The 119,302-nt window shown below is 35.4% G+C and overlaps 1 protein-coding gene and 1 long non-coding RNA gene across 4 annotated transcripts; one reads left to right on the top strand and one right to left on the bottom strand.

Annotated features, from left to right (window-relative positions):
* Positions 1–17,556: 17,556 nt before the first annotated feature.
* LOC113228338 lies at positions 17,557–72,771 on the bottom strand. Of its 3 annotated transcripts, XR_003310299.1 has the most exons (4): positions 72,572–72,771; positions 57,450–57,524; positions 56,700–56,789; positions 17,557–17,847 (listed from the first exon to the last, which is right to left on the bottom strand). It is a non-coding gene; the product is annotated as an uncharacterized LOC113228338 (long non-coding RNA). The 3 variants fall into 3 exon arrangements; XR_003310298.1 differs by lacking the exon at positions 56,700–56,789 and having other exon boundaries at positions 17,557–17,856; XR_003310300.1 differs by lacking the exon at positions 56,700–56,789.
* A 15,220-nt stretch (positions 72,772–87,991) lies between these two features.
* Positions 87,992–103,945, top strand: LOC113228031 (serine/threonine-protein kinase 40-like). Its single transcript, XM_026461173.1, has 7 exons — positions 87,992–88,651; positions 93,589–93,822; positions 94,688–94,820; positions 97,404–97,584; positions 100,389–100,482; positions 100,980–101,183; positions 102,815–103,945. The coding sequence occupies exons 1-7, from the start codon at positions 88,169–88,171 to the stop codon at positions 103,457–103,459; spliced, it is 1,974 nt and encodes a 657-aa protein (XP_026316958.1). The 5' UTR covers positions 87,992–88,168; the 3' UTR covers positions 103,460–103,945.
* Positions 103,946–119,302: the final 15,357 nt, after the last annotated feature.

Genomic DNA, 119,302 nt, shown 5'->3' with positions numbered 1-119,302 from the left:
CACACTAAAGTTAGCAGACGAAGACGCCGTCCGGCCATCCGACTCCGACGCGGTGAACGTCAAACAATCCACAACTTCCCTGTTTCAACATCGACCCATTACAACATTTGATTCAAGTTTCTTCTTTACACTAGAAAAACGCGGCTTCGTTTGTTCAATTATTACTTATTGCTCTCTAATTTGTTAAACCATGGCTCTCACTACCTGTTTAGCGTCTCATAAATAGCTTTACGCGAAAACTGTTCAATATCAATATGAAATGCATTTTTGTAGACATAGTGACTTCCGATGTGATTTCTTGACATTTTGTGTTTGCTGCACTCAATAACAGTTGCGCAACTTACAAGATTCTAGTTTTGTCTGACACTAATTTATTTATATATATTAATACAAAAATAAAAAACTAATTTTCCTTCTCACTTATGTGTAACATTCATTTATTGCTTGCTGAAATTTCGTAATAATTCAATCGTGCATCTGTGTATTTTAAAATACATTATATAGATGCTCGTATTGAATGAAAGTGTGGATTATGAAAAATTTACATACGGTTTTCCTGAAATTAATGAAACGAGGGTAGGTAGTTTGTAACCAATCACTTGCAGGCAGAGCATTTCGCCGCCAAGTAACTACCGTTGTTTCGTAAACATAAATTCTGGTATGAAAAGCAAGTTTATTTATATTGCATCTCGGAAGTCGGCCTCTTCACTCGGAAATACGTTTACAAATCTGAAAACGCCCTTTCGTCTCTAGTTGGTTTGCTTTCACAGAAATGGCTGTTTACTTCTGGCTTCCTGCGTCTTAAAGATATCGCCCGCTAACTCGCTTACGTGGAGCAGTTAAATTTAAACATTTTTAATTTACGTGCAGATCTAATTAAATTGTAAAAGAACAGTACACATCTTCACAATTGCAAATAATGAGTAATTAGGTAGTCGCTTTTTTGCTGGGCCTAATGTCATAAATTATTCGACGTTTGTTCCGCACACCGCAATTGTATGCATTTTAACGGCCATTAAAAGCGTCTATCTAGCTAAAATAATTAAAAGCATTGCGAAAGAAAAGCTATGTTCAGTTACGAAACTATTGTATTTATGACCGTCTGTAAATGCACTAGGTTTCTACGTTTTAGCAGCGTGCGAAAATCATAAGGAAGGGGATTTTAATAGAGGTGCTAAATGCAGGGAACAAGTAGCCTAGTCAATAGCAAGTGGCGGTGACCACATTTTGTGTAGTGGTAGTGTTACGTCTATGCGCCTCGTATATTTCCCACGCAAATGGTAGGGCGACGATATCGCAACGCGTGCGCATGATCCATAATCACGAGAGTTAAGGGCCATGCGGCAGCTACATACTGTCCCAAAGTGTTCAAAAAAGCAAATAATACTTTGTAATTGAACTACGTCCCAATGTCACCACTGCATGTGTTGCTGCTGTTTCTATACTTGTATAATGGACCAAAAGCTGCTAATCTTTCTATAAATTTATATAACGTTATTGATGTTACCCTTCGTACCCTGCATATTCTACATTTTGGCGTCGATTCATGACAGTGTCTTTTTATTGATCTATTATCGTTTTGGTATTGCGAGTCTTATATATATGTACATTATCGCAACTTGTTATGTGAACTCCGTAAAAACATTTTATATGATCTTTTTCACTCATGCTTAGCGTACGACCCACATTCGTGCATTCCGCTACAGCTGTTCGAAGTTCGTGCCTACTGATGAAATTTTGTCTATAAATTGTTCATGAGTTAGTTACAAAGGTCCATAATTCTATTTCATAACAAAAGAACATACACCACAATTGAATGCTGATAAGTAATAACATGTCAACCAATATAACTATAGTTTTGCGAAAATAACACAAATATTTTTTCATTGTTTTTTGATAGTTTGTTCTAAAATTTACTTATAAAATGAAAACTTTTGCTGCTGTCACCTTAGGAATTATGAATTGTTGTGATTTATTACTATAATTCCCCAAGAACAATAACAATCATAACAAGCACGACAGCAAAAGTTTTCATTTTACAAGTAAATTTTAGTACCGTCAAAAACAACGTAATAAATATTAAGTGACATTTTCGCAAAACTATGGTCAAGTTGGTTGATATGTTATTGCTTATCAGCGTCAAATTTCATTACTTAATATCAAGTATTCACATTTTCTAACAAAACTCCATTGTGCACGCCAATGGACACAAGTGATGCTTTTAACATTTCAATCTGCACTAAAAGGACTTTTGAAACGACAAGCAAGAATTAGCATTCCGCCAAGATCCGTCGAGATTTCCGGCAACACTTGCAATTTGAGGCTAACCACCTGTGAACTCGTGTTCTTTGATTCACAACTGCATAAGTGAACACGCTACCCTAAGGCTCCATAAGAAGTAGAATAGATTATTAATCATCGCAAGTCAAATATTTTGTAAACTGACGACTTTGAACAAAACCTATTCATGCCCCATGTCCTTTATAGAACTTTACGATGGGATCAATGGTTAGGAAAAGTATTTTAATAAATACTTTATTATTATTGAAGTCGTTGATTTGTGAACAATCTAATTAAAGAAAAAAGGTGGCTTTGAAATTTAACGATAATAGGTTCGTGTGTATACATTTTAATTCTTGTGTGGCAAGTGTCCATTACACAAGCCATTAATGGTAGAGTTACGCATTCACCTGCCGTCACGTTGTCAGGCTTGTCATCGTACATCTCACAAACGTATTATCCATTAAGGAGAAACTTTTTCTCGCTATTTTTTCCAGATAAGTTATGTGTACATAATGTATAGTAGGTATCGCCATTTGTAAACTGCTACGAAATTAGCTTTTAAACGAAATGTCAAATCATCACTAAGCAGCAATTTACGCTGTTGTGATAGACATCCATGTGCATTTTCTACGTTGAAGACGTCTAGAAATTTTAAAGTGAAACTTGAACTCGAGACCGAGACAAGTATTATTGTTATGCATTGAATTCCCAGTACTAAAGTATGAAATCGTAATAATAATCGAAATACTCCCAGAATGAAATCGGAAAGACTTGATACGATAGAGGTGGCAATGGCAGCGCCACTCCAGCAAACTGACAACTTGCTTAACGTCTCGTCCCCATGACAATGCTGTACCTCCCGACAGACGAGCAACAGCGACGTCTTGACAGGAGTAGGTACCATTTTTACGTACAAGAGAAACAATGGCGATGTTTGAATAGGACTCTCTCTGATTCAATCAATAATGTCCGACTGCTATGTATTCTTTGTAATGTTCACTTTACGACGCCGCAGCGGCGAGAACTTGACACATGATGAGGCCCTTTATAAATTTTTAATTACTTATATACAGATAGAAATGATTAAATGCAAAACAATTATTGCTAAAATTTATATTGACTTTTCATAAAATCGTAAAGAAGCTGAATTTGTACTTACAATATTTTAAAGAAAATGTTAGTAATACCTAAAAACACGCTGCTTAACTTATTACAACAGTTTTTAGAAAACTTTTTTCTATATAGTACTCAGTAGGGTTAGCCAGAAAGCTGCGGTTGTATTCTGATAGACTTGCATTTCAAAATACTATCACCCTTGCAAAGAAAGGAGAACTATTAGATTTAATATTTCTATTTATTACATTTAATATTTCTATGTAAAATTTTGCGTTCGAACATAGACTGTCCAGAACTGCTCGCCAAATTTAACTTCAAAATTCTCTCAAGATACCTGCAAGACTGTTCTGGACTTTAATTCCAGTGTCACAAGGATTTGTAGGATACTAGACTATAATAATCATAATCAGCACAGTCAGGTTAGCGTCATATTTTGGCAGTCGTTACACAAATTTCCTAATGGTATTATTATCTTAAACCTGAATTTATTTTTACTAAATATTGTTTTTCCTATTTAGTGTGGGACTATTCATGACCATTGCTCACTTGTTTTTAGTGTTTGTTTGTATTACTTTTACCGATACTTCTTTAAAATTAAGTTACTGTTTTTAAGTTCAATTTTATGTACCTATGTTTACGTTGTTTTCCAAGCTATATTCACTCATAATTAGTTGCGCAATTAGATAAGATCTTCAGCACATTTAATTTATCGTCGTCTTAGAGTACATACATCGTATGTGATTTCTATGTAATTTTTCAGGACGAATATAAAAATGTGGTGTAAAATGTAGTAAACGCAATAATGTTTGTAGTTAGCAATTTAATGAGTTAAATTATACCTCTTTCAGATACCATATTACTTTAATAATGTATTTGAACTATTTGAGTCATGTTTTTCTTCAACAAAAATCAGTAAAAACGAACTATGTGAGAACGCGTATGCGAGGTTTTCACTCTAAGGCAAAACGTTATAGTACCTATGTGACAATGTAATAACTGTAAGTGAATGAATGAACTAAAAAAATACTTTTTACAAAACATTAGAACATATTCAAGTTTTTGTTGTACAGCTAACAGCACATCAAGCTACACACTTTTGTTCGAATGTCGCCTCCAGATCAACAGAATAAGATTTGTCAAAGTTCAGCTTGATATGCTACCGTCCGTATCATGTGACACATTCTAGACCTGTATTTGGTAGTAAGTTGTTCGGTTACGCCTCCCGCATGCTGTTATTTATAAAAATAATTTTGGTGGTGGGGACTTACTTTTGCTACTCCACAGAGTTATTACCGTTTAGAGCGATCAATTTTTTTTTTTACTAAAGTAACATCTGATAAATTATTAAAAGTCATGGAATATAAGTCGTTATTTATGTTGTTAGTATTGTCTATATATATATTGTGTATAGTATTGTGTAGAAAAAAATGTCAAATACCCTATATATCTATGTATTTATCAATATTTAAAAAAATGTCATTCGGGAATTTATGAAGAAAAAAGGTTCCCTTTACACGATAATTTTGGAGATAAAGAAAAATGAAAATAATTTACAGATAAATTAATTATATACCATTCATCCATCACACATCCAGGCGCAGGCCCAAGTAACTATTGTCTAACAAATCGACCAATCAACAGTTTCGTGTAGGGTAAGTAGGTGCACTAGAAAAAAAAATTCGATAACATTCTAGAATAGTGATCTATCACAAAAGCACCGAATTCATCAGGAAGATATATGAAATAAATTGACACGCGTCTGCTACGCAAAGTCGACGAATCCTAATGATGTTAAATGATTGTTTTAACAAATGAAAAGCCCGGTGTCGGTTCACAATAAAATTTCAATTTTTCTGAATCAAACTCGGTAACAAGTGAAAAAAAAAACTATTTTAGATTGGACCTATTCTTGAAAACCAGAATATTATTGTATCAACAAAAAACTTTGTGACTGAGAGCCGAGAGAGGTGTTTTTTGAGGTAAAGTTTTTTATTGTCAATCCTAACTTTGTCGTTGCAACAAAATTTCCATATCGATGAGAATACTAAACCAGCTGTCAGATTGGTCATGTTAGCCAATTCCACATAATTCCACTATATGTGTATGATACAACTTCACCTCATAGGTACAATCAAAATTTGGTGAGAGTACAGGAAATCAACAAAAAAGGATCAATGTGATTTAGTAGATTTTTATGGCTTCACAAAAAAGATATGCATGATCAAACTTTGTCGTGTTTGGAAATTTGTTCTTTGTTGAATTCCAAAAAACATAATTATGACAATATATAAATTCTACGACCTCGATGGCGCAACGGTTTGCATTGTGACCTCTGAATAAGAAAGTTCTGGGTTCGATTCCCGGTAGGATCAATTTGAGAAGTTAACTTTTCTAAATTGGTTCCGGTTTGCGTGTTCTGGGTGTGAATTCGGTTGCTCTGGTATTAAGATTGCTGTGGTTATACAGCGTGTTATTATTACTACATACACACATGACAACTAACTTAGTATTATCTCAAAAAAAGAAATATGTATATATAAGTCCCGTGTGCCTGTAATCTCACCAGCATCCTTACCTTTCAAAACCGGAACGCAAAGCTGATAATAATACTGCATGGCGGCAGAAATAGGTAAGGTGGCAGTATTTCCCTGGGCGAACTCTTTCTCTAGGAGCTCTACTGCTAAATGTATATGATTTCATTTCAACGTGACAGCATGCCCTGTCACATTGAAATTAAAACATATAATACGAATGACATATCGACATATAACGCAATTTTTGAGATAAAATATAATGCAATTTTTGAGATAACAACTAACATGGGTTTATTTGTTGTAAAACGATTTCATCGATTAATCCGTGACAGATTTATGTAACCGAATTCAAACAGATACAAATTGTTCGATTACAGTCCGGACAATATCAAAGTGTGACGGCGTGAAAGGTAGTTATAACTACGATCACAATTAAGACGAAGACAATCTTCACTTTTACAGTTAACGCTCACTATAGTAATTTAATGCCTTTTCATGGCTCAAATTAATGTTATGTTGTCATAAAAAAATAACTATTGTTGTTGATTAAGAAAAGTTATTGCAAAAGTTTACTATTATTCAAGCACATCAGTGAATGTTCAGAAACGTCAAAACAGTCCCTCAAATATTTTTGAAATTATGTTTATATACAGTCAAGGCGGTATTTTAAATTTTACGCTCTTCACGTCGTACCGCCGGGAATTTGAAACAATTTTATTTTGATTTTATGTCATAAATTCTTTCATAACAACATAACGAACAATAGTATTTTCACGATGCCGATATTGCCCGTACATTTCACTACAATCGAAAGTTCATATTCAATTCGCTCTCTAGTGAAATTTTCATCTTTGCAAAATTGCCATTTCCCGGCAGCACTCGCCGCCGCCGACCAACCGCGAAACCGCAGCGTCGCAAGCGATTGTCAGATAGATGTTAAAAACTGAGTGGTAATGACCTAACTATACTGTTGCGGTCACCATAAATATCTTTATGTTATTGTCTCCGATTTATTATTGTTATCAAATAACGCTTATAAACTGAAAGTTACTTTATATGTAGTAACTATATGGTCATTACCACTGTAGTGTAGTCGAAGTCATTGGAAGAGCGGTCTTTCAGTCACACATTTTTAGTAGCAGTAGAGCTCCTTGTGAAAGAGTGTAGGCAGTACTGCCACCTTATCTATTTCTGCCGCCAAGCAGTAATGTCAGCATTACTGTGTTGCGGTTTTGAAGGGTAAGAGTGCCGGTGAAATTAGAGGCACATGGGACTTGTCAACTTATGCCTCAGGGTGACTGGCGCAGTGGCAGTGCCCCTCAGATCTTTGCGATTTAAAGCTCTGAGGACACTGCAATTGTTATGGACATGCGTGTAGCTTACTATTATATATATATTAGGCGCACGACTTGTTCGTCCCGTCACTTGATATTATACTTTCAAAAATGTACTAGAGTTAATAGCCAAAACTAGTCATCTTTTGCGTTGCAGTAACACAGTCGTTCATTAACAGATCATGATCAAGTTAAATTACTGCTATTATCATGCGATTGGCAATTATTTATCATTAAGATATCCTCCGCATTACTGAGGCTCATTCTCAGTAATTCTCGCAAATAATCTAAGAAATCCTAGCAAATCAGATGCGATTAGCTCACAAAAAAATGTCAAACCAAAATTACAGGTTAAGAACGAAACCTCCACTTAAACCGTCATTACAGCTTAGTGCGTAGATAGATATCTGTATATAACAGTACCTAACAGGCACAGTATCTTAGGTCGGTACCGCATTTGATCACTTACGTAGTTGAAAAGTATAACCAGTAATTTCAGCACGTTCATTAATCCTTTTTCTTCGTATAAATTTCAAGCAAATCATCTTTTTTCGTCCTGTACATATGAAGCAAAAATTCTAAAATTGTTTGGATATACATAGAAATTTTAGACCTCGTACCGAACAAAGCACCGACCTCTAATACTCTGGAATTGCTAGTTCGATTGCAGAAATTCCTTAATATAAATACACGATGTGAATTATGACGTGATAAATAAAAATAGAAAACGTGATAAATAAAATTATGATCTTACGAAGTAAACGTCTGTAAAATAATGAAAGTAACAAAAGCCGTAAATAGTAGACGATTATTATCTCGGCAATTACAAGGGCGTATCGCGTAAAGAGGCGCGCGCACATTCCACTCGCACGGTTTTCTTTGGAACAGATAATTACGCCGAAGCCCTAAAATTACAGGATTATTAGCTTATTCAACTTAGGTTGCATCAATTAAATTATTATTACTAATGATATGTTTAAAAATAAAAATAACAAAATGAAAATGTATTTCTATGAACATTACGTATGTCACTTATCAGAGTCGCTGTAATTGGGATGTCATATACAGATATTCAACATAAAAAGTTAGGTTTTTGTTCTGCATTTTGATTTTACCGAAAAGTTAATATAATTTTGTAATTATGTCCCTAACTAATAAGTAAATTATACGTATAAACACAATGTTATTAATCTATAATCTTCAGTGCACTTAACCACAAATACAGTCTTTCGAATTCCTTTCTAAAGTGCTTTCTTAAGTTAATTAATGCTGTTAGTCGATTCCTAGTCTCACTCGCCTACTACGCTCCATCACATCAGCATCTAAAACCACAGCTGGACGGGAGAGTTCGCCATATCCCGTATAGAAGGTTTGGCAATCACAACAAAACTCCAATGTAGTAATACCCAACACGCATTGCTTCTACACGTTTCTTAAAATTACTTGCTTTCTACGACACCTTTGGGGCGTTAAGAACATTCGTATACGAGAACGAAACAGCAATGGCTGGCACATTACATAATTATCATTAGCTATTACGGAGAAACTCCAACTGCTACCTGAACTTTTAAATTGCAAATCAATATACGAGTACATGAGGCAAACATAGCAAATAACATTTGCCCAAGAAACTGTTGTGGGTTAGGCACTTACGGATAATATTTAGCAGCTACAAAAGCAACTAATAATTAATAAATTCATATAACTAACTTTTTATCACCGTGAAATATCACCTGTCACAATCAACGTGAATATGGTTACTCATACATATGGCGGCAATTTGTTAGCGATTTGTACTTACATTGTAAATTAGGATGCACCTCACTTGTGTGATAATCAAATAAACATTGATAATTATATAGAAAAATTATTTTAAAATATATTACTCTCATTTAATATAATTTTCTAAACTAAAAATACATTTACTATAACTTAATTTCACATAATTATCATTATTATGAATACAAAGATCGAAAACAGAAAAATTTCATCGACCCGGTAGGACTTGAACCACGTCCTTGCTGCACTGTAGCATTGGTCTAACCATCCGAGACACGGATCTTTGCATAATCATAACAAAACTAGTGGAGTTATTTCAAAAAATCTCAATAAATTCATATAATTCTCGTTTGATAATAATATTCACATTTAATGAGAACATTTTACATAAAGTTCTTTTTATATAACAATTTTATATATTGTCATTTCAGATAATTTTACGAGGTATTTACCTTTACCTGTAATGTGCACATTATCTCCTTTAATAGGACAGGTTAGGTTTGTAAATGAAAAAAGCTGTACAACACGAGCAAGCGAACGAACGTGCCGCAGCAGCGGCCGGCGTATGCCAGAGCCGAATTTATTTGCGTTTCCGAGTAGGTTTTAGGTCAAATTTATTTCAGTTTAATAATATATTTAGCTATACTAAGCCGACCCCACCAAGCGTAGTATAAGGACAGGAAGAAGAAGAATATATTTTATATGAGGTTTATAACTTATAATTGTTAATTTTTTAGAATACTGACGGGACGAACAAGTCGTGTGCGTGGTGGTAAGCAACCCGCCTGTCCATAACAGTTGCAGTACCACTGTCAGCTTTAAACCACAAAGATCTGAGGGGCACTGCCAATGCGCCCGACACCCTGAGACATTTAAGTTGATAAGTCACATGTGCCTGTAATTTCACCTGCATCCTTACCCTTCGACACTGGAACGCAGTAATTAAGTTAATGTTAATGATTGTTATCAAAAACGAAATTATAGAATGTAAATTTATATTAAACCGTTAAATACCGTTATACTAAGTGAATTGTTATATGAAAAAAAAACTATATTAAATGAACGTTAGGTTAAAATATTTATTAATATACATTACATAACCTGTAAATTAATGTACGCGTGGGTAATAACTACTTATTACCCATAAAATCCTACGATTTTCTCATTAAAAGTATGTACTATGGTATTTACGTGTCTAGACTTAGCACTATCGGTAGAAAATACTTCCCTTCCTATAACAGTTTTCTTTGAAATACTTCATTCTGGTACTATAACTAGGTATCATTTTGGTTTTCATCACCAGTGGATTATATATTGAACTTTGAAACGAAAATTTCCTTCGTTAGTGACTGAGCGTAATGAATTCCCCATGAGTTGATGATATTTTGTTGAACACACCTGCCAGCCCACCAAAGCTTTGCATGGTGCGTTTTGCGTAACAATCAAAACATAACTCATAATCGTAACTCAGTTGGGAACGGTTGTAGTGTACTATGCAATTATTATCTAAGCTTCGCATTGTGTTAGCCAAATCCGAATCGAAGGCTTATTTTATGTTAATACTTGGTTGTGCAACAAAGTATGCGCCAACCTGGAAGCTGTGTACTTTCCAGATTTGAATTGTAAAGTTAGCTTAAAATCATCTTTGAGGGTATCAATTTCAAGATTACTGTGCTATTTTAAAGAAGACTGGGATGCCTATAGATTTCACGTTTGAAATAGTTAAGTAGCCTTTGTATTTTTCGTTTAAAGATTTAAGATCATATCGGGGGTAATTTTAGCTCATCAAGTTTAGTCACAATTTAGAATCTATTAGTTCTTGCAAGTCTGAAATTATTCTCACAGGAAAATCGAGATGTGAACGGAAACAATTTGTCGTACGGTACTTCTCGGCGTGTTGGGTAGGAGCGAACACGGCAACTGTCGTCGGCCTAAATACGAAGAAAGGAACATTAATAAACGGCGGCGATACAAATTAGCACCAATAATCAAACCTAACAAGGGGCCGCAATCAGTACGAACACCCGCCACTTTCAGTGCACATTTCACCTTACCACATTTTGTACCTCAATTGACGGTAAAACTGAGTCTTTGCTTTTAATATGGTATAGTGTGATTTCGAAAAGTTTGCGAAACTTTTAAGAGGTGATTTTACCCAATATCAAGCTTACTAAAAATTCCTAAACATCACGTAAAGACGAGTGAAATCCCCCCTTAAAAACTATCGTGCATTTTTCTCCTGTAATGGGAACTGTGCTATAAATCCTCAAGGTACACATTAGCTCGTAGTTTATAAAGTAGGCTCAATGCGATTTAGGTACAACATCTTGGTCTTCAACTTCATTCTTCACAATACCAATTCCTTCAAAGATAAAGACAATTTTGTTCTCTATTTCTTTCAAAATGATCTACTAATGCGAGGCCGGATACTAACTACTAAGTGGCGAAACTGCAAACTTGTGCTACTTACTTGTAGAGCTTGCATATAGAGATTATTAGAATACTGTGAGGGATATGCGAACCACTGACAACGTAAATAGTTGATATACATGAGAAACAAATAATAAACTACACGGAATTGCGTTTTTGATGCGTTATAGTAAATTTTAAATTATCTTTCGAGAAATTATCAATTCTGTACAAGACGGACGCGTAAATTCAACGTTTTACAATAGATTGACAAATGTCTTTATTATACAAATATATAATTCGTTTCAATTCTTTTGTATGCTGCTCCAAAAAAGTTACATTAGAACATACAATAAGAATAATGGAAATTAGAAAAATCAGAACACAAAATGGAATAAAACTTATTCTTATTATCATTGAAATTAGATTCGTATTGTTTTGATATTCTTTCTCATTGGGCAAAAGCCTTCTCATTGGCAGATTACCAAGAACAATAATTGATAAAAAAAAAACTTAAAGACTTTTACAATAATTAAGTTACAGAAACAACAAGAATTTTTCAGATTCATTTCGTATACGCTCCGATGAGAAAAACTACGTTTCATTTATGCACAGTTAATGTCAAACACATTACACCTTTAACTTTCGTTGCAATCAACTGGCACGCGATTACAATCTTTTTTTGCGGTTAATAAACAAAATGATAAGAAGCGAGAAGCGACAGTCACTGTATAAGCGGGCTGACAGGCTGTAATTTGGCAAAGTTACCATTGCATCTGCTTCACTGAATTGTTCTACGTTCATGCCATCCATACATTGATTTTCCTGTGTACATGGAATTGGTTTTATATCCTGCTGATAATATTTATAGCAGATGAATTATGAGCTGGAGCGTACAAGATAACAGCAGCTTAGAGATAGTGCTCACAACGAATGGTTAGAATACACGCGACTTACGCCTACCCGAAATCTCTGGTACAAGTAGGCATTGCATGATAAGAACAAACTTTATAGAACAAATATACACTATTGAAAACTACTTTATCCTCAAAAAAATTATGAGTACTACAAGAACAAAAACAATCTACGTCATCATCTATGCAAGGAAACTTAGGCAGTTCGTCCCCGTCAACTCGGCGACAAGCAAATTCAATTCAAATGTGTTTTCAAAGCGTCGCGGTGTGACTCGACATTTATGCAGCGCTCATTAGCCGATGAAAGTAAAGCAAAATCTTGCCAACGTGCACGTACTAAAGCATAACACCGCAACTTTTTAACTTGATCCTCTGTTCTGTCTGCTTTCCATTAGAAACCGATTTATATAAAGAAGAAAATGTTGCAACGCAAAAGCTCTAACTAAAATAGTGAAGGTGTAGTAAATTTTTAAGCTTGGAGACGAAAAGGTGAACAGGTTTTCGTAACTAAAGCCACTTTAGCTCATTTGCTTGTGACGTAAAAATATGAACGAAAAAACAAGGATATATCGTATACGTGCTAACCAACATCTCTCTTCATATTATAGTCTATGTTGCCTTCCTTGCCATACCATAAACAACGCATTTACGTTTTGATAACTTAGATAGGGAATGAAACTATGTTTACGGATTTAAATCATTTCCTATGTGTAAGAATCGCGAAAACCTAAGACCGCAATAACTTTCGACATATTAAAGTCGTTTTTTTTTAAATACGCATATTACGTTGACTTTGCTTAACAATAAAACTGAGACTAAATAAGATATAAAAAAAACCGCTAAGAGGTGGTTGTAGATCTCGTTTTGCTGATTCCAGGTATGTTACACTTAATAACTCAATTTCGCTAAAAATGTCGATTTTTTTGTACAATAAGGCAAAATCAAAATACTTTGATTTAAACTTTCCCGATTTTCTCACATTATTTGATTTTTAATTCGGGACTTAATCACGTATAAAATATATTTTAATTACCTCGACGTTTGTCGAAGGGAAACGTCTCTTTCTTCGAATTCTTATACGCGATTAAGTCCCGAATCAAAAATCTAAATAAAAAACAAAATAGTTTTACAAATTCGTCACATTTAATGTCTAGAATGAAATGCTACTAGTAGCGCAAATAGAAATTAAAACTGGACAATCGTCAAACAGACTAAAAAAGTACATAACAACGCCATTCGGCAATTATCACTCGAGTATTTACAGTCTATTTAACTCAGTCGGAGCCGAAAAGAAAGTTACATGCTGCGTTAAACAGGAAAATTCGCCCAAATTACAGTTTAGTGCCGTTTTAGTCTGATTGCACGGATTCATCAGAAGCCGCATTGGGGACGCAGCCATGACACTGCTACTGTCCAATGACAATGACGGCGATATGCTCGGGAAAAGTGAAATCTGACAGTGTACAGTGTGTACAATCGATTGTAGTGCCTTTTTACATAGTGAAATAATTACCATCTTGTAATTAATCAAAATTAAGAAGCTGATAAATTATTTTAATATTTATTTTTGTACCATTGATCTGAATACTGAAAATTAAGCTTATAAACTGTACGAGGCAGTGGGTAGAGAAATAACCTAAAAGACATTTTAAGACATACAGCGATTTTTCAATACGTAGGAAATAATCATGAGGAAATGTGAGACCTTTAAAATCAATATCCAAAACCATAACACGGCCACAATATCACTATTTCGCAAATCCCTATAGTAGGTCCTTCAATACTGCATCAATATTAGTCGAATGGTGTTCCGGAGCTAACGGTTCGTGAAATGCCCCGAAATGACAGTTAATGACAAACGGCCAGATTAAAAAGTAATGACGAAATTGGCGGTCGTCATTGCAAATGACTGTGGACGTGCTCTATTGTGTTGAATTTTAACACTAACCAGGTATCACGTTTTATTAAAAAAATGCTTTTCATAAACGGTATAATAATGAGACGGTGCGGCGACCCACTTCGCGGCAAAATTGTAGCCACTTTCAAATGTTATGTGTACTGTACGATATATTTTATTTAAACAACGTTTAAGCGATATTGCTGTTATCTTTATTAATAACCTTTTGATATTGCTTTAAGAACATTTGATTCATAAGTTTAATTATTTATTGCCTAACAGTTCGCAGAAATGTATAAGGCTTCTCGAAAACTTATTCACTACAATCTCACCGTTTCGGTGGGTGACAAAGATTTGGTTGTAGTCGTATACAATGGAAACTAACACGAATAAAGTAACTTAGTACCTAAATATACGTAATGTCACGTTTAAGAACAGTGACAGCGGTATTAATCGAAATCAGTTCAAGAAACAATTTATTCTTCAATCTTTTCACAATATTTCTAAAATATACGTAGCAGATAAAAGCTTACGTTTAAAAAAATACCTAAAAACGAATTTTTGTTCAAAATTCTTGCATAATTATCAAATACAAAAAAAAAAAAAACAAATGGAGAAATCTTGTAAACAAAAAAGTAAAGCAAATTAGAATTTGCAAAATGAAACAAAGGTCCAACAGTGCGGTAGCGACAGCGGTGCAAACGCAGCTTTCACTGCTCCTCCATTAATCAATTCGCGTTAATCTAAACGAGAATAAAGCTTTAATTGACCCCTCTGCTATTTCATACTTTATTATTCTCAATACTATATTTGTAGTTGATTAATCTTACAAACAATCATATACATTATAATAATTTAATAGTCTATTGATATATAGTCGCCAAAAAAGAATTTCATCTCACGATATCTAATTGATTGATCACAATATTTAATTGAATTAGCCTACAAATCCTAACGAATAAGGATTAAATAACTTTTTATTTAATGATTCATATGGTGGCCCTAAATAATATTATCATCATCATCACCATCAGCTTACACGCATCCACTGCCAGACATAAGCCTCTCCCTGAGCACGCCAGCTATCCTGCTCCTGCGCCGCCTGCATCCTACCGCAAAATAATTTTAAAATTATTTTTGGAAATTGCCCCTTATATCATCAACAATAATTCTGAAGATTATGAACTAACAGTTTGTACCGCGTAACTCGTGACTGAGTGATCTTTTCGCTTTAAAATACTTTTAAGTGTACCTCTCGATAAATAGTAGGTAAGCAAGTGAAACCGATAATAGTTTTACACTTGTGGCGAATGACTTATTACGCATTAATTGCCCGTAACATGGCTATCGATCGCTGATTAATGTGCGTGCACAGCCTAAAGGCACTTATTCTGGATAACGCGCATATAAATTTTAATATTTTGGAATTTCTCTTCCATTACGGATATAATAGCCTCCACAAAGCACTAGAATAGGATCGTAAGAAGCATTATAAAATAGCAATAAAAGCTTCTGTTGAAGATTAAAGCTTTACTTAAAGCTTCCTTGTATGAATTTCTCATGCTTTATGAGAAAAACTTAAGAAACTTGTCACATTGGACCTGTGTCTAAAAAGGTAGAAGTTTACATTTTGAATTGATATTCAATTATTTTTATGTGAAATTACTTCACTAGTTTGTTGTAATTATTATTAAAGGTAAAAGTTACTAATAGATTCAAAAATAGATTTAAGAAATTGTGGAAAGTAAAAAGAGCAAGTATGGCATCATCTCCAACGGTCTGGTCAATATTATCAAAATTGTTTGTAGGGCCGAAGGAAATGGAGGATCTATGATGTTTGGAGGAAATGGAGGATGCTTACAAACATAGTCTGATCAAAGGTTTACTTTGCAGCCTCGCAACATACCACTAATGGCAGCCCAGAGCCGCACAGTATTAGCTGCGACAGTTGCAGTGCGACACATTATAAATATTATGTGAACTCATGTCGACCACACGTTCAACATTTCTGGAACACAAGTCTACAATCTCTCTATTTCTGACGATCGAAATGTTTTGATTTTCATTTCTAGTTGAAATACAATCTTAATTTGCCCGAAGTAATCTTGACAATCAAATTAATGAATCAGAATAGCAGTTATAACGGCGATGTCCTATGATGGATGTTCGCGCTGGGCCGGCAAATGAATGCAGATACATTTTCGCGAACGCTGAACGTGCAGAGTGTTAATGAGATTCTAACACGAACACTCAATTTGCGGAAGCGCTTCAGTTAATAACATAATTTATAGTAATTAATGAAGCCTTTACCCAGATATCTAACTCTAGTTCGTAATTAAGTTCAAGATATCCCATTGAAATATGTTTTGATTTGCTATGGTCGAATTCAAGATATAATTTGTTGAACATTTTGTTAATATGACAAGAAACTTAGTGTACAAGAAGTAATCGCAGAGTTTCTCTCAGCAAATCTATTAATATAAGAAACTTATTGGCTGCTATAATTGTTCACGATCAAGTAATAACTGCGGAGCGGCACTCGCGCGTATTTCGAGAAGCAATTTATATAATTTTCTATTCGTTCGATCTACAATAAGATACCATTCAAAGTGAACGTCTACGTGGAAGTCCGGCTAATGCCTATGCATTACTTTTTTTACGATCTCCGACAAAGGAAAAAATGGCCTCCCCGAATTGCTGGCATAACTAGTTACGCAATGAGCTCTTTCGTTTGTGCTGCGGGTGCGCCAGTACGCCGCCTCAGACGGCACCATGCGAACTCCGAAATGTCGACACAATCCAATGTTATCTGATTGATATACAATATAAATAATACATGTCCATGTTGCACTGCGGATGTATTCTCACGATATGTCGCATCCTGCAATCAGGTTAAAATAGGAACTGAATAGGCATACCATCTACATACAAAATTAATTTTATTCCAACAGGATAATCATCAGCATTGAAAATGTATTAAAGAATGCAAGTACTATTAAGATAATTCCCAAAAAAATGTTGGAAGATTAAGTGATAACTCCAGACAATGTTTATTCTTATATATCTTAGTGTTTTGCTCTAACGCCCTAAAAAGTACAATGATAACTAATTTTACCATGTCCGATATGTGCGACAACATGAATTTATTCAGTTAAAAAATAACATACAGTTTCCATTAATTAATATATATAACTTTTCTTGTTAACTAGTTATATTGTTTAAGGTTCAGTGAAAACAACAAATAAACTTTATTACATTATTTATTTAACATCAATATGTTTTACTATCATGATATTTATACTTTTTTTATGAAAATACTCCACTGGTTTGTTAATATTATTGATACCTACATTATATTGAGTTCTCAATAAAAGATCTGCAACAAGCACACAGTTTGCTGACTCGGTCTGTATTTCAGTTGGTAAACGCGGTGGCAGAGTGGCAATTGACCCTGGTTCGAGTCCAGTCAGATGGAAGGAATTTTTCTTTGTGTCGTCATTCAAGCATTCCTAAGGCTGCCAACAGATAGCCAGCACGTATGCAGTTAAATGCGTGACATTATCGATGTAACGTTTTTGTGTCTGAAACAACTTAATCTTTAGTAGTAACGGCAAAAGGTAACGATAACTTAAGGGTTTAATCAACTTAATGGTTAAACAATAACACGATTCGTGAAACTTTTCTCCACGAATCTCCTATCAATAGAATAATTCTTAAATATTTTCTATTTTTGTAATGGCACCTTCGTTTACATTTTTGATCGCAAATTCCTTACAGAGTTTGTAATTAAAATTGAGCATTTCGATAGTGATTTATTTCCTTAATAATAAGTCAGGGTTTGGAATTACAATAATGTCCTAAATATAGTGATAAGTTACACATTTCATCAACAACGTGGAGTTTAGTGTCGGTTATGACTGCATGCAGTTCTACATATTGATTTCACATACATTTCGTCTTAGCACCCTAATACATGCTAATACTATAGTATAGTTAAATCGCATATTAATAGGCAATTTATCTGTAATTTTTAAATATTTAATGTCGTAAATGTAAAAAAAGCATTTTGAAACATAAACCAAAAGTAGACCTTATAAAAACTAAGTCAAGTGTTGTTGATACTAGGGCTACTTAACGTCATGACCCGGACACAGACGGAAAGTGTGCGCACTTACGCTGGCTTTTACGTCGGAATAATAAAAATTTCGTAAGAAAATTAATTTGAATAAATTGACATTATCAATATTCTTCTTCTGATTTCTGTTATTAATTAGCAAATTACTAACATTCACAGACTATGCTTACTACTGCCAGGTGTTTACATTTATTGCAAGTTCATTTTGGATTCTGAATTTTGACGCTAATGATGATGTCGTTAAGAGACAACATTATTTATAAGTCATTTAAATTAATCAAATAGTTTCGTTCAAAGTTAGAGGTTCTTTAAATGATGCTCTTAGTGCGTAGTGGAGTGCACGAAAGGAGCCTCCCCGCACGACGTACCATGCCTTTCCTGTACATCTCATCTGGCGCAATCTGGGTAACAATCGGCGAGTATCGCTGATTGGCAAATCCTTACAACATGAAGGCAAGCATTGTATTGTATACCATCGACACGGTAGGTAGAAGAAAAAAAGTGTGTAAGCATTGCTATAATAACGTATTATAATAAAGTATTTAAATGTATTTACAACAAACTTATTGCCAAAGTAATAACAAAGAAGACTGCAATAGCGCAAACAAAATGCACTACAATTGGCAAATCCTTTCAACACGATGGCATGCATTGCATTGTATGACATCGACACGATAAACAGAAGAAGAAAAGTGTGTGAGCATTGCAGTAATAACGTAAGTATTAAATGTATTTACAACATAAACTTATTGCCAAAGTTATTACTTACGAAGAAGACTGCAATAGTGCAAACAAAATTCAAACTGCAGTATTTTTGATATTTTGAAATTATTTATATTATAGTACACGTTTTTGCTTTCACAATACTTAATTTCGAGTTTGTATTATTTAATGAAAAATTGCTGGTCATCTTTTAACTGTCTCCGTGGTCAAACGGTTACCATGGTCGATAGCCACGCAGAGGTCCCGGGTACAATTCCCGGGCCGGGAGATATATTTGTACGACAGACGGTTTATATTTATTTCTCTCGTGAGTTTGGGTGTTCTATGTGTATGTACATGACACGTGCGACACGGGTAGCTCTAGTACTATGAGTGTATGCGTTATGATTATTAGTATGTTTAAAAAAACACATAGAACCCGCCATTTGCAAAATCCGTAATTATTGTGTTGTGAAGCGATATTTATCATCACCAACCCATTTATACATCTCACTACTGGGCATGGATCTCCTCTCAGACGAGGTTTTAGGCCATAGTCCGCCACGCTGGCCCAAGGCGGGTCAGGTCATCCTTCTTCGACGTGCAGGTTTCATAACGATGTTTTCCTTCACCGAAAAGCTCCGCATATAAATTTCGAGAAACTTGGAGATACGAGTACGGATTCGAACCCACGGCCATTGCTTGGGAGGCGGTAGGTTAAATCATTACGCTACCACGGCTTTATTTATTTATATAAGAAATAAATTATCCTTGTATTAATTTCCTTGCAAACGTCGTGAAAAACATTGTATGTAGTATAAGGCGGTAACATATTACAAACCTCGAATCATTAAACTCTAATACCTCATTAGTCATTGCTTATTTACCGCCTTTGATATACAATTTACTATTGTGAACAATGTTATTCATACGTACATTAGCGCAGGTCAGTTTCTATTGCTCTTATCAACAATATACGCTTGTCATCTCTTCGCCGCCCGTCGGACTTGCCCTTTTTGTTATTACCACTGATGTAACACGTAATAGAAAACGTGCTATTATGAGTCTTCTACCACACAATGAAATCTTTCAATAGCGGCGAAGTAATTCGGAACTACCATTATCTTACACGGGGTTTGAAAAGTCGAAACCTCTTAATAATTGAACCATTAGACGTCTTCCGGTAGTCAGCATTAATTTTCATCAGATATCCTTATTTTTTATTATACATCGACTGTTTATTTCACAAATGATACTAGGTTTCCGATAAATATTATTTATTTTCTTATTTAAAAAAGCCGTGCTAACCTAATGATTTGATTTGTACGAATAAGTCTTAAGTATAGGGTTTTTCAACAAGAACTCTGTTTTGTAAATCAAAATATAAAAATAAATTTAGAAGACAATGATTCAAATTTTTATTGTATTAAAAAAAGTAAGGTTTGGCAATTATTAATGAAAAATGATATCTGACAAATGTTCACCACGACCACAAATATCAATTCTTTCATCAAAGTTTTTAATCACTTTTTCACAAAATGGCGGGTCTATTTCCTTAATCACTTCACGAATTTGGAGTTTTCAGGCTGCAATCAATTCAAATCAATTGTCATACGGAGCCAACTCCGTATGACAGTTTATGTAAGGTTCTTTGTTATGTTACCTCTTGTTTTGAAAATCGTTATAGTTTCTCATAAAAAACGCACTCGTAACAAAGTGATGCTATCAGTCACAAGTGCAACTGTCCCCGACAGAAAACAGCACCTAGACGTGGGAATGGCGCCCATTTCTCATGTAGTAATACATGATGCAATGCGATGACGTTGCATTCGTCCATCAATGGTTCTGTATCGTCAGAGTAGACTCTGTCTTTAACATAACCCCATAAAAAATAATCCAGCGATGTTTAATCACATGATCGAGCTGGCCACTTAACGGCTGAATTCCTTGAAATTATGCGATCGGTAAATTTGGTTTGCAATAAATTCATTGTTTAGGTGGCTGTGTGACTTGTGCCAATGGCGTTGGGCTGTTTTTTTCCGAAAATTCGGCTGGAAATGTAACCACATTTCCGGTCAATGGTTTACGCTGTCGAGAGATGTTAACAACTCAATTTTGGCCTATTGTCGATGATATGGATATCACTAACATGTGGTTTCAACAAGACGGTGCTACAAGTCACACAGCCACCGAAACAATGAATTTAATTCAAACCAAATTTACGGATCGCATAATTTCACGAAATTCAGCCGTTAAGTGGCCAGTTCGATCATGTGATTTAACACCGCTGGATTATTTTTTATAGGATTATGTTAAAGACAAAGTCTATACCGAGCCAATCGAACCGATGGCAGCCTTAAAGCTCAAAATTCATGAAGTGATTAACGAAATAGACTCACCATTTTGTCAAAAACTGATTAAAAACTTTGATGAAAGAATCGATATCTGTAACTGTGATCGTGGTGGACATTTATCAGATATCATTTTTCATTCGTAATTGCCAAACCTTACTTTTTTAATACAATAAAAATTTGAATCATTGTCATCTAAATATATTGTTTAATTTTGATTTACAAAACAAAGTTCTTGTTGAAAAATCTTTTAGAATAGGGTACTTCTCGAATAAAGTATTTTCAGAATGAGGCCTACCACCATCACTTTTACGACTATAGGTCATTGTGCAAATAGGTCCTATGTCAACTAATCCTACCTACTGCCTTTCAAGCAGAGGCTATGGGTTCGAATTCGTGAGTTTTTTGGAATTTATGTGCGAAATTTTATTTGAAATTTACTAAGAGCTTTTGCGTGAAGGAAAGCCTCGTGATGAAACCTAAATGTTGAAGAAGGTTCACAACCTTCGGAAAACGTGTGACGTCCCCAACCCGCATTGGTGGCGGACTATGGCCTCAAACCTCGCCTGAGAGGAAACCCGTGCCCAGCTGAGGAACGTATAAATGTGTTGATGATTATTATGATTATAATTAATTAACGTACGTAGGAATGTAAAGTTTTGATTGTTGTTAAGATAGTGGCTAAATGTGTACATATAAACAGGTGCGTTTAGGCACCTTAAAAGCGTTTGCGCCGGTTTGTATACGTTCTGATACCAAGACCTATACAAATCTACAAAGAAAACTCAGACCCACTTCGGATGTCGCTTATGTGCTAAGTCCGATTCGTATCCCAGAAAACGCGTATACACCTACGTATACACGCTTGTACACCTAGAGCTAACAAGACATTTCGGATTCGGAATTGATATGAATCAGACGTAGTGCGCAAATGCTCTAACACAGCGTTTCCCATTTGGTGGGTCACGACCCAGTACCCCGTCATCAAAATAAAATACCGGGTCGCAACATTCCCACCTTATTGAAATGGAATCAGACCTCAGGATAAAACTTTCGGCATTTTCCGCGAACTTGACTTCTAAATAGGCGATACCGAAATAATATTAGCAAAACATTTTTACTAACAATAAATGTGTATTATTTTACTTAAAGCTTGGGTTTAGAAGTATTGAGTGGGTCACGAAGAAACAGTATGAAAATTACCGGGCCATGGCAGTACAATGTTTGGGAAACACTGCTCTAACAGCTTACTTATAGGCATACAATCCATAGATACTCTATGATCGTATCGCCTTGCTTTCTCCATTAGAAAGATTTTTTTTTATAAAGCTTTTACACTACACTTTGGACTAAGTAACTAAATTCAGAATTCCGCATGCCGCAACCTATGTAACTGATTGAACGATGAATTACGTATAACATTTTTCGTTACATAATATTGTAATATCGGCTAACTTTGAGCGGACATGATTGAAATGCAAATTCGAGCCAGTGTGATGTTTAAGCAGCACTGATTTAAAATATTGCTGCAATGAGAATCAATTTTGATTTTTACTGACATAATAGTTCAATAGGAAGCCATAATATATTTTATAACTACTAGACTGTTGTTTTAAGGTTGGTGTTCTGTAAAATGTCTTCAAGTCGTGTTATCGAGCACTGCAGCTACCTCCAGTTTATTTTTACCTCACCCAACAACAACAATTAAAGATACCAATCCTTCTTATATATCTATATATATTGGTTAAGTTACATTTTCAGCCGAATAACTCATAGTGATCGTTTTGTAAATCAGAAATTGAAGTTGTGACTAGAAGCAACTTTTAAATGGTTTTTCTAAGGTATGGCAAAGTGTGTCATTCTTGCGCTTCTTGTGTTCACAATATACAAGAGCGTTTGATAAACGCGTTCGACTTTAAGGTTAAATGAAATCCTTTTTTATGTATAGTTTTAACGGCTTAGGCATAATTCCATACAGCCTGCACACAATTTTCTATTCTTCATCTTGGTTTTACTTTTTAGTTACGTTTCATTTTTTATATGACATTAAAAGAGGAAATGATGTAACTGTAAATAACTTCATAACTTTTTTCGTTTTCTATTAGAGGTGGATGGAGGCGGGGAATGTCTTCCTCTTCATAGACCTTCATGAGGCCATCTATAGAACTCCTTACTAAGCAACTGAAGTTAATTTTTAAAAACTGGCGCGCAAATAAAAAAGAAATAAAAAAATTACGTGAGATCGAGGTTTTTTTAAGATAGAGAAAACGGAATCTCTAGCATATCGTATCTCATTTGTAATCAGAACATCGGATTTTTGTACCGATTTGTATCAAATGAGGAAGTGATAGCTGAAACAGAGGCTTCAAGTTCGACAAAAAAAATGTTTCATTATGTTGAAGAATTTGGAATATCGCTAGTCAAGGGAGATTACGTAGAAAAATAAACTGTAAATACTATTTCAATTGTGAAAATCAAATAGATAAATAAATGAAATAATTAACAATTAGAAAAGCACCGGTTACTCTTATTTAAACGAACCGAGAGCTTTTCTATTACAACTCGATATTAATATTTTATGTTCTCTATAAAACCGCACCGATTGCTTTAAAAATTAAAGTCAACCATTATTAATGTAGTTTTCTAAAACCATTAGGCGAGTAGTGGAGTAGATTTATATCTAAATGTATTAAGTGAAACCATACCTCCAGAGTACCTGCGTTTAGCCAATCATATTCGAGATCTCGATTCTAGGTGATCCTTCTTAATGCATGAGTGCGCTTATATACTATGCCCTGTAGTACCTAATATAAATCAATATCATTGCTTACGTAACATACTATAGATCGAATGTTTTTTCCAAATGGGGGATTTTGGTTTAATCACCACGTTTAACAAAGAGAGTTAAGAAATTACCCGTAGACAAAAATCTGCATACGTTTATGCATAGCACCCTTCAAGGAATTGTAATTAAAAAGCCACTAACGTCTCTCTCGTCTCGAAATTTTTTACAAATATACGATAAGATTTTGTGACAATAAAAACAAATCTTATTACAGCATAAACACACTACATACGTACTGCTTGACTTATCAAGAATTATGAACGTATTAAATATGGTCCTTCCAATGGTCTCGTACTAAATGCTGCTAAATTTATTTTAATATTGTTCTCTGGTAGATCAATCCCGAGACCAACGTGCTTAGACAGTCCAATGCCCATAACTAACCACAGTAAGTCTTAGGATTCATTCTGGATGAAAATTTAACGTGGAAGCGTCATATAAATTCTATACGTGGTAGACTAAGTAGTGCGATTTATGCACAAAATAATCTCAGTACAGATTACTAAAAAAACCGACCTCAAAAGTATGTGGAATTACATATAATTACCAAGTTTTATTGAAATCGGTTACCGGAAAGTGCGCAAACCCGGATTCATCCCCTAGTTCGCCACTATACGGGACTTGACACAGGAGATTATAAAAATCGGCTCTCACTACTCAAAGTATATTGAGAGAGAAAAACGCCTAACGAATTAAAGAATAGCAAAACCAACCATTAAAATAATTGCTCGTTATACAAAAATTTAGGCGCTATTTATAAAAATGAATCTTCATGCGTGAACAGCCACCCAGAGGTGGATGATTTTCTTCAAAATGAAATAGAACCACTATGGAGGTACCATCTTTCCAACAAAAAAAGAATCATGAAAATCGGTTCACAAATACCGGAGTTATCGCGTAACATACATGCAAAAAACATACAGTCGAATTGAGAACCTCCTCCTTTTTTAAAGTCGGTTAAAAATTAAAACCTGTCGTTACAGATTCCAATGACAAACATATTTCGCAAATTTCCACTCCATAATGTCGTATGGTACCATTCTATGTGGTGACTCCACTGATTCTGACTGAAACATTTGATCATCGACTGAAAGACTTTTTGTTGGATAATGCGCATTATTCCACTGAAGAATATAGGGACATGATGCTGTGATAGACAATATGTTGTAATTTATTAGATTATTAGGTATAAATATTATTTTATAATATATTTGCTCGTAAAGTGGGTGAAATCACACCAATTTCAATATCGTAATGTATTTCAGTACGCACTTACGCGTTTTACATTACAAATATACAATATATAAATATATAACCCACAAGTGCGTTATTGTAATGTAAAACGCACGAGTTTTTTTAAATAAAGTAACATGCACGGTTTTTTAAGATGGTCCGTCTAAAAATGAACGATACTTTTTTAAATCTTTGCAGAGTTTTTATGTTAGAAAAGTGGTCAATATTTTATGAATAAAATTAACTTTGGGAGATAAAATATAGTAAATAAACATTTACAGTCAATTCGGGTAACTTTGAACATTTTTTGCGTTTTTCTAATAATTTCAAATTTAATTATGTTTCTTAACAATTACTTTATCAACTAATGAATAGTGTCCTATTAAGCCCTTTTTTCTTCTTATAGAAGGAATTTAGTCATTATTTAACAAAACTGTTCTAGATTTGCTCCAAAACTCACATTCAAAGTTGCCTTGAATTTTGGGTAACTTTGAATAAGATTAGCCTTCGATATGGAAACCGTATATTTTCTAGATATTTTACAGTTTGTGTAAGATTATACGACATATTCATATTTTTTAGATGTGAATCTCTCCAAATATTCCTGACAGTGCGTTCAAAAACGACATTTGACTTGGTATTGCCATTATAAAACGAGACGAACTAATTTAGTTGAAATGAAAAACTTGTTTTTTTTTTTTAGATTTTTTAATTAATGCGAATAAAAATGAAAATTTTCTGTTTAATAATAAATTCTACGCTTATTTAGCTATCAAACGAGATCAAAATGAATCACCTATAACAATTATTTTAGGCAAAGTAAATACATAACAAAAATCTATTCACCCCACTCCTTGAATAGAATGTCGTCATCAATATAAATACGGCCGCCTTTTCTAGATAGCTGTTGCTCTTTTATAATATTCACAATATCGGCTTTATTAACTTGACATGTCTCAACGTTAGAGGGCCAAGACCCACCTCCTAAAAAGCATTTTTGGAGCACTGAGACAGTAATTTCCAAAGGAGTAACTTTCAGAACTCTCCCTGGAAACAGACTACCCTCTTCTCTAAAAACACAGTCAAACACATTCAAAGTTACCCAAATTTCTCTGTTTGGTAACGTCGTCAAAATCTAATTCGTTTTACGCGTAAATACAAAACCAAATTAAATTATTGTTTAAAAAAGCGATATATAAACCTCTACTTAAGACTACAGATTTATATATTTAATTCCGATTCTAAAACTGAGCAACAAATTACACCAAACTACTTTCGCCAAGAAAATACCGCGAAAGTTTAAAAAAATACAATTTAACATTACTTTTGTCTTTCATAACTTTAGTTTAACAATTTTGTTCCGATTTACACAGTTTCAATACTAAAAATAAAAGATCGCCATACATAAAACAAATTTTTAAATCTTTTACGCAACTACGTTCAAAGTTACACCACGATTCAAAGTTACCCGAATTGACTGTAATTCTTTCATTTAATTAATTTTGACAATAAATTACAACCATTTATCTGTAACAAAAACACAAAAATATTAATTTACTTTATTAGTAATACTGGCTATTTTTATACCTTTGCCTAAAAAAAAACGTTGATGCATGGCTAATTTGTGGACAAGTAAAAATTATTTCGCGCGCTTTTTCTTTTCGCTGTATTGTTTTTATTTGAAAATGTCGTCAAGTAGTGATGAATTTATTAATTTGACACCGCCACAAGTCTTAAACTCAGCGAAAAAGGCTACTCTAAGCCTCTTAGCTGAAAAATCGACCGATAGATACTTACAAGCGTATCAAAATTTCATCATATGGAAAACAAGCAAAGATGCAAATTCATTTTCAGAAAATGTGTTTTTATCCTATTTCATGGAACTTTCTCAAAAATATAAGTCAAGCTCATTGTGGTGCTACTATTCAATGCTAAAAAGCACTATGAAAACAAACCATGGTATTGATATCAAGTCATACTCCAACTTGATAGCATTTCTAAAAAGACGCTCAGATTCAGATGGCCATGTAAGTAAAACGTCGAAAGTATTTTCGGCTGACAATATCAAGAAGTTGCTAAAAGAAGCTCCGGATTGGCGATATTTGGCATCAAAGATCAGTTGAAACTAAATTATTGTTATTAATTTCTTTCACTTTCGTATTTCTTTACAATATAGGTGTTTATACGTTCTTTTTATCTCTTTCCGGTTGTATTAATATTCGGTATAAATGGTGCATGTAGACGTCAAGAGTTGGCAAACATAACAACTAATGATGTCGAGAACCATGGGCGGGTTCTTCTTGTCCAGGTCAAAAACACAAAAAATAAAATTCCAAGGTCGTTCACAATACAGGGGCCTTTTTACGACGTAGTGAAGAAATACGAAGCGCTTCGTTCAACAAAAGCTAATTCCAACAGATTTTTTCAAAATTACCAAAATGGAAAATGCACTAACCAACCCATTGGCATTAATAAATTGGGAGCAATGCCGAAAGAAATTGCCACTTTCTTAAATTTGCCTCAAGCACATGAATACACAGGGCACAGTTTCAGAAGGTCCTCGGCTACATTGCTCGCCGATTCAGGTGCGGACTTATTGACACTAAAACGCCACGGAGGATGGCGCTCAAGCAATGTAGCCGAAGGATACATAAAAGACTCGATAAGAAATACAGAAGAAATTAGCTCTCACATTACAAGGAACATAAATTTGGAGTCAAGTGTTGACTTTCAACCATCTACGAGCACACACGCGTACATTCCACCATCGTTGCCGCAGCCGCAACCGCCTCCGCCGCCGTCACCGACTGCAGAACTCCTTGGTCTCGTTTCTCCTACTTTCACTCAAGAAAGTGAGAGAGAGACTGGGGAGATTGTAACTAATAATAAAAACTTGACAACATTAAAAATGTCAACTGGCAACGTAACAATCACTTTTAAAAATTGTTCAAATTTCTATAACCTCTTTAACAAAAAGCTTGCTTTAAAGTCAGAGTCTTATTTATTTCCTCGCAAATATGTTATAAAACCTCGTATGACATATGTGCGCTTTGAAAATTACCACACTTATATCATAATGTACTATTACAGAAATGAACAAATTTCAATAAACTTAACGCATACAATCATTATATTGACATAATTATTATTATATCATTTAAATGTGTTCCTAGATTATTCACATAACTACATTAACTATGTTAAAATTACGTAGTACAAAACTTGTACTGGATATTTGTAATTTTTTGAAATGTAACATTTATTACTATTTGTAACGATTCTTGTAATACTATATATTGTATATAATAATGTAAAGTTTACAAGATAATAAATAAATCTATAGCTAAATATAGCCTGCAATTTATAGAAATTGTATGAGCAAAATAATAACATTGTTTTCGTATTTAACGTATCTGTAAGCCTTATGGTTTGGTATGTTGTAACTATATACTAAATCTATGGTTGTAACAAGCTGGTGTTCGCAACTCGATGTCTATGCGCCTATTTTGCCTGTGGATTGTTGTGTGAGTGTTGGTAAGCCTTATTACCTACTTATTCCGCTGGCTCAGTGAGCCGAAGTGGTTCTTGGCCTTCGACATGAGTTGGCGTCAGGGCGCCCTGTCTTGTGCGATCTCCTCTCAGTTATCTGCGTGCAGGGCGGGAGACCTTCCTGCATTTCGTCTTTCGTCGGTAATTGGGCCGACCAACCGGTTGTCGACCACTAGTATGTCTCATGTAGGCTCTTTTCACCGCCCAATGAGCTGGCATCCTTTCGAGATGTCTGAGCCAACGGAGTCCAGCCTTATTAAATAAATAAATAAATAATATATGTTTATATTTAACTCTAAAAAGCGTTTGTCGCCATCAAACGAGGAACATATGAGGATATTCCAAAAATTCACACAAAGCGTTTCGCTTCCAAATTTATATGGCAAACGGCTATGGAGTGGAATTCCCTTCCTGCAGAGTTGTTCCCTTAACGTTATAACATAAACTTTTCAAGGCAAGAGTGAACAGGCATTATTCAGGTGAGCATGATCCATCGTCGACTTCATCGTCACTTTCCATCAGGTGAGATGGAAGTTGCACTTATTTTTTTAATAAAAAAAAACATATTTACAAAGGTTCTAAGCTGTAGACCATCTTCCGTGAAAGGTTTTCTCTAGCTCTGTCTATCATTGGTATTCTATGGAATACCTTCATTAATTTCTCTTACAGTACCTCAAGTCGCAGAGAACTATGTTGGTTACAGTTGTTGGTGAAACTTGGCGTATTTTTCTCAAGCGTAATGCGGTCAGAGAAACACTAGTCTCGTCATATTTAACGAACATATCTCTCGACGCGTAACGACCATTCCAGTGATAATTTATAATTTATAATGAATTATGACAATAATACTAAACTGAAAATACTATTCATATTGTCGTTTTTGTTTATTTAGGTGGTATAATTATTATAGTACATATTATTTACTCACCACTTGACAAAGAAAAAAAATGTAAGGACTTCCATCTCAAATCGGAGAACCATAAAATTTTCAACGAGTAGTCTAACTACTAGGATAGTGGCGGGCCAAAGATTATTCGTCAACTATAGAAATTATTCCGTTAAAAATAGCTCTGCTCCGAAAAGAAGACTTTCCAAAAATACTAACTTTTGGTTTTTCGCATGTGAATTCTCTCAATAGAATTACGAAAACTGAGCTCCTAATCATTGGCAGTTTACATTAATCAGTTCGGAATTGGATGACCTGACTTTACGATGGTAGTATCTATAGTATGTATTATTCTAATTCCTCTTTACGGTAGATTCGTAGCCTTGCTTACAAACGCAAGAGTAAAAAGTTACGTTTATGGGATTCGGATGTGAGAAAGGAAATCAGTGCATTCTAATAATGCAGCGCGAGAGCAATTTCCAAGCTTCCCGTAGTTAATGTTGTGATATGAGGCCGCAACTAGCGCTTACATCCTTTTGGAGTTTATTTTTAAATTACACTTTTTCTTTGATAAGCATTTTATCTGCTTGCGGAACAATACACGCTGACTTGGCTAAAATAAATTATTTCATTAAACGACAATTAGTTTCAGAAATGAAATTATTTCTTCGGATCTAAAACGCGTATATTAGTTTTCTCAAACAAACTAACGTTTCGAGCCCTTTACAGGGCCCATCAGGACTGAATGTCAGCCGCAGTGTGCGTCTTCCAGAAAAAGTGGAAAGAGATGGAAGAGAGTAATCGCATGCCTAAACCCGAAAAACCAAATCAGAGCCTTCCAGCTAACGTTGAACATCATGGTCAAACTTTGTGAGCGCATTCTCTACGCCCGCCCCAACTTAGGTTCGAAATTTTCATCAGGGAGGAGCTAAAGAGCCCGTGTGCGAGGGTGGTCACTTCTAATTTAAGTGGTCGACCGTTAGAATTCCTGTGTTCTATGTCGTGTATGTACACTTGTAATGATGAAAGAAAGTAAAAAAAAAAGGATCACAAGCCTTGAAACATGTGTGACTTCCAGCGTGAAAACGTGGCGGACTGAGGCTTAAGCCATCTCTTTAGAGGAGCCTCGTACCCAGCATTTAATATTTTGGATTGACGATGACTCGTTCAGGAGAAGCACTGCATAGTGGAACATGTTATTTAATAACTTCAACTTCGCTTCAACTGCAAACCACATCGCAACACACATTTTATACGAATTTGCATGTTTTTTAGTCTCAATATCATAGCACGTTGGAATTGATGAAAACTTTTTTCCTTCATAATTAACAATTTATTATTATGTACAAGATACAAGGGGCAAATCCTAGTAGAAATATGGTCCCTGAGACGCTATACCCAAAATATCGGAAGCGTGAAATTGAAATCACAGACACATGGGACTTGTCAACTTATGTCTCAGGGTGACGGAGGCAATAGCTGTGTCCCTCAAATCTCTGCGATTTAAAGCTCAGAGTGGCACTGCAACTGCCATGGACATGCGTGCCGCTTACCACCAGGCGCACAACTTGTTCATCCCGATACTTTGTATTATAAAAAAAAGTTGCTTCTTTTATATAGCTGTGCTTATATGTTGTACAAGACACCTGCCAGCATTTAATTACATCCTCCCCTCCCTTTTTAAAATATCATTCTATACAAAAAAGGGCCACTGAGAGGTATTAGCATACCGCAAGATGCGGCTGGCGCTCAACTGGCAGAAAAGAACATGGTGGCTTAATGTGCTTAAGTTTTTGCCGTAGGGACCCTAATATATATAACAAGTTCTAATAAAACTAGCGTTCAAGAGGAAACGTATTTACCACCTTAAACTTCACAGAATTCTTCGATTTTGATTTAGTGCACCATAAACGCCAGTTATGTAGGTACGTTCCGTTTTTATTTATCAATAATAATTCGTACAAGAGAAATTACAACATGAAAGTCATGAACTTAGCAATCTACAATATCAATAATATATTGAAAATCTTTATTATTATTCTTTACTATTTAGTAGTTGGGATTTCGTTATTTTTTAATTATTTTCTTTTATTTCGTTATTGGTTGTCCTTTTCCGTATGATACAGTTGTTAACAGTAATGTTGACGAGTCAATGTCTTTTCTACGGTTACGAGTAAAAATTTACTTGTAAGATACTATTATAGCATGATGGCGTCGATTTATGTATATGTCATGTATCCTACGATGTCACTCCGAGGGTTCATCCCATCATATCATCATCATGAAGCATTCAAACTGTATTGCCATTTATATTACTCTAAAAATCATTTTAGTAGTTGGGCAAAAAATAACAATAATCAATAATTCAACCACTATTGCTTTTAACCTCTGAACCTGATTGATTGAATAGATAGGGACATTTCATTAAATACCAAATTGAATTTATTTGCGTAACTCGTTGACATGACACCCAAAGGTAAATCGCAGACGACCAAACAACTGACGTATATTAAGAATTTGCTTTGTACAATTTACAATCTAAAATAAAGTACAGATAATTAAACAATATAATAAACATATTTTATGCAAATGCCGACCGACAAGGCAGACGTCCTGACTGAACTTATTATAGAGATGACTTTAGCAAACGATTATTGGATCAATAAAAAAATTAAATGTACGATAGATAGACCTTATCGCAACTGTGTAATGGGAGCGTGTGAGCCTTTCTACTGTCGACAATGCGAGTGCGGTCGACCACATGTCTGTCAAGATTCTACTAGCGAAAACGAACTCCAAGATAAATTAACTAAGTATATACAGCAGACCACAGTATAAGTTATATAAACTGTAACTTGTTCGACAGCAAATTTGATTACTATGTAAAAGTTTTAAGGTATCATTTTCATCAAACAATTGAACAAATAGAATATTTTACCATGTGGCCCATTGTACGCGATTTCAAGTATTATATAATACAAGATAAGAATTTATACAGGTAGAACGGTAAGCCTACCTATCACCACTCGCTATGAAACAATGCATTAATCATTAATTTAAAACATGCAAATAAAACAACTATATATATTGTATTACATAATAAGGGGCGGTTGAAACATTGTCGTGTTCCGACGACGTTTTAAAAGGGTAAAAAACTATGCAATTAAAGGAGAGGAGAATTACAGAGGTAACAACACGTTTATATATATGAAAGTGTTGAGAGTGTTGAGTAGTAAAGTAAGATGAGTGATATAGTGTGTAGATGACGATAAAAGAAGAAGGAGCCACAGAGTTGGGGGCCTAAGGACAGAGGTTCTGAAGGCATCGAGGTTGTTGGCGAGACAACGGTTGTAGTGAAAGCAGTAGGTGTAGCACCAAGTTGTACTCGGAGGTGAAGTTCTACGCAATTTTGAACGTCGTCTTCAGTTGCTTTTGTGGCACGTTACACTATGTAAGTTCGGAGGTAAGTTCAGGTATAGGGCTCCGAAATGGTGGACGTATATTTAGATGAGTTAAAGACCAGATATCTCCAAGGTCGGCACTGGAATGCTAAACAATTGGCAGCGTGAGAATGACCATCGAAACTAGAACTTTTGAAATGAGGAGTCAAAAATGTGATTGGACAGGAGCGAAAACGTTCATTCTGCCAAGAATGTCAGAAGTATCATATCAAAACAGTCGCTTCTAGGATAGTCTATGGAAGATTAGATTATTAACTGACAATTCGCTCTGGACCTTTTGGAGGGAAAAGTGTCGTTTTTATTTTGACTTTCAATTATTTTGTGAAATCTAGTTTAAAGTGGAATAGGATAGTGCTATTGTGCCTTAATCGAAGATTAAAACGCGAAATTATACGAATCTCGAACTAAAATACCCGTATCGGTCCGTTTTAAGGAATCCCGAGTCAATCCAAGCACGCCGCCTCAAATTGCCTATTCTCTTTGTGGCGGCCATATTTACAGAGACATAATTAAACTTCATGTTTAGGCTGATGGCTTTGCCAAAGCCTTAATAAATAAAAAAAAAAATTATTAACTGACATCAAGAAAATTCAAAACATTAAAAAATCTAATGTTTTAAGTGATATTATGAAATAATGAGGAATTATTACAGTGAATAGCAAAGTTTAGAGACACTCTCAGTGCGATAGTATGTGCAGAGGTCTGAAAATCAAATATGAAAACTGAGAAAAATGGCTTAGCATTTTAGGTATTAATACTAAAGTAATTTTTTGTTTGTAATTCTTTCAGGAATCAGGAAACGTAATGGCTTTTTAGGAACGTGAAGTGAGAGAGACGAAGACGATAAGGGGTCCGTGGTTTCACATACCTACAACTTGTTACTACCATAACAGCCATTTCAAATGTCAATCGTTTAGATTTTTTGGAATTTTTTGTTTTATTTCACTGACACATGAAATAATTATTATTATCAAATGATTCGTATATTATTCAAGCATTGACAAAGTATTTTTACAATTTCATAGGTAGTTTTGAACTTCTTGTAATTCTGTGCTGTTCTAGTTGAGTAAAAGCCATGGCACTCGGTAATCACACCTCGCTAACATTCGAAATGTTTTTTAATCGCATTCTCGGCAACAAGGGCCCGCTTTCGAAAGGCTCTGCGCGGGCGCAAGTTGCAGGCGTGAAACGCGACACAATGCGCGTTCGTGAGCGGCGAGCACGCGGGACGTCCAAATGTTTATGCGATTAGATAATATCGATTGTGCTCGATTGTCCGCGATAGATTGATTTTAATCGTTATTGGTACGGTAATTATTGGGGTCAAACAAAACCGCTGCCGTTAATAAAGTTATTTTGGAAAGGCGGAAGAGATTGCATAGATTGAAATACTGGCTTTTATAGAAATTATATTCGAATTTAGCTGGTTGTTCAATATAAAATGCAACAACTTAAATGCAAATATCACGATTACCTAAGTTAGTCGAGGATAGCTGAACAAATATTGTGACACGTAGTAAAGCAGTCGCGAAGCCTGCGAGCCGGTTGACATTAACTAGCAGCCCTTTCCACCGACTCCTGTACAACGTAGATCTCTTGCGAAAACACCATACGTCTTGCTATCTACTATAACCTGATACACACAAACCGATCTGACTGCGGATTTAACAACTGATAATTGTATAAAAAAATCGAGTATTAAATCTAAAATGATAACTAATGTCTGTCGCCAAAACTAGCATATTCATCATTTTAAACACTATGAAATCTTGATAATGATTGGTTGTAGTTTCTAATTTAAAATAACAAATTCTGCACTGTTTACATAATTTGGATGCTGATAAGCAATAAAGTGTCAATCACCATGAACATAGTTTTGCGAAAACGGCATTTAAAGATTATTTTCGTTGTTTTTGATAGTTCATTCTAAAATTTGCCTAAGAAATGAAAACTTTTGCTGATGTGCTTGTCGTTGTTGGGAAATTATAGTAATAAATCACAACAATTCATAAGATGACAACAGCAAAAGTTTTCATTTTTCAAGTAAATTTTAGAACAAACTATCAAAAACAACGAAATAACCTTTAGGTGCCGTTTTCGCAAAGCTATGATCATGTTGGTTGACACATTATTGCTTATCAGCATCCATTTAAACTTTACCTTGTTGGCATATCGTTGAAAGTTCAATACCTATTATTTCAAGTTACGACGTTTTGATTTTATATTGAATTTTCAATCAATGTGCTGCCAACTAGCAGTCAATAGCTGAAAGACGACGCATTCGAGATGTTTAATTTCGTTCTTCAAAAAAGAAGCGACCATATTGCAGCTGTATAAGGTTTACTTCCGTTTTTTCTAACAAAAAAATGTTACGACAAATAGGAAATTGAAAATTATTAATATCAAATAAAATAAGACTAACGATGACATGAAACACCACTATAGATAATATTACAAGTGCGAATATCATTTTAGCACTCCAAAGTAGTATGTACTGTTGGCACACGTATCTCACAAACTAAGCCGTAAACTGTATTTATTGTTCTGTGTATTGAATACTATTCAGTTCCCATTGCAAATCAGAATGGTAAGGTTATGTGTAGCGCAGCGCAGGCGCACTATCTGCTGTAATGGCGACCATCACCGTCGCTCACGCGGCGGCGCGAGCTTCAACCACGATTCCGCGCCGCGTGCCGCCCATAAAAAACCTTTGTTACCGATAAAGTTCTCATTGCACCGTCACTTATCGTTATCTACCACTGGTCACTGACATTTTACTACACGTCATTCTTCATTCCATTTTCGAGCTTAATACTGCAACTACAATACATCGATGGCTTTCTAAAATAGTGGCCTATCTCAAAAATATTCATCAGAATGATTGTTTAAAAAAACTGAGTCGTACTGGGCGCAATGCCGATGCATCGTGTACCGGTCCAAGTTGTCACGTGATTATTTTAATCGGTAGAAATTTCGGTGTTTTATGCACAATAAAATGTATCGTGATCTGAATAGAACTGTATAACAAGTAAAAAAAAATATTTTGGTTTAAGCCACTGTTCCTGAAAAACAGCCATATGTACATTCGAAAGCCAAGACAGGTAACTTAAGTAATTTATTTCTCACCTACTAAAAGCATGGACTATTACCCGGGGACAAACTTAAATAATATCTGCTAATAAATGCAGATAATAAATATTTTTGAAGACGGTTCTTTCAGAAGAAAGTCGCGGTGGCACCGGTTTGCGAGCGCGCGGTAGGTAACGGCATTAAAAGTAAGGATTACAGCCAAACGCTTTAGATATAATGGCCTTAGATCAGATAAGCCGATTCGCTTCGCTATCGTAACGACCGCAATTAGTAAATATTTTTATAGGAAAGTGCATCGTGCTAAAGAATGAAATGGCCCAGAAGACAATGATTTATTAAACTTTTAATGTCGATACGTCATCTTGCCAACTCTAGATCAGTAACGATAACAGCGTTATAAAGTAATGGCATTGTAATTTTATGTTTTAAGTCTGCGGGCATTTTTTTGAGCGTCACATCAAAGTCGAAACTCTTATCGAGATTTGTATCTGTTAAAGAACGTTACGTTGATTTATGTTACTGTCACATTTCGTGCAAATATTTAAGAGCGCAGTAAATGTGTAGTATTTTTCAGAGTTTTCTCGCAAACCCTCGTATAGAGCAATAAAGTAACGGATCCACGCGACGCTCACAGTTATGCCATCGCAATGTCATTGTGGTCCATCAATCATAGATTCAGTTACTCTGGTGCACTTGTGCCAAAGAGCACTACTCCATTACTGTAAGAAAAGCGATTACTACAAGAAATTTTCAACAGCGGTAAAGCCATACTTATCCCACTAAGTTGGCTTTACATATCTATACTTCGTTTTGTTAGAATTAGTTACAACGTAAACAAAGAAGCAGTTATCATAAATCTTTTTCTTCAGACAACCATTACAATAAGGGACAACATCGACACAATTGACGGCAAATGATATGATATTATGTTATTAAAAATTGCCGTATCATGTTCGTAGCCTCTGTATATTTAAGTTTTTTATAGTATAAGTTTTTAAACTAGATCGATTAAGTATATAAACATAGAAAGATTTCATTTAATCTTTTGTGAATATTGCGAGTAAAAGAAATGTAATAATTACATAATGCATTTTTTTAAGTTATGCTTACATAATGATGGCACGGAATGGCGCCTGATAAAAAAATCTAAAATTTACTTCTGCGTATTGCTAAAAAAACTAATTATAGGTCGTTCCTAAAACGTATCACCAAAAAACTTCATATAAAATACAAATAAAAAATCGGTAAAAATAACCAATATAGATGGTGGTTACTCGTATACAAACGAAGAATAAAAAAGTTTTTTTTGGAAAGAAGTGCCAAACTGAAATGAACCACAAATCAGTCTTTATTACCAATCCCCGCTGAGCGCATATGATGTGAACACGTACTTATAGAAAATGGATTTCTCAATCGTCCAGCCCGGTGATTGCCATTTTCGCCTAACTGTAATCTAACCGTTCGCCGAGCGAACACTGACCATTCATATTAAGAGCTTTTCCTTGCAAATTGTTTAGAAATGAGTAAAGTTGCTATTATGCAAGGCTTTTCGTTCTATAATTGACTATTAGAAAACCTGACCTCACTTGCTATCGTTGTAAATCAGTGAGATTACAGAGCGCTCTGTTAAAGAACCGATAACTTAATGATGAAATATTATTCACTTTTAATTAATTAGTCAGAGAAATAAATTGTCGCACACAAATTACTGAAATACAGGTTGAGCTGGCTTACAAGAGTATTGATGGGGCAACTTCGCTAAGTTCTCTACTGCGTTTTCTTGAACTACAAAAAACAGGTTTAATTAGTCTAAAGTTATCTGACAAACCTAGTCTAGCTAAGCATCGCAGCGTTCTATAATAACCATAGGGTCCTATAACTGAGATTCCAACGTGGTGCCATTATTCGGAAATTGGTAAGTAATGTAGACTGTGTAAATCCGTGCTTTCAATGCGGAAGGTATTTGCAATTTTTTTAAATGAAAGAGTAATTTTATTTACTAGCAACGTCGACAAAATTTCATCCAACCATTGCGATGCCGCCAAAAAATAACTAGTTTAGTTGAAGATGGTATTAAATGTAGATACTCCAATTTCGATGCCTGTCGCTTTAATTATAATAAACTTTTGTTGTGGCTATTTTTGCACTTCCCCTAGGTGGGTCGGTTGCTGGAAGCGAAGCATGTTAAACGACATTAATATCTGCAGCCGTGAATCTTGCAAGTGAGTTCCGCCTCGTAGATGGGATGTTACACGATAGATGTTACCAATCAACATTTGAATCATTTCACCGCTATAATTACTTGGTGAAATCGTGCTTTTAGTACGCGTCATATAAGCACAATGAAAAAATTTATGCACTTCTGAGATCGGATAAACGCTATTAATTAAATAAACCCCAGATTATGAAGTCCATATGTACTTCAGACATAGTTTCAAGAGTTGCAATAGTTAAAAAGGCTTTTAATAATAAAGCAACACCTAATGAAAGCAAAAAAATCAAAAAGGGCACGAAGTGACTGACAAAGTTGTACATTTGGAGTATTGCACTATAAGGCACAGACATGAACAATGACATGAGAGAGTCAGAGAGCGATTGGAAGTATTTAAGATATGGTGCTAGAGAAGAATTGAGGGAATTAGTTAAACCGAAAGAGAAACCAATGAGTAGTTAAGAATATTACAAGAAAAGAGAAGCTTATCAAAACAGAACCGAAGGGGAAAGATGTTTAGACGTCATAGAAGGAAATATTAAAAGAAAGAAAAACAGAAGACGACCAAGACAAAGTTATTTAGATCAAATAATGGAAATAGTTAATGTCGTATATTATGAGGAAATCAAAGTTAGGGCGCTGAACCAAGACTTGGCGATTACTCCACCGACAATATTCTTAAATAAAAAGAAGGAAATAAACCGCAAGGTTGGATACGTCGCGATCAAACTAAATAAAATAGTGTGCAAAGAACAATCAATAAACATTATAAACTCATTATTAAACTATCACCACAAACATTAACAGTCAAAACAAAAAGAATATATTTAACGGTTTAGCCACGAACATCGATAATGTCACTGGAAGTGTCAAAGTGCAATGGAGGCACTAACCGCGACGATTAATCAAACGGCAGCAGACATTATCTATAAAAATCACGACACTCAACTTAATTCACCACGCTTGCCAGAGCGCATGCGCCGGATAGCAATAAAAGCTTTCTATACGATCATCGAGAATCAAATGTGGGAAAAGGGCCCAGATTGCCGATGTGCTCCTGTACAAGGCGTACTCTTATCTTGTAGTTGATACATAGCTATTAACGCGAAAATAAAATATCTGTAAAATAACGTTGGCCTACCAAAATTTACAAGCGCATGTAACATTGAATAGACATTATTTAGGTGTGCATCGTCGACATCATCGTCACTTTCCATCAGGTAAGATGGTAATCAAATGCACACTTTTTTTATTACAAATCTATTAGCAGAAATATTTTACCCCTAAACTCGGATGACAAGAAAGTTTTTACATAATTATGACACTAAGCTAATCTGATTCGTATTGCCCCGGGCAGCCGTTAATAACTTTACGGTTGCATCAGAAGCGCGCGCGAGCGCATCCGAAGCGCGCTCGTAAAGTTACGAAACGAGACTTACACAGAAATAAACCCGAACGGCAACAAAGGGCCACGGTTAAAATAGGCCGATGTGCTTCCTAGTGTATCCGAAGGCACGATGACGCCTTAAAATTAAACACAGAACACAAGAAGATTTGCGTCAGTCCCATGAGCCGCAGACGCAGCTTCCGCGATCGTCTTTGTGACTTTCGCAATCAACGCTATATTTACTGCTGTTTCATGGTTCAGCCAGTCTCACTTCACCGAACTATTAAAAGTCCTAACTATCATGTACAAACATATAATAGTCCGTTAAATAAGTATTTGAAACAAAGCAGATAGACGATACTCACCCAATACGTAGATACACGCAATGAAATTATATTATGGTACTTACCTGAAAACAAACAATAATATACTAATAAATTTATGATTGTAACGCACGATCCTGATAGTGCTAAATACGATGTCTATTAATCAGGATTGCGTGTAACGAGATGGCACACTTGACCGAGTTTTATTTTTAAAAATTCGATCGTATACCCATTGAGGTGCATCCGGGTGCGATTCATCTTCTACGGCGTTTGATTATAAAAATATTTCTAAACCAATCGAGAGAGAGAATCTAGCGAAATGCTAATTTAATCAGAATTATTCATGCATCCGACCACCGCCAAGTGAGATTGTTTAGTTTGTTTAATCATGAATAGTGTGGTCATGAAAATGTATAAAGCACTTGTAACTTGATTAGACTTATGATTAGTATTTCGCGGCACCGTTTATTAAAAATAAATACACTTTATAAAATATTGTTGCGGAAAAGAGAAAGAGGAAATAACAACCAACATCCAAGTTACAACTAAGAACTTTTACTGTGTAAAGTAGGTATGTAGTGGAGTACATAGCAGAGAGAGTGGGAACTGCGCCGACCCTATAAATCAATGGAGGTTCGTTATGCATTAGCCGGCGGTCATCCCCGTCCGCGAGGCTTAAAGATGTTTCGTAGATTATATTATGATTTGTAGCCGGTAGCCGGTTCGGGCTTTAAATATGTACGTGTGGTGTTTCTGCAATAATAAACTTGAAATAGTTCATAGCTCTTCATTCCTCTCACTAAAACAAAAATACAATACAACTAAATGGATAAAAAATCGAGAGAAGTTTTATTTATTTTGATTATAGATCCATGACGACCGCCGTGGTCGAGTGGCTTGCACACCGGATTCCGTGATGTCGCCATCTTTGCGGTCCCGGATTTGATTCCCGGCCGGGTCAAGGTAGAAAAGTTTTCTATATTGCCTCGGGTCTGGTATCTGTGGTACCGTCGTTGTTTCCGATTTCCATAACACATGTGCTCTACTTTGGAATCAAAGCACCGTATGTGATGTTGTCTATTTGCAATAAGTAAACCTTTTCATTATCATCTCTATATCAGTACTAAATATAATCACTCATTTACCTCACTGTTTAAAACCTATATCCTCTTAGACGAAGGATTCAAAGACTGGTTCCAGTGACTTCTAATTTCTTCGAAGCGTTAGTTTAAAACCTATATCCTCTTAAACAAAGGATTCAGAGATGGATTCCGGTGAATTCTAATTTCTTCGAAGCGTTGTGTGTATTTTTTTGTCCCGTTAAGCGCTGACAAAGTCGCTAATTAATCATAAGACTAAATACAATTCAATTGTTCTTAAAGCAAGAATTATTACTGTCTTTATTAGGCAATGGACAATGAGGGTTGAGAGTGCAGGAGACGCGAGGTCGCCAACCTGATTACACCCGAGCATTGTTCCGTGAATGCGCGCGCGCACGGAAGCCGCAGCCTGACTAGGTTTAACAGCCACACGGCTCAGTTACACTTAAATTGATTCACATAACCGACATAAATACTACGCAATGCAATGGTTATCGCATTACAAAATTCGTGAAAGCGGACACTATTCTATAACGGAGTCTTTTACTAACAGCTGTTTATTTACTTGTAATTAATTTACACCGTCATAAAATTGAAAATTACTATCGTGTCATTTCATACAGTCCATCAGATTGAAATTGCCTTTGTTTCACGCGATTTTCAATTAATAAAAATCTTATCTTTATTGTTTAATTAAAAAAAAAAATATAATATCAAGTGATGGCACGAAAAAGTCGTGCACCGTATGGTACGCTACACGCCTGTCCATAACAGTTGAAGTGCCACTCAGAGCTTTAAATCACAAAGTCCTGAGGGGCACTGCCACTGCGCCCGTCACACCGTGAGACGTAAATTGACAAATCCCATGTGCCTTTAATTTCACCAGCATCTTTACCCTTCACAACCGGAACACAATAATGCTGACATTACTGCTTGGTGGCAAACAAAAATCGGCAAGGTGGCAGGACTTCCCTGGACGAACTCTTTCACAAGGAGCTCTACTGCTTTTAAAGTTTTAATGAGTGTTAGGGTTAATGATTGTATTAAAAAATGAATTTTATATTAGACGTTCGTTATACTAAGTGGTGAATTGTAAGACGAAAAAAAAGTATATTAAATGAACGTTGGGTTAAAAATATTAATATAGTGCATTACATACCCTGTCAATATAAAGGTTTTTATGATAAAGTTTAAATTTATTTAACAAGATATTAATTTGCAATATATGAATCAAACATATTTACAATAATAGCATACCATATTTAAAATATTTAAGATCTTGAAAAATTACACCATTGTAGACAAACGTAAATCATTATTGTAAAAAAGCGTTATTTTATACTCACTACGTATTACTTCGTTAGATTTCATGAAGAACATTACACTAGGTACTGATAAACAACTTTGATCATGAAGACTACAAGACTAGCGACCCATTATCAATAGTTACAACTCTGCCCTCCTTATCATAACTAACGTATTTGCATTTCGGTAACTTTCGAGTAACTTCCCATCTGATTCTCTACAACTGATCCACTGGTAAATTTAAATACGAACTGAACCACTCTATATTTTGCAACCTGCAACGGATCCCCTTCATTGTATTTGTAAGGTCAAGAGAAAAGGAACTTTCAAAATCAAATATTCATTTATTGAGCAATTGTGATCAAATATAATATAATTATAATTATTACAATCAATTTTTTTCTGAGAGGACATTTACTGAATTTTTTGTTGATGGCCATTATGCAACACATGTTATTTTTTGCTTAAATTGTATATTGGTATTTTTTAAGAAAATAAGAAAGGGTTAAAGATCTTGACCGTCAAAGTATAGTTAATATTTATTATAATTATTAATACAATTAATAATATAAAATAAACTAGTGAAGTCATTTCACAAAAAAAATTGAATATCAAGTCGGTGAAATAGTCTGACATTCAATAAAAATTTAATTATAGTTAATGTTGTTAATTTCTAATAAACTAAATAAAATACAATACAACCCTCAAACATTTTCTTGTTGACTGTACCACAGTACCTACCAAAAATAAGTTTGTAAGCACCGGGTATCAAGAGGGAATAAAATATTCATATTTATTCTTGATCTCCTGCATAGGGGATCAGATGGTAATAACTCTTTCGAGATATTGGTCCCAAAAGTTTTTTTTACTAATAAAAATGTCAATTACACTGATTTTGCTTAATGCTTATGATGTAAAAAACGATTAGATGTGGTTGTAAACCTCATTTCGCTGATCCCAGGTATGTTAATAACGAAATTTCGCTAAAACTGACGATTACGTTAGTCATGACAAAGAGGGCAGAAATGCACTGCTCTGGTTCTACCCAAATCACTTAATTGTTCTTATTCAGACTTTAACGATTCTTAATCAACATTTATTATTCTGTTTATTTTATAACATAATATGTCAGTAATAATTAATATCCTATTATGTTAGTGTTTCTTTCCTAATTCACGTTATTATTTATATGGTTAGCAAATCTACGTTTTTGTATAGGTATCAATAATTTGTTTTGTAGTGATGATGATGGTCTGAATAGTTGTAATTTTTTAAACTATGTGTCCGGAAAGGTGTGTAGCCTGAGTGACATGTTCGTTTAAAATTAGAATAAGATATTTTTCTATTACTTACCTAAGTTTATTAAAAAAAAAGAATTATGTTCTAAATCAAATAAATAAATAATCAATATTATTTCTTTATTTTATCGTTCGTGTATCTATAGGTCCAAACCGTTACTTGTGTATCATACAAGGTGATTTAAGGATTAATAATAAGGAATTAATCAGAAAAGCAGCTTGTGCAATAGCATACCGTAATGAAAAGATTATACTGTGCTCTGTATATCATAACATATCATAAGAATCAGAATAAAACGAACCGAAATGCAAACAAATTTTCAAAAACATTGACGACAAACTCAACTCACTTCTAATTGTCTATTCACTAGAATTCTCAACGCTAATAAGCGAAAGTATGTAGATTGTCTCACATAATGGTATGTAGACGATCCTTTAACTACTTGACTTGTAGCATAATGTAGACAAAGCTTTTATGTAGCTACTTCGGGACCCGGCGACGGAGTAATTCATTCCAGCTATTATACGCATGTCGCAAATTGAATTAACCGGTGAATGATAGGTCAAATGACAATCTCTTTAACTATGAAGTATTGAAAAAGGTACTTTTCTAAGAAATATGACATTGTAAGGAGTCAAGAAGTGCGCGTTTTGAGCAGCGTTCATTACGGTTCAAGTGTGAATATTAACTTGTATTACGCATTACCCGCGCCTCTTTTTCTGCATAAAGCTGCAATGTTTGGTTAATTTTTATTCAGAAGCAAGAAAATACTACGTGTTATTTGATAAACGCAAAAGCAATTCATTTCTTTGAAGGTCAGGGGCTTAATGTGTTCAAAATACAGTATCTATGTGTTTGATATCTTTGGCAGTAACTCCATAAATCATGCGGCACAACGAATGCCTATCCTTATTTCAACAACAATCGTTTTAGTTACCAGTAGCCTAAGTATCGTTGTATCTAGTTGCCATGCGTCTTATTCTCATTGCAGACTTCCTGATAACCAGCAATAAGCAGTAACTCATCGTCTCTGTGCTCTGATAATATGACGATTTATTATTTAATCTCCTTCTATCTATTTTAGATTAATACCTCATTTTATTGTCCACTGTTCTCAAAATCATGTTTTGTGAATTATTACTTACTCCACAATGTCAGCGGATTGAACGATTTCTTGAAATTGAAATATATTTTTGTACTAACATTTTCTATAGTGGTACTTACAAATTTAAGTAAGTTCAATGTATACAAACTATGTTGTAATGTTTGTTTAAAAAATCTAAATAAGTTGGGTAGATGTTGTACTCTCTTCTTAACAGAAATGCGAAATAGGTAGATAGTACTACTAATCTTTTTGTCCTTACAAATTCCGATTCTGGCTGGCTTTATTTTTCTGAATCATCCCTGAATCTTATTTTATAATATACTAATTCATTATTGCCCCAACTATGTAATTGTGACAAATGGCTTTCAAAATTTTGAGTTCGAACACCCAATCGTGATTTCGTAGAAGACGATTTACCTACGATAAAATACACACTTGTACGTACCTTATTATGTTAACAATATGATAATCGTAAAATAGAAAGTTCTAGTTATATAGGAATCATCTACTTACTAAAAGGTTTACGGCCCACATTTATGCGTAGTCCAACCATTCATTTTATTGCATAGTAAAATTATACACAATACTGCGAATGGATGTGAATGATGAAATTAATACTTTCACAATAAATTATTTTATCAAGACATGGCACGTCCCGTACAGGTTGACTAGGTATTATATGATTTATCCTAACTGTGTAGGTGTAAGGAATTACACATGTATGTACCTGTCACAGTCAATGTCATTGACGTCGTACACTCGGCAGCATTACCGAGCAAAAGAAATCAACGGCATCACATTATGGACTCTGTTAACCTACGTAGTTACTTCCTAACATTGTGCAAAACTAAATTCCTCATTCTAATGAACAATAATTTGTAGTGAATATTATGGCGAGAGGCGGGGAATGGGGCAGCGAATTTCAAATATTTTAAGCGACGGTTTCTTTCCTAGAGTCCTGGCACATCATCCATAGGTATTTTGTCTCATGGTACTAGTGGGACAAATTGCATATCTGTTGTACTGTCGACGGTATTGGCTAATGCTATGCATAAGTGGTTCAACGAGGAATGCTCCTCTGCATTCCTCACTGATCCACCTCGCCGTGATATTCTTATACGTTCCGTTTACATTAGACTTTTTTACATTAACTATAAGAATCACTCCAGATAATGATGACTTCATTTATTCACTATCATCATTAACACATGTGCACTCCGCTGCCGAGGTTTTGAATGCAAGGAGCATTTGTCACAATCGTAACGCGAGATAGGCGAGTTGAAAATGTTAAGGATCATATAAAATACTTCTCTAGAAACTTAGGTATATTACATACCAAGGTAAAGAAAGTTATCGGAATGGAGATAGAATTTACTGTTACTGTGTCAGTAACAATAATCATGAAATTAAACATTAAAAATTCAATTTCGAAATTAAAAATTGGTCTAAATCTTTAAAGGAATTTTGGTATAATTTGAGGTGAAAGCTCTAGCATCTAGCTATCAACTCTGTCTTTAACAAGACTAAGTCACCTCGTAATGAAGGCGTCGAAGCGAGTGACGTTTCGGTTTATGGTGCTATATTGTATCACAATGTTGGCTTACCGCGGCGACTAACATGACATGAAGTGCATTCCGTTAAATCGTTCTATTGCAGTGAAAATTGGATAGACATAGAATACTCTTTCTTTGTCAACGTACCTATTTAACTTAAAATCGTTATGTTGTGAACCTACTGTGTGTTATTTTTTATTTTATGTTCCACATTAAAAGAAAAACGGGAAAAACTACGGAAAGCCAGTGTTTTGCCGATCTTCTTTTTAAAAGTCTCACTTAGACTTAACCAATAGAGGATATTCCTTTGGAATCCTTTAAGAAACAGTATTTATCCCTGTGCACATGAACAGGGGATAAATACTGTTTTTAAAGGATAACCATGTGGTTATGTCCATTTAAAACAGGGTTTCTTAACTTTTTTCTACTCATGGACCCCTTTCAAAATTTCAAAGAGCACACAGACTTTTTCCGAAAAGATGGAAGAAACGTTCGCGAGTTGCATTGACGTGCATCCCGCTCGCTCCAATAATGAATAGCCTTCAAAGGGCGCGAAAATGTAAAAGGTCACGCGCACTGTATCTATTTACTCACAACATATTGTACAACAATTTTTATATTAGGTAGACTCGCTATGGACACCCGGTGTTCACTACACTGACCCTTAGGGGTCTATGGACCACAGGTTACGAAACCCTGATTTAAAAGCTATTTAGCTTGTACCATCTGCGACCGTACGTCAGACAGCAGCGCTTCAACTCTATACCGCTTACAAAAAAAAGCTCAAATTTTAAAATAACGAATTTCACACACACTCAACATAGCCCCGCACTAGGGAAACCCTGTGTTGCGGGTGCCATGCACACACACATAGACAACCACAAATTACACCCAAACTCACGAGAGAGATAAATGCAGGTCATACAAATATTTCTCCTGGCCCGGGAATCGAACCTGGGACCTCTGCGTGGCAGTCCGGCATGGCATAAAATGCTCCGCGTGTTGTTGATTGTAACTAACCTAACTGACATTTCAACGTTGCACGATATTAATACTCCTAGATCAACGTGAAAGCCACTTAGATAGGCGATTGCTTTTACTTTAAAGCAGGCAAATTACATCGTGACCCTTGGCCATGTTTGAACGGGGTTATTTATTAGCAAATTCTATCAGTAAGTACTGACAGACTGTAAATAAGCCACTGCTAACTCAGACGTCTATTCAGTACCAGCCATTAAATGGAACGTATTTCACCGAAGAATAAGGACCTTTTAAAGTATTAATTAATAGTAGGCGTTTTATAGAAAATTCTGGAATACAGACGAAATTTCTTTAGCCATTTTGATCATTGACTGTGGCACTTGAATGCCTACTAACAAAACGGGCATAAAATCTATAAATACACACATAAAAATGTCTAGGGATCAAGCATATTTCTTCCAATTACTGAAAATCCAGTTTTCTAATATATTTTTTTTAACACCGATAGACTTTTTTTCGGTCAATTTTATAATTTGCATTTGAAATTTAAATTGATCAAAAAAATCCATGGGTGTTAAAAACATAATTAAATAAACTGATTTGCGTTAATTAGCAAAAACGTGCTTGAACCCTAGACTTTTTTCATGTGTGTAGGTAGAATCCGATATACCTACATCCAGCGCCGTCTTAAACTAGGCTGGGGCCCTTGGGCACATAAGAATTTGGGGCCCTTTTTGAAAGTAAAGAAAGCGAATTGGGAAGTAAAAAAAGAAAAACACTTACATTTTTTACTAAGTACCAATGAACCCATTTATAGGTAATCAAATACAGCATAGGTTTTTTGGCTACGATTACATTAGCGGTTTTTTTCGCGATTTCTGTTGAGCAAAATCTTCTATTATATCCTTGAAGTCAATTTTTTGAAGGATATCACTTTCTATGCACATAATTGACAAATTACTCAGCCGATCTTGTAACATTGTTGCTCGCAATTCATTTTTTATTCTTTTATATTTAAATTTCCGTTAGAAAAGCAGTCTCAAACTTTTCCATTTTTTTTGCTAGGCTTTGGGCTTCGTTTCTAGTGTCTCCTGGCTGATTGACGTCACTTGCGATTGAAGACAATGCTTTAGAAATATTTGAATAACCACTTTGCAAAGCATTAATAGCATTGGCACGTGCAGACCATCTAGTTTCGGAAAGAGATTTCAGGACTCTATCTGCACCTAAATGTTCTGTCAAAATTTTCCATCGTTTTGTCGAAGCCGAGAAAAAATTGAACAATTTTTGTACAAATTGAAAGAATGTTACTGCTTCAGTAATGCACTCAACAGCCTGAATACCCACTAAATTTAGCGAATGTGCCGCACAAGGAACGTAAATCGCAAATTCGCAAACTTCTTTTATTCTTGACTGAACACCAGAGTACTTTCCAGACATATTTGATGCATTGTCGTAGCTCTGCCCGCGACAATCTTTTATAGGAATATCAAGGCTTTCAAAAAAGTTTAAAATGATATCTGCTATGTATTGCGCATTATGTTCATACATAGGCATAAATTGCAAAAATCTCTCAATAGGCTGTCCGTCCTTTACATATCTAACTATGAATGTCAGTTGATCAACGTGGGACAGATCTGGCGTAGAATCTACGCTAATAGAGTAGTACTTTGCTGATTTAAGTTCTTTGACAATAGTTTTCAAAACTTGCTGTCCCATTAAATTAATAAATTCATTACAAATATTTGCCGATAAATATGATGTACTTCCTTTTCCACGATTTCCGTAGTTTTGTATGTGATCAGCAAGAAAAGGATCAAATTCACTAATCAGCTCTAAGCACCCCAAATAATTGCCATTATTTTGCGATCCTAATGTCTCATTATCACCACGAAAAGCAAGTCCTCTTGAAGCCAAAAATTTCACTACTGCAACAATCCTCCTAAGCACGTTCTTCCAATAGTTGATTACTGTATTATATTGGGACAGCAACTCAGTATCAACCCTTCCAGTGGTTTTCATTCTTGCAACATATTTCATCATAAATTCCCTGTGCTGTGAACTGTTCTCATGCTCTATCAATAAGTTACTTATATGCTTCCAATCTTTATATCCATTAGGAGAACTTAAATTATGTCCAGTATCAGTAGTGGTATTAAATAGACGGCAGCAATAACAGTATACCGATTTCTTTGCTGGTGAATAAAGGAGCCATTTTCTTTCTAACGACTCACCATTCGTCAATTTACGAAAAAAATATTTTTAGTCAAGTATCTAGTTTTCGTTTTACCTTTGGAATCTGGAAAACTTGAAGAAGTTTCGGAGAAGTCACTATTTATATTTTGGAAAAACTCTGGCCCTTTTCGAATCCAAATATCCCGGACTTCTTCTGGCAAAATGTCGTCACAGTAAGTACCAGGGTCAGGAGACACAGATACATTCTCTAAGCTTGCAGTTATTAATTCACAGTTGCTTGAAGTCGATGGTTCAGGATCTAATGTGTGTTTGTCATTTTCATCACACATAACTTCTTTTTCCTGGTGATATTCAGAGGTACTTTTGTCTTGCAGTGATGAGGATGAATAATCGGTTTGCTTATTTGTTTCTTCAGCCGTAAAAAACGGATTGAGCTTTGGAAGTTTGTCCGTTATTTCTTTTTGAGCTATAACTTTTTTTCTTTTTTGTGAACCACTTAAATATGTTCTTTTCGACATAATGAAATAATGCTTAAATGAACAAATCAAAATTCTGGTTATCTTACTCAATTTTAAATAACAAACCAAAAAAAATAACTCAACTCACTCCTATCAGACTGAAAGTTCAATACATCATTCGGGGTTTCCCCCAACCATGCATAGACAATGTCGACATTTATGTTAGGCCTTGTTTAGACGGTACAGCTTGACTTTGGAATTGGAGTGATTGCGTGAGTGACCGCTAGATGGAGTACGTAGTAAAATAGGTATTGTGTTCGGAAATATTATTAATTAGTACAGTAGGAAAAGTCGCAGTCGTCGATAATATAATGGCGTAGTATATGATATGCCTTGTAAATCTAACCTACTGATAAGATTTCTGATTTGTGAAAAAAGTGTAATGTGCCCGACAAAAATGTTTTGAGAATAAATGTGTGAGAGAAATTGTGGATCCTTCGGGGCCCCCCCGAGAATGGGGGCCCTGGGCACGGGCCCCGTGTGCCCTTATGGTTAAGACGGTACAACCTACATCCAACGTAGATCTGTAGTTCAATGGCTACATAAGTTAAATTATGAAGACACTGAGAGTCGTATTCTAGAACTCTACTCAATGCTCAAGTCAGGATCTGAGCATGATTTCAAGCACCGGAAATACGACCCTAATGGCAGGGACTTGAGCATGATTTCGAATGCTTTAAATCCTGACTTGAGCATTGAGTAGAGTTCTAGAATACGACCCTTAGAATGTAATGAAGATTACTACTTAAGTTAGAAAGTAAATACTTTTATACATTACACTTACCTATATTCCTTGGTGTACACAATATATTCTAATCATCGTATTCGGGGTTTTAACAAACGACACACACAGCTCGCTGACACTTATTAACACAAACACCTACGCACGCGCGCGCACGCACGCACGCATGCACACACGCACGCGCCCACGCACACACACACGCACACGCACACGCACACGCACACGCACACACACACACACACACACACACATCTTTCAATATATTTGTATTATAGGTAAAAAAATCAGTTCTGTAATATTACTTTTATGTTACTTTGTTCTACAGTAATTACGTTCTAGTTATAGAGGAGCGAGACCTCCTGATACAAGTATTTTCATACTTAAAAGAGGTCTCAACCTTGTCTGCTATTTTGTTAACATTTGAGACGAAATATTAATAATTTTTTATTTAATATCCAACTTTTCTAATTATTCTTAGTTAAGAATTGTACAAATCTCTCTAGAAAGTTAAAATATAACATCTTGTTTTAAACTTCATCACTCTTGCGCCAGTCTTTATGTAAGGTGGTCATTAATTAAAGTATAGAATTGTTTATTACCTTAAACTGCATGTTATCCGCAACTACCGACGCAACATTATTTACTCATGCAAAATTGCAGACACGTGACCATTAACTAAATTTCCATAGAGTCAAAAGTCAACGCACACAGAATGGAGATGTTATACTATTGACTTAACGGAAAACTGCATTAGGCAGGACTAGAGATGCGCATTGTGTTAAGCCCAATCAACCCGCCTGGGCTTTAACCGGGTTTTTACCCAAAGCACCGGGATTTGATCCATTTCTACTTAAAACCGTGAGCAGAAACGGCGAATACGGAATTTATAATAAATTTCGATGTAAAAAATCTTTTTAACATTTTTTACACAAAGAACAGAGGAGAAGATACAACTCCCTGCAATCCATTTTCAAGCAATTCAATTGCAAAAAGCAAATCGAATTATCTACATCAGAAAGCTATAAACATTTTCTAATAATATCATTAAACTTGAACGAAACTCGACTTACAACACATATTTAGTAGTAAATAGTTTTTGCCATCGATTTTTTATTATATAGAACGTATATTTATATATATAGAACGGGGCGCCTGCAAAATTATTGCTCGCGTCCCACTATGGGAAATAGTAGAACAACGGCGTATCAAAAATGATTTTGACCAATGTCTTAATTGAAATACTCATTTAATTATATTTGATAGTTTAGATGTCATACTTTATTATACGGAAGTATTTTTATGTTAGATAGGATTAATAAAAATACACCCAAAATGTCCTTTCCCGTACTCATCTCGTTGTGCCGTAATATTTTGTAACTTTCGGCGTCGTATTTTGTATTGATTTTGTTAGATAAGCTATGTGTTATTATATATTTCTATAAAGCACATTTTACGTAAATGTCAAATATAGTTGAAATTCTTCAAATTCGTTGTGTAATGTAAAGAAAATAAATCGTAATTAAAAATGGAGACATGAACTCATCTTTATCAAAGGTTTTGACTGTTAGCGAAGCTTGCCGAAGCTTCGAAACTTGCATTATTTCATAGCGTAGGTATTCATTATCAAAATTTTATAAAATTCATCTGCGGTTTTTTGCGGTTTCTAAAGATATGAAAGAAATCGTAACAAATGTCCTACCGCTGAAATATACCCTTATCAATGCAACGCGATAAGATAATATAGATGCACCATCACACTACACCATTACTATATAATGCTCTGACACATTAATTTCATAAAACTATTAAAACAAGCAGTCGTTTGTTACAGAATATACTTTTCCAACTCGTTTGAAAATGAGTACTTTCAAATATTTGAGACGAAAACTAATACTTTCCTACATTGAAGGTGGAAGAAATGAATCGGCTCTAGAAACATTTTTACGACATTGTTATGAACTTTCGAAGGACAATTTACGTTTGATAATTAGTGATTTAAAAAAAAAATTGCTGACACAGTTTAACAGTCGATGGAGCCAAGCATCACGCAAGAAAGAAGCCTTTTTGAAGGTTAACAGTGATTGGTTGCTCCAAAAGTTTTCTCTTACTTTGTCAACGACAATCAATTTCATTCCATCTACTACAACTGGAAAACAAGAACGACCATGTATGTCTTATGAAAATTCTTCAGAATCTAGTAATAAAAAAGCGCAAAAATACTACACTACTTAATGAATATGGATTCGAACGCATCTATGGTGCATATATTCAAGGGCTGCGATCAAAGGAAGAAAGTAATGAAGCAAAAATCGTGGAGGCATTGAGGTCTGCAGATGCAGAGAAAAAAATATCAGTGCCAAAATTGATGGTCGACTCTATAATACCATCCAAACGCTGAGCGATCAAGAAGCATTCAATGTATTTATTGCATTGGATCTGACCAGGGCTCAATATTTATATTTGAAGAATATTATGGATGAACGGAACTGCTTCTTACTACCACCTTACTACAAAGTACAAAAAAGTAAACAGAACTGTTACCCACGTGCATCAGCTATTGAAATTACAAACACATATGCAAAACTGTTATCCCTACAGGATTTATTAGATCACACAACGGCGAGGATATTGATGATAGATTCCGTGTACAAAAACGGATTAAAACAGCTGGTTTTATACAGTAAATGGGGATGTGATGGCTCGTCTTGTCAAAGTGAGTGTAAACAAAGACTTCCAGAGGAGTCTGAACTTGTGTCAGACTCATACTTATTCGTCACATCTGTTGTGCCCATCAGATTAATTGATGAAACGACTTGTACTGTTTTTTGGCAAAATCCTGTGCCTTCATCCGTGAGATTCTGTCGCCCTATTTTAATTGAGTTTTCGATAAAAACTCCAGAGAAGACTAAAGCTGTTGTTAACGATATTCAAAAGATTCTTTGAGTCCATCGTTGATTGTTAAGGAAGGCAATGGCGTTCAAGTTAAAGATGAACTTTTTTTGACCATGATAGACGGCAAAGTAGCTCGGGTATTTTTTTTTCGGGTATTTTTTCAGATGTATGTCTTGTATGGAAAGCCTAGTTGCGGGCTCGTATACGATAGAATGTGTCTTAGTCGTAAAATATTCAAATCAAGACTAAAGTTTTGTCAACAACATCAAGAACAGATTCGGCTGGATTTACTGGCAGCCCAGCATTCAGCCAAAAAATTTAATAAATTTTGGAAGAGTACGAAACAGCTGAATGGTAAGGCAACTATACCTGTCAGTGTGGATGATACAAGTGACCCAAGGGAAATTGCTAATATTTTCAAACAACATTTCAAAGTAGAATCTCCATTAATTTCAATGAGTTCACTTTCGTTTAGTAAAGACTGTCATGTCGATCAACCCATATCAATTACTAGTGAAGACGTAAGACAGGCCATTAATAATATGAAAAGAGGCAAGTCTCCAGGATTTGACAGTCTCAGCATAGAACATTTAAAATATGCAGGTCCTCATGTAGATAGACTGTTATCCTTTTTCTATACTTTGTGTGTAAGGCACTCATACCTACCGTCGGAGCTGATGAAAACAGTGGTAGTGCCATTAGTAAAAAATGCCACGGGAGATATATCTGACAAATCCAACTACAGGCCGATCTCACTAGCTACAATAACAGCAAAAGTCTTGGACCAAATTCTTGATATGCATCTTAGTAAGAGTCTACAAGTACATGATGCTCAGTTTGGTTTTCGTGAAGGCTTATCAACCGAATGTGCTATTTTGGCCGTCAAACACACCGTTGATTATTATGTAAAGAGGAAAACCCCCATATATGCATATTTCTTAGATCTATCAAAAGCTTTTGACCTAGTCTCATATGATAAACTTTGGTCAAAGTTAAGCTCAGTAGGGGTTTCTCCGGAAGTCATAAAACTTTTTCAGTTTTGGTACAGTAATCAGAAAAACACTATAAAATGGGCAAATTTTCATTCTGATGAATACACATTAAATTGTGGTGTAAGACAAGGAGGATTGACCTCGCCGAGGCTATTTAATGTATATGTGAACAGTCTAATTGAGGAGCTGAGCAGCATGCAGGTCGGATGCCGAATAGATGGCGTCACTGTCAATAACATAAGCTATGCTGACGACATGGTGCTGCTCAGCCCTTCAATTGGAGGTCTTAGGAAGCTTTTACGTGTATGTGAAGCTTATGCTGTGGAGCACGGTTTGAAGTACAACTTTACAAAAAGCGAGTTTATGATTTTTAAAGGAAAGAACAAAGGTCCTGTTCATGTACCACCGCTGTTGCTAAACGGAATTACTATTAGACGTGTTCCACGGTTTAAGTATCTGGGACACATTTTGACTGAAGAATTGATGGATGATGAGGATATCGAGAGAGAGCGCAGGGCGTTGTCGGTTCGTGGGAACATGCTGGCACATAGATTCACTCGTTGTACTGTCAGTGTTAAACTGACTCTTTTCAAAGCGTATTGTCAGAGTTTTTACACGTGTGGTCTATGGGCCAGGTTCACAAAGCGGGCCTACGACTCTCTGCGAGTCCAGTACAACAACGTTTTCAGAGTTCTATTGAGGCTTCCCCGATTCTGTAGTGCTTCGGGCATGTTTGCCGATGCACACATGGACGACTTCTATGCGATTATACGAAAGAAGACCGCGTCTATTGTGCAGCGGATACGGGGAAGTGACAATGGAATTCTGAGGATGATAGCAGACAGGATGGACTCTGCTATCCTCAGCCGGTTTACATTGTTACATGTAAAAAAAATAGTCCCTTAGTGGTGTAGAATGTCAAATTATTTCACTAACATAGTTTTTAAGTATTCTTGTTGCTAACATTCTATGGATTGATTGGTCTGAAAATAAAGGATTTTTATTTTATTTATTATTATTAACCGACACTCCTTCAAGTTCAACATGTAATATTTGAGGTGCTAATCCACGTCTAATGAATAATTTATAAATTTTATCTGTTAGGCCCGAAATAGAAAATTCTTTTCGTTATGGATTATCAACACGGATTCGCTGTATGGAGATGATTTTGTATATTTCTTTTCGTTTCAAAAATGGTTAGCTGCTAGTGACGATAATAAACCAATGAAACAAGAGAAGAAAATTATGGTACAAAGACGTTTCCGAGAAGAGCTTGGATTAATAATTGATAAACCACGGCAAGGAGGTGGTATACCAATGACGATAACACTGCGAGAAGTTTTTTTTATAATGCAGCCTGCTCACTTAAAATTACAGGAGTCGATAAAATTTTGATAAAGCGACTATCAAGCTTCACCGTCTGGCATAATGACAGATTTATGAAAATTTGGGGAATATTATTTGGAAATTACAAGAACATACGTCAGTAAATATGATTGGTATTATATGCCATCTTCGGTACACAAAATATTAATTCACGGAGAAGGTATAATTAATCATTTTGCAGTGTTACCTATCGGACAGCTTTCAGAAGACGCTCAAGAATCTCGTAATAAAGACTACAAAAAATTTTGATTACACCACGCAAGAAAGTGCTCTGGATCTGCAACAAATGAAGTTGTATTTCACACGTTACTTTGTACTTCTGATTGTTATAACCAGTAACCGAAAACCTTATGTTAAAAATCGACAGGAGTTTGACGAGGAGACGTTACGTCTATTGAACGTGGACCTAGTCATCACTGATTCTGAAAAAGATATTATATTACAGTAATAATAGGCCATGATAGAAGCGAGAGGCTAGAGTCTAAAACAGGTATACGAAATAATAGCAAATATGCTTTCATGTTTTTTCTTCTCTAGTATTTTTATTTTTTTATTTTAGTGACATGGCATTTCCATTTTTTTTAAATAAATGTTGGGTATTATTTACCAGAGAGAGAGATTTATGATTTTGCACATTTTTTTGTCAATCAATTACGGGTAGTTAAATAAAACTGAATATGCGTTTAAAAGCGTCGTAATTCCCACTACATATAATAAAAAATTGAAAGGTGTATCCTGGGTGTATCTAAAAAAACAAAACAGTTACTGATTTTTGGTCCATAACTGACCTTAATTTCCCATAGTGCGTCACTCGTTCTTAAATGCTCTAAACTTTTACATTATAAAGTGTATTATAACTAGTTAAGTAACTAAGTAACTAAAATTTTGGTTTTTAGAAGTCCAAAAACCAAAATATTAAATTTGATGAATTACTTACCTAATGACATTGTTTAAAAAATCTTGAGGTGCTTTTTGTCGGGTTGGTAATGTCGCCGCCGCAACCGATGCAGCCCTGCGAAAAATAATTAATTTTTGTATTAAAAAATAATTAATTTTAATAATTAAAAGTTTATTTTGGAAATAGAAATTATATTTTACAATACAATTTATTTAATAATATTTTATATTTATTTGGCAATAATAAAGTAATACTTGTAACGCATAATTGAACAATGGAATAAAATTATATACAAAATATGAATTCAAATGATATTGCTTATTTTCTGTAGTCTCATTTTACTTATAACGATAAACCTAGAGGTAAGGAGAAATTAATTAGTAGTATTGTTGTAAACAAAACTTTATACTGAAGTTAGTGTACGACTTTCACCCATTAACAATTCATATAATTAATTTATAGGTCTGGTAATATCGGCATAATTTAGCAGCTAGTAGTAAATTATAATTACCTTTACTTGGCGGTTATTTGTGAAATTTTGAGTTTGTAGTTTTGATTTGCGAAACTTTAAAATAATTATCCGGTATTATTATAGGAACGTGAAATAAAGCCAATAGTTATATAATAATTATAATGGTAAATAATAATTACTATAAGACGTCCTTAATTACCTAAGTTATAATTTTCAATAACATATACATTTTTTACAAGTAAAAGAAAACATCAAATGTTACTATAAATACATACGTGTCAAGTGCGTAACCCTCTAAATGTGTAGATATGTAACACAAATTAGCCCTTAATGTACCTTTAGACAGAATAAATTCACATCGTTACTGAAAAACGCTAATGCTGTAACCCGCAATACCTTCGAAAATGCTTTTTTTTGCATCGATTGGTCTGGGTGTCATGTCTCTAAAATGAAAATTAAACTCTGGATATCATAATTTTTAACGCTTTTTTCTGATTAAGGAATTTTAAAACGATTTAAGCCACTTAAAACCCGGTGTTTTTTTTGCGAAAGCGTGTTACATCAAGAACATGTAATTAAATTTTTCTTTGCCTCTGGTTACAGCATTTTTACATTCCCTAATATTAAAATTGTATCAGTTACACATTTACGTGGGTGTTGTTAAGCACGAACAATGTGATTTACATTAACAGTGCAATGAGTGTTACGATATTTGACAACAAATATTAACAAGTACAAAACTTCTCCTTACGGCGTTTTATCGTTCCCTAGATTGATGACATCGCGACTTACAGCAATCTTTAGACTGCGCAATGCGCATGCAGCAGTGAGAGAGTTGTGTGTGTTGTCCGAGTTTTTTTATAGCAAAATAGAAAGTATTTTTTGACTTATTACAGAATATATTATTTCTTTTGCTTAATTTATGTTATTATTTATTATATTTAATCCTATTTATTTATTCAGACCGTAAGAGACAGAAATTAATGAACTACGTAGGACTCGTAAATACGAGGCAGTTAACTTTTTTTCTTACTTAAATAAGTAAGAAAGTTAAATTATTGTGAAATTTACTCCAATCACCATGATCACGATGATTTTATTCGACAGAGAAATCCTACTAAGTTCAAAGTTATTGTGATATGTAGGTATGTTCATAAAATGTATAGATGATTATTATACACTAAGTCTACAGCATTAACACAAGAAATGTTTATACCTGTATTGCATTTCCATCTTTGTATGAAATTTTTTCTTACTCCACATAACAGTAACCATCATCATTTATTCAGCAAACTCATGCATCACAAAATTTTATTTCTAGATAGCATGAACCCTGGCACAGCCAATAGCATAGATTACGTCATAATCGTTACTACCAATAGTTTAAATGACTGTAGATATGTTAAGCATTCATATCATAAAGTTTAAATAATAATAAAATAGACAATAATAAAATAGGTGGTAATGAGTGCCTACTAAAGTTTGTTTCGACCGCTTTTGGCCAGGGACCAAAAGGACTTGTTGCCTGTTGGAAAAGAGGCAAGCTTGCTCCCTATGCGGCGCACATGGTCGAATTCGGCCCTGCGTAATACGTCTTTGCTCTTCTTGGCGGCTTTACTAAAGGCATTCTTCCGAGACTGTTTTTGCGGTTCAGCACGATTACAGTCAGGGTTAAACCATGGACGAGCTTGGGGTCCATTGGGTACATCGAAGTATGGTATGTAATATTCCTTGCCCAATCGCACGACCTCAACTACAGCATCAGCACAGCTCGACGAATCTTCTGAAATAAAGCAGGCCTGACAGGGATATGAAGCAAAAAAAATGGCGCATTTCGTTCCAATCTGCTAACCTGTGTCGCCACACCTGTCTCGTACCACTGACACTGACCCTGAGCGGGTAGGGAGTATACGGATACAGTTTTAACCAGACAGTGGTCAGAGGTACCCACATGGTGCATCCACAACCACAGTATCGGTCTGGATCAGTAGGTCCCAGCAATTAGCCGTGTAAGACTCAATATCAGGGACCCTTGTGGCGCCAATGACAAGTTGGGAAAGTCTTACCGATAACGTAAGTTTTCGCGTCTCTCTCCCAGCATGATCGGTCATTTGGTATGGGAACAAACATTCTTGTTGGTGTGCATTAAAGTTCCATCAAAGTCAGAACGACTAGTTGCGCAGCTGGATACCTGAGCTAAGCCTCATCAGACGTCTCGCTGAGATGTCGAAACAACTTGGTCGTCTCTTAATCTCCACTGTGCGAGCGGTAGACACAGTAGTACACTATTTGGGTAACTCCTTTTTTTCCTGGGGAAAATCCGTCATGGATATCACCGCATCACGGGGTGGCGCGTTCGTGAGACTCTTACCCACTAAACACCCCTGGGTATTCCCACACCCCGTGTGGGACGAGGCTGTAGTCACGGGGCTTACGATCCACGGCCTCGTCTGTGATTTTCCACCACCGCGGACTCACCTCTGGGGGATCACTATTCACCCTCCATCATTAGTGGCATGCCGGGAATACTTGGCACACCAACCAACCCGTAAACCCTTATCTAATGGGTGACAAAAGCTGCCGTTTTGGACTCCCAGGGTTCACTCTCAGGGCGGCAGTTGCTCAGGGGTATCCATAAAGAGTACCCCACGTCAAAAAAAAGAAAAAAAAAGGCGGACATAAGCCCGCCACCTGCGCCCCAAGCGTTTGCGGCGCATAGGACGAGAGGAAGGATCTTCCCCTCGCTCCCGTTCCGCGACATTACATCAGTGAAGAAAGAGGCCAGCGCACTATACGCTGTCTCGCTACCGACCATAGCTCGAACTACGGTTGGCAGGGAGAGGTCGTGTCCTACCACTACCACTGCGGTCAGGGATGACAGCTGGACCCACGCCAGACATGCCTGCAGCCAGACATGCCTGCAGTGTGTGTTGCGCCGTATCTTCGGCGCTACCACAATGATGGCATAAGGCCGCCGGTTCTCGTCCGACCCTGCACAGGTATTTACCAAAGCAGCCATGCCCTGGCAGGACCTGCGCAAGGTGGAAGGAGACTCCAGGATCGATCCGCCCATTCTCCCAGAACGGGTCGAATCGCTCCGATGGTCCAGTGGCCAGATCTCGGCTCTTCTAGCCTCTTTAGACACTTCCGGAACACGACCCGGCGGATGTTTGTCCGCCATCGAGTAATGTGCTCCAGAAGTGGCTCTTCCTCTTCGGCCCTCAGTTCCGCTGTAACTTTTGTATCAACCAGACAAAAAACAGAAAAAGTAGGTGCCTCAAGGTTCTTAACACAGATGTCATCACGAAAGTAACACACAGACTCCGGCACGAGGTAGAAACCTATGCTCCGGAGTATACCCGGGGTAGCTGAGGTACGCAGTATCAGTCGGACATATGATCTGCGTCTCGGTGAGGAACAGTAGCTGCGGTTTATCCGTTTCAAGATGATGGTGGACCGAATCGAGATTTGAGTGCAGACTTCGGGTGTTGGTGAGGTGCACTTTTAGTGGGAGGACGTACAACCGCTGTGTAACTTTTATCCTTTTCTTGTGTTTCATGATTTATTTCAATTGGAGAAGCGAATAGGCAGGAGGAAGGTAGTTGAACGAGGCATTAGTTGTGTCCAACCACGCAGCAAGCTCACACTGCCACACGAGAGTACAATCGGTTTGTAGACTGCGGGGACGCTAGACCACCCATCCGGGGATGGCCACCTGGTCTCTACAAAACTTTGTAATGTGACGCCCACATTTAGAAACTCTGAGAAAAATTGATTCAAAATACCTTCTGAAATGATCATAGAAATACGTACTTTCTCAGAGACCAATAATGCAGAAGCGGGTTACAGTTCCCGGACCTAACCTTCAGTTGACCAGTTACCACCCGAAAATATTGATGATGTACAACCGGGTTGCAGTTCATGGAATATGACAAAGAATTACGACACTATTCAGATTTAAATTAATTTTTTTTTATTTTGATCTCGGCTTAATGGATGAAAATGTTGGTTTTAATTTAAATTATGATTACAATTAAATGTTTCTATATTTTTACTATTTTAGTTCATTGCCTAGTTAGTGCACTTGTTACTGAATTTATACTGACACGTAATAATTTTAAATCTTTAACATGTAGATAAACCTTTTCCTTGTAGGTACAAGGTATAAAAATAGAAAATATAGAAACGGAAAATAGAAACAAATGATTAAGAGCATGATTACTTGATTATTATTCTTTTATGGAATTTTAAGGAATTTATAATTCATTAGTTTTAAGAACGATGTGTTTTATTGTGTTATTGTATTAAAATTCAATTTGATTCATTGTACTCACTGTGATCTTTTCATTTTAAAAGTCATGTAAACGACATGTGATTTACACTAACACCATTTTAATGTTACCTGCTTTGGTTTAAAAAATATACTCTTACAGCTTTCGTACATTTTCAAGAAGTTAACATTTACAGACCAAAAATGTGTTAAGGACCTCCAATTCATTTACATCATTCTTGGAATACCGTAAATTGACGGCATTAGTCGCACCTTCATACAAGTGAACTTGAAAGTTACAACATTCTTTGGGGTTAGAATCTGAAAATCAAATTGTCGTAACACACAAAATCGTCATTAGAAGTAGGACCATTTGACCAGTTTGTTAAGAAGTCCCATTTGCTAAATATGGCACAAAAAACTCGAACCGTGTCAGAGTTACGATTTTTTTTTCGTTTTTGCAATTTTTGTTTTGGCTCCAGTGAAATCTTGAGTTTTCGAGTTACAGCATTATTGCTTTCCAGTGGGATATTACTAATAAATAAGTCTGAATGTATACGACCTGATTTACTACCATATAAACGACATTAGATTTGATATTGGAGAATGTCGACAGTTTGTAATAGACATGGGTCAATACAGGCTCTCCATATTGTTATGATGATGGATGTTTACAAAAACAATAACTTCAAAATGCGACTCACGAATTTGGAATTTCGCAATTTACTTATACCTAAATAAACATCTATAAATCATAAACAAATATATTTATTATATGCATACAATTTTTTTAGATTTATTTGAATATAAAATAAAACTGATACACATTCGTCAGATCTATTAAAGGAGGTAACATCTCAAAAGAAATAAAAAACCATCGCTTTTCTTTTTCTCAGATTGTTGAACTGAAACCCATTTTTTTTATAATATCTAGTGTGCGAACAAGTCGCGCGTCTGATGGTAAACTACACGCCAATCCATAACAGTTGCAGAGCCAAACAGAGCTTTCAATCGCAAAAATCTGAGGGACATTGATACTGCACCTGTCATCCTGAGACTAAGTTGACAAGTGCCTTGTGCCTGTATTTACACCAGCGCAGCGCCCTTACCCTTCAAAACCGAAACGCATAAGTACTTACATTACTGCTTGATGATAGAAATAGGTAAGGTGGCAGTATTTTCCTGAACGACGAATATGCTTAGACGGTAGATCGATACAGATGATAGATGCCTAATGAAATGTGAAAATCGTACACAGCATAACACAAACTTAAATCGCTTACTACAAACTTAAATCTCTTTGGATATTGTACTTTATATCGTTTACATTATGTTTAAAATAGTATAAAATGTAAAATATATATGAACTAAACTTTAAGATGATAAATAATACGTGTAATAGTGCGTTCTGTTGGATACAGCAGGTAAGTGCAATTAGCTGTCAGTCACGAAAGCTGTTTACAGTCATCTTGTGACTACAGAATGGCGTAAAACTATAATTTCACCACATATATTAATAATAATAATAATAATAATCATTTATTGGACATCTATTAAGTTACAAGATTAAGTTACAAATGGAAAGCCTGTCGCATATTCTTATATATATATATATATATATATTGTATTGGTTTAGGGAAATTCACTAAATTATTTACCGTAGCTATCATCTGGTGAATTTTCAGCTCAATTACTTCAATTTATACTTACATATTAATTATACTGAATTGGTGTAATTGAACTCATAGAACACAAAGGCAACAAATTAAGACTCGTCATATACCTACTTTGCTGTATCACTTTTTGAGATTGCTCTTATATTTACGATGTGGTTTGTGTTTTTGTATATTTTTGTGCAATTATTCTACAATTATTCGATTTTTCTATTTTTTGTTAATAAATACATATTTAAATGGAAGTGTTCCAGTTTACCACTGGCAGAATAACAGCGAGGGCTATGTAATTAGCGTAGTCCTGAGATGCTGAGTGGTAGATCCTCTTGTCATGCTTTTCTTATTTGAACTTGAATTTTTATTTATTTATTATTCATTCTTTGTTTCATGTTTGAAATTTATGTATTTTGTGTATCAAATACAACTGGTTTTATTTTATTTTATTTTATATATAATTAATATAAAAGATGAAATATCAAAGAAACCTTGCGAATACCGTAATTTTTTTTAATGCTGGGAACATGACAAAAATGCAAAAAATAATACGAAAATAAGGTGCTGGAAATACATTAAGTATCATTTAATACACAGTACAACAAGTTGGTCAGTAAAGAAAACTAGGAAACGATAAAAGTGGGATACTTTCAGTAGATGATGAACTGCCGTAATAAAATTGTAAAACGAGCCCTAAATATGTTGCTTAATTGACTTTTGCTCTGCACAATTAACAAGTTTTTAATTGTACGGGAAGGAAATATCCAATTAATACAAGGAAGTAATCAATTAGTTCTTATTGATGTATCACAGCGCGATACAACTTTCAAAACGACGATCTTGAAAACTTTCGCAAGTAGGTAGATTTTCTAAGAATATTTTCGTTATCGGATTCCTCAAGACGTAGTAATACCATTTTTTACAGTTCACTTCATCAGTTCATGTTGTGTCCGGAAAAATATCGATTACGTCACACCTTTTCTTATGATTTGATGCACAATAGAGTATGTACTGGCTTTTTTATGGATTTCGGATCTTTCCGTAGTTTCAACATAGAGTTGTCCTAAATCGTTAAGTAGGTTTGTGAATCAGGTCAAAAAAGTATGAAACTGGCAACAATTGGCAGTGCAACAATCGTTCAATAATATAGCAGCGAGCGACCATCAATCACGGCAACATTATTTGTTTTATCGATCGCACCAAAATCGGTTCTGCCGCAAATAGGGACGCGTGCCAACCGGGGATGGGACGATATCCTCTCTGTGCTTGTTTGCCGTTCAAACAACCTCGCACGTACCCACTACATAAATCTTACTATTTCTAAATATGTGCCGTTATCTACTTGGGATAACTAATTACCTAGATATCTACATATAGAAGAGTGAATTCTTGCTAACTTTTTACGTTTATTCAAACAAAATGCAATAGTCCTGGAACGTGAATTGCATAAAATTGAAAATGTGCCTTTGCAGTGGTTTGAAAAAGGAATCTGCTTGAAGCAACTACATACCGTCGGCTATAGAGAAATGTGCGCATTGTGAAATTTTCAAATCCATATTAACTTATGATAATGTACATGTAGGTAATTTTGAATATAAAACGGCGAGCGCTTATGTCGCACGAAAAAAGAGTTACTCCTTGTAGACGAATTAAAAATAGGGTACCTGTCTTTGTCTCTACACAAAGGAATCATTCATCAAGGATAAATAATCCTTTTTGCCATTGCCGAAGAGTAGATTATCGATTCGATAGTCGTCAGTAGCATGAAACCGTTGCCGTATTATAGCTCATAGCAGGTGAAACTTGGTCATTTCCCTGCATAGTTTCGCCGCCGTCATTCAACCGAGATCCCCCGCGCCATCACTCTCCTCCTCGTCTCACATCCATCTCCAAAATTACATACACACATCAAAAAAAGTTTGCGATCAATAGCATAAGCTCCTATAATTCTTTAAATTTAACTTTATCAAGAAAAAATCTATGTTGTATGCTTTCTTTAAATAGGAATACCCTGTTTGAAATTAAAATATAAAACTATTTTTTATTATTTATTTTAAAAAATTGAGCCATTAATCATAATGTAATAGTGATAGAAATTTCATAGAAAGAAAAAGACTGTTTAATTAAACTTAAACAACAATTTATTATTAAAAGGTGTGAATTCAATATAAAATAACTCCTCCCCTGGCTCGAATACATGCGAAGATCCTCCTGGGCATGCTGAGGATCAAGTTATCCAGCATTTCCTGGGGTAACCTATCCCATTCTTCAATAGCGGCTTCCCTGAGCTCTGGAACTGTCTGGGGACGTGGCTCACGGTTCCATACTGCTCGTTTAAGAGCATCCCACGCGTGCTCTATTGGGTTTAAGTCGGGCGAGCCGGCAGGCCAGTCTAATCGTGTGATATCGTATTCTTGAAGAGCAGCATTGACTCGTTGAGCTCGATGTGCGGGCGCATTATCATCGACCAGTACAAATTGGTGCCCATGGTTTACTCGGAATGGTCTGACGATATCATCAATAGCAACTGCTTTGTACATGTCTGCTGTCATGAAGCCCCGATACGGGATCAAAGGCGTTCTAGCTCCAATCATAATGCCACCCCAAAAGGACTCCGATTTTCCGCCTTGCTGAACTATTCCAGTGGCAGTTCTTTGTCTTTCACGGTCGTCTGGTCTTCTCCAGACACGGACACGTCGGTTATCTGGATGAGTGCTGATTCGGGATTCGTCAACGAAGAGACAGTTTTGCCAAATGTTTTCGTCCTCACCTTCTTCATTTTGCCGAAGTCTAACCCACTGCAATCTTCGTTGTTGACGTTGCCGGGAATTGAGCGGAGCTCGCCAAGACCTCCGTGCTCGTAATCCAGCCTGGTGCAAGCAATTGCGAACGGTCTGCGTGCTAACTTCAAGCCCAGAGGCGGCCCTGACTTCTGCTTTTATTTTAGTGGCGTTGCTTGTTGGATCACGGGCTGCCAGCAATCTAATATAGCGCTTTTGGGCAGCTGTCAAAACAGTTGGGCGACCGCTGCGGGGTTGGTCAGCTAAATTCCCCATTCCGTGATACCTCTGCAACGTAGCCACGACACAGGATTGGGATATAGCAAGTCTGCGTGCTATTACTCTCGTGGTGTATCCTTCTTCCCTCAAAGTTACTATTCTAGCTCGTAAAACCTCTGATAATCCTCTTGGCATTTTTTCAATCACAACTTTCCGCGAAAAATATCTTGAATCGCTTATAATTGACTAAATCAGATTTCTGAATGAGCGTAAGCTAGGACTGAAAGCCTTTTTATATGAAAAAACAATTGAACGGGGTCATTGTTTTATGTTCTAATTTATTTTTAAATAAAGAATCTAAAAAGAAGAAAAAATCATAATATAATCTACAGTAACAAAAAAGATTTCAGTTTTTCGAAGTGATCGCAAACTTTTTTTGATGTGTGTATAATAACCCGAAGAGTTCTACAAAAGTAAATTGGTCACATTTAATAACAGCATATTATTATCATCAAATATAATAAGTAAATTACCACTGTGTAAACCTTAGCACAACGGTTTCCGTTTGGTTTATTTTTGAGGAGAAAGTTACAGTTTTTAATATCGGTTTTATAGCAATAAACGGTGGCAATTTATTACAAAATAAAGTGAAGAGATAATTCAATACTTTTAGACAACGCAAGTTATGAAACTTGTACCTGATTTGGATTTCTGCGATGTACACAGAAGATATATTTTTTTATAATGAATTAAACAAAAACAGCTAATTAATGGATTACACATTAATATTAACGATAATTTACATAGTTTTTGAAAGTTTTCTTGTTTACTTTTACTTTTCTATGTAAAATAAATTGCCCATTATCTCAAAAGTAACTGAGTAGTTAATTAATAATAATTTATCATCTTAATTAAGATTAGCTCTCCCATAGTTATGAGAAGTGTGTGATGCCATAAGTGTAGGAAGCACCCATTTAATTGGTTCAATTTTTTTTTGGAGTTAAGTTTTACAATTACATTTAAGTTTCAATTTAAAGTCCTTTTATTACTCAAATTTTCAAGAGAAATGCGTCAAGTCTATCCAAAGGAAACTAATCCAAATTACACATTTAACTCATATTATACTACTATTTAAACAATTTGTACAACGCATTCTTAATCGGTCAAATAATCTATTCTATATCACCCTAATTAGTTCCCTGGCTCAAAACAAACAAACCCGATTGAACAGCAATTGGCACTATCTGACTTATATCTATTGTACTGACGTTGAAGGGACAAGTAACATACAATCTAAAGGCAGGCAAACAATCTCTCCGGATGCATTCACCAAATTAGATAGTTTTATACAAATACATTTTCATTACACCATTTATATTTCAATACGAAATGTTGAAAAATGACCAAAGAAGCGTTGCAACAAACTTTTGATGCAATGAACCGTGGTCAGTTATGTTTTCGAATCATGTGAAAAGTATGCAGTATTTGCTTTTAACTTTTTAACTTTAACTTTTTGTTAACCGACAATTTGAATTTATTTTACCAAACCCGAATACCAGTTGCGTGGAGTAGCGGAGCATGTAATAGCGTGCAGCTTCCGTGAGGGTGTGCCTCCATTGTGGAGGCGGGCAGCTCGTGCGTGACTGTCATCGCCCGCCTCCGCCTAACCAAGCTGCCATACCATGCCGCCACACCGCCTCACCGCCACACCGCCAAGCCGCCTAATAGTCAGACGTGATAGTTCCATTAAACTCAGATCAGATAAATGAATCATCACATCTTATTTGCATCAACAGCTTAAAACCGAATTTAAATTTTGTGACACTCATTATGCCACATACCTTTCTAATTTTGTCAAAAAAAAGTTACAACCACTGTACACGATTCGATGATTCTATCTAGTCCATGACGTCAGTAGTGACTCTAAAACTGAACGTCGACATGCGCGACTCCGACAACATGTTACATCGACATGATTTTACTCAGACATTACGTTACTCCGACAATATGTATGTTACTTCGACTATATTTTACTCAGACACTACGCTACTCCGACAACATGTTACATCGACATGATTTTACTCAGACACTACGCTACATCGACAACACAGACGAGGTGTTTATTAAAAAAAATCTTTGTACTGTGGTAATAAAAATCATAATTACAAACCCATCTAGGAAATGGTTTCTTATTATATATAGATCACTATAACAAAACCAAAAAAAATATATAATCGAAATTCTTTTATTAGTTATTTAATTAAAGTGTAACAAAAAACTATTAAATTAAAATATAAATTTTTACTACACTATTTCATGTACATGTCACATAAATGATTATTTCCGGGACGGAAGAAAATTTTAAACTGCTTTTCGAAGCACAATTTTGGATAAAGGATTGGACTTTTGAAATAGGATATTTTATTTTACTTTTAATTTTTTTTTTTGTTTCACTTTATACAGTGTTTTTTTAATGGGACAATTGGGGAAATCCGAAACCATAGAATATACAAAAAAAATGTCTTAGAAACCATAAAGTTTTTTTTTATGAAATCAATTTCGGCATATTTTTTTAGTCAAGTGTGGGTTGTCCATAATAATTAATAAAATTGATCAAAATTTTGTTTAGTGTTGATCGACTCAGAGTTATGAAGGGCTCATTTCATTATATGGTAAGAAAAAATCGGGGCAGCAGAAGTTGATCAAATTCCATTAAATATTTTTCATACAAAATAAATAAAATTGACAATTTTAGTTGTAATGACAAAGTTTTTTTTAATGCTAATAGACTCAGTTTCTTAAAAGAATGACTTCATTGGACCCGACGAAAAATATCGGGACAGCAAAGTTGGACAAATTTAATAAAAAAAAAAAATTTCATTCACAATCAATAACATTTTATTAAATTTGACGAACTTCTGCTGTCCCGATTTTCTTCGTCCCATACAATGAAATGATCCCGTCATAACTCTGAGTCGATTGGCACTAAAAACTATTTTGATCAATTTTATTTGCTTTTATGGGCAATTCACGCTTGACCAAAAAATTGACTATGCCAAAATTGTTTTCTCAAAAAAAAAGACGACTTTATGGTTCCTAAGATGGTTCCGTTGTATCGTCTATGGTTTCGGATTTCCTCATATGGTCCCGTCTTGAAAAAAACTCTGTATTTAAATAAAATAAATTTCCGATTACATAATGTTGTCCTTTTTTTGTCATAGTGATCGATATAAGAAATCATTTCCTACATGGATTTGTAATGATGATTTTTCTTATCAGAGTACAAAGATTTTTTTTAATAAACACCTCGTCTGTGTATCCTCGATGTAGTGTAGCATCTAAATAAAATCATGTCGATGTAACATGTTGTCGGACTAGCGTAGTGTCTGAGTAAAATAATGTCGTAGTAACATAAAGTCGGAGTAACGTAATATCTGAGTAAAATTATGTCGATCTAACATGTTGTCGGAGTAGCGTAGTGTCTGAGTAAAATAATGTCGAAGTAACGTAATGTCTGAGTAAAATCATGTCGATGTAACATGTTGTCGGAGTCGCGTGTGTCGAAGTTCAGTTTTAGAGTCGTGAGTAGTACATTATAATATACACACAGTCAGCGACAAACCTAAGATAAACAAAACTTATCAATTAGGCCAAATTATTTAAAAAAGCAAAAATAGACGGGTAAAATAATACGAAACCAAAGCTTCTGTATGTAATCAGAATTATGATGTACGTACCACCTTAACAAATGCCATTCTAATCTTATTACAAGATTAGGCAATCCCTGGTGTGCGTACAAAGTCATATGACAGCAATGCATTAGGACAACACGATAGTCTGCAGGGCTTCCTGGAATATGAGACCTGAGTCCTGCTATCCTGTTACTTGTTACTTGTCACCCTTTACGATATAATGACAACCAGAGCTCCTAATCCTATTTGAAAGTATATGGCATAAGCTCTATGGCTTTACCACTACAGATACAATTTCTAAAAAGTTTTTTTTACAGTGGGTAAGTCATTACACATTTTAAGTGCCCACCGAATTACAAGAACACAATGTGTTGGGAATGGAGATCATGCATGGAGATGCTGTGTTTTATTATTCACTAAATATTTTAATATTTGAATCACGTATAGATTTATGACGACCTCGTCGATGGCACAGTGAGTGAATTAATAGGTTGTTTCCGACGAACTTTTCTAAATTTGCTTTGATTGGAGGTTTTGTATTGTGCCCAGGCCGATAGTGCCCAGGAGTTATTTTTGTTGCTCCGGTGATCATTGTACAGTTTCTACTTCGAGACCAGATAATTGATGTGGTAGTTTGGTAGTATATTATGAATATGATAGTTTCAAAAAAAAAAAAAATTCAAAATAACCTTTCGCACTCTGTTACATGCAACATCGTCACCATAGTACGAAAATTATTTCGTGACAATAATCATACAAATAGCAAATCTCACTTGCAATGTGGTATAAGACATAAAACCATTGCCACCGCGAACTGGCGCCGGCATCTACCATTAGAAAGGCCTTTACCATCTTACAGTACTAATTTTACGCGTGACTCAAAGGATACAATTCTATTGTTTAGCACCGTTGTTCCTTCAGCGATTGCTCGCAAATAGCGAGGCGAATTATCAAAGAAAACAGAACGATTGTTGCAAGACCACCACGAAGTGTCGTAATCGGAATGGCGCACTGCAGCCACCTGGAACTGCGACCCTTTTTAGGGTTACAATACACAAAGTTGGTAATTCGAGCAACCTAGTAAGTACAATTTTGTAAACGCTCAAGGTCAGGAAAAATTATACTAAGCATTGTAGGTGCACGTAACTAGGTCCCAAATAAAATATATTGCTCAATTAAATCCAAATTGGAAGAAATAAACCATTAACAGCATAAACAAAGCTGACGTTTACCTTAATCGGAAGCCAAGGCAAATAATGCGCAAGCGCCCGCCTACGACAAAGACTGGAATAAATCTGGACCAACCTACCTTCAATTAAGCTTATGTTCGCATTTTGGTACAACATCAGCGACATGATTGTCTAGGTGATTAGATACAACTACAGTAGGTATCTATGATTCTAAAATATGTTTTGTATTCAATATCCTAAGTAACAATAGTAAACAAGTTAATGCATTGTATATGTTCGTAGTCACCTATACGGGAAAAAACGAACCGAGGAAGTTTCATATAATACCTATTATATGAAACTGGTTCGTCCCGTTACTTAATATTATATAAATAAAAAAAACTCAACTTTTCAAGCCATTTGAAGGCAGTAAGCCATCATCCATTATGCCGCTTTAATTTTTTTTTATTCCAGCCGGCAATCTGAACTGCCTCCGTGGCCGAACGGTTACCATGCCGGACTGCCATGCAGAGGTCCCAGGTTCGATTCCCGGGCCGGGAGAAATATTTGTATGGCCTACATTTATTTGTCTCGTGAGTTTGGGTGTAATTTGTAATTGTCTATTTGTGTGTCCATGGCACCCGCGACACAGGGTTTCCCTAGTGCGGGGCTATGTCGAGTGTGTGCGTTATTATTATTATTATTATTATTATTATCAGGCGGGTTTTACTAACACGTTATTAGTAATGGATGACACGCAAGAAGAAGTCAATGATAGTAAAAAATTACATGTGAATTTGAATTTTGCGGGTCCATAGTAGTATTTTCGGACCTACATCGACTGAGTATTACTACAAGTGGAACACATCAAAATATTAGAACTAGTACTCACTGTATATAGCTTCCCCTGTCGAGTTCCGGCAGTGCACGAAAATGCAGATTCGACATTGGATTTTAGCACTTAACAATAATAAAAAAAATAATAAAATAGGACTGTTACACAAAAATTTGTTGCATAGCTAAATTAATTAAGTTTACACTTAATTTAAGGCTCGCATTCAATAATTATCTGGAAAAATTATGACGTAACTGGGAATGACAGACTTTACCAAACAATAAATCAAAGTTGGCAACTGTTTTCGCGGTCATACCGAAGCCAACGAAAAAGGTTTGTCCAAGAAAATCTAATTTAATTCACAACACTGATCCTCGGTCTCGGTCATCGAAGCAAATTCGCTTAGTCCGGCCGACACTTGTAGATTTGTCGATGTTAATACTTTTGTAAATTAGTTCTGCTATGTAACGAACACCATGGGACAAAGGCCATGCGTGACCTGGCGCAAGAAAAATTTTTTGAAAAATGCGCAATGATATTACATACTTGACAAAGGAGAAGCAGGAGTCACATTTGGTTCATTCGATTCCCAGATGAGACAAGCTATTTTTATAAGTCTTCGAACGCAGTATTACTTACTTTTAAAAATTGAATAATTTCTCTATAAAGCAAATATCCTATTTGTAATATTTAAAGTCTTTTCCTCCATGTTGCATAACTCTCTGAGACAATAATAGGAGTAGTTGAGCTCCTTGTAATAGAGTAGAGCTCCTTATGGACGAATTCGTCCAGGGAAGTAGTGCCACCTTACCTATTTCTGCCGCCAAGCAGTGATGTCAGCATGACTGTGTTCCAGTTTTGAAGGGTAAGGGTGCTGGTGAAATTACAGGCACGTGACAGACTTGTCAACTTATGTCTCAAGGTGACAGGCGCAGTGGCTGTGTCCCTCAGATCTTTGCAACTTAAAGCTCCGAGTGGCATTGCAACTCTTACGGACAGGCGTGTAGCTTACCATCAGGCGCACGCACTTTTTCGTCCCTTCACTTGATATTATATAAAAAAAGACAACTGTTTAAATGGGTGTGTGCATAATATTGTCTGCGTAATTGGCGCTAAAACTTAAAGAAACATTGATTAGGGACTTTGAAACTAATTTTAGTTCCATGACATTTGTTAGTATACATTGTAATTTTTTATCTTTCCATACAATGAAATAAACTGTTCATACATGAAATACCTAAGTAATAACCTTTTAATTAAAAAAAAACCGACCTCGCAAGTTTGACTATCGACTTTTTTATTGGAATTATATATATTTGGCAAGTTTTATTGAAATCGGTTAACGGACATTGCGCAAAACCAGATTTAGCCCCTAGTTTGGCACTCTTAGAGCTGGAATATTTTCGTCAAATTTAAATGGAACCAATATGTATATGTATATAGCGGTGGTACAATGGGCGGTCTTATCGCTTTAAGCGATTTCTGCCAGACAACCTTTGGATGGGAGTAATTATATAATTCACAGGAAAAAGACGGCGGTGTATGTGGAATTTCTAATCAATAGATAAAAATTGATAAATAAATGCAAATAAACATATATTTATAAATAAGTAATAAAACCAATACATATATATGAATATCGTAAACTACTATACATTCTTATACCTATAAATATAACATTTCTAAAACCTTAGAATAATAACGCATAGAATGATAGTTTCATATCAAACGAACTGTCACAAGTGAGGCAAAAACCAAATTCATGTAGGCGTAAGCAACTTGTATTTACGCTCGTCGGCACGCACACAAATATACAAATAATGATGCCATGGAATAACATTTCCCTCAAAAGTGGGGAAATTGTATCTTGCTTAACTCATCATTAAGTTAAAGGTGCCTACAGATTTGCCCGACATTGTCGATCAGGTGCCTACAGATATGCTCGGTTTTGTCGATGAAAAACGAATATAGCACTTATTTGTAAATCCAAGATGGCGGACACGATTTTTCAAAATATGCTATATGGGTATCCTTTTCGAGGTATTTGGGGATGCTCATGACGAATATGGCACTCATTTCTACATCCAAGATGGCGGGCACGATTTTTTCAAAAAAATGCAATATGGGTATCATTTTCGAGGTATTTGGGGATGCTCATTACGAATATGGCACTCATTTCTAAATCCAAGATGGCGGGCACGAGTTTTCAAATAAATGCAATATGGGTATCATTTTCGAGGTACTTGGGGGTGCTCATTACGAATATGGCACTCATTTGTAAATCCAAGATGGCGGGCACGATTTTTTCAAAAAAATGCTATGTGGGTATCATTTTCGAGGTATTTGGGGATGCTCAATGCGAATATGGCACTATTTGTAAATCCAAGATGGCGGGCACGATTTTTCAAATAATGGCAAGTTGGGTATCGTTTTCGAGGTATTTGGGGGTGCTCATTACGAATATTGCTTTTATTTGAACTGTCGTGTTTGCCATCTTGGATTTAGAAATGAGTCCCATATTTGTATTGAACATTCCCAAACATCTCGAAAACGATACCCAACTTGCCATTATTCGAAAAATCGCACCCGCCATCTTGGATTTAGAAATAAGTGCCATATTCGAAACCTAAAACCGAAAATGCCATAAGCAAACATTAAAGAAAATAACTGTTAAAATAGATTAAAAAATCGCTTAAGAATGCTCCCCTTTTAAGAAAATAAAATATTTTAATATAAAATATTTCGCTTGAGTTACGAAAAGAAAGACATATAATAAGCTATCAAAGTTGTACTGGTGGTGCCAACACTATAGTAGAAACAAATATATACTGTAAATTTGTTGCAATATGTGCTCCAATTCAAATAAAATTAATATAAATAATTATTCAATAAAGCATGAACGCAGAGCCGTTAAAAGTATTATAAAATAATTAAGTGTCCCAATCACTTACAGGAGTTAACGAAAACATTTAATTTTTATTCGAGTAAATATTAGTTCAAAATGCGCAAATAAATCGAAATTACAGGCACCACTAAAATTTACGTAATATAATTATTTTGATACAGAATAGCAAAATGGGGAGAAAAAAAATTCGTTACTTTGCAACACTTTCGTATCTTGTTGCCGCGAAATTATTTTTCTGTTTTAGTGAATATTTACATAAAAATATGAGTTGAAACGCATTACTTACTTGTGGAATGCGATGTTAGTGTCTATTTTGTTTGTCTGTTGTATTTTTACACCCATTTACCGCACATTTCGTCATTTTTAGCAAAAAATTTTGGAGCTGTTCGCGGTGCAATATGACCTTGAGCACTAACAGCCCGCGCGCTCCTGGGACGCGTTTGGAACCCTCTAACTTGCCTCACTTAGCGTGTGCGGGCTAGGTTTCTATGCGTTATTATTCTAAGTCTAAAACGTATAATACACAACGTAATAAACAATTTCTACTTCTTTATTTGCGGGTAATCGTAAAAAAATAAGCTTTAAATGAAGTGAAGTTTATTATGTCTTCACGCTTTAACTGCGAACATGTAGTCAATCTCTTAGCAGTCTAATTCTTATTAATAAGAGCATGATACTTTAGAATTGTCATAGTACTGAAAGCTTTAAAATAATTAACGTACTTAAAAGGCAATTAATTGACTGCTGTTTTTATAGACAATTTTTTGTATAATCATGTCCAACCTTATTACTGGCTACAAAAATGATATTCATCTTTTGCGTCAATCGCGGAATTTAATTTACAACAATAATAAATATACTTATAGAGAAACAAAACCTCAAAACAAAAATGTACTTACTTACTAATGTATTTATTACTAATGAGAGAATCATGAGAATGTGCTGGCAGTGTTATATACATGCACTGGATGCAGCACACGATAAAAAAACGTGGTGCAAAGAGAATAGGTAACAATTGGGCGAGTTAGTGATTGAACTGTCTTTTTTCTATTTAATTATGGGTATTCAACAATGTGACCAAGTACGCGCGGGAATTCAGATTACATTCTTATTAAATTTTGAGGACGTATAACCATAAAGAATCGGGAGTGTGCAAGAGCCCTTAGCGCCCAAGCACAGCAAAAATTATGTATCTGAACCTTATCTGAACGTTTGACATTTGACAACAGAACGTTTCGTCTATGGCCTCTTTATTTTTTTTAGTAACAATGGCTTTGCCTTCGCATTTATTCAATAAAACGGTGAGGAAAATACAGCAGACGGCAAGGCGGACTGCAATGCAGGATAATGTTTGTTATAGTTACGAAAAAAGAATAAAAAAAAATGAAATGAATCAAAAAATTTTTCAAAACTTTGTATAGTCTGATCATTGACTTACAATTCTGATGCTCGAAGTCTGGTTGGCTGGCTTTATATATTTTTCGCTTTCGCGCCCTTTTTTAAAGTTTATTGTTACGTGTGTTCTATTTTGTGAAAGCGAACACTTTTAACTATTTTGGGGACAGCGGGACACGAATCCAAAAGCGGAACGTATGGTCACGTTATTAACAAATCAAAATACATTTTTTGTACATTCGGCATTCCTCGCACTCTAATTTAAGATAACAGACATTGGTAAATATAGTTGGAATTTAAAAAGTTCCGTACCGGAAAAAGTCAGTACCGGATATTACATATCAACTTATGTTTACTAGAGAAATAAGAACAAAATTACAGGCGATATTTCAGAACCAACCAATCACCAATTCGATTTTCGGTACCTCGGTTCGTTAATATTGAACGACGGCGAGATAGACCGCGACGTTAAGAACAAAATAAGGGCATGATGAATCCATTTCATTCATTCGACAGGTCACAGGCACTATTTGCGATCGGCGAATGCCCCTTAAGATAAAGGGGCAAATTTACAAAACCGTGATTAGACCTGTCATGTTGTATGAATCAGAATGTTGGGCGATGAAAAGGGAGGATGAACGAACTGTGCATGTATCGGAAATGCGAGTGTTGAGATGGATGTGTGGAGTGACGAGAAAGGATAATATAAGGAATGAGCACATCAGGGGAAGTTTGAAAGTGGCGCCAGTGACGGAAAAGATGAGGAGTAGTAGGTTAGCGTGGTATGGACATGTCATGCGGAGGGAAGAATGTCATGTGACAAGAAGAGTGCTAGGTATGAATGTGGAGGGATATAAGGGGAAAGGAAGGCCAAAGATGAGATAATGATGAATGTATTGTGGATGGATTGTGTGAAAGTTGACATGGATAAGAAAGGTGTGAGTATAAAAATGACGGCTGATAGGAGAGAGTGGAAGAAGAATACATGTTGAGCCGACCCCACCTAGCGTGGGATAAGGACAGGAAGAAGAAGTTTCAGAACCAACTAAAAAGCAAGTACTACAGAAACTAAAACATTTATTTCAGCATTTCCAGGAGGTAAGGTCCAGGTACGGAACTATGGAAATATAAATACAAAGTGGGATTTTGGCAATGTTTATACGGTGCATCTCCAGTGCATTAGGCGATTTCACATTAGTAATTAGTGCGATTTCACATAGATCAACCAACAGACACTGGAGGACAGACATTTCTGTGGCCGTAACCATGGCGACTCTATTCTCACTAGCGAAATATTATTGAATGTATTCATTTCTGTAATGCCTTTTATCGACATAATTATGTCATTGTGATATAAACTTTATTGTCGATCAATTGGACAAAGGGAATTTAAGACCTTGTTGCAATATTTTGTATCAAAAAGTATTTATAACCGTCAATTTGCATAATAACCGCTCAAGTATTCTAATAACCGGCAATTTATCTACCACCTCATTGAGTCCTTAATAAAGTTGTCTTTCAACCGTGACGTTGGCGAAATGGTCGCGCAAAACGACGGAGCCATAGATACAAAAGTTGAAGTTGAAGTTGATCAAAAAGTATTGTAATGTCATTCGTGTCGCTATCATTGGTGTCAACTTTTAAGTCACACTAATGAATAAATATTTTACATGAATGACATAAAAATATTTACGTTTATGACGCAGCTGCATAACAACTTTACCTAGTAATATTGCGAGTCATGTCGTGGAAAAGGTGACCCTGTTGGTTTCTGTGCCGTGGTGAACAACAGATTATCAGGTCAACTTTTATATGCACTATTCTTGCTGCACAATATGTTGTTGATGCCTGCTATTATCTAGTAAGCAGACGAGAGTGCAGTGTTGGCCAATAATGTGTCTGAATTTTGCCAACAGTGAAGAGGTCATGTAGTCCTGAAAGCGGTTTTTGATTGAGGAAACATGAACAGGGTCAGGGTTTGTGACACCAAAACATAGGTATGCCTTTTCTCTACAAAACGGAGTGTCCTACACCTCATTCTGACTTTCCGATATATTTCTGAGCCGATAGGTGATCGTTTTATATTAGCATTCAACCTCGGCTTTGGTGAAAACAGATGTCAAAAACCTAGGTATCCTTTTCAAGGTCACTTGTACTTTACGCCAGATATTTATAAGCACAAATTTGCACATGTATTAAGTGCTGCTGTCATCTTTAGTGCCTTGGACTGGGTAGAGCGAAAAGTTAACAGGCTTACCTACAAGCAACAACTCCAAATGCAATCGAAGCTTCAAAATGCTAATCACCGCAGAATAGTGTTTTCTAATGTCCAAAAGACTTTTAGGAGACTGTGTGTGGAATCTTTGCCATTTAGTTCCACGCTCACCGTTAATCCTTCGGTTCAAAGCTGGATCATTTCATCCTAATATCGTAGTTGTACCATCTATTCCCACGAAGCACTTTGCTTCGTGCTGCATAAAACTAAGGCATGGAATACACTACCGTAGAATGGGGTGAGTAAGGACAAATGATAACTTTGAAAATTTTAAGCACTTTCTTCATGATAGGACCTTGTTATATTCTGGTAGAATTTGTTCCGGTAGCTTATTTTTCATTTTTTTTAATCCCTCTTAGTCAGTAATATTATTGTTTTAAGCAATATTCACGAAAATAATAATAATATTTATTTCATTCATATACACATACAAACAATGGGTATGTTACATAATAAAAACTTATTTCACTGATTGTATGTACATGCTACTTATATAAAATGTTTAAACTACTGAATCTCTTACTAAGCAAAAGCTTGTATTTTGTGATTAACTGTTCCTCCACACTGGCTATCATTAGGTAAATACAGTACAACCAAGAGGTAAAAATCAACAGTTTAGAAAAGACAATTGTTATAGTATGTAATTATAAAAACTACGACAATAATAAAGTTTAAAAAAGGCTAATAATATTAAAAATAAAATATATATATAAATAATAATAATATAAATAGTAATAATCCTAAAAACGATATATAGTCAAAACTATATATACTTATTCAATGTAAATGCCAATCTAGAAGATTTTTATTTATTATATATTATTATTATATTTGTATTTTGTATTTATATAAAGTTTAATAATAATAGCTATATTAACAGATGACAAAAAAATAAAAATGGAAAAAAGTATACACAGCGGTTGCACGTCCTCCCACTAAAAATGCACCTGACTAACATCCGAGGTCTGCACTGCACAAATCTCGATTCGGTCCACCACCACCTTGAAACCAACAAACCGCAGCTACTGTTCCTCACAGAGACGCAGATCAGATGTCTGACTGACGCAGCGTACCTCAGTTACCCCGGGTGTACTCTGGAGCACAGGTTCGTACCTCGTGCCGGAGTCTGTGTGTACTGTAGACGATCTTGAAGAATATTTAATTTTGGGTCAAGATATTTTGAAAAAATATAATTTCGAATTGTTCAAAGTGGAAATTGACAATATAATTTCGTCTAAGTCCGTGACAGATATTGGGTCAAAGAAATAAAAATCTTCTTTGAAACCGGTATCAAAAAGCTTAGATAATTTCTCGCTAGATAGATCGGAGCATGTAAACTCTTCGGTTTTGCCGGGAATTATAAACAAAGTTGATGTAAGTGACAAGACGTGTCAATTGCGTCAAAAGCCGAACTTAAATATGAAAGGTAATTCGGAAAGCGACATTTTTAATCGTGTTCGCGTAAATATTGTGGAGAAGTTACAAATGGTGGAGGCTCCGTAAGCGTACATAAAGTTACAAATGGTAGAAGCCAGTTACACTTCGCGATGAGATCTGTGTCAAGTGTCTCAAGAACCTTGAGGCAATGAGTTTTTTCATTTTGTGGCTTCTGGTAGACACAGGAGTTACACAAATAGTGTAATGCTGTGTTTACCGATCGCACAGTGGAGATCACGAGACGACCAAGCTGTTCCAATATCTGAGTGAGACGTCTGATGAGATTCAGCATAGGTACCCAGTGGCGCAACTAGTCATTCTGGGGACTTTAATGTACACCATCAAGTATGGTTGTTCCCTTACCAGAAGACCGATCACGCTGGGAGAGAGACGCGTAAACTTGCGTTAACGCTAAGCCTATCCCAGCTTGTCAGTGGCGCCACTAGGATACCAGATGTTGAATCTCATACGGCTAGTTGCTTGGACCTTCTGCTGACAACTGATCCGGACCGATACTCTGTGGTTGTGGAGGCCCCACTGGGTACTTCCAACCATTGTATGGTGAAAACTGTATCCATATACTCCCCACCCGATTGGGGCCCTAGTGGTATGAGACGGGTGTGGTGATATAAGTTAGCGGATTGGGACGAAATGCGCCATTTCTTTGCTTCATATCCCTGACAGGCGTGCTTTACTTCAGGAGAGTCGTCGAGCTGTCCTGATGTTGTGGTCGAGGTTTTGCGTTTGGGTATGGAGTATTACATACCATACTCTGACGGTACCTAACGGACCCCAAGCTCGTCCATGGTTTAACGCTGATTGTAGTTGTGCTGAAGCACATAAACAGTCCGCGTACCAAGCTTGGTCAGATGCGCGACTACGCAAAACTCCGAGTACTCAGAATTTGAAGAAAGCTTTTAATAAAGCCGCGAAGAAGTGCAAAAGCATGTTACGTAGGGCCAAGTTCGACCATGTGCGCCGTATAGGGGCCAAGCTTGCCTCTTATCCAGCAGGCAGCACATCCTTTTGGTCCCTGGACAAAGCGGTCGAATCTAACTTTTGTCGCCCATCTTTGCCACCTCTGCTGAGGCCGAATGGCTCGCTGGCTCATACTGCGGAAGAGAAGGCGAATCTCTTTGCCTCACTCTTTTCAGAAAGTTCGCGTCTAGATGCCGCAGGGACCCTACCACCTACTTTACCTCAGGCTGGCTGCACTATGGCGCCAGTTCGCATACGCCAAAAAGAGGTACTTAGAACTCTGCGAAAACTAGACGTGAATAAAGCTAGCGGGCCAGATGGAATTCTAGCAATAGTCCTGCGTAACTGTGCGCCTGAGTTGCCTCCTGTTCTCACACGCCTGTACCGCCTATTGCTTGAGACTGGTGTAGTTCCCAGGTAGTGGAAGCTTGCAAACCTGCAACCTGTACCTAAAAAGGGAAGCAGAGCTGATCCTGTCAACTATAGACCTATCTCAATCACTTCCATACTCTGCAAAACTATGGAACGTGTATTCAACAACCGTCTCCTATCGTACCTTGAAGACAATGATCTCCTCAGTGATCGCCAGTACGGATTCCGACGAGGGCGATCTACTGGGGATCTTCTTATGTATGCCTGTCACATATGGAGCGACGCTATAGAAAAGCAAGGCGAAGCACTTGCAGTGTCTTGGGACATTTGTAAAGCCTTTGGCAGGGTCTGGCACGCAAGCCTTTTAAGTAAGCTTCCCTCTTATGGGCTTCCCACTGACCTTTGCAATTGTATCTCGGATTTCTTGAGCGAACATTCGATTCGAGTGGTCTTAGAAGGCTACTCTTCGGAACATATGGCGATAGATTATAGATAGACTCTCTTTCTGCTGCATATCAATGATATGTTAATTCCAGGTACATTTGCGTATGCTGATGACAGCACCGTTGTAGATAGGTACTTGACCAATGCAAGGGTCATTGGAGAGGAAATCCAGCCTTGTCGAGAGGCCATGGTTAGCCGTTTAGATTTGTCACTCCAGGCAGTCTCCTATTGGGGCAATGCCAATATTGTCAAATTTAACGCTACCAAAACGCAGACGTGTCTATTCTCCACAAAACGGAGTCCCTTTGAGCTGACTCCGACTTTTCGTGATACATCCATACCGATAGCCGATTGTCTCCAGCTACTTGGAATGGACCTGTCGTCCAATTTGAACTTCGGCAGGTACATTGAATCCATGGCCAAAAATGCAGCAAGGAAGCTTGGGATCCTTTCCAGGGTGAGGCGTTACTTTATACCGGGACAGTTGCTTCAGCTGTACCAAGCCCAAGTCTGATGGTGCATGGAGTACTGCTGCCACCTTTGGGATGGCTCTGCGACATATCTACTGGCCACTTTGGATTCAATTGACAACCGTGGCAAGACGCTTATAGGTGACTCGGAATTAGTGGAGGTGAAGCTGCAGAGCCTTGAACACCACCGTAAAGTTGCCTGCTTATCGGTATTTTACAGGATATATTACGGAGAGTGTGCGATGGAATTACACGATTTAATTCCGCCTTCCCCTTTCGATCACCGAGGGACTAGGCGTAGGCTTGGGTTCCACCCCTATGTTGTGGAAATTCCAAAGATTCGCGCGAAGCGTTACGCTTCCACATTTATATGGCGAACGGCTATGGAGTGGAATTCCCTGCCTGCAGACTTGTTCCCTGAACGTTATAACTTGGACCTTTTCAAGGCGAGAGTGAATAGGCATTATTTAGGTGTGCATGCTCCATCGTCGACCTCATCTACACTTTCCATCAGGTGAGGTGGAGGTCAAATGCGCACCTATATTTTATAAAAAAAAAAAGATCTTCAGTACCTGTATAGTCAAGTGTCTGTAACCATTTACTGAGAACTAATTTGACCTCTTGTTTATTCAAAGGATAAATTGACGAAAATCTATTAGTTTTGTTATATAGCCTACAACTGGCGGTATTTTGCTGTCTGTCTGACATAATACAGCAGGAAATAATAAGGTCCCATGCCTCCTGCGAAGAATTCCTATGATCAATGGCAGATTATTATGCTGACGTAAAATGGAACGGAGTATATACAGCTGCCGCACCGACAATACCTGGCACTTACTACACAATTTATAAGTAGGGTAATCACGCGGTTTATGGTGCATAAGTTTAAGGACAGCTCATTGTGCTCTCTCTAAGTTTAAAAGAACAGTTTTATACATTCCGCCCCATACAGGAATGCAGTAGGAGAGGATAGACTGGCATAAGGCTTAGGAAAACCATAGTCATAATTACAGAATTGCGAAGATTCCTGAAAATGTACAAAAGCCTCCTGGTACGTACCGATAATGCCTCCACCTGCGCATGCCAGGCGAGTCTCTCATCTACTACAACTCCAAGATATATAATACTGGAGACCATCTCCAAAGGCTCACATACGCAATTATTTTGACTTTTGCAATTATGGACCGTAAGAAAGCCAGTCTCTAGATGAGGTGATCCAGCATTAGGTAAAAAGAAGCGAATGAATTCAGTCTTATCAAGGTTAAGGGTTAGTAAATTAACTGATAACTAATCCATAACTATCCTCAGAGATGTTTGGCGTGACATTTTGCTTCATGCCAGTTTTTGCCATAAGGTAAAAGAGCAGTGTCGTCAGCGTAAACAAACAAGTTACAATTTGGGAGATACAAATGACAAAGGTCATTCACTTATATTAAAATAGAGTCGGACCTAGAATGCTACCTTGCGGGACACCAAAGTCGATCTGCTCTACATTACTCTCTACAGAATATATTTTCACTGACAGAAACAGTTCAAATGCCTTAGATAGGTCCAAAAAAATACCATAACATTTACTTTTGTTGTCCAGCTTATAAACTACACTATTAATAAAACCCGTAACTGAATCTTCAGTACATAATCTAAAATACATATGTGTTATCCCATCTCATCCTTTGATCGGGGTCATAAGGGACAGCAAAGGGGAGAGTTGAGAATTTTTCTAAGGTTGTCATTTTTCTATGTAGGTATTATATGTTATACATTTCAATAGGATTAATTGAAATTTCCTGTTTAGGACAGGATCATTTAAAAATTATGAATTTGAATTATTATATTATAATATTTTAAATTGTGTGCAGCTTAGTAACAATATAACATCAAAAGTTTACACAATTATTTATTAATATGTGAAACTTCTTAATATCAGTACAATGTAACACTTTCTAATCGGACGAAAACAGTTATTAACAGTACTTAAAACATTTCTTCTTCTTTGAGAAGTTAAAATAATAAAAATTATTTTTAAATACCCACACAAAAATAAAACATCAATAAAAATTTTACAAAAATAAAACAATATTTTATATACTAAGTTAGGAACCTTTTTTCTACTCCTTCTCTCCTTTTTTCTCTCTAGACCTTATTCTTAAGACTTTATTCTCTGCTCATTCTTTATTTTATTTCTTCTTAAAATTTTCATTCTTCTAATATTTATAAAATTTATTCAGTTTTTCACAGTAATTCTTTTTGTCTTAATATTTTTTATTCTTTTCTGGTAAAACTGGCAATTTTCTTATTTTAATTTTATATGATTCATTTATACTCGAGTCAATATTATGCTTAACATCCAGCTGATTTTCAAAATTTATAATAACTTCATTTCAGTCTGAACTATTTGCAAAAAATATAGGCATTTGTGTAACATCCACAGAGTCTAGTTCTATATCTTATTGCTCAAAGTTTTTGTAAATATCGACTTCGTCATTTCCTGTTGTTGCTAATACATTCTGCTTTATCTTTTTCCCCTTTCCTTTTCCTTTTATTGATGTCGAAGGATAGGATCGTTTCTCTGGTTCTAACTTCTTTCTATTTATTCCAAGTGCTATTTTAGATTTTTCTTCACTTATGCTGCTCCCAGGTGTTACCTGCAATTTTTGTACTTCTACAATTTTACCTCCTTGAGAAATTTTCAATGCATCTTTGTCTACGTATATGTTTTCGTATATGTCTGGGTCAAGTGAGTGGAATTAGCGCGAAGGAACACAAAATCTATATTCTTTTCTTTGTACAATCTGATGAGGTCTACTGATGGATGGGAAGACAAATTATCACCAATTAGGATTTTTTTTTTACCTAGGCTGTTTTCTAACACGGGAATAACAATGGTTTTTATCCAATTTTCTAAAATTTCCCCGTCAAACCAATCGGATCCAGAACGATTATATCTTGCATCTCTGTGCCCATTGACGACCCAGGTATTGTACAGGTGAGCGGTTTATAGACCACATGCAGTGGTAACATATGTCCATCTGCCGAAGCAGCCATCATCAATAAAACTGACCCTTTTGTGTTATTCATCACACGTTCGGGATATTTGCAGCCTCTTTTAACAATTACTTGTTTACGACCTGGATCGTTAGTCAGGTTTGTTCCATCATATCGAGATACACATAGCGTAAGTCTAAAGCTGTTAAAGGATATCTCCATTCAGCACATGTATTTAAATTATGAACTATATATTTTTCAGAATCCGCAGATAGCGCAGTTTGATCACCAAAAGACTTCATATTATGTAGCTTATGACGACCAGGCACCAATTTTGAGAACCCTTACTTTTGAGCTGTAGAATTAATAGAAGCATGATTTAGAAAGCAATCTAGAGCTTCTATTATTTTGAGTGCACAGTATTTTTTTCTAATTTTTGCACCCGGTTTTTGGAACATAAACTCTCGGCATCTTGTAAAGAATACAAAAAAGAGTAATGAAAGAATAACCCTTATTAATATTATAAATGCGAAGTGTGTCAACTTATAAAGTTGAAATTTGGTATGGGGATAGTTTGAGACCCTGAGAAGAACATGGAATAGATTTTTATTCCGAAATAGTTCCTTAGGGAGCGCAATATATCCGAAAACTACGCGGGCGAAGCCGCGAGCTCGAGTCTAGTAATAAATAAACAATTTTTTTTTTATGAATTTCGTGCACCAGCAAAACAATTTCATAAAACAACTTTATTATAATTATTAATACAAAGATCGAACACTCAGAAAAAATTCATTGGATCCGGTCGGATTCAAACCGACGTCTTCTTGCATACCGTGCCAGACGCTATACCAACTAAGCCACGGAACGAACCAACGGACCTCACGAATTTTTCTATGTGCTTGCGTCGTGTCTTTGTACTTGGTCTTTCAACGATTTTTTAGTCGTAGCGCCTTCTATGAGAAATCTATTGCAGATTTATCACCCAGTTAGTACCTTTACAGCTACCAATCCTGGCGAGGGACGTCGCTATTCACTGTATTAATTAAATTTTTATTGAATTGATATTCAATTATTTTTTGTGAAATTACTCCACTAGTTTGTTATAATTAATACAAAGATCGAACACTCAGAAAAAACACTCAGAAAAAATTCCTTCGATCCGGTCGGATTCGTACCGACGTCTTCTTGCATACCGTGTCAGACGCTATACCGACTAAGCCACGGAACGAACCAACGGACCTCACGAATTTTTCTATGTGCTTGCGTTAAAAAAAAAGAAAGTTTGTTTATGGCAAATATAATAATTTTTTTGGTTTCTCTTAAACTTCGGTGAATCGGCAATTTATTTAACTTAAATCACTCAAAACACGCAAATTTGTCTTTAAATCGTTTTAAAGTTTAAAATGATAATGATTTAAAGTTAGCGGGTTTTTTTTACTTGACTTTGACTAATAATTTTTTAACTTTTGTGGCTCTGATACTTAGTGGTGCTAGAAAATAGAAGTAAATAATAATTAAATTATAAAACTAAGTTTACAAGTATTCAGTTTTAATTTAATACCGGGTGGTAAGCTTTGGAACTCTATTTTGATGCCCCTTGTCACCCCACTATCCCAACTCACCCCGTTCTACGGTACCTCAAAACTATAATTTAGGGCTATTTAAGGTCTACCTTTTAGAATAAAAAAAATGTCTAACCTGATCACAAATATAATTTCTTTTCAACAGAAAGATCTAGAATCAACGAAAGAAAATGTGATCCTATCCTATCTAATTAATTTAGAAGAGAATGTATATATATGTATATAGTTAAGTATTGTGTTTTGTTATGTTTGTGACGTGTTAAATGCTATAATTTGTATTTAATTATAATTTATATGTTACGCAAATAATTTTTCATTAGTCTTACTCGTGTATCATTTGGATTCATGAGAAAATCGTTCTTCTTACGGCAAATACATTCGTGTGACCATAAACATCGTTTTTTTATTAGAATTCACTGAAATATTTGTGTGATTTTATAAGTATGTATAATCTTTATTTTTAGTTATTTGTAAAACTTAATGTTTTTACAAAAGTCACTCGGAAGTGCTACTTTATATACTTTATTACCAGCAGTGAAATCGTCCCTTTTATTTACGAATTAAAAAAAAACATAAGTTTGTCTTTGGCTAAAGCTCTATCTGCGAAGAGCAGTACTCTTTGGAAGAGCCATAACCACTAATAGAAAGAAGAAAAATTTCGTTATAAGATTTTGTATCCGATTGACCTAGTAATTTTCGATTAATTGTCTTTGAAGCTTGTGTATGTGGCTACTAGGGCAGAGTGGTTGAAATATAAATATCCATTTGCATGTCAATTAGGCCAACTAAAGGGTTTTTAATTGCGTCAGGATGGAGCAGGATAGAGCTGAAAGCAGCGCTAACCCTGGGAAGAGGTCACGACCTCTATTGCTGCGGCCCAGACCTACAATGGCTAGACAATCAGCATATGCTAACTCTTCGAGTGGAGTGCTAAAGAACTCAAAGAGGAGCAAACAGAATGAAGCCTCGAATAAGAAGCCTAAGTTGATGTATAACAAGAGCGATGTACCTGCGGGTGGCACACCAGTGCCTGAAAAGCATGTGCGGAAAGCAGGTCCATACTTGCTAGGCCCTAAACTTGGCCCTAGTCCAGTGAAGAGCATAGTACAATGCTTAGCACGAAAGGAGAAAACAGATGATTTTTATCAGATCAAAATTTTGACTTTGAAGAGCGAAGGTCAACCTGAGACCCAAGACGATAGGCAAGGAAAGATGTTGCTGCATACTGAACACTCACTATTATCACTGCTGAAAGACCAAGAAGGTGTCATTCAACATCACGGATTATTTAAGGTAACAAATTCACATAAACAAAATTCGTTTTTTTATTTGTAAATCATTGTGCAAAAACCTGTTACGCTCAATGTGCTGGCATTTGAATATCTTTGCTTTTGTGAAAAATATATTTAATTAGATAATTGTCTTTTACTTTTTTCTACTTCTAAGTTGCTGTGCCCAATCTTACTATGTTTAAACTAATGTGGTAAAAAGTGGATTCTGTCTTTCCAAAAACATTTTACATGTAAACCATTTATTGTAACAGAATTAGAGAATTATGTTTGAAAAATTTCATTTACAAATTACTAAAGCGTATTGGAGGTTTATAAAATGGAACTTTAGGTAGAAAGTAGACAAATTCATATTTTGCCCTGTGATGGATATTGACCTAATATTCTCTCTTCAGAGGAGACCTGCACCTGGTAATGTTGAGTATTGAACTCTTTTTCTAAATACTCTATGTCTGCAATCAGCGAACTTGCTATTAAGAAATGTGCTTTTGAATTACAATATTTGTTATACGTATGTTCTTTTATGTATGTGCAGCTAATTTTATTATGTTTGTCCTAAATTACATACATAATATACATACACATATCTCTGTCTCCCACTAGATGAGACAGAGACAATAGGCCTGCACTCACTATACTTCTTACAAAACTCCTTTGTCTTCTTGACTGTCAGTATCTTCATACATGACTGTTTATTCTTGGTCTTTTTTAAATACATTAGCAATTTGACTAGCTCTCCCTAAGTCACCATCCACATCGATCTATACATTTGTGCTATCAGCCTACTAACATTCATCATTTCTGTGATGAAATCATTGAAACATTCGCTTCAATATGCTGGTCACTACATCATATTTGACACCAAAACACTCATAACTAAATTGTTTTGCATTCTGCCTTGAACTTTAACACCACACATACTGCGCAGTTTATCCTAAACTCTTGATCGCATTAGCAATTTTAATAAAACATGCAACAATTAGACATTATTTTGTAGGGGTCTTTGTGTTGCTTCGACATACCACCACTATAGAAGGCAGTCAAATCAATGGGAGGTGCAAACTTTGGCAAGCCAAACTCCAAATACCAAATTTTATTACCTTAGCCTAAAGTCTTCTCCCATGAGCACGAGTTGTAGTGGTCAATATGGAAATCCCTGAATCGTCACAGGTCAGAAGTTGGCAGATGTAGAGACAATATGGTGAAATGGGTATCAACCTGATACAAAATCATTATGCTTGCGGATCCCCCACACAAAGTATATCTCACTTGTTCTCATGTCCACTGTGTCTGACTAGCTGTACCCGTGAAGACCTGCTAAAAGCAACAGATAAGTGCGTGGAGGTGCGAACTGGTGCTTACTGGGTCAAAGAAATATAACACTGGATTATTATTGGTTTTTGTCATTCAAACAACAAGAAGAAGTGGTCTTTGTACCTTATTTTCTTAATGTATTGTATTATTATTTACAGTAGGTGCCATTCATTTAAAATAATATTAAAATCATAAAATAAACAAGTTATTTTAAATTTGTTCAATGATATTTATGGTTAAATGAACTATTCCATTTTCAAATTAAATAATAAACCAGTTTAGGATGTCTTTTATGATATGGTAGGTTTTAGATTATACCTTCCATCACATAAAAAGTATTCCTTCCATCATATAAAAAGAATGCAAAACTTATTAGGAGTTATGACAAATTGTCTATGAAAAGGTTATAAACTGTTTTTGTTGTGGTCCGTCTTGTGCTATTTTTCACTGTCTCTTGGATATCAGACGGTCGCTAATTAGCTGAATTTCTCCTATGTTAATGTCTACCTTTTGCCACCTTTTGTCTATTTTGTGGGTATGCCAGTTACCTTGCATTTTTGTGAATTTCTGAGATAAAATGTTAGTATTGATCTTAAACATATGGCAAGCTATTTCTATTTCATATAAGGCCTATATTTCAAAGCCTGAAATAAAAGTGTACAATATTTGTTTTGCAGACAGAATTCTTTAAGTGAGAATTAATTCTCCGAACCAGTTGTAATTGTAAGGTCAGAAGACCGAGAGTATTTTCCTTCGTAGGTGTACTCGTCCATAAATTCTACTATGTTACTGTTTTCAACATTCAAGGTGCAACTTTACTTTCTTTCATATCTCAGCTAGATTTCGAATCACTAAATCTATTCCTACAGTTAAGTAGCAGTGCTGTGATCAGACTGAATAATATGGGTTCAATGACCTAATCTGACCATACCTTTCAATGTGGATGCTGGTGTAACTTCAGATGGGTAATTAGTCTACAGGTTGGAATATCATATACCACTAAAACAATGACGTATTGTCAGTTTTCCTAAAGTCATACTACATGATGGTGCTATGGTTTTTCTCAGACGCCGCGTTTTCGTTAGTTTTAAGATGTACCATTCCCATCCCAATTGCCAGACCTCTCAAATCAATGTAATATAATGACGGTAATTATTAAAGTCGTAGTCCCGTTTATGCTTCAGTTAACACTGACATCTTTACCCTAAAATACAACAAAGTTAATTTTGAACCCACACTTTGTAGAGGCCCATTATATATGAGATTCTTTTAACTCCTATGGATGCTCGTGTTAAGCCCCTATGTGTGCAAAAAAAAGTCAAGTTGCAAACATTTACTTAGATTGAAATGTACGAGTCCAATTCCATATTATATATAAGCTTTAAAATTGCTTAGCATGGCAGAAAGTCTCGTGAGCATAATTTTATTGTATTGTAGTCTATTGATGCAAAATATATGTGTTCCGTAATTAATATAATATCAATCTATTTACCGGACGAAACATAAACTATTTAACTACGCATGTCTGCGACATAAAATCAATAAGCCGCGCAGCCATTATTGATTACTACCTGTCTGGGTCGTCATTAGCGAATGCATCAAAGCGTATTGCAATCACTTAGTTTATGTATTATAATAAGTATTATTATTAAAAAGATAGTAGTAGTGCCTTAGCATTTATTGCTACATTTTAATTTCGATAGTTTCTTTTTATATTTATTTGTTTTATATAAACAAAAATCAATAAGTTGAACGATTATTGTCATTACCTAAATACGTAATGTACGTATTTTATATATAATTTCAACATTCTATTCATTCATCTACCTGCACAATATTTAATGTTTTTCAATCTGCCGAGCGATTTCATATTTCAATCGCATATGATTGTACGTGTTTCGCAATAGTAAAAAAATACCTTCCCTGTGAGGAGCCCTGATTCTGATTCCCTATTTGTCGATAAGGAATGGCTTAAGCTAGTTAGAATAGAGAAATGTATGTAATAAAAGCGTAAATGATGAAACGCATTTCGCGTCAGGGGTCCGCGTGGTAGTGAAACGCTGAAGGTCGTTTTCACGTAAAGCCTTTTCTGACCAGCTCAGCCTATTCCGCATTAATAAGTGTGCTAATTCCCATATCGAGAGACGAAAATACATTTTAAGAAAGCGTGTACCTTCGCGACTGGGTGGCCTTGTCATTTTACCATATGCAGTATTGTATTCTGTATTTAGGAACAATTGCAGCTTACTTTAATGTAAATTTTTGAAGTGCCAGCGTTTGTTACGTCTAATGGAGTTCAAATTTAGGATTCAGTTTCAACTAAATTTCGTCTGTATAAAGGTAAAACCACATAATTGACATTTTCAACAAAAGTCTTTAATTTATATAGCTATGGTAAGAAAATCACTATCTTTTTGCACGTGAAACTTAATAACAAAAAGCTATGAACTCAATAATAGTTTTATCTGCAGAAAGATGGTAATTTTCTTACAACAGGTACATGATTTGGAGATTATTGTGGAAAATTTCACTTATGTGGTTTTACCTTTAAGTAGACGATTTCTATGTTACTTATATTTTTTTCGTAAAAATCGTGGCTTGCTTAAACTTTATACTTTCTAAACTAATATTCAAAAGTGATGAGTATCTGAGGCGTAGGATATCGAATACGTTGTACTGTTTGTTGAGAGGTTCTACACGAGTTATTTTCATTAGGATAGAGAGGAACTTGTCATCCCCACGTAACCCGGTCAATCTGAGGTGGTACTTACTTACCACGTGGTCAATATTAATGTTAGTTACTTTCTTTTTCGTGATACATTAGAACGTTTCCATGTGTTATATTACAAAATATTCTATCATCTTTTCTGATTCTTATGAGTAACTTGCAAAGCTGATTGTGACAGTCATGAAGGTGGATTTTAAATTAAATAGGCCTTCTATAGATTAAAAATACACTACCGTTACCGTTTTTAATATTCGCACTGTGTTCAGCATTCTTTTTTTCGTATGTTCCAGTTTTCTTATCGTCTTTAGAAAACTTAATATTGCTTTAACAATTGATTGGAAATTTTGTAAAGGGTAGGTATTTAAGAACTCATCAGAAAGTAAAGTATTTAATCCCACTTCTACACCAGAAATACTTGTTGCACATCAAAATAATTATGTAATTCTAAAGAAAATTTATTTAGCACCACGAACTTTAATTAATGCATAACATTTAAATACATAACTAATATTTCTGGTATACAAAACGTATCATTTCAAATTTATTACTAACAACATACCTATTCGATTGAAAGGTATTTCGGTTTATCAGAATGAAAAACCATTTAATTTGACATAATAAAATGGTCTAATTACTTATATATTATAATTTAGATCAACAAACAGCAACAAAATTGTATTCGAATGTCGGAACTTAATAATTGCAATGGAGCAAGTTTTGAGACGAAATACAGTAATTTTGTTAAAATAATTTTTTTTAGTGTTTATTTCAATGGATGTGCAATTAGGATTTTTAATTATGTAAACCATATTTTTGCTTTTGTGACACTGGGAAAATGGTATTAGTTTTTAATTGATTTTTGATATGCAAATTAAATATTTCTCTTTTGTAAATTTCAGGATCACGCTCTTGAAGAAGTGCCAAACCCGAATGGCCCAGGCTTCGTTTACACTGGCCGAGTAAGGCAGCGATTATTCCTTGTACTCGACTGCGTAACAGCTCATCAGTTCAGCGAAAAAGGAACTGAACTTATTAACTTACAACAGTATGTAACTAAAGTAAAGAAAGTACCTGAACGGGAAGCTATATTGATATTCTACGATATCGTCAAGGTGGTTGCAAATTTGCACAAGGTAATGGGACATATTAACAATAATAGCTTTCTCCTTATTATATATTATATTATTATAAGGTGTTTTCACCTGTATCTTGTAATAAAACACCGGTTAACAGCGTGTTGAAAACGCTTGTTATAGGGTTCCCTTGCATATTTCAAGTGATTGATGACAACACTTTGAGTGTTGCTACGTTGCTAGTTTACGGAAACTTAAAAAAAATGGGAACCGATAGATTTAACCAAGGAGGTTAATGTCCACTTGCACTAAACTTGAGTACGTCTTAAACCAATGATTGCAATGTAAAAGACCCTCTTAATATATTATGTTAGAATCGAATAGAATACAATAGAGTAGACATTTATTGGAACGTCACAACACAGATACAAATAAGAGATTTATATTGGATTACATGGACAAACAAAATTTAAAGAAATAAAAACCAAAATAAAAAATACAAAAACAACAGAAAAACAACGCAAAGTAAAGCAAATACGACAAAAAGCAATAAACAAAATTTAACCACTACAAATTTGTACTGTCATCTGTGCAGCTGTGGCGTACGCAATAGGACCTTATTCAGCTTATGCCTCAGGTTTTTAATGAGCCATATACCGAAATGAGTGACGGACGCACGGACGTGAGTTAAGAGTGTCTTATCAATTTAAGCACTAGGTCTAAGATGTACTTAAGGTTAGTGCAAGTGGATATTATTCTTACACGCTTATTCTTAAAATCTTAATATCCCTATTAAGATTTTACCATTTCAACGAATATTTTTTGAGAACATTTAGTTGCTAATCGCAATAAATAATATGTTCTTCAATTGAATTATTACGTAAGTGTTGCAGTTATGTAATTTAATGCGTTTGTTTATTTTCAGAGGAACATAGTGCACAGGGATCTAAAATTAGGTAACATAGTGCTAAACCAAAGGACTGGCAGAGTGACCATCACCAATTTCTGTCTCGGGACGCACTTGGGCAGCGACAGAGACCTTTTGAAGGATCAGAGAGGTAATTTTAACATACATTTGCCCAATTCCATTATCTTCCTGTGATTTTATGTGGTTGTCTGTCAGGCCCAGTGTATAAAAATGTGGAGGGCAGACGAGTTGTGGTTAGTTAAAACTCTTATGACGACCTTAGTGGTCAAGTGACTTGCACACCGGTTTTCATTGTGTCTCCATCCCTGAGATCCCAGGTTTCCATCCCTAGTCAGTGTAGAAAAACTAACTTTTCTATATTGTCTCGGGTCTGGGTGTTTGTGGTACCGTCGTTATTTCCGATTTCCATGTGCTTTATTTATTATAATGCTTTAGGGCCATTCCAGCGAAAATGACACCGTAGTTCAAAAAAATAAATTACACCATTTGGTTTTAATTATATGACTAGAATACGCCCAATAAATCAAATCATTAGAAATAAATTAGATTTTTCGGATATTGTACAAATATTGTATTTTTTGTGCTGTCGTCTATAGTGAAGCATTTTTTCCTATAATGTTAGCAACAATTTTCGCGGTTCTTTGTGCGTCGTTCTAAAAAGTTATTATTGTCGAAGAGAATACAATTTACGGATTTGAAAACAGTGATAAGTGATTGCGTGGAAGTATATATGGTGAGGAGTTATTAATGTTTCTATAAATACTAATTTCAAGTCCCACCAGTCACAATGAAACATATATATTTTAATTTTAACCAATTAATATGCAATCTATTGGCATTTACTTTTGTAAAAGTAATGTTAATGTAAAGTAGTGTTAAATTGTGACGATTCAGACGCCATTTTGTGACAGGTGGGACAAGTTACATTTGGATACAAAGAATAAAAAAAAACACTGTTTATATGTAGAAACTTTATAAGTCTTCTCATAGTTACGACATTTTAATACAAAAAAAGACAGTTAAAAAGTGACAACATTTTTTCTGATGATTTTTAGTATCAGGAAATTCATGAAAAGTCTGTCTCCACTAGTTTTAACTATATATTCGAGCAAAACTTCTAAAATGCGGCAGGATTTTTCAAATTTATTAACGCATTTTACATGCTTGACTTTAATCTCATGTCGTCATAGACAGTGTTTCAAGAAAAATAATAGGATTACTTTATGAGTTCTTTAATTCTGTTTTTTCGTTCCGTCACAAAATCATGTCCCACCCGTCACAATTTAACAAATTAATTTCTTTAAAATTTATCAAAGTTATTAATTAAGTGTATATATAAAATAGAACTTTAACATTCAAGTCATCTCATATGAAAAACTTGCTGAACAAAATATTAATAGTTTGTCTTGATCTTGGCAATGAAGCCAAATCAAACAGGCCAACCACCATTCAACGCGGGTGTCGTGAGTGTCCCACCCGTCACACTTAGAAAATTAAAGGTTTTGAGTATAAATAACGTCGTAAATTTATGTAAATAAATAGTCGCAGTTGAATTGCATATCTGGCTTCATGATGTTTTCATTTAAGTCTAAGTAACCAATGGTTAGGGAGAAATTACTTAAAGTTCAAGAAAAAAGGAGTCAAATTGGCCCACCAGTCTCTTTGGAATAACCCTTTAGCTACTTACTTTGGGATCAGAGCAACGAATGTGATGTTGTCTAATATTAAAAAAATATATTCCCTCCAGATACCCTAGGTTTACTATTGCTCCTTTAGTGCCACCATTCCGTAATATCGTTCTGGGCTTAATTAGTTAATTCCTGTATCCCAAGGCTCTGCAGACTATATAATAAGCACAGTCACGTTTGCGATATATTTTGGCAGTCGCTGCACAAATTTCGCTTTAGTGTTATGTTAAACCTTAATTAATTTTTGTTTATTTTTTCCGCCATCTAGTTTGATGCCGTACGAGACCCTTGTTGACTTGTATTTATTGGTTTTGTTTTGTATTACTTTTTCTTTTTTTTTTTAAATTAAGTTCCTGTTTTTAAATTCTATGTAATTTACATTTTACATTGTTTTTGCAAGCTGTGTTCATTCATAAGTAGTTGTGCAATTTAGATAAGAACTTCACCAAATTGAATTTATAGTATGTTACATTGTAATAACTGTAAGTAAACCAATAAACTAAAAAAAAGGATTCAGGCCTTACTTTGCGAAAATCCATGTTAATAAACTTGCAAGTAAATTGACTTCCTACTCCGCGAACGCAGTGGAGGTTAAATCATGCAAAATATAGCTGCGCTTGTGTTGGATATATTTCATGCATTTAATTTTGTCACCTTCTTACCGCAAAAAATTAATAAAATAAATAACATGAGCGCAACTACAACCACAGAAACCACCACCAAAAATATACTCGACACGTGTGTCGCCTCTCTACGAGACATCCTCAAGGGATGTTGATTGTTCGACACTCGGCCGAAGAAAGATTCGACACGAGAAGAATTCGGCCGTCCATATTTTATTAGTTATGGTGTCCGTGTCCCACTGTCTGTGCCGTGTCCCAATAAATAAAAGTATTTCGTTATTTTAAATCCATTATCTACTTAAACTTTTCTTGATAACAGCAAGCAATAAAGAATGTGTTTGTATAGCATACTATTGTGGAATATACATGAGTTGACAGGGCTGCCGTATCACTTTGTTCCAGGATCACCAGCTTACATATCACCAGATGTGCTAATGTGCAAACCTTATCTCGGGAAACCGTCAGACATGTGGGCTTTGGGCGTCGTACTTTACACAATGCTGTATGGTCAATTTCCCTTCTGCGATACCAGTCTCGCTCAGCTATTCAGTAGAATTCAAGCTGCAAATTATAATATACCACCGTAAGTATAACTAATCTTATTTGACTTGTCAAATTTAAGTAAATATACCTTATAAGTTTTGAGTTACGTGCACTTTTGGAATAATAACAAGTAGCAGTAGAGCCCCTTGTGAAGGAGTCGTCCAGAGGAGTATTACCACCTTGCCTATTTCTGACGCCAAGCAGTAGTGTGAGCATTACTGCGTTCTTGTTTCGAAAGGTATGGGAGCTGGTGAATTTACAGGCACATGGGACTTGTCAACTTATGCCTCAGGGTGTCGGGCGCAGTGGCCGTGTCTCTCAGATCTTTGTGATTTATGAGCGGTACTGCAACTGTTATGGATAGGCATGTCGCTTACCATCAATAGCACAACTTATGCGTCCCGTCACTTAGTTTTTATATAAAAAAAGGTGAATTTTAAATTTAGTGATGAACGCGCCTTACTAAGACAGTGTGTATAATCATAGTGGAAAACCGTTAATGGTAAAATCCTGTGGAAACGGAGATTGTCTGTTTAGGACTCCATTGTCAATCAAAACGGAGATGTACGGAGATTAAAGGTACTTTAGGAAATGGCGTATGTTATGTCTTTTTCTATATCGTCGTGGTGAATGTTCACCGATCCCACGGCGCCGACTCGACTGGTGGGAGGTAAACGCGTCTGGAGGGAGAGTCCCCACATAACCTCTGAGTCTCTCTGTGCTCAGAGGTATGTAATAAAGATTTTCGCCGTAAAAAAAAGGTCTTTTTCTATATCGTCGCCTTAGAGTGAAAATATCGTATACGCGTTTTCACATAGTCGTTTTTACTGATTTTTGTTGAGGAAAACTTATAACCTTCTTGCTCAAATATATTATTAAAGTAATATAATATCTGAGGTATAATTTAGCTAATTAAAATGCTAACTATAAACATTATTGCGCTTACTACATTTTACACCACATTTTTATCTTCGTCCTGAAAATTTACATAGAAAACACTTACAATATTCATTCTAAGACGACGATATATAAAATAAGTTATGACGGGCCGAACAAGTCATGCGCCTGAGTGGCGCTGATACTGCGCACGTCACCTTGAGACATAATTTGACATGTCTCATGTGCCCGTAATGTCACCAGCACCCTTACACTTCAAAACCAAAACGCAGTAATGCTCCCAATACCACTTGGAGGCGAACTGAACGGGGAAGGCGAATGTGACGGACGGCCATAGAACTCAATAAATATAATTATTTAAATAAATTGCAACAAAGAACTAAAAATCTGCATGTTCTTTTTATATTTTTATTCTTTTAAATGCAAAGAACCTGTTTTCTTTGTTGTACTACAATGGCATTGTCACGCGACCTTGAGCGTCTCACTCGCGAGTTATTTATAATTTTAAAATGTCAAGATTCACTACTTCAGGGTTATGTAATATATGTGTTCAACGTGGAATGAAATTTTAAAATTTTATTAATTTTTTAAGCGTAACGTTTCGTCTGAATCTTGGGTATTTCATGGGGGTAGAAAAGGTTTACAGACAGACAGTTCTATGCTATCAGTCATTGCTTCTACCCGCTTCGCTTATTTTTGAGGCTATCAGTGCAAAAGTGGTGTCACCCCATGAAATGCATATATAAAGAAGATTAATTTTATAATGAATTATAATGTATATGACCAATACATAATGATTACTATATATTTAAATACATAGAAATAACATACAAATGTATAATAATTATGTACAGGGTAAGGCAACAGGTACGCCCGAGTTTGGGACAATAAAAAAAAACTACACAACTTACGGTATTGATTTTTTAAAATTCAATTGACTTTGACTTTTAATTCAATTCGGTATATTTATTACTTTTTAACATTTTAAATAAGATTTCATCAAGATGGCGGCTTTCAGGAGCAATACACTGATGTAGTAAGTTTGTAAAGTTTTGGGCATGTCTTCGTCGCATCTTCCCCAGTAATTCAGGCCTTGAGGTCTTTTACGAACGCCCCCAGCGTTATTTAAAATCTTCATCCTTCAAGTAACTATACAGGAAAAAATCGCAGGGACTTAAATCAGGCGAGCGCACAGGGAACAGTGAATGAACAGGGAAAATTTGCCTTAATTTGGTCATGGAGATGCGTGTTGTGTGCGATGTCGCTCCGTCTTGTTGAAACCAAGTCTCCCAAATCAGTCTCCTCACTGAATTCCTGCAATTGAGGCTCAATAAAAACTTCCAGCATGCTAACATAAGGTTGAGCTGTCACGGTCACCGTACGGCCATTCTCCTAAAAAATAAGGCCCAGTGATGTGTCCTTGCAGTTCTGAGTTTTCCAGTCGACCTTCCAGTTATTCCAAGACACGTACCCAATGTTTGATTGTTTTTGCGTTAGGGATGATTTCATTGCGCGTAGTGTTGAAGTGCAAGCGTAGGGGTCTGGGTGGCAATGACAGAACGTCTATTTTCCGAAAAAGTGCGCACAGCGAAGCCATGGTACTTTCCGGTCCAAATCATGATGTGAAAACGGTAGGGTATAACGATCACAATGAGATCAAAAATAAAATTTGGGTTACACCACTTTTGCGATGATAGCCTCAATCATAAAACATTTCCTAACTTCTGCTTTCTGTTATTGTGGAAGGTTGCTTAATATATTTGATGTCGATGTAAATTTGTTGCTCCTCTCTAACATCATAAATCGGTTAATATAAAGGTCAGTTATAAAACGGTAGTCTCTAGTCAAGTTTATAACTCATCCGAACGTATTTTATAATTTTTAAAGAAGGTTAATACTTTTAATTTGTCACACTATTTTAGTAATACAATGTGCTTTATATTTCAGAGATGGGAATTCAGTAAAAATCTCCGACAGCACTGTATTTCTCATCCAAAGACTGCTGGTGAAAGATCCAAAACATAGACTACTAGCTGATGAGGTAAGTAACATAAAATTATATAATATCTTATTCGAACTGAAGCGAGTGGAGGAAGTGAAAGAGGCATGTCAGGAGCGTAGCGGGTAGTGCTATGGAGCTGAAGATAGAGACTCTAGATTCTCTGTTTACCAAATGTGTAAAATTTTTACAGAGCTCAAGTCCGGTCATGTATGGAGTACTGCTGCCACCTTTGGGATGGTTCTGCCACATATCAACTGGCCACTTTAGATGCAGATTTAACATATTTTTCTGATCATAGACTACTAAATATTTATAGTTTAATAATAATAATAATAATCTAGTATAGGACAGTAGTGTCAGCTTGTCTATTATTAATTCGAGCTTCTGAGCTGGTTGACTACGAGGAATCATCTTTTTTTGTGTTCTTTAACATTAATAAATTATTACGTCCCAACAGCTGGATACTGGCTTATTACATTCTCACATTGCTTCCCCCTCTGCTAGCTCCGTTTATTAAAGGGAACTGTTTGTTTCAGGTGGCAGACCAGCTATCGAGCATAATTGCAAGCTATGTGGTCATTCCTAATCCTCCCGAGGATCTGCAGGTGGTTCCTGAAGTGCCGCTGGATGAAGACAGTAAGAATAAAAACGCTAATGCTAGTCAGTCGTCCACTGAGGTCGACAAGAAACCTTTATCGAGTGTTACTGAAAATGGTAACGAGAGGACACCCAATGGCAGTGTAAGTGTTCATTGTTATTCAAAAGAAAAATATACAAATATAGAAACTTTGTCATATAAGTTGAATTTGATATTCTATAGGTTATACATACTGCCCGCGACTTATTGCGGTGTACTGAAGAAAAATATGTTATGTGTTATATTGTTTTGTTATTACTAAACGAATAACTTAAAAATATTTTTACGATGAGTATGAAGTACTATAGATTGTTAACTATTTATTGTACCTGAGATATTTCTTTAACACTATTTATTTAGGGGCTTATAATTGTTGGAACATATCAGGGGGCCTACCATAACCTTTCAAAAAACAATCTTATTTCAATGTAAGCTTATGGTAAGCTTATAATATTACTCATATTCCTAATGTAAGTAGCTGAAAGAACGAATGATTTCCCAATATTGTCTATTCCTTACTAAAAATAGGATAGAAATAACGCAATATGAACAGTATAATGATATCTCTTTCTTTTTTGATGTTCCAAATCGTCTTAACGTAGTATATAATGTTAAAGTACTTAATATTACTTACATTCCGAGAATTTTAACTGCCAAAAAAAGAAAAATATGTAATAATGAAATCTATTAAAATCACGTTGTTTTCAATTATTTTTCCGCATTTTCATGAAGAAAAATAAGTAAAACAAGCGTATGAATGTCACGTTGTGAATTCGGAATTATAGTCTAGTGTCAACTGTTAGTGTCGCCAAGGAGCATGTAGAGGGCGCTGTTACAATTTTTCGAAACAAACATCGCGTGTATCTATTTAACGAGAAATGATTTCCTATCTACTACATTGACCTACTAACAAATAGTAGGTCAATGATGTCAAATGATGTCAAAATCTCTACAGATAAATCAAAATACTACCCAACCAGACGTGTATACTAAGTTTTCACGGCACTACATGTTAGCTCTGGCAAAACGGACTGAAATCACCCAACATTAGGAGTCTATACAACCTCAAATGGCTTTGGTTGATTCCGCATAACAGTGAAAGTGTTGAATCAATCAGTTTGGAAAAAAAATATAGTAAAATTGAGGCTATATATGCTATATACTGATTAGTAAACGGTGCGAAAACACGATTCCTAAAAATTTTCGTAATAGAAAAAAAAACACAAACTTATCACGAAATTTTACAAGAAAACCGCTGTATGCAATAGGTACTTTAATAAATTTTTTTTAAATTTTTATATCAACTGAACTAAATTGAGTACGTATACTATACGATGTACATTTTACAAATGGCTGTCATTTCGTTTGTAAAAAAATAAATTCTGAAATAAAGCCAGTGTCCCCGCCGCTCGACCCAAGCAAAATGAACCGTATTAGTACGGGAAAAATTTGATTTGGGGCTGAGGTAGTATCGACTGTTGAATGTGCGGAAACCAATTTGTGCAAAATGTGTGCAAATAAACGTACCCTGATAGGTTCTGTCCGAGCACACTCCATGAGCAAATTATATACATCCTCCGGAATTCCACATCCTTCGCAAGATTATGAATACAATTCCTTTAACCTAAAAAATTGTTTCTTGTTTGAGTGAATACAATTTCGCTCTATGACATACGATTGTATATAAAAATATTGTGAGTTCAAAATATTATTATTTTTACGTTTACATTTCAGGAGGATCTCGGTGTTTACTGCGTGCCGCTACCTGACTTCCTTGCCCTAAACTTTCCTTCTCCTACACGAGTGCAGCAGAATAGTATTCTTGTCCACCCTACGCAATCGAATGTTGATTCTTCATCGATCACCGCACCAAATCAGCAGAACCAGCACCCAATCACTGTGCAAAGAATTGGAAGAGATGCTAGACCTTTAATGGCGTCCGAGATAGCAAGGTATCAACACATGTTTGCTTCGAATCAGAACCAAAGATCATCAGCGGAGCAGCAGCCGCAGCAGAGGCGTCCTGAGACACAAAACTCAGTTTCTTCCCAGGAACGACCGGAAAACTCACGCCTTCGAAACTTGGCGCAGAGGATTCCTCGTCTTAATCCAGTCACTGCGACTACCACAAACAGTCAAAGCTCGTCATCATCTTCGTCTTCGGCGGGCTCCTCGGACCAAGTCAGAATAATACCTTGGTCGGAGCGATCCAGACTTCAGGTGGACCGCTCGTTAGACAACGAGTTCGTGCTAAGATTGCCGTTTGTTGACTTAGGAATACAGCCTACTACGCACATTGTGACACCGTCCGGCCGACGAATCAGCATCGATCCCGCACGACCGAGCTCGCGTCCAGATCACACTGAAAACGATAATTGAGATCAGCCTCGTCGCGAGCGACGAGTTATACGTACATTGTCTCGATTAGAAAGTGACTACTTACGTAGCTACTTTCTGCTAGACCCCCGTGATGATAATGTGTAAACAAGAAAACAGTACTCAAAACAATAGTGCGTGTTACGTTAATACCATTTTCAATCACAAAGACATTTTAAAGTTCAATGTAGCAGTGGAATATGATAATAATTTTTATTCGTGGATGGATGATTCACCCTTATAATGAGCACTTACCAAGCCGACGTAGAACGTTAGTCGATATAGTTTGAGAAAGACTTGGAATGCAGCTCGGTTTAGTGTGAATGAGTTTGAATATGTTTGAGGTTCGGCTTGGTGAAGTGCGACTCATTCTTTATTCGGTGTGATAAATAGTTATAAGGTTATTGAAACTTAATATTATTAATTATGTATCTTACGAATTAAACGTATCACATTTTCATGTGTTATTCGAAATAGAGGTAATTTGCAATTTATGTTCATACATAAATACATCTTAAAAAGGCGTATACTATCACCGAAAAGCGGTGTTACACTTACAAAGGTTAAACTTTTTCAACCTAGACTTAAAGTTGTTATTAAAATTATTAACTTAAATGAGAAGATGTATAAAGCTGGTAAACCGAGTCCTCAGGTAATAACAGACGGGAAATAACGCAGCGAGGCACTTAACTATGGGCCATGCAGATAGTAATTACCATTGTAACTGATTTTGATGTTTACATTCCACAAACCATGAATAAAATTAATAATTCTAATTTTCCACTAAGTATGATATGCTATTGTGCTTACGCCAGCGTTGAAACAAAGAAAAGGTTGTATTGAGATTTGTCTAATATACTGTTTTCCATTTAGAAACTCCATTGATGTCAGGTTGCTTTTAAAGCAGAATTAAATATTCTGCTTTGAAAATCTCGGCATTAGATTGTAAATAATGTATAACCAATTTGCCAAAACTAATTTTTATTGTACGTACTCTTAAGCGTTGTGGTAATTAGTTAAATTTGCTGTTCATTCTCAAGTACTTATCACATCGACTTTTTGAATAGTGCATGTCTATACATGAATACTGTAGAAAACATAATTAACAATACGAAACTGACTACGTCAAAGACTATTCTGGTGCAATTTAAGATCTATCAATGTAGTGGGATTAAAGCGGGTAAATGGACCGATCGGGAAAGTGGACCATTAGGACTAGTGAACCGATCGGGGAAAGTAGATGAGTAGTGAAAGTGGCCCGATCGGAGAAGTAGACCGATAGCTCCAAAGGGAGATAAAAACTTTAAATTTATTCCCGTTAGTTCCGTGTATGGAACTTTTGGATTGCAATATAGATTCACGTGGATCTGAATACAAGGAACTACTAATAAATGGTTTTTTTTTTTCAATTTCTTAAATGTGTATTATGTTAACGTAGTATACTGGGCATTCAATATTTCACTCTATTTTATGAAATATATAGACTGCTCCATTTAATTATAAGTATTACATTAAAATTTAAAACGCATTTGCGTATATATCAAATCCTACCGTTTAGTAATAAAAACATTATATAAAAAAACCCATTAAATAGTGGTCGCTCCTTAATCATGTTAATATTGAAATAAATAAATTAATAATCTAAATATCATAAATAATATTCCTTAGATGGCTAACAGACTTAAGTCACATCTGTAGTGCATTGTCTCGCGTAAGTCAGATTTTATAAACGACAATTTTTGCAATGTTACAAAATAAATCATACAAATGGTGAAACTTATTCATATGTCTTCAGTCACGATTTTAAAAAAAGGTGTAAGGCTTAGAATAAATTGAAAGAAGACAGACTGATGTGTGATGAGTGCAAAATAAATAAGGAGGATATTTTTTATAAATCGCGTCTTGAAGACATGATACTTTATTGTGGTTAATGTATGTATTAGATTTTTTTCGATGAAAATGTGTGTAATAGCATTTATTCTAGCGATATGGCGACTCTAGCGATTTAACTAAGGTAGTATATTAGAAACAAATGTTGTATACACAGCTTATCAGTGTCGAAACAAATAGTATTCATAATACACACCTCAAAAGTTTTTAGGGATCGATCACATATGAAGTCTCAAATGCCCTTGATCCCTAGACATTTTAGAGCAGTGTATTTCAAGTTTTTCTCAAGTAAGTACAATTGTAGGATCGTTTTTGGCATTATTATATTTATCCCGTACAATACTTCATAATTATTAAAGTGTCACTTAAAGAATTGATTTCCGACAATACTTTTCATGTCTATATCGTGATCTCCAAAGATGTCTATGTATTTAGTAGGAACAGTTGTAAATTAGAAGGGTAACTAACATAAAGGCAACGTTTTACTACTTAACTGTTTTAATGCTGTTGTCGTAGCGAGTATTCCTTTGCTAAGGCGTTTGAAACACACAAGTAATTCTCGGTGAACTTGCGAATTGTAAGGAACAAACTATTTTGTATTGTTCGAAGCGACGCCACCTTCTCTCAGCTTAACGTTCGTGGTCAAAACTATCTTTTGTCACACTAAAGAAGCAAAATCGTATGGAAACAAAGTATCATATTATCGAATTTATATCATAAAAGATCTCCATGCATCGTGAACACTGACGGTAAATAATCTCGCTTTCGGAATATTCGCAAACAAATGTTCATTACGAGTTAATTATATATTGAATAAATGTTAATAATATTTATTAAATATTGTAGCAAAATGTAATCATAATGACATTCCCTCGTGGCATCGTTGCCACTTTCAATAGGTTACATAATTACATTCTTAAATATAATGTAAACATTGAAGGCATGCCTAAGATTTGAGTAGCACCTCTGAAATACGAAATAAGTAGGTATATGTACTGGTAACATTTTATCATAGATTAATCAGATTCAGTATGGACATTGCATATCAATAATATCATATTGCAGAAGTCCAATTGGTATTGTTCCTCACATGTTTTCAACTTGTACTGTTGTGTAATAGGTTCGAGAAAGCACCAGGGCCGTGCAAGGAAGTTGAGCGGTGTGACAGATAATAAAAGAACCTTTTTTTATATCGTCTCTCGGCACAGTTAAGGTGGAGAAGGGTCCAATAGAGAGAAATTTTTATATGCACTCTCTCAACAGGCCGTGATAATGTAGAGCGGCGTACCGAAGCGGGTGACAGGATAGCTTTGTCTAAAGTGTTACTATGAGATATAGTAGTCACGTAACGTGAGCGACGTATCACAAAGTAGATATGGCACTGTAAAAAAAAAAACATTTTACCCTCACCTTTTTATTCCCATACTACTGAATATACTGAACATGTTCCTCATTGAGAGTCTAAATGACCAAAGTGAAGTAAGGCAAATACCCTAGTATAATGGTTTTGTTCCGCTGTTTAGCACCGTTCCTCTTCCTTGGATAAAACTTGGATAGCTAGACCATAACGTGACCATAATTCGTGTTGACTTAGCCATTGGCTTAACAACTTTTAACCTATTTTTTCAACTACAGTTCATAGAAAGTAATATTCAGCGACAGTGTATAGAAAGAAACTTGACCGATTTCTGTTAATATTGTTGTTTACATATTCATTTGTAGAGGTCGAAATAGTGGCCTAAAATTATAAAAGTAAGCGAAACAATTGTCAGTTCTACAATATATATTTAATATCGTGTGTTTCGGAAATAAGTTTTTAGAATATAACGGTTTTGATTTGTGACGTTAGTTAGATATTCTAAACGAACGACTCATCTGCTTAAATGTAAAACTTTATTCTGGTGACTACTTAAGGCGGGGTATGTCAACGTGAGCCTACATTTTAGGAGGTGAGGTGTGGTAATATGAATAAAATAAGAACACGTGGAAAAAAAAATCACGCAGATCCGTTGTCGACAAGCCCCTGATGGCCACTAATGAGGCAGCGGGCGTCTCGGCGTGGCGTTAACCCGTCGGGCAATTTTAAAATTTTGGGATAAATATGAATTTCATAACTATAGGGATTCAATTGAAAACCAAAATTTAGCAGGTTCTCTGTACTATTAAAAAAGAAATATCTCTGTATAAAAATCATGTCCAAAGTTACATAGTTTATTCTTAAATTATTCGTTTTAGACTTTTACTTTAGACTGTTTTCAGTATTTCGAGTAAAGTGCTACTACTCCTGTCGTGTAACAAATTAGCGCATTGTTTAGACAATATCCTTAAATGTACCATATATTTCTTGTATATGTGATACACCTAAGGATATAATCGTAGACCGTTACTTAATAGTAAATACCTAAACCATTTGAATTAGCAAAACAATTTTTCCCGCTTCTCCGGTGACTCATATTAACGGAAATAAATTTTTATATCTATTGCCGTATTAAATTAGCACGACAAATGATCGTAATAACGGAATTTTTTTTATGAATAAGGAGGAATGCTTCAGCCCCAAAAAAGACCACGAGGAAGCCAAACTTCAGTTATGTTTTATAGTTAAATACATTATGTATTAGCAATAGAATATTATCAGTATTCTAGTGACTGCAAAGTTTGTTCACAAATTAGAACTGTTCTAAAATATTTATATTATTTAATTTAATTCTGATGGGTAATAAAATAATACATGTTAAAGTATGTACTCGTAAAATATTACATTTTAATCACTATTCGTATATAAGAATTGTATGTCTGTCGTGTTTTCAATAGTTGATAATTACGTATTTAGCCGATGCCTCACTACAGTACTATTTGTCGTATTACTAACAAGATATGGTGTACTGTTAGTTCAATTGGTTCGTAAACGACGCAATATTCTGTCGATTTACTGACCTATTTACCCATTACTGACCACATAATTGATTAGTTTCTTGCCCTTGACAAGTTATTCCTTTCTTTGACATATAAAGAAATTATGAGTGTCATAATCTAATAGGTCCGTTTTGACATCTGTAATCGCAAAGTAACCAGGGATGTCGGCGAATCGTTAACCAGATTATCCGACTCTCACTAGAAACAGATACAATTTTTTGTTTGAATTTATGATCGTTTTGATTATTGTTAGGTTAGGATAATATTTAATACAATAATAAGTATTAGTAATATGAGTAATAATAAGGTCAACGTGATTGCAAACAGAAACAGTTGAAAGCAAAGCTAAGTCACAAGAAAAATATACTAAGAACAAATGAGCACAAAGTCAACTTCCAAGATGGCGAAAGACTGCGCAGGTACACACTCCAAATGGCCCTAGATTGAAATAGTGTACACAATCCAAAAATAAGGAAATAAAACCTGGCTTTACATCTGCCCAGAGCACTTTCATTTTTTATATTAATGTTTAAGTTAGTATTTTTTACGTGGAATCGAATAGAGTCAGTGAACAAAATACTAAAAGAAAGAAAAACAGATTGAGAAGGCAACTATTTTAAGACGTGTTTCGTAGCAATTCAAAATTGTATTTCATTTTGGAATTCACGCAAAAGTAATACTTCAGTGTCGTATTGTATATTATTTAATGTATTTTTATAAATAAGTTCACAATTATTTGTTTGTTTGGTTGATTTCATTCAAAGTACATCTATCTTTCTCAGCTCTCAAAACAGACCTATTACATTGTGACAACTATAACATTAAAAAATTAGCAGATTAAAATTAATTTGTTCCAGTTACTTGTAACGACTCTTTTGGGCGTAGTGCGCTTTTCTTCGTGTAATATACAAATGTCGAGCACGTTTTTCATTATATATTTTTTTTTTGTATTCAAGTGTGGTGGTGAAATTACAGGCACGTGGTACTTTCCAACTTATGTCTCAGGGTAACGGGCGCATTGGCAGTGCCCCTCAGATCTTTGTGGTTTAAAGTTCTGAACGACACTGCAACTACCACCAGGCGCACGATTTGTGCGCCTTGCCACTTGGTATCGTAAATAGGGTGAAGTTTTAAACTGAACTTTTGTTATTCACTTCAATTAATGAGTCCCATTTACCTACCAATGATTCTGGATTCTAAATAGTATACACAGTCTAAAATACAAAGTTAAACAGTTGGTTTTTTGCACCTAGTTCTTTTTGATAATGATGAATTACTTAAACAGATTCCCTAATAGGTCTGGACATTTCAGTGTTTCTTATTGTCCAGATTGATTTGACAACTGGCGATTCGTCAGGATGACATTAGAATGTATAATTACGATCAAAACAGTTTTGCATTTTATTATTTACTATACTTTCTAAATTCATAATATATGAAATGAATCGCGTATACGCGATTTAAATCCGGAAAAATAGTTTCATTTCCTATGTGTAACAATCGCCAAAACCTAAGAACTCGATATTCATGATATTTTTATTCAAGTTAACATTATGAATATTTTGAACCGGGATTTCTTTTAAATGTGAAGAAAAATGTGCGCAAGAATTCTACTACCTGAAATGGCTTTATTTGATTCCGCATACCAGCGAAAGCGTTGAATCAATCACTTTGGAAAAAATATAAGTATAGTGGATATACACTGATTTGTATATGGTGTGAAAACACAATTCCTAAAAATTTTCACGATAGTGACCGAGTAAGACTCGTTACTTTTTTATTCTCTGCGTTGATAAAATGTCAGTTATATACTGCATTTTTCCACATGGTACCATTTGAATTACTTTAAAATCCGAATTCGACTTTCCAGGTCAATAGTTTTGTCTTACGATGCAATAAAGACATTTCCGGATATCCGGAATTCGAAAAAGTAATTAATTAATATTTGGTGGTTTTAACAACTATGTCGCTCCTTGTAGCTATTGTAGCTAATACATGTATCTGTGTGTGTGGAACACTATTTTCCGACCATTGTCGGTAATAAACGTAATAACAACGTGAAATTGACAGTATATTGCGACGTGTTATATGTGAAAACCTATAATATATCACACAATTGACATGCATCTTTATTACATTTTGTATAAGTTTGTATAAATATCTATCACAGTATTTTTGTAATATACATGCACTACAATATGTTTCTTGAAATATATTATCATGCCGTACTGGCATTACTTCATTTAAAAAGTAAACATGTCTGCCTATCAAGAAAATCATAAGTAAGAAGTTCTTGTTATGGATGGATCCACATTTTAAGACTTGTATATTTTGCACTGTCAATATTTTACTTAATTGTATTTTTTTATATAATAATTTTCACTTAATAATTACGTCCGTTTTGTATTTTTAATATTATTGTTTTATGTAATAGAACGACATTAAAATGTTTTAATTTTAATTATTTTAAGTAGAAAAAATTTCGTTATTTTATTTGTTGGATGCATGCATGCTAAAAGTGGTATGTACATTTAATAAATATCTATTCAAAATAATTGTATTTTTATTATATTATTGTGCGCGCGTTCAGTGTTTAGAAAGAGTATTAAATAAAAAAGTGTTTTAAATAAAAATTAACTTACTAATTAATTAAGGGTTCACAGTGCATGAAATCATCAGTACAGTACTAATTATATCATACAAAAATAAATAGAAAAATTCGTATGCTGACTCGATTTGTAACTTAGTTGGTATAGCGGTTGCCTTAGATTGGCTGCACGGGTTTGAGTCCTGTCAGATCAAAGGAATATTTCTTTGTGTACGATCTTTGTATTAATAATTATAACAGTTAGTAATTATAACACTGATTGACCGGCTGCATTGCCTGTTACACCATGATTACACCTACATGTCTATTAAATTTCTTAGAAATGAGTTTGATCATCGATTGTATTGTGATTACGGGTTGCTCCCGGGAATTCACGGCTTCGGAAATACCGGGAAATCTCGGTACATATTTCATTTATATTAAGAAACTTGGTTATAGCAAGGAACCTACCTAGTGTAGCGTGTGTCGTTCGACTTGTGTTTTATTATCAGAGGTCGGATAATCCGATGCATTATTTACCTATTACTCGGTTGCTCGCTAACATTTTTTTAAAGAAAAAATAAGTGCGCAACCTCACCTGATGTAAAGTGACGTTGAAGTCGACGATGGAGTATGTATACCTACATAATGCCTAGTCATTGGAATGCGCTTTTTTATCAAAAAAATTCCGCGACAACGTAATTGATGAAATTATTGAGTCAAGTATAAAAGTGAAGGAAAATTAACGTTCGTCATTTTACGTAATATTTAAATTAATTTTTATGTTAGGAAGTAAAAAATGTAAAATCTTCGGACATCAAGAAAACATACAGTTTCAATATTTCACTATTACCTAGTGATGGTAGTAAAATAATCTAAATAACCGAGTGACAGTTATACCGCCTATGTGCATGTAGAGACCTTGAACTTGTACGTGTGCAATCTACATCCCCATAACGTGGAATTTTAGTAATTTTTGTGATGGTTCTTGTTCGACGTTGTGCAGGGAATACCGGGAGTAGCGGTACCGAGCTGAGACCAGTACCGGGTATCAAAATTTTAGGAACCGGACCGGTTCCGCAAGTTCCCACCTGATATAGTCTATTTTTCGAAGGTTTCGGATTTTTCTGGTACTCACCGAAGCGATCCGACCGCGACTCCCGTACATCATTTTGACCCACCGTGACTCCTTCTGGGAGAACAATTATCTAAATCACTGGTGCAGTCAGTGGTAATCGAGCTATATAAAGTATAATAATAATGTATATTAAGGTCTCCATAACTAAGCCACTCTCTCTTAATCACTTCTGATATGTAGAAAAGAGCAAGAATCGGTTTTATCACTTAATTACAAATGCAATTGCACAGCAAAAATTTCTTTAATAACAACCGGCTACAAGAAAACATACAAATGAAACTTTTCTCGACGTAAGAAAGGAAGTATTAATATTAAAATTAATTTCCATTCAACACGGTTTAAGGCTTGACGTGCAAACGTTCCTTTAGACACTGAAAAATTGTACCTTCTAGCTTAAGCTTGGGAATTTACAATAGGGTATTTGACTCAAATTTTTTATTGCTTCTATTCGCATGAACGAAAATATATAATTTTTCGATGTCTCAACCAACACCGTCACACGATTGTGGTGTCTAGGTTATCAATATTATTTTCATCAGAAAGTGAATAATAATCATAATAATCACTGTCCTAACCACAAAACACGGTAGGACATTGATTATTAGTCAATCTCGCGATTAAAAAAAAATCACTAATATGAGGCTTATATGACGTTACTAAGTGATTTCGCAGGTAATAATTGCGGTTTTATAACTCCGCATTCCGAATTTTTTATTACCTTATTTCTTATTATTAGCATATTACCTTATTTCTCGATGAATGAAATTTAGTTGTCACATTTGATCTATTATTTTAGCTACCGAAAAGCTATTATTTTCCATATTTGTGAAATACCCTATTTAGTTATTACCGTGTTAGCCGCTCTGTGTGTACCAACTCTAACTTATTTTATTTTGCATATCGTGTAAAATTTATATTTTCTGTTAAGCTCAGACACTACATAAGCATGTAAGAACTATGATAATAATTGTATTAGTTAGGTATTCATTGTATTCATCGGGGATTCAAATAAAAACTTTAGCTGTCAGTCTATTCTCTACGTTCGTTCACGGACAATTAAATGCCATTTTCAATATTTAAAACCAGGTACAGCAAGTATGGCTTCAGCACTAAAACAATCATAAAAATACGATTTAAGTCTTGCAGTAGTCGTAAAATTTAAAAATTCCCAAATGCCGTGCATTCTATTCAGCGGCGTTTTATGACCCTGCTTAGATATGGAGCGTGTGTCGTATTCGTATATAATACGGTATTGATTCCCGTATTTATTTTACTGATATGTGTATACGTATATATTGAAAGCACAAAAGACTTCCCTAAGCGTGCATCTTAAAAGTCTACACTACCTCAAATGGTTTTGATTGATTCCGCAGAACAGTGAAAGTGTAGAATTAATCACTCTGGAAAAAATATATGGCAAAATTGGGGATATACACTTATTACTATATGGTGTGAAAACACGATTCCTAAAAATTTTCACGGTAGAAAAAACCAAACTTAAATCAAAATTTTAGAGCAAAACTGTATTCAATAGGTACTTTACATATACCAATGATTATTTTTTATATCAACTGAATGAAATAGGGCGCATGTACTATATGATATACATTTTTCAAATGGCTTTAATTTCGTTTCTAAAAAAATAAATCCTGAAATAAAGCCAGTGTCCCTGCCGTTCGACCTAAGCAAAATGAACCGTATTAGTACGGGAAACATTTGAATTCGAACTGAGGTAGTATCGACTAATAAAGATGTCCCATCAACTTCATATTAGTATACTTATACACAGCCCGCTACTCGTCATAAATATTTAAGAACCGTATGTTTTAGACGACTTATTTCATTTTACAATAATTTGCCAGACAGCTACACCAGTTACCAAACTGGGGCTTTTCCTATATTACGATTTTTAGAGCAACGTAATTCACTCCGGGACACTACCCAAGACTCCGAGATCAGATCCTATTCAGAAATTCTTCTTCTTATCATATCGGTGGCATACATTACACTAGTGTGGCGCAAATCTCAGTCACGCCGATCGCATCACTGGTAGCCGCCATTAAATCCTCAAACGTGCAGGTGTTGGGGCACGCAAAATATCATAAGAGGTGGGCCATCGTTTGAAACGCATCGCACAATCACTGAAAGTTAGAATCGTCCAGAAATCCCCACCTAAACAAATTGTCGTTCCAGATCATACTTGGCATTTCGTGTCTAGGAGGAAGACTCAGAAGGTGGGACAAACAGACCATTTCGCGCCAAAGGTTGTACTTCGCCTACTTTGTAAGTGTTCACTTTTCAAATTGGATCTACCGGAAATCGAACCTCTTTGTCGCGCACCCACATTGTAAACCAGTGGGCTACCGAATTCGTCTATATGTTCTATGTGTATTAGCACAAACTCCATATTCGTCGTAAGTACTCAAAAAAGTAGATCGCCTGAAGGTAGTCGCGGGAGCGTTGTTTCGATCTCAATTGGTCGGATTATTTTTTATTTACCATCGCATATTATCTGGGAGCGCATTGTTATTCGGATTTCATCGTTTGAGGGTGCAGAGGGATTCAATAGACATAGAGTGTAATCTTACGGAAGTGATATTTTTCAGGGAAATATTTATATTACAATCAATAAGATTTCAATAACAGTTTTTTCGTCGTTTTTACTAATAGTTAATTTTTTAAACCTTAAAAGGATTGTTAAAACAGGCGAACTTCGAATTGAAATGTCTCGACATTAACTTTGATGTATAATACATTATTTGGTCTACGCCATACTAAAGATATGTCTATAGTGTATTATGGGATATCAGTAATATTTATTTTAGCCTCTAATAACGACATTGTGACGTCATGGCAGCTCTGTATTACGGTTACTTTAATAATTGTAAATGAAAATATTCACAGTACCTAACGTGTACACATTTTATTATCACCGCCGTGACAGTATTTAGGAGAAATATTGAAAAATAGTCAATGCAGTTACAGGGTAGGTCTGCTATTTGGGAAAGTATTAGCATATTAGACGGCGCCGGAGGCGACAGATCCGCTTGATACACTCCAGCTTTTTGTCAGCAAAACCGACTGCGCTACAGGGTGTCGGGTTTCGTTTGGTTTTTATACCTATACAATCATACCTAAACAGGCTTTGTTTTATCTAACAAAAGCACACTTCTTTTAATTGGGCAATGTTACACGTAAACAAAATACATTAAACACTTCGATTTCGAGGCTCATTTAACCTTAGTTCTCTGTATATGCACATTTAACCTTAGTTCTCTGTTTAAGCAAAATAAGAAAAACAAATATGTAAAAAAAAATACGGTGAAATAAATTTTGTACTAAAATTTATTTATGTATATGCCTATTCAAAGAGGTGTTAACCATTAATTACTTCCTAAAGGACAAGTAAGTTTTTGGTTGAATGTAGCGTTACGACTGGTTACGACTACTGCACTTTGTTATACGTAATAATATGTTCTCTACAATAACTAAAAAATAGAAATGTACCACTCAGTACCTTCAATTTTGAAAATGTGGCAGATTCCATAGCAAAGACACCTAGTAAAAAAATTACAAGTAGGACTTAGGTAATATTTTGAATATAAGCTGAAACAGAATGTGATTGAACCGAATTACGTAACAGTTATTGATCTCCGTTTAATTTTTGATCTTTTAATATCCGTTTAATAGTTGATCTCCTTTAACTGCCTCCGTGGCCGAACGGTTACCATGCCGGGCTGCCACGCAGAGGTCCCAGGTTCGATTCCCGGGCCGGGAGAAATAGTTGTATGGCCTACAATTATTTCTCACGTGAGTCTGGGTGTAATTTGTGGTTGTCTGTGTGTGTGTCCATGGCACTCGGGACACAGGGTTTCCCTAGTGCGGGGCTATGTTGAGTGTGTGCGTTATTTATATTATAACATTATTAGTAACTAATAGTCATAAACTTTTCATCTCGTCTGAAGTGCTTTTGGATGGTTTTTTCAATGCTTATATCAGTAAATATTTATGTCCAACGCTGCTAAGAATTATCGTAGCACAAGCAAAATTCTAATATTTGTAGTAAACCTCTCCAAAATTTCTACACAAGGTATGTTCTACTTTTTACCCTATTGCGGTGAAGCCAAAATGGCAGATATAATTTTGACAGCATGTGTTTGCATGTGTGTGCAATTATCCCTAGCTAGGGCTTAAACTACTACACAAGTCCTAACCAGGTAGTTAATAGTTTGATAACTTTGACGATAACGAGTCGTAGTTGGAGGGCAGGCCAAACTATGTCTTGTAGAGAAATATAATGTTCTTGTATACGAGAACTAGGTATGTATATAGTTTTAACCGTCTTCCCGAATAAAACAGAGGTAAAATAACACTACACTTTCTGAACGACTCAACCTTAAAAGAGGCAAGATGAAATGTAAGGCTTCGTTCTTATATAATTATTAGTTAGATTTTTAGTTTGTTAACTGCCTCCGTGGCCGGTTACCTTGCCGGACTGCCACGCAAAGGTCCCAGGATTGATTCCCGGGCCGGGTGAAATATTTGTATGGCTTACATTTATTTATTTATGGGTGTAATTTGTGGTTGTCTATGTGTGTGTCCATGGCATCCGCGACACTGGGTTTCCCTAGTGCGGGGCTATGTTGAGTGTGTGCGTTATTATTATTATTAAAAATAATAATAAAAAGAACTTTAATTTATATTGATGGTGTCAATAAAATGTTCAATACGCATCGCCCAGTGGGCCGTCCGAGATATCGCTGGAAGAATGGAGTCGCCAGAGATTTTTTTATTAATGATCAAAATACAGAATTGTATTTTTTCTATTCTGTTTCTGCTCTTTTATTTACAAGTAACGCTCACAAACGTGAAGGAGCTGAATATACCCGAATGGTAGAAATTGGCACGAGACCGAAAGAAGTGGTGTACTTTGTTGTTGGAGGGCAAGATCCACATTAGGGTAACTTTTATTTTATGTAAAAATATTTAATAAAACGTAAAAATGGTATTTCAAAATTGTGTCGACGATCCCCAAAAATCGTAGGTTTTTTAATAAGCAGACCACGAAAGAAAAATACAACGCAGATGACGTTGTTTAATTAAATACGGATCTTGTTCCGTTGTACTGTAGGCACTATGCGAACAAAAGTGTATAGCTTGAAGTACTGTTGACGCATAAACTTCGTACGTGTGTGTCTAAATTCGCGTAGACCTACTTAGAGATTACGACATTTCAGTTGGTTTTATGAAAAGGCATAACATTCAGTTACATTGAAAATTCATTGTATTTCGACTTAATATTTCATTGTGATAATCACACACCCCGTATAGGATTTCACGTATGAAAAATTACGGCGCAATGGCGGCACAAAGCGAAGAGCAAATATATCATTCGCAGTGTCATCAAGTTATAAATTATTTATGCCTTTGCAGTACCTACCTGAGCAGTTCACGAATATTTCTGGCATAAAAATATGATTCTATTATGGATTATGTATGAAGATTTTATAGCTATGTCGTGGGCAGTCATTCTTATATTTGATAATCTTAGGTAATAAATGAATAAAGTGAGACCTAAGAGTAATCTTTTTTCTAATATCGGATCCGTGCCTAGGTTTGGGACGTAAATAGTGAGGCTCTACCTAGTAAAGTGCCTATGAAATCGACATCACAAGAGGATAAGTTTATCACTTGGGTCACCCGACATAACAAGGACTAAATGAGGGTTCATTGGGTGCAGTACTTTTCGTTTTTCACACGACGTCGTGGTTGCCGAAATACCAATGAAATTGATTCTGTTTTTTTAGTACCTAGGCTTTCCGACGACCTCGGCGGCCCAACAGTATACTGAGGGCGCTAGACATGGAGGTCCTGTAGGACCAAATTGGGAAATGAACTTTACTAAATTAATTCTGGTCTGAGTGATCTGAGAAGTGCCCCAAAGTGATTACCATTACTCTAGTACTCATAGCACAGGGTATTCACTTATCTCAGCTCAGAGCTCATTGAAGACTAGCGCCATAGTCATTTATGGCTGTGGCCTAAGTTGTATGAATTCGTTTTGCGTACGCCACGTTATATTTTGTTTTTTTGCTTTTTGTCTGTGTTGTCTTATTTTATGTTGTTTTTATATTTTGTATTTTGTCTATTAATTCCTTTTATGTTGTTTTGTTTGTTAAGTGTTATTAATCTTTTTTTGTGTCTATGTGTTATGGCGTTGCAATAAATGTCTATTATATTCTATTTTCTTTTATTCTGCTCTGCTCCGCCTCCGCACTGCTCGCCTCTACCCCGCTCTGATCTGTTTCGTTCTGTTCTATTCTATTTTATTCTCTAGTTTGAGACATTATTATTATTATTATTATTATTATTATTTTGAATATCTATTTTGATTAAAAGACAAATTTTGCATTTTTAAATGGAAGAGGTATTATTTATTGTTATTATTACAGTATTATTATTATTATTATTCAGTCCAATGCAGCCCTTTATTACTGCGGCCATTAATGGACCTATTGTAATACCTAACTATTCGTAGGTAAATTAACTATATGTTAATTGGACTAACAGACCTAACCGTTGCTTGATTTGTTTGAGAAAAAAAAAACAATTGTACGCGATTTAGATCCGATAGTTAGTAATAGTAATAGTTCCATTTCCTATATATAAATTAAATTCTTCTTTCTTGCGTGAAAGAATGTGTTTGATTTTTGACGATTCAGAATTTTCAGATCAAAAATGCATAACAGTTTCGAACCCCAGCGCTATCTAAGATTTCAAAAATAAAATTATACCAAATGAAATTTAATCTGTGATTTTTTGGATTGTTGGGTAGTGTATGACCCCACTTAAAATGTTGGTGTTCACTTCGAGGATAACTTATATAATAAATAAAATACAGCAATAACAAATCATTGGTAAGCAATGAAAAAGGCTATGGAAGTCGTAACACTATTATTTTTGGACCAACCGGGCAATAAAAAAGTACATTATTTTGAGTTATTGAATTACCTACCAAGTGGCGTCGCGATCTTGGCTTGCCTTGCTATCTATTAGATTTACTGCTACCGTAAGAACATGTTATAGGAATAGGTACCTGTGATGTTGTTCTTTGTATGTATCTACTAATAAAGGTTACCCCTTTTATTCCTAGAAAGCGTCCCTATCTGATATCCTATGTATATAGGAAATTCCTCAAATTCCTCATTTGAGGAAGGAAAGGCAAATATTACATTTTGTAAACACTCGAATAAATTTAAATTTAGAATGTGTAGCCGTGTTGACCATCGAATATTTTACATTTTGTTTTATGGGG

This window comes from Hyposmocoma kahamanoa, unplaced genomic scaffold (assembly GCF_003589595.1).
Source record: "Hyposmocoma kahamanoa isolate Upper Pololo Valley unplaced genomic scaffold, ASM358959v1 100021, whole genome shotgun sequence".
Classification (NCBI taxonomy): Eukaryota; Metazoa; Arthropoda; class Insecta; order Lepidoptera; family Cosmopterigidae; genus Hyposmocoma; species Hyposmocoma kahamanoa.
Note: the sequence above shows the minus strand (reverse complement) of the source record. Positions and strands in the feature narration are given on the sequence as shown.

Bases quoted from the DNA above. Each gene is read 5' to 3' on its own strand.
- LOC113228031 (XM_026461173.1), top strand. From the start codon at position 88,169: ATGGAGCAGGATAGAGCTGAAAGCAGCGCTAACCCTGGGAAGAGGTCA. The intron at 88,652-93,588 runs GTAACAAATTCA...TGTAAATTTCAG, and splicing joins AACATCACGGATTATTTAAG to GATCACGCTCTTGAAGAAGT. The intron at 100,483-100,979 runs GTAAGTAACATA...TGTTTGTTTCAG, and splicing joins ATAGACTACTAGCTGATGAG to GTGGCAGACCAGCTATCGAG.